The sequence below is a fragment of the Acartia tonsa genome, chromosome 13 (genome assembly GCF_053477335.1).
Source record: "Acartia tonsa isolate MP-2025a chromosome 13, ASM5347733v1, whole genome shotgun sequence".
Taxonomy (NCBI): Eukaryota; Metazoa; Arthropoda; class Copepoda; order Calanoida; family Acartiidae; genus Acartia; species Acartia tonsa.
In genome coordinates, this window is record NC_137272.1 from 43,292,674 (window position 1) to 43,414,061 (window position 121,388).

The 121,388-nt window shown below is 33.2% G+C and overlaps 8 protein-coding genes across 15 annotated transcripts; 7 read left to right on the forward strand and 1 right to left on the reverse strand.

Moving 5' to 3' along the window:
• Window positions 1–6,510: 6,510 nt before the first annotated feature.
• On the forward strand, window positions 6,511–19,596 carry LOC145304472 (solute carrier family 35 member F6-like). The gene is made up of 14 exons (XM_080146354.1): window positions 6,511–6,867; window positions 7,725–7,824; window positions 8,540–8,622; window positions 8,965–9,034; window positions 9,634–9,746; window positions 14,336–14,494; window positions 14,776–14,844; window positions 15,236–15,336; window positions 15,898–15,971; window positions 17,441–17,513; window positions 17,790–17,878; window positions 18,302–18,377; window positions 18,735–18,890; window positions 19,545–19,596. The coding sequence occupies exons 1-13, from the start codon at window positions 6,721–6,723 to the stop codon at window positions 18,883–18,885; spliced, it is 1,305 nt and encodes a 434-aa protein (XP_080002480.1). The 5' UTR covers window positions 6,511–6,720; the 3' UTR covers window positions 18,886–18,890; window positions 19,545–19,596.
• Window positions 19,597–21,011: 1,415 nt separating this feature from the next.
• On the forward strand, window positions 21,012–25,604 carry Vkor (Vitamin-K epoxide reductase). Of its 2 annotated transcripts, XM_080146356.1 has the most exons (8): window positions 21,012–21,118; window positions 22,113–22,168; window positions 22,525–22,623; window positions 23,412–23,534; window positions 23,999–24,095; window positions 24,372–24,822; window positions 25,086–25,124; window positions 25,338–25,604. In XM_080146356.1, exons 1-6 carry the CDS (start codon window positions 21,040–21,042, stop codon window positions 24,518–24,520), a joined length of 603 nt encoding a protein of 200 aa, XP_080002482.1. In that variant the 5' UTR covers window positions 21,012–21,039; the 3' UTR covers window positions 24,521–24,822; window positions 25,086–25,124; window positions 25,338–25,604. The 2 variants fall into 2 exon arrangements, with proteins under 2 accessions (XP_080002482.1, XP_080002481.1); XM_080146355.1 differs by having other exon boundaries at window positions 24,372–25,124.
• Window positions 25,512–34,523, forward strand: LOC145304468 (pentatricopeptide repeat-containing protein 1, mitochondrial). Its single transcript, XM_080146349.1, has 10 exons — window positions 25,512–25,838; window positions 26,761–26,889; window positions 28,254–28,309; window positions 28,942–29,594; window positions 30,006–30,161; window positions 30,716–30,811; window positions 31,450–31,518; window positions 32,303–32,454; window positions 32,926–33,126; window positions 33,663–34,523. Exons 1-10 carry the CDS (start codon window positions 25,512–25,514, stop codon window positions 33,870–33,872), a joined length of 2,049 nt encoding a protein of 682 aa, XP_080002475.1. The 3' UTR covers window positions 33,873–34,523.
• On the forward strand, window positions 34,520–44,993 carry Elp3 (elongator complex protein 3). Its single transcript, XM_080146350.1, has 17 exons — window positions 34,520–34,615; window positions 34,880–34,961; window positions 35,477–35,532; window positions 35,769–35,851; window positions 36,742–36,821; window positions 37,094–37,172; window positions 37,444–37,551; window positions 38,138–38,226; window positions 39,228–39,303; window positions 39,786–39,900; window positions 40,118–40,256; window positions 40,669–40,780; window positions 41,469–41,619; window positions 42,083–42,225; window positions 43,109–43,183; window positions 43,775–43,841; window positions 44,364–44,993. Exons 1-17 carry the CDS (start codon window positions 34,532–34,534, stop codon window positions 44,478–44,480), a joined length of 1,656 nt encoding a protein of 551 aa, XP_080002476.1. The 5' UTR covers window positions 34,520–34,531; the 3' UTR covers window positions 44,481–44,993.
• LOC145304463 (spliceosome associated factor 3, U4/U6 recycling protein-like) lies at window positions 44,987–104,768 on the forward strand. Of its 6 annotated transcripts, none has more exons than XM_080146345.1 (30): window positions 44,987–45,070; window positions 45,308–45,373; window positions 45,870–45,948; window positions 46,533–46,620; window positions 47,214–47,289; window positions 47,711–47,811; window positions 48,503–48,594; window positions 50,852–50,958; window positions 51,506–51,610; window positions 52,166–52,237; window positions 52,617–52,713; window positions 53,422–53,502; window positions 53,982–54,070; window positions 54,525–54,651; window positions 55,081–55,135; window positions 55,552–55,615; window positions 56,107–56,282; window positions 57,228–57,375; window positions 57,754–57,822; window positions 58,517–58,614; window positions 59,333–59,496; window positions 92,376–92,435; window positions 92,818–92,926; window positions 97,057–97,121; window positions 97,349–97,436; window positions 97,913–98,000; window positions 98,295–98,364; window positions 98,630–98,700; window positions 99,908–99,998; window positions 104,181–104,768. In XM_080146345.1, the coding sequence occupies exons 1-30, from the start codon at window positions 44,993–44,995 to the stop codon at window positions 104,336–104,338; spliced, it is 2,832 nt and encodes a 943-aa protein (XP_080002471.1). In that variant the 5' UTR covers window positions 44,987–44,992; the 3' UTR covers window positions 104,339–104,768. The 6 variants fall into 6 exon arrangements, 5 of the variants coding, with proteins under 5 accessions (XP_080002471.1, XP_080002470.1, XP_080002469.1 ...); XM_080146344.1 differs by lacking the exons at window positions 92,376–92,435; window positions 92,818–92,926; window positions 97,057–97,121; ... (4 more) ...; window positions 99,908–99,998; window positions 104,181–104,768 and adding exons at window positions 84,798–84,856; window positions 85,328–85,359; window positions 85,762–85,851; ... (4 more) ...; window positions 88,211–88,341; window positions 88,711–89,661; XM_080146343.1 differs by lacking the exons at window positions 92,376–92,435; window positions 92,818–92,926; window positions 97,057–97,121; ... (4 more) ...; window positions 99,908–99,998; window positions 104,181–104,768 and adding exons at window positions 84,798–84,856; window positions 85,328–85,359; window positions 85,762–85,851; ... (4 more) ...; window positions 88,211–88,341; window positions 88,711–89,661.
• On the forward strand, window positions 62,602–84,090 carry LOC145304474 (uncharacterized). Of its 2 annotated transcripts, XM_080146358.1 has the most exons (5): window positions 62,602–62,858; window positions 82,196–82,306; window positions 83,164–83,246; window positions 83,402–83,445; window positions 83,866–84,090. In XM_080146358.1, the coding sequence occupies exons 2-5, from the start codon at window positions 82,216–82,218 to the stop codon at window positions 83,957–83,959; spliced, it is 312 nt and encodes a 103-aa protein (XP_080002484.1). In that variant the 5' UTR covers window positions 62,602–62,858; window positions 82,196–82,215; the 3' UTR covers window positions 83,960–84,090. The 2 variants fall into 2 exon arrangements, with proteins under 2 accessions (XP_080002484.1, XP_080002483.1); XM_080146357.1 differs by lacking the exon at window positions 62,602–62,858 and having other exon boundaries at window positions 81,513–82,306.
• LOC145304467 (uncharacterized) lies at window positions 64,426–82,188 on the reverse strand. Its single transcript, XM_080146348.1, has 24 exons — window positions 82,140–82,188; window positions 79,980–80,128; window positions 78,526–78,602; window positions 78,328–78,378; window positions 76,844–77,709; window positions 75,811–75,987; window positions 75,314–75,407; window positions 74,087–74,220; window positions 73,659–73,685; window positions 73,377–73,424; window positions 73,040–73,169; window positions 72,519–72,613; window positions 72,065–72,086; window positions 71,711–71,735; window positions 70,896–71,028; window positions 69,418–69,535; window positions 68,664–68,824; window positions 68,311–68,393; window positions 67,620–67,737; window positions 67,077–67,230; window positions 66,272–66,359; window positions 65,560–65,766; window positions 65,287–65,354; window positions 64,426–64,846 (listed from the first exon to the last, which is right to left on the reverse strand). The coding sequence occupies exons 2-24, from the start codon at window positions 80,126–80,128 to the stop codon at window positions 64,830–64,832; spliced, it is 3,042 nt and encodes a 1,013-aa protein (XP_080002474.1). The 5' UTR covers window positions 82,140–82,188; the 3' UTR covers window positions 64,426–64,829.
• Window positions 104,752–121,145, forward strand: LOC145304471 (nuclear factor related to kappa-B-binding protein-like). The gene is made up of 20 exons (XM_080146353.1): window positions 104,752–104,819; window positions 105,420–105,488; window positions 108,995–109,083; window positions 109,540–109,649; window positions 110,112–110,171; window positions 110,834–110,884; window positions 111,200–111,331; window positions 112,051–112,150; window positions 112,525–112,576; window positions 112,962–113,086; window positions 114,020–114,081; window positions 114,307–114,446; window positions 114,999–115,066; window positions 116,097–116,172; window positions 116,491–116,566; window positions 117,021–117,135; window positions 117,634–117,707; window positions 118,834–118,929; window positions 119,349–119,420; window positions 119,805–121,145. Exons 3-20 carry the CDS (start codon window positions 109,042–109,044, stop codon window positions 119,887–119,889), a joined length of 1,536 nt encoding a protein of 511 aa, XP_080002479.1. The 5' UTR covers window positions 104,752–104,819; window positions 105,420–105,488; window positions 108,995–109,041; the 3' UTR covers window positions 119,890–121,145.
• Window positions 121,146–121,388: the final 243 nt, after the last annotated feature.

Genomic DNA, 121,388 nt, shown 5'->3' on the forward strand with positions numbered 1-121,388 from the left:
CTAGTTGTTCCTATGTTACTTCTGCATATCATTTTATCCCCATAGTTTTTAAAAGCGAAGCTTTTCTATAATAAGGTTGGGTCCGTCCGTTCTTCGGGAACGGTTAGCATTTTTAATTATTTTTGCATGTTAGAATTGTCTTATCGATTCCAAGCTTTGCATGGAGGTACTTAGATACTATTTAGAAAGAGTAGCATCTCTATAATCGTTACCTGTACGATAGAAACAAAATTGTTAGTAAATTTGGTCAAAAATTAATTGAATACAGGATAATTTTTTAAGACATACTGACACTTTTAGGACTTGATTATAGAGATACTTCGCCTACAACATTGTACTTTGTTGTCCCAGGAATCATTATTCCAAAAATCAGAATAAAATTGGATGATTTTATCACATAAAAATTTGTTGTTATAAAAGTAAAAATCAACATGTTTTAAATGGACGTACGGAGATTCTGGTAACGATTATAGAGTTGCTCCGCTTTCTAAATCATACCTAACTACTACAGGAATCATCATGCAAAGTTTTAAATCAAAAAACAATTCTAACATGCCTAAATTAACGAAAAAAGATATCCGTAACGGAAGTACGAATAGACCTACCCTAATTATAGAAAAGCTTCGCTTTTAAAAATATACTTTTTAAATGCGGAAATATTTGCACACTATTTTTATGCATATCCAATTTAAAACATTGATGTATTTTTTAGAAAATTAACTTTTTCACATTTAACATGCAAAAAAAGCATTATTTCTATTAGGAATAGGAAAAATTTTCTAGAAAAAAGGGAATTAATTTTAAATTTTCAAAACAGTGGAAAATTGTTATTCCTTTACGGCTTGAAACTGGTTTTGTTTTTAGTTAAAAATAATCATTAATTCTTAGCCGTAACAAAAAATTTTTTTTTCTATATGAAAAATGATTTAAAAATATTCATGCTAAAAATTTAGCAAAATCTCTAATATTAGTTTTGGATCTTCATCATTCACCCCCCCCCCCCCCCCACCCACATCTCATCCTATCACTTTAACCATAAACTTGCCCTGACAAAACTAAAAGCATTGTGTTGAATTACAATTTTATTGGTTGAAAGTTTACCTTAAAATCCTATTATATAAAGTAGTAAGGTTTTTTTAGCCTGTAGCTTAAGATTTCGATAAGCTTTAATGTGATTGATTTCTCCATACTATATGTGTAAGCTTCACATAGGTCCCTGGATAGTTTTAAGCTATTTATATTTCTGAAAAGTCTTGGGATAGTTTAAGACTAATTTCTTCTCCTAGATGTCGCTAGTTGTTTATAAACTACGAATGAACTTTTAGAGAGAGAAAAAATAGGTAGATTCTTACTTCGGGTTAGGTTAAGTAAATACTAGAAAAAATCCACGGATATAAAATCCCGTAGGGATATGGTACCGCAGGGTTATAGCCATCATCAGGAGTTTTAAATATAGATTTTGAACCATGTTGGTCCTAAATTGTGAAATTGCCCTTTGGTTTATGTGGGCCATTGCTGACAAAAAAATTGATATTTCGTAATTCTAATATTTTTATTATCTATGTTATGTGACCCTGGCTGACATATAATCGACATGACATCATTTCAATGCCATTTAAGTAGTTAATTGTTGGGTTGATAAAACTCTGTGGGAAGGTGTAACCATGCGAGGCTTTAGTACTACATTTGACCTAACCCTGCGTTATATTAACCTTTTTAATCTTCTATGAACTATTTATATAGCCTAACTTATAGAAACTTTGGTTTCTAGTAACTTAAAATTAAGTTAGGAGAGGGAGTAAGTGTTTCTATAGCTTGTTAACGATTTTTGTTGACGAAAATTGAATTTCCAAATTCCTTGAATAGTATTTGAATAATTAATTTTTCAAGTTGGCAAATCTCAGGGAAAAGGGATATAGGCCTGAAGAAAAACCAATTACACACCAACTTTTTACTCTAATATCATTAAATTCATTATGCTGTAGCATCTTTTTCGACAATAGCAAGGTAGATACAGAAAGTGTTATGTGTGACGTCATAAAAATCCGTTTAAAAAGGAAGGATGAGAGGAAAAGTTGGAAAGGAACCCTCTAAAAAAGAGATGAATTTAGATGTAATTATATGACGTCACACATTACACTTTCTTTATCTCCAATAGCATGCTGTAATTAGACAATAAAGAAAATTGAAGTGCTTCTTTTGTTTACTGAAAAAAATGTGACTTTAAAGATTTTTCTTCAATACCTTATCTCTTGAATGCATGGTAAATCTAAAATTAAATGTCATCTACCATTCTTGCATGGTGTTCTATCATGTCCGCGAGGGTGTTGGATTATAGTCCTTTTCCACTAAGTGCCTGACGGGGTGACGTCATAAAAATGAGGGAGATGAGAGGAGAAGTGGGAATGAAAACCCCTAAAAAAGCGATGGATACAAGGTTGATTTTTTAGACACTTTGTCCAGCTACCTGTCGAGCACTTTCCCCCCTCTCTCCTCCCATCCCCTCTTATAAATTGCAAATAAAGGCCGCGGTAATTTTTCCTTTTCCTTACTCCTGAGGGAGACCCTGACCCTGTGGGGCCTATGCTTGCGAGGATACCCCGAAGATTCAGCGTTATTGACAGATGGACAGACAGAAATTGTGAGTAAGTTAGCCGTTTATCCTAAATAGCAGCCGAGTTAATCAGGTTCCTAGCGATCTATGGACAGCTTCGAAACTTATAGTAAGATTTCAGCGATCGAGAATGTAAAAACACTACCAATTTTGCTTTATTGAAATATCATTTTGTAAAAATAAAATATTCATTTCTGCATTTATAATAGGAGCATGCAAGAGTAGAGGGTGGGGAGAGGGGGGGGGGGCATATACACTCCCCAGAGAAATAAAGTATGAAAGGCTGGCCTTTCCCTTTTTTACCCTTTAAGGCTTTCTCCTCACTTCTAATCTCTCTTCACGCGCCTAGTTCAATAAGAGTAAGAAAAATTGTATGTAAAATTGTCTTTAATTATTTATAGTTATCTATATATGATTCAATCTTTAATAAATCTTATCAAAATTGTTATATTTTAGTATCAGATACATTATTTTAACAAGTGTATGTATGTAAGTTTGACTGCCCATACATAGAAGTTTGTTAGACTTTTTTGTGTCTCTTTGTGCATTGCGTGTGCATGTTGGTCTGTCCAGCTTTTTTTGTCTTCCTGTGGAACCAATAAAAAATATTTGCCTTGCTCCCAAAGTGCCTAACAGGCCCTTATAAACCTTTACAGGGTTAGTGCACCACAGGAAAAGGCCCCGCAGGGTTAGAGCTCCCCGGAGAAGTTCATGTATACAAAAAAATTAACCCATTTCAACCCAATTTATTTTGAAAATAAGGGGGAATAAGTTTCGATGCTCACAAGGCATTTTGAGGGAAAGCACCTGGAAGTTATATCAATTTTCTGAGATTACGTCTAATGGTCAGACAAACCTAATTTGTAGAGAAGACGAGCAGAACTAAAAGTTTTAGAATCTTTGGGTATAGTCCCTTTCGTGGCAACGCCTCTTAAGGAGCGTTTCGTCGTATTTTCACAGTAGCTATTTACAGGTTATTTAAGTTAGGTTATAATAAGTTAGGTTTGATGATTACCTCGCAGGATTAGGCTATTGGCCCCACAGGTTTAGAACCCCCAACAGTGACTAAAAACAGGAGAAAAGCTACAGTGAAAATACGAAGAAAAGCCCCTGAAGAGGCGTTGTCACGAAAGGGACTATCCCCAAATCTTCTAATAAATGAAAAAAGTAAGTGTATAGTGTATAAAAGGAAAGAATGATTATCCAGCAAATATGCAAAAGAAAAAAGTTTTTTTTTATGATTGATTTTCCTCTCATGAATGATAAACAGGGTGTTTTTTTCATATTTCATAAGATTGAAATACTAAACCTTTTTCAGTGAGGTTAAAAAGTCACTTTAAAAATGAAATGAACTGCAACAATATCTAACGATCTCAGAAAATACTGGTTCAAATTGGTTATACTTTTATGAAAAGCTTTATAAAGGTCTTTCAGTGGTTTTAGGCTGTTTTCCTGGCAACCCACGTCTCTAGAGTCTAATGGCGAAGCTACTAGTCAATAATACAAAGTAAGACAATTACTGTCTGTCTGTCTGAAGCTTAAGATTTTAGTAACCGCTGAACCGACTGGGTTCTACTCTTCAGGGAATATACCTACAGACAAAGAAAAATAATTAATGAAACACCCTGTATATATTATAAATTAACGGTTTTCAGACAAAGAAAATTATTAATGAAACACACTGTATAAATTATATATTAAGGGTATACACAGACAAAGAAAAATAATTAATGAAACACTCTGTATAAATTATATATTAAGGGTATACACAGACAAAGAAAAAAAATTCATGAAACACCCTGTATATATCATAAATTTTGGGCATACTATACACATAAAGAAAAATAATTAATGAAACACCCTGTATATATTATAAATTAAGGGTATACACAAATAAAGAAAAAAAATAATGAAACACCCTGTATATATTATATATAATATATATGAAGGGTATACACAGATAAGGAAAAATAATTAATGAAACACCCTGTATATATTATATATGAAGGGTATACAAGACAAAGAAAACTAATTAATGAAACACCCTGTATATATTATATATGAAGGGTATACAAGACAAAGAAAAATAATTAATGAAACACCCTGTATATATTATATATGAAGGGTATACAAGACAAAGAAAAATAATTAATGAAACACCCCGTGTATGTGAAGGGTATACAGAGATAAAGAAAAATAATAAATGAAACATCCTGTATATATTATAGATTAAGGGTATACACAAATAAAGAAAAAAATAATGAAACACCCTGTATATATTATATATGAAGGGTATAAACAGACAAAGAAAAATAATTAATGAAAAACCCTGAATATATTATATATAGAGGATATAAAACACAAATAAAAAAAAAATAAAACACCCTGTTTATATTATATATGAAAGTGTATGCACAGATAAATAAAAATAATTAATGAAACACCCTGTATATATTGATTTGAGGGTATCTATAATACTAACAGAGTAGCTTCTTATAGGTCCCGGGAAGGTTTATAACTATTTTGGGAAGGTTACCACCACCCTCACCAGAGAAATCGATAAAATAAAAAATAAATATAAAAACGCCGCCCTGCGGACATTTTTAAAATTAGCTAAAAACATAACTAACTAATTTATCGGTGAAAATATTTTTTGGTAATTAGCGAATTTTAAAATAGATTGAAAAGAAACAATTTTACGTGTCCGTATAGGCCTCTAGGGGCGTTACCGCTAGTAATATAAAAAGAAAAGTACTTAGTGAATATAATTGAAGAGAGATTATCCTTACTCAATAAAATTAATCTTGATTGCCATTGTTTTCAGATTTATACAGAAAATAAGTGTATATAATATATTACTTGTGAAACATTCATAGAAAGAATTAGTGTATTTCTAAATTTTGGGTATAGTCCCTTTCATGGCAACGCCTCTTGAGGGGCGTTTCGTCGTATTTTTACAGTAGCTTTTCCCTATTTGTAGCTCCTGCGGGGGCCTTTAATCCTGCGGGACAATTAACCAACCCAACTTAACCTAACCTAACCTAAAGAACCTAACAAAAGCTATTTGAAAATACGACGAAACGCCCCTCAGGAGGCGTTGTCTTGAAAGGGACTATACCCAAAGTTTTATATGGTTTTCCTTTTCAATGAATCTTTTATTGGTTCAGGAAAAGTTTATAACTATTTTTGGGGGGAGTACACCCATCCTCTCATCGCCTCTACTATCCCCACCACCATCAAAAAAAGGGGAGGTCTTCTTCAGTAAAAAATACTAAAAAACTATTTATTTGTATTAAGAAATTATTTTCCAGTATTGATTCGCTGGTGGATTAGAACCGGTTCTCAGCCATACTGAAAAGTTATGTATATAGCATCGTATTATATCCATTTTTCTTTGAAAAGAAAAATGTAAAATCATAAGATTAAAACCAGTTTCGTAAGCCCGTGCCTTCGGCATCTCAGGACTAAAAAAAACTGGTTTTTATCTTATAATTGTTCATTTTTATCTCCGCGGAAAGCTGTTTATAATATGGTGCGATAAATAAATATTAAAGAATTAGATAACTTAAGCATTTAACTGTTACAATTTGTTATAATAATGTAGTAAAAAGAGTTGACATTTGATTAAAGCAAGACTTATGATAATAAAAACAGTAAATCTTAGTACGTTCACACAATTATTTATAATTTCTTTAAAAGTCGCAAAACCTTATCCCATTTAATTTGTGGCTGTTGTTATAAAGTTTACTAGACAAAACTTCCCAATAAATTTAAAATATTATTACGAATTATTCTGCAACCTAACACGAAAAAACATTCTAACAAGGATTTTTTTGTAGTGAAAAACCGGTTTATAACGGGTGAAAAATATAAAAAAATAGGTTTTAAGCTGGCCGAATTTTCCTCTAATGAGAACAATTGTCATTGTCTGTATTCCAGGGAAAATTTATGAAGAGAAATTTCTGTTCATTTGAGAAAAAGCGCAAAACGCGGCATTAATTAAAGTTATAAAGTAAGCTGCGCTCTTCCAACAAAAACAAAGGAGGAATTTTTTCCGCAGTTAGTCGACGTTTTTACGGGGTGTCAGTCAAGATATATGCACGAAAATGGGGTGGAAAATGCAGCATTACGTGTTGGCGGGCATGATGATCATTTTTGGCACTTTTAACACGCTGTCCGTGAAATGGGCGGATAAAATGGAGTCAAAAGCCAGCGATGGAACGATTCAACCCTTCAACCATCCTTTCCTTCAGGTTTGTATATACTTTATATCCTACTAGCGGCTTCGCCCCTAGCCTCTAGGGGCTTTGCCCCAAGAGGTGATAAAAAAAATTCGTAATAGGACCAATAAAATCTTTAGCAAAAAAAAAATGTTTTTTTTTTTTGGGGGGGGGGTTGGGGGTGTCCCACCCCCCAAGAAAATAGCCTAAAACCACCACAGGACCAGTAGGTATATACCCTGAAGAGTAGAATCCGATCGGTTCAGTGGTTACCGAGATCTTAAGGGACGGACAGACATCGTTCTACTGTGTATTATAGATTATATGATATTGTAGGCTTTTTAATTTGTCTAGCGAAGGATCTCACTAACCACTGAACCAATATGGTTAATTCTCCTTTACAGAGTGGAGGGTAATTTATGTCCTGGGATATATAGTTTTAGGCGGGGTGTTTCATTTTTATAAATAAGATTTGTTTTAGGCTATTTTTCTGACCTTCCATTTCTCTTTGAATATAGAGCCTTTAGATGCTAGGGGCGTAATCGCTAGTTTTTTTTAAGTAAAGAATTTCTTTTCTTGCAATAATGTATTTTATGCCTACGTACTAGTTTTGGTTTTACTTTTGAGAATTCATTTTTCGTTGTGTGAGATCTTTATATTATTATGTGGGAGGTGTTTGTACCCCTAATTCCTCAAAGATAATGAAAAAATACCCGGAACAATTCAAATGTAAATCAAGTCTTTCTCCGTTCTGATTAGTTGTTACAAAAAAGCACTGCTAAGCTAAGTATTTTTGGATACCGAAAATTAAACAATAGCCATTTTTGGTGCCATGTCGGACAGAAAAAGATCCCAGTAAATAAAAAATTATAATGTTTCTCTTTTTACAGGCATGTGGTATGTTTCTTGGAGAGATGTTGTGTATGATCGCCTTCTGGGTGTCCAAGTTTATGGCCAAGAGAAGACCTCAACAACCCTTCCCTCCTATTGGTAAATTATTATCGGTTCTTTTATCCGTTTGTATTTCTCTCGGCTTGTTATCTGGAGGGTGTTAAGTTATATTATCGCATAAATAACACTAATTTTAAAACAAAAAGAACTTGGTGCAAAGGTCGTATAATCGAAGAGTTAATTTGCTGTTGTCTAAAATTATCTCCGTTTTTATATTTGACATTTAATTTTGATATTAAAAATGTATGATTAAATTAAAGCTAAAAACACACACAAGACGAAAACAGGCTTTTCTGTAAAGCACAATCAAATTAATTGAGTCATTTTAGAGATGTTAATTTACACATTTTTATTACTTAAGGATTAAAAGGTACTAAATGTTATGCATTTAAGGAGTACAGACTTGCTTATGTACTCAAAAAGAAACGCTTTTTGATCTGTTTTGTTAAAATAAAATCAAGGAGAGTTCTATTCATAAGTAAGACTGCAATAATATTTCATCAATGATATTTAATTCACAATTAAGCCTTTTTGGCAAGTATTGTAACCAAATCATTAAATATAGGTACTATTTTCCTTTTATAACTCTTGTAATATTGAATAATAAAAACAATTTTTTTAGAGGCTTATAGTTATAACCTAAATAAATAGTAGCTTTTCTATTAACAGAAATAGACAGCTTACCGATTTTTGTTTACAAAATCTTCCTTTGATAAAGTATTTTTCTCGAAATGATATATTATTAACTTAATAGACGATTCTGCTGCCCCTCTAAAGTTCAACCCTTTCATCTTTCTTCCACCAGCCCTATGTGATATGACAGCCACCAGTATTCAGGTAATTTATTATTTATGCAATTTTATATTGGTACTGGAAGGTGGTTGTTGTAAAATCTCCCACTCCCTAAGATTTTTATTTTATATTTTTCGGATCTTTTTTGTTGAAATATGTTACGCTAATACAAAAGTCAATCATATTTACCCCCACTCTTTGAAAATACTTATGACATGTCTGTTCAGTCTTAAAAGCGATACTAGGGGTAGGGGGGATATAAACATTAAATATAGCCTCCAACTCGACTCTGATATGATAGACAGAAAACTTGGTGATTAAGTGGTGGCTTGTAGTTTAATTATTCCTGTAATTATTAAGTTTTATTATTTGTATGTTTAATTTTAGTATATTGGTTTAACTCTGACCTATGCCTCTTCATTCCAAATGTTCAGAGGAGCTGTAATCATCTTTACAGGTAAGAAATTATATTGCTGTTATTATTTTGTTTCAGTCTGTTCCCTTCTTTATATATTTATAACAAAATCGTATCATCACAATCATACATTATTACAATAGTACTAATGAATAATATTTCTGAGAGAAAAACACTATCTAATCTAATGTGAAAATATGTTAAAAGAGGACTATCCACGAACCAGAGCAAGTGATTCTAAGCATCTTCCAGCATTGACCCATAGTATTTATTGAATATACTAGGTTTATGTTTAATATTTGCTTTATCGACTAAAAAGTTAGGTTTCACCATGGTTTTTATGAAAAAAAAACTTTGAAATGTGAGGCAATTTTTAAAGCAATATCATTAAATGCTTTGTTGAGTTCAACGGACAGTTTGAACTCATCAAAACATTCGATGATATTGCACCAAACAATGCTTAACATTTCAAAGTTTTTTTCATATAAAACCATGGTGAAACCTAACTTTTTAGTCGATAAAGCAAATATTAAACATAAACCTAGTATATTTACTAAAAAAATACTATGGGTCAATGATGCAAGATGCTTAGAATCACTTGCTCTTGTTCGTGGATAGTCCTCTTTAAATAAATCTTTTAGGAATCTTTTCCCAAATATTTTTGGGTCGGAAGATGCAATGGTACAAATGGATGGGAATCTTCCTTGTTATTTCTGGATTAGTCACTGTTGGTGTTAATGATGTTATTAGCTCGGTAAGTATGTAGTTTTAATGATATACAGTAAATTATACCAGGGATCTAAGGGATAAGACAAAGGACTATAAAGGGGGGGGGGAAGTTCTGACACATTTGCGTAAACGGTGATTATTGGCTTTATCTTTGGACTGAGAGGATAGGTTATTAGGGATAAAATCATTCTTATATGATGAATTTCCCCCAGATTTAATATTTTTTGGATAGGCCTCCAGGTTCCGGAGCTCCAGGCCTCCAGGTGGTCTCTGGACAGGTAAAAAAATAAAAAAAATCTTATTTGAACAGTTAGAGGTAAGTTTATAAAACAACATAAGCTTCTTTTTATATATTATTTATATATTTGAAGAAAAAATTACAATCGGCCTCCAGTTTCAGGTGCTGTAGGCCTCCAGGTGGCCTCTGGACAGGTATAAAATCCAAATTTCTTATTTGAACAGTTAGAGGTAAGTTTATAAAATAACATAAGCTTCTTTAAATATATTATTCATATATTTGAAGAAAATATTACATTCGGCCTCCAGGTTCAGGTGCTGCAGGCCTCCATGTGGCCTCTGGACAGGTATAAAATCCAAATTTCTTATTTCAACAGTTAGAGGTAAGTTTATAAAACAACATAAGCTTCTTTTTATGTATTATTTATATATTTGAAGAAAAAATTAAAATCGGCCTCCAGGTTCAGGTGCTGCAGGCCTCCAGGTGGCCTCTGGACAGGTATAAAATCCAAATTTCTTATTTGAACAGTTAGAGGTAAGTTTATAAAACAACATAAGCTTCTTTATATATAATATTCATATATTTGAAGAAAAAATTACATTCGGCCTCCAGGTTCAGGTGCTGCAGGCCTCCAGGTGGCCTCTGGTCAGGTATAAAATCCAAATTTCTTATTTGAACAGTTAGAGGTAAGTTTATAAAACAACATAAGCTTCTTTTACTATATTACTTACATATTTAAAGAAAAAATTACAATCGGCCTCCAGGTTCAGGTGCTGCAGGCCTCCAGGTGGCCTCTGGACAGGTATAAAATCCAAATTTCTTATTTGAACAGTTAGAGGTAAGTTTATAAAACAACATAAGCTTCTTAATATATATTATTAATATATTTGAAGAAAAACTTACATTCGGCCTCCAGGTTCAGGTGCTGCAGGCCTCCATGTGGCCTCTGGACAGGTAAAAAATTAAAATTTCTTATTTAAACAGTTAGAGGTAAGTTTATAAAACAACATAAGCGTATTTTAATATATCATTTATATATTAGAAGAAAAAATTACAATCGGCCTCCAGGTTCAGTTGTTTCAGGCCTATAGGTGGCCTCTGGACAGGTATAAAATCCAAATTTCTTATTTGAACAGTTAGAGGTAAGTTTATAAAACAACATAATCTTCTTTTTATATATTATTTATATATTTGAAGCAAAAATTACAATCCGCCTCCAGGTTCAGGTGCTGCAGGCCTCCAGGTGGCCTCTGGACAGGTAAAAAATCAAAATTTATTATTTGAACAGTTAGAGGTAAGTTTATAAACAACATATTAATATATTTGAAGAAAAACTTACATTCGGCCTCCAGGTTCAGGTGCTGCAGGCCTCCAGGTGGCCTCTGGACAGGTAAAAAATTAAAATTTCTTATTTAAACAGTTAGAGGTAAGTTTATAAAACAACATAAGCGTATTTTAATATATCATTTATATATTAGAAGAAAAAATTACAATTGGCCTCCAGGTTCAGTTGTTTCAGGCCTATAGGTGGCCTCTGGACAGGTATAAAATCCAAATTTCTTATTTGAACAGTTAGAGGTAAGTTTATAAAACAACATAATCTTCTTTTTATTTATTATTTATATATTTGAAGCAAAAATTACAATCCGCCTCCAGGTTCAGGTGCTACAGGCCTCCAGGTGGCCTCTGGACAGGTAAAAAATCAAAATTTCTTATTTGAACAGTTAGAGGTAAGTTTATAAAACAACATAAGCTTCTTCTTATATATTAAAAACTACTTGCCTAGAAGGTGAATCTATTAACGATGTGTCCATTATTTCAGATCTTGTTAAATTGTCTAAACTGCCAGTAAATGTTTATATGAAAATTATGTAAAAAAAAATTTGCACCCCATCCTAGATTATCTGAAATTAAACATTTAGGTATTATCCTCTTAGGATTTATTTTTCTTCAATTAAAAATTTTGAGTACAATAGAACCTGGCCGCGGCTCTCGGCCTTCTGACCTGCCTAGCCATGGGTACTCAGCCCCCTAGCCTATAATCTAACCAAACCTAATTGTAAAAAAGTGCCGCTGCCAGGTTTTATAATTTAGTCGGGGGATAGCAAAATTTTCAAAACTGGAAAAAAAATTTTAAGAGGATAACGCCAACATATAATGTTATTAGGTCATACACATTGAGACTTCAAAGGTTTAAATTGTAGGAGTTAATGACATTATCTTTTTTTTATTTTTACCTGTTCAAAGCCCGAAGCTCCTGAGCCTGGAGGCCAATTGTAATTTAAAATTATACTTATTATAATATTATTTTGGAGGCCATTTGTAATATTGTCTTCAAATATATAAATAACATATAAGCTAATTTTTTTTATAAGTTTACCGCCATCTGTTGAAATAAGAAATATTGATATTTTACCTGTCCAGAGTACACCTGGAGGCCTGCACCACCTAAACCTGGAGGCTAATTGTAAATTATTCTTCAAATATCTTTAAAGCATCTAAAAATAAGCTCATATTGTTTTTTATGTAAACTTGACCTTTAACTGTTCAAATAAGATTTTTTTTGATTTTTTTAGCTGACCAGAGACCACTTGGAGGCCTGCAGCACCTGAACCTGGAGGCCGATTGTAATTTTTTCTTCTAATATATAAATAATATATTAAAAGAAGCTTATGTTGTTTTATAAACTTACCTCTAACTGTTTACATAAGAAATTTGGATTTTTTACCTGTCCAGAGGCCAACTGGAGGCCTGCAGCACCTGAACCTGGAGGCGGATTGAAAATTTTCCTCAAATGTGTAAATAATATATAAAAAGAAGCTTATGTTGTTTTATAAACTTACCTCTAACTGTTCAAATAAGAAATTTGGATTTTTTACCTGTCCAGAGGCCACCTGGAGGCCTGCAGCACCTGAACCTGGAGGCCGATTGTAATTTTTTCTTCAAATATGTAAATAATATAGTAAAAGAAGCTTATGTTGTTTTATAAACTTACCTCTAACTGTTCAAATAAGAAATTTGGATTTTATACCTGTCCAGAGGCCACCTGGAGGCCTGCAGCACCTGAACCTGGAGGCCGAATGTAATTTTTTCTTCAAATATATGAATAATATATATTAAGAAGCATATGTTGTTTTATAAACTTACCTCTAACTGTTCAAATAAGAAATTTGGATTTTATACCTGTCCAGAGGCCACCTGGAGGCCTGCAGCACCTGAACCTGGAGGCCGATTGTAATTTTTTCTTCAAATATGTAAATAATATATTAAAAGAAGCTTATGTTGTATTATAAACTTACCTCTAACTGTTGAAATAAGAAATTTGGATTTTATACCTGTCCAGAGGCCACCTGGAGGCCTGCAGCACCTGAACCTGGAGGCCGAATGTAATTTTTTCTTCAAATATATGAATAATATATATAAAGAAGCTTTGTTGTTTTATAAACTTACCTCTAACTGTTCAAATAAGAAATTTGGATTTTATACCTGTCCAGAGGCCACCTGGAGGCCTGCAGCACCTGAACCTGGAGGCCGATTGTAATTTTTTCTTCAAATATGTAAATAATATAGTAAAAGAAGCTTATGTTGTTTTATAAACTTACCTCTAACTGTTCAAATAAGAAATTTGGATTTTATACCTGTCCAGAGGCCACCTGGAGGCCTGCAGCACCTGAACCTGGAGGCCGAATGTAATTTTTTCTTCAAATATATGAATAATATATATAAAGAAGCTTATGTTGTTTTATAAACTTACCTCTAACTGTTGAAATAAGAAATTTGGATTTTATACCTGTCCAGAGGCCACCTGGAGGCCTGCAGCACCTGAACTTGGAGGCCGATTGTAATTTTTTCATCAAATATATAAATAATATATAAAAAGAAGCTTATGTTGTTTTATAAACTTACCTCTAACTGTTCAAATAGGAATTTTTTTATTTTTTTACCTTTCCAGAGACACCTGGAGGCCTGGAGCTCCGGAACCTGGAGGCCTATCCAAAAAATCTTAAATCTGGGGGAAATTCATCATATAAGAATGATTTTATCCCTAATAACCTATCCTCTCAGTCCAAAGATAAAGCCAATAATCACCGTTTACGCAAATGTGTCAGAACTTCCCCCCCCCCCCTTGATGTACATCCACAATGATTTTTATTTAAATTACCCTTCTGCAAATTCAAATTATTTGTTGAAAAGTTTGGACACTACTAGTTCAGAACAAATCAATCAAAATTCAATAAAGTATCTAAAGTTTTTGAGCCAACTAATAAGATAATATTAAACGTGTTTATAAAACTTTGGTTACATTACATACATTTCAAAGTCCCCCACCTCCATGACTTATACAGCCTTGGGTAAGGTTTTTATTATTAATTTAGGGTGGAAGTAAGAATACTACGGAACCTACAGACAACCTGGAGGATGGCAGGTTCTGGACCCCACCAGAGAGTGTCCTGCGTATGTACGGAGCTGAGGGCAACGGAACAAAGTCTGATACTGATATTATTCTGGGGGATGCACTCATCTTTTGCTCTCAGGTACCTTTGGAAATAGGTCAATCCTTAATTAAAAGTAACAGGATGTTTGTCTGTAGCTCAAGATCTCGGTAACTGCTGGACCGACATAGTTCTTCTTTACAGGGAAGCTTCTTATTGGTCCAGGGAAAGTTATAACTATTTTGGGAAAGTATACCTCCACAACATCGAAAGAGAAATGCCCACTGAAAAAATACCCTCGCTCCTCCTCTCATTTTTTTTGGCTTTTTTTAAAGATTAAAATTGAAATTGGAAGGCCAACTATAACTTATGTATTTGTTTAGATCATTGTAGCGACTCAAATGGTATTGGAGGAGAAGTTCATCTCCAAATACAATGTTCCAGCTTTACAGGTAACCTTGCTCAAGGATTTTCTTATAAATTTTTTTGGAAGATTTTTTCACAGATTTCTTTTTTCATTGTTTTAATGAGAGGGTCATTTCAAATCTCACTATCTCAACTTATGAAAATTACTAATATTAGAAATGAATTAGAATACGTAGGAACTATTAATTATTGCTTTTTACAATTGGACATACATGTCCTTGTTCGTTCATATTATGCGTAATATGTGCTATTAATTGAATTATTCAACAAGCTGAATCATGAGGAGAAAATTAAACTTGTCTTTTTTCAAAACGTATTTTTTAGTCATCAACACAAAACTATTAAGCTTTAAATTATAAAATTTATTTTTTATATTTGAATACCTGTAGACTTTTTTTCTCCGAATTTTTTTTTCAGGCTGTCGGTTGGGAAGGAACCTTTGGATTCACCACCCTGGCAATTTTACTCATCCCCTTCTCCTTCATCTATGTTGGACCCAAGTTTGGCAATAACCCAAGGTAAAGATTTTCTCTAAGTCTAAGAGGTGATGGCATGGGTTTGAATCTCGGATAAATAAACAAGTTAAAAGTTTTATATCAAATGTTCGACATCAATAGTAACAGCAGGATTTATGTCTTAGCATAAAATAAACGCAATTTTCTAGCATGCATAGTTTTGACTTGAAAGGGTTGATCGTCTGCAATGGTTGAGATGTTAGTGCCTTGGGACCTACACATAGATCTAGCCCTAAGTTGTTATCAACTGTGCCCTGGGGTATTAATTAGGTATCATTTTAAATGAATCATACCCAAGTTCTATTTTTTGAAAGGGATAGTTGAATGAAGTGCATTTAAGAAAACTGATTTCTAGAAAAAGTTACAAGAATATTAAAACATATATATATTTTTTTATACAATAAATAGCAATCCATTAGGCACCAACAAAATAGTCATGCTGTTTTATGTTGCATAGGTATATCCCAAAAATATGATTTTTAAGTCTTGATATTTTAAAAATTACAACCTGGTAGAAAATAGAAGCACTTCTTAAAGTAAGATGTAATACTTCTTATTTTATAGGCATATGCTTGAGGATCCTTATGATGGAATCGTTCAACTATCCAACAACCCTTACCTGGCCCTGGCTTTCTGTGGTAGGTTTACATCTATAAAAAGGACACGATTGAAGTTGAGTGTTTAAGTTACCCTAGTAAGCTGAAAATTATAAAAAATATAAATTGCTGCATTTTAACAGTCAATTATGAGATACGAATACACATTGTAATTGAGCCTTCTTATAATGTTTTTTGTTTATAGGAAGTGAAATAGGAATAACTTTGTAGGATGTTTCAATATCAATGCACTTAACACTTGGTTTTACGGGATTCACACATTATTTTTCTCCTTTTTAGTTGTCATTTAATCTTAGTGTTCTGGTTTTTTTTCATAGGAGGGTAAATGTATGAAAACAGATATAGTTTTCCATATTTATTGCATTACATTGGTAGGTATTATTTCTTTTTGTTGCCCAATTTTGGAGTTCTCTAAAAATCTATTTTACATGAACTAAAGGCTTGGGAATGGGCATAGATAGATAAACTGAAAAGAAGGGTAAATAACAGGTGTGTAATGTTGCGAGAAATTAGCCTTTACATGTATTTATTTACCTACACCTTTTATATGGTATATGGGGGAAAGACGTCATTAATAAAAATAATGAAAAGAAATACCATTGTATATCTTAAATCTTATTTGCTTTTTATAAAGCTTTATTTAGATATTAATTTTAAATAAACTAAAATATATGGGCATAGATAGATAAACTGTAAAGTAGGGTTAATAACAGGTGTGTAATGTTGCGAGAAATTAGCCTTTACATGTATTTATTTACCTACACCTTTTAGATGTTTTATGGGACAACTGTTATAATTATAATCTGTTAAAATTACTAACATTGTATTCTAATAGCAAAGTATGAAGATTTATTTAGATATTAATTTTAAATAAACAAAATATATGGGCATATATAGATAAACTGTAAAGGAGGGTAAATAACAGGGTGTGTAATGTTGCGAGAAATTAGCCATTACATGTATTTATTTACCTATACCTTTTATATGGTTTGTGGGACAACTGTCATAATTCAAAATTGTTGAAAATGTATTTATTTACCTACAGCTTAGCCTTTTGTTGAATTTCTATATTCCTAGTCATATTTCACCCCATTCAACGTATAAGAAAATGTGAATTTGCCCAGATTAAAGGGTTCTTTTAAACTCTATTTTAAAAGAATTGTAGGACTGGGCATAGATGATAGTTATTAACTATAAAGTAGGGTAAATAATTAGCCACGTGTAATGTACGAGAAATAAGTCATTGCATATATGTATTTACCCACATCTTTTAGCGGATTTTCCGGTTTCCCTACAGTGCCTAGCTGAGCACAAACACTCCTCCCTCTTTTTTTTGGAAAATAAAATCCAAATAAGTTGGGGGGGGGGGGTTCTTTTAAGGCTGTGTTTTGGATTAACAACCATGTTTTCAATGCTCGAACTGCTTTTTGAGGGAAATCACCGATTTTTCAACATTTTTGGTAGATTTATTTACTTTCATTTTATTCTAGGTACAATCATATCCATAGCCTTCTTCAACTTTGCTGGAATCAGTGTAACCAAGGAGCTTTCTGCTACCACTAGGTAGGTTTTTAGCGAAGCTATTCTATAATGCAAAGTTTCTGTCAGTCTTTTTGTAATTTTCTTGTTTTATCAGTTCAGTTCTAAACTATAACTGACATTTTACTTCTACAGAAAAAGTTTTATTAGTCTGCTTTAGAGATTTATGGCTTTTGTACAGTATTTTGATTATAATTTTCTCAATTAATTATTTTTATGTATGTCCGTTAGCGATAGCTACGATACGTGACTGCAACTTTTATTACTATGGAAATGGTCTAAAATAAATTTTTTTAACAGGATGGTTTTGGACAGTATCAGGACAATTTCTATCTGGATGTTCTCAATTGCTGTTGGATGGCAGACATTCTCACCTCTGCAGCTGTTAGGTACAGATATCATTAAAAAAATACAGGGTTGTATATTCTTCACGGGATACCCTGCTAAAGAATAAGAAAAATTGAGAGCTCTGAAATCATTTTTTCCTCATCCTTCGGGGAAAAAACTGGTAAATATTTGGGAGGATTAAAAAATAAATAAAATAAGGAATACTGGAAACATTTTCCCCCTTTTCTGAGAAATAAACTGGGTGGGGGGGTTGGGGGGGATAATGAAATATTTTAAAGAATATTAAGAAATTTATCTCTGCTGGATTGGTACATAATAACTGAAGGCCTTATGAAGAGCAAATTTATTATAACAAAAGCCTTCTATTGTTTTGAAACCACGGCCTTTGTTAGAGAGTCTTAAATGATCAATGTTATTGTTCATTAAGGAGTTTTGTGGAATATGAATATTATGCATATTTTCAGGTTTTGCTATCCTGCTGAGTGGAATGTGCTTCTACAATGACATCCTTATTCTGCCTGGCATCAGGAAGATTGCAAGGTAAACTGCTTTTTATTTTAAGCAAAGCCACTCTATGATTCGCCCAGTCTGTATGTTTTCCTTCGCTATGAATAAACTGATGTTTTCGGCACTGATTGTAAATTGAAGGCTAAAATTAAACAAACGTTCATTAATGCAATTAAAATATTATGTGTCTTTCAGCATTTTTTTGGGCGACATTGAATTCCAATAGGCCCAATGTGATAATCTGCTGCTATTTATGATAAACTGTTCAATTTTTTTTGTTAATATTCAGTCTTTTATTAAGTTTAAAAGATAGAAAGAAGGCTTTATCTTTTAAATATTTGTAGCAAATTTTATTGACGCGCCCGACCTTATCAAAATTCTTTTGTTAAGAAAATGTGGTTACTGCATCCCTGACGTGCCGTACAACAACGTGGAGAACGAGGATGAGGAGGGGGAGAACGAGGAGAGCCACGGGGAGCCTGTCTTCAGTCCCCGCGCCTCTGTGGGAGGACCCCACCCTGGCGGGGCTGGATACCAATGATACAGGCATCATTTAATATTCCTAACCTTCTTCATAAATCATAAAAAAAACAGAAGATATACCTATAACATTTTTGCTAATAGAATTTTTAAAATTGTTAAACTGGGAGGGAGATGACATTGGACTGTAAATATCGGTCAAACAAAGTTCTGCCATTCCTTTAGTGACGTGTTTAAATTCTTGATTGGTTTGTACAAACTTGCAGAGTCAATCCTTTGCCATAATAATTGCAATCTACAGAAGGGGTAATTTAGTTTTTCACAATTGGAAAGTCTACATCAAATCATGATCCATTATCTCGTATTCATTCGAAACTTATTAATATCCGGTCTAGCATCGTATTATATCCAGTTTTCTACAAATATAAAAATGAACAATCATGAGATTAAAACCAGTTTTTTTAAGCCCTTGCCTTCGGCAGCTCGGAACTAAAAAGACTGATTCTAATCTTAAAATTGTACTTTTTTTATCCGCGTAAAGCTGTTCATAATACGTTGCGAGAAATAACTATTCTTATACTTTTTATCTCAGGATTAGTTAGTTAATAAGAGTTTACTTACCTAGAGCATATGTACCATGCCTTACCTACATTTATAATAAATCAGCCTTATTTATTTCTTCAACGAAATAGAGGAAAATTAATGAATTTTGTTATCCAGTGTGTTTCAGTTCCTGCAGCCCTGACTAGTAATGACAACTTCTGTCTCTAGGCAAGGGTTATTACTTTAGAAATAAACTAGTTCCTAGGCTCCTTGAAGCCTCCAGGGGCACTTGAGCGAATCAATGCTACTCTATAAGTCTAAAACGTTTTAAGGTCCAATGTTTAAGGAAAACAACAACAAAAAAATTAGTTTGAAGTTCATTTTCACCACATTCTATACATTGTTTTATCCGTCGGTAATTCAAAGAAGCACATCATACTTCTATGGTGGAAATTTATATTTAATTTACTTAGACGTTAAAGACGAAGAAAAATTATTAAAATGGAACTTAAAATAATAACCTACTATCCACCAAGAGGACGGGACACGAACCTGATACCTCACCCGGAGCAGGAGCAAAACACAGAATTTTACTCTCTTTTGTTTATGTAATTTAGTTCGTTTTTATCTTATGTATTCTTTTAGTAGAATTATTTTGTTAGTTTTGATGTCTCAAAAGTATCTTCATATAAATTACCTATTTATTTAGACATTTTTTGTGTAAGGGATAGTTGCATAAAGTGCATTTAACAAGTTTAATTGAAAGCATAAGTTACCAATATAATTGGCAATACAATAAATAGCAATCAATTTGGCACCACTAAAATAGTCAAGAGCCATTTATGTTGCATATAACCCAAAAACTATTTAAGTCTTGATTTTTTAAAAACTACCTTGTAGAAAATTCAAGTTTAAATGCACTTTGTGCAACTACCCCTTTAATCAAATACAATGTTAGAAATTAAAGTTAAAAAGTAATGTATTTAATATATATTTTTTCTCTATGCAATTATTCAAAAAATATATAAATAATGTAGATAGGAATATTATAATTCAATGTTAATAAAATAAGTTCACAAGACATGACACTGTGAACTGAAGTGCTTAATATACTGTAAAATGTGATTTTAAATGATTCATTCAGTAATTTTAGAAAGAAAAAAATTAGTTATTGCATTAATTTTATGTGATTTTAATTCAAAAGAGATAGCTCTATGGGGAGGATTTCAATTATTGTTCAAAACTACATAAGAAAAATTCAACCATGTATCTAAGGAAATTGCATTTTCAAGTAAATGAATTTATTAAACAATCTTCATAGAACTACTCTTTTGACTATTTTGATCTTAGATTTTAACTTTATCTCGATTAATCAAATGTATTTATTTTCTAATTACCGTAGGAGATTTCTAAAATTTTATCCCAAATTTTCTAAATTATTTTTGAAAGCATACAAAAATCTTTAATATAGCTCGAACTTTTTTTTGTAGATCTGAATTTAATAGAAATTTTAAGAAATATGTAATATGTATTAATAAAAATTTTAATTTTCGTAAACCTATTGTAAAGATATTATTCAATATTCATGTATAAATATTCCATATTCATTTAATAATAATATATCTTTTAGTAGTAATGATTGTATCTATTTTAAATGATAAAATATTAAATTATGATTAGAATCCTATATTTTAGACTAATAACGAATATAAAAATGTGCGGTCTGGGATGCACCAAGTTTTTTAATGTTGGTAAGTTTTCATTTGTTTTTTTAGTTGATATTATTTTTAATATTTACAGTCTCCCAAAATAGCTACAAACAATTACTGGTCATATAAGCAGCTTCACTGTTTAGGAGAACCATATCGATCATACGGTTATCGAGATAATTGAACTTTAGTATTCTCATCTTTATTTTTAATTTTAGTTAAAGAAATATTTTTTTGGGGGGGTTGGGGTGTGTGTAATTTTCTTTATTGGGGCGATTTCTCTTGGAATGGTGGTGGTACCCTCCCCCAAAATAGGTATAAAGCTTCCTATGACCTATAAAGGAGAACCATAACGGTTCAGCGGTTAGCGAGATTCTTTGGTACAGACAGACAAACATACTGTTACTTTATGATGTAAAATTAACCATCCCAGACCTATTTTACATATTCTAATTACATAAACTATGCCTTGGTTTGGTATTTGTAGGACTAGGTGTTCTGCATAAAAAAATCTCCTTCAATATTTAGGTATATTAGAATTCTTTTAGATTATTCTAACCAAAAGCTTTTTAAACGAATTACTATCGACTTAAACATATTACTAGTTTTAAGTGTACGTTTGCTAAAATGATATCCTGTCACAGGGGTGTATATTCTACATGGGATCCCCTGCTCAGGGGGGGGGGGGGGGGAATAAAAAATAAGTGGTTGGAGGAAAAAAATGTAAAAATTAAGAAAACTGAAAAAAAAATTCCTTTTCCCCTCCCCCCTCCTTGGTAAAAAAACTAAAAAAAAATGTGTGGTAGGAGGGATAAAATAAGAGTTCTTTAAATATTTTTCCATTTTCTACTTTGTGAGAAAAAACTAGGGGGGAAAAAATAAAAAAAATTGTAGTAGGGGAAAAAAAAAATCTTGTGCAGAATATACACCCCTGTCCTGTCATTAAATGGGATTTGTATGTTTTTACGCGATATTTTTTTCAATTAAAAAAACGTAAAATATTTGATGAAAACTAATACCTATTGTTTTTGTTTAGTTTTGTCTCTGACTGGTTTGGGAATATCAGCGTTTGCTTTGTGGGCTGAGATGAAGGTAATGGTTGCATATTCATGGATCTTAAGTTATCAGAAATTGAGGGTTGTATATTATATTGATTTTTCCATTAATACTTGTAAGAGGGGGGAGGGGATAAAGACCTTTTGCAGCAGGGGAAAAAGTTAATGTCTTGCAGAATTTACACGTCTGCAGAAACTTTATGAAACGAAAATGTATTTACTCTAAATTCATACGTTTAATATTGTGAATTTAAAGAAAAAGACGTGTTATCATGGACCAAAATTGTGAAAATGCTATTTTTCACTTTCACAACCCTGATGAGAATTGAATAATTTCTACAATCATGTTTTTTTGAGATCTCCCCTGCCTTTGATTAACCCAACCTAATTAAGAGTGAGGAGGATGGAGATTTTTCGCCACCCTGCGACTTGGGAGAAGATCTTTCTTGTTCGGTCATGTTTAATTCTCAATATGGAACCGGTTTAGGATTGGTAAGTTATTTGTCAATTATGTTGTAAATACCAGTTGCTTCACCCCTTGCTTCTACGGAAAAGCTTAAGTCAGTAAAAAAGCTTAAAACCACCCTAAGACAATTTTAAAGCTTTTCTTTAAAGAACAGCTATTAAGGACCAGTATTTTTAGAGAACTTTAACGTTAGACATAAAAACCTTACTATTTTATTTGAACAAAACATAAATATTTTACTTTTAAAACCTAAAATACTAAAAAAAACAAATACCTACATTAGTACATATAGATAGATCTCTTGATAACAAATAAGATTAGGATTGTTACACTTTAACTCTTGTAAATAGAAATATAGTTATTACTTTAGATAGTTGTAAGCCAACAAATAAGAAAACGCTACCATAAAACTTTTGCTACTTGTGTAATAAACAGCCAATTGCCAACCTCTTATCTGGGGTACTTTAGGGAAATCTTGATTGGTTGGTTCAAATTCCAGTGTACAAACTTTTCAACAATTAATTTTTATCTACACAAGTGGTTAAGTTTACATATTTGGGTAATGGTTATGTACACAGGGATCTAAACGGATAAGACAATGGCCGATAAGATGTTCAGTTCATCCTTAATGATGACACACACTTAAACAAATAAATCTAAAAATAAAAATTTAGCAAAAGTTTTCAAAGTTGTTAAGCTAACGAATAAAAAAACGTTATTATAAAATTTTGGGGACTAGTCTAATAATCAGCCTATTGTCCCCTCTCTCTCTCTCTCTCTGGTATGTACATCACTGACTTATTTTATATTTTAGGCTGGTAAATACCTTGGGCCCCGTCATCCTGCCAACCAACCCAACAATGTTTATTTTGCTATCTTCTACGCGCTCTACCTCTTCCTGTCCTTGTTCAATTATAAATTCATTGCCATTTTTCAGGTAAGATTTATTAGTTTCAACTTTTTATATCAGAGGAGAGGGATAAGACTACGAAATAGAAGAATAAGAACAAGTTTGATGGGGATTTTTTGGTGCAAAACTTAGTTTGGTTTCCCATGATTTGAAATTAATTTAAATAATTGTTGGTGGTTGGAAAGTGTTTTTCGTGTTTAGTGCTTTACTTGTGCAGAGTTAAGAGTCCCCTTGCAAGGTTTAGACCTATCCCCCCCCCCCCCCCTAATTATTTTCAGGTTATTTCAAAAGTAAGGTATGTGGGTGTTGTAGTTACTAGGCACTTTAAGTTAAGACGTCAATAATAACCATGAACTAAAGGTCTGATAAAGTTATGTTAGTTATGGAATTTTATTAGAACTTCCGCGATGTCAAGGTCAGATATTAATGCAAATTGAGTGGATATATTTCAAATGGAATCGTTATATCTAATCAAAAAATTTTTATTTTAGATCTTGTTGAGTTTGTGTGCAATTGGAGTGTCTGGATATCTTGGCTATATTCTTGGATTCATTCTTAAGAATGTCTGTGTGGTTACTGTAGCTACAGGTAATTGCAAACAGGGATCTTAAGGGATAAGATAATGAACGATAAATTGATGCACACCGTATTGATGTAAAGAAATCCCATTATGTAGGTAAAAATTAACAGTTGAAAAGTTTTGACACTTCTAGTTTGAATTAACCAACCAAAATTCAGCAAAATTTGCTTGAGTATTTGAGCCAACGAATAAAATAACGGTTTAATATGAAAGTTTAAGTACTAGTGTAATTTACAGCCCAATATCCCTCCTTTCTATACTTGAATCTATTCATGTTGTTTTAGGTGCTGTTAACTTGCTGCTGTTGTTCTTCACCCTGTGCAAGAGAAGTGCCCTGAAGCCCAAGCCCCTGCAGGAGGACAAATACGGCTACTACATCCCCACCACCAACTACCCCACCAACCAGAATAACAACTTCAAGAAGTTCATATAAACAAACTGTAGCGCGTCATCTCATGGCACAGAAAAATATAAAAAATCAACAAAAAATCTTACCAAATAAAAAATTCGCCAACAATTTAATTTGGAGGATTTTTAAACTTGAATTAAAAATTTAAATCGAGACCTTAAGCATTTAATTAAGAAATGTATTATTAAGAATCTTATATTTCTTTGAATCATATGTGATATTTGTTATGGTGAAATGTTACTACTTAAGTTTTAGTCATTTAGATACTTGTTTTGGAGTAAGTAAGGTTGACTTGATTAGTGTGAAGATACTAAAATTCTAATGAGGTATCTAGTACTCATAGAAACATCATAGAAAGGTCAGAATTCTAAAGCTTCCTATAACCATATAAAATCAATATCGAATATAAGACTTTTTTCCCTTCAAATTGTCATTTTTGGACTTTGCAAAGCTTTTGATGTTAATAAATGGGTCAAAATTATGGTGAAATATTAAAAAATTGCTTCCTAATACCCCTTTTTATTTAGGAAGTTCTATGTCATGAATTATTAGATTTCTATGTTGTTTAAATACTTTATTTGATTTAAAGAATCTGCACATTAATTCTGTCCTCCTTTATTGGATTATGGTAAAATATAGCAGCTAATCTATTTTTATATAAAACTTTTAAAGTCTTTAAGATTCAAGATTATCTTTAATAACTTCTTTCAAATTGATATCAAAATAATCAATTAAGAAAAAAAAGTTATTTTATTTAAATTCGAATAAGAAGAATAGTTTGGATTATCTGCTTTTAAACACTATAACCAATTCAAAATCCTCATACCTTTATATTTTATAGCTCTTTTATAGTTTTATATTTTATTTTTGTGTTAGTTTTATTTTTATACTCATATTTTTACACCAAAGTGTTTATACTTTACTGTCAAATTTATTATTACGCATAATAGTCTGAGAGAAAAAAAACACATATCAAATTGTGATATTGATATATTACTGTGATTAGATTGAATATATGTATTTTGTTACCTTTTGTTCTTGCCCATCCTTGTGTGTTTTTACTATGAGCTCAACAATGAAATATATTTTTATAATTTCAGAAAATAAATGCGCTCTAAATATGTTTTGTAATCTAGTAAGAACAGGTTTTGTCACGTGTCAAAATCAGCTGACACGTTTCCCGCCACGATTAGCAAACCGGTTTGCTAGCAGTAACTTTAACAATAAGGATAATATTGTTTCTGCTCCAATTGCAAAGGATAATGTTGATGAATCTGATACCTTTGGCACGATAGATAAACAGTACAATGAAAAGATAGCTAGTAATTTTGTCTTTGAAGAGGTGGGTTATTTACAGGGGTGTATATTCTGCACAAGATTTATTTTTTTTCCCCTGCTACAAAATTTTTTATTTTTTTTCCCCCCTAGATTTTTCTTAAAAAGTAGGGGGGGAAATAGAAAAATATTTAAAGAACTCTATATTTTATTTATTTTATCCCTCCTACCACACATTTTTTCAGTTTTTTTAACCAAGGAGGGTGGCGAAATGGAAAAAATGTTTTTAGTTTTCTTAATTTTTACATTTTTTTCCCCTCCAACCACTTATTTTTTATTTCCCCCCCCCCCCTGAGCCGGCGATCCCATGCAGAATATACACTCCTGGTTATTTATTAAAAAAAAACCAAGTTTTACAACATCCATAAGTAGCGAAGCTTATAAATCTAACAAGAAACGGAAATTTCAAAAGTTTGAAACTCTAATCTTAAATAGCTAAGGAGAATAATCACATTTCGTAATGTGATTATCAATTTTAAATATAGCACAATCACGTACTGATATATATCGAGTTATTTGCGCAATCTGAGTAATGCAGAAGACCGACGGAGCTAGAGTAGTTTATAACGTAGATTCTTTTATGCCAGCAAAAAAACAGTCTTCTCACTTTCACCATTAACATTCATGTTAATATACAGTCAAGTTGGTCGTCAGTAGCAAAGCTAATGTTTTGTTTCGGTCTGTATGTAAACAAAAAGATTAAATATTCCAGTATTCACAACCATATTGAAAAATCATGTATAGCATCTTTTTACAGACAAATTAAAAATCATAGAAATATAAGAGTTTTGTTAGCCAGTGCCTTCGGCCCTTCGGTGTTAACAAAATCTGTTTTTATCTTACAATTTTTTTATTTTGATATCCGAGGAAAGCTGTATATATTACTTGGCGTCAAATAACTATTTATTATTTACTTCCTACCCATCTAGGATGATAACGACAAACAAGACGAACACGAGCGCAAAGTAGCGGATATTTACCGGCCGGGCAAGGCGGATTTTCTGCGCAAGATTAATCAACTAGTTCATGATAAGAAAGATGTTAGAGCGGCTCTAGAGGTAAACATTATTATTAGTGCAGAAGCCAGTAAAAGTGGCTGACTCAGATTATGACGTCAAAAAAAATTAACCAATAAGAGGTCACTATAGATATTACCATTGCAATTGGTCAATTACAGTGTACACTGGCCTCTCATTGGTTATTTTTTTTTGACGTCATAATCTGAGTCAGCCACTTTTACTAACTTTAGTAGTGCAGCTACTCTATTATTATAAAATGTCATTGTCCATCCTTAGCAGGGAGAGAAGTGACATTGGACTGTGATTTACACTGGTACCCAAAGTTTTATAGCTAAGTATCTCATTAGTTGGCTGAATATTTTTGGGTACTTCAGTTTTCAACCGGTAATTTTAATCTACAGAGAGGGAGGGTATTGATATTTCTTTATTGGGGGGGGGGGAGGGGGGTTAATGCAACCATCTCGTAATCTCGTATAAATTGCACTTAGAATTCGAATTTCGATCTGAAATTTTGCATGAGTAATCCTTGGTAGGTCTATTTTCCCGGCCCTAAATCGAACAAAAAGTTTGAAAAAGGAACGGCTAACGGATCAGCCGTTTAGCCGTTTTTTTTGGCTATTTTTAAGGCAAATCTGTCATAAATTACGTAGGAATCAACTTTTTGAAACATATTTTTGCTTTAAATCATGTGAAATGATACAAAAAAAAAACATTTCTAGATTTCTAGTACCAGCAACTACCGTCTTGAACCGTTTGAAAACGTTTTGGAGCAGCAAAGAGTATTATGTGGAGATAGGTTTCGTGATGATTTAACTTGAAAATAGCCCAAAAAATGGCTAAACGGCTGAGCCGTCAGCCGTTACTTTTTCAACTTTTTGTTCGATGTAGGGAAAATATACCTACCAAGGATTACTCATGCAAAATTTAATATCGAAATTCGAATTCTAAGTGACATTTTATTATACATTGATTACAAGATGGACGATGGTTGCATTAAACCCACCCTCCTTATTGGGTATTATGTCTATTTATCATCCCATGTCTTATCCCTTAAGATCTCTGATCTCGAGTCCTTGAAGTATTGAAAACTCGTTGTTGCTGTGCTTCATATGGACATTACTTTCCTGCTTTTACCTAATCAAACATAGAAATAGAATTAGGTTTTGATTACTATTAGCGTTGGGCTGGATACCGGATATCCGGATGATTTATAATGTCGGATATCCGAAATCCGGCCGGATAACTGGCCAACGTTCGATATCCGGAAAATTATGGGATATCTGACCGGATAACCTAATATCCGGCACCAGAAATCAGCCAGATATCCGTTATCCGGCCGGATATAAAAATTGGCCGGATATCCGGCCCAACTCTAGTTTTAATATTATTAATATACATTCAAGGTTCTAGATGTAGAAATGCGAAATGAATATGTGCAACCAGAACAAGAGCATTACAGGCAACATAAAAATTCATCTAGAATATTTGTAGAGTAGCTGCTCTATATGTTTGTGGTAGCCTTATTATGCCGTGGAAATTATTAGTTACTTATTACGTAGATCAATGGTTTTCAGGGGTGTATATTCTGCACAAGATTAATTTTTTTCCCTGTTACAAAATTATTTCTAAAAAAATATTTAAAGTACACTAGGTACATATTTTTTCTTTTTCACCAAGGAGGGGGAAAAATGGGAAATTTTTTTTTCATTTCTTCTAGGTATTTTTGCAGAATATACAAACCAGATGGTTTTTTTTTCAGGGAGGAATGAGACTTTGGACGGAAAAATATACAAAACTTAATAAAATATTCTCTCATTTGTGGCTTTAAAAACTTTGGGTACTTTCATTAAATCTTGATTAGTTCAAACTAGCAGTTTCTAATTTTTACAACCGTCCTAAATCTTTAATCTACAGAAGGGATCGTCATGCAGGATTTACATCTATTTATCGTCCATTGCATTGTCTTATCCCTTTAAATCTCTCAAGGTATTGTATAGGGCTGCAATAAAACTATTGGAAAGAAAGGGATGATGGTTTGATCTTCACTTCTCTTATTCTAAATCTTTTGGAATTTATATGTTTAATTTACAGAATTCTAATCCATGCCTGTGCTTTGGTGGGATACACAAACAAAGCTTTCAAACTCCACAGAGAATTTAAAGCTAGAGGCCTGCCCTTTCACGTGGGCATCTACACTGACCTATTCTCGGCCTGCACCAGATCTCACAATCCTGTGTACGCGCGGGAAAAGGCCAAACAGCTGCTGAATGAAATCCGCGAAAAGCACATCAATCCAAACCGAGTTTTGTACAACAGTATGATTCAAGCGTTTGGGCGGTTGGGCGATCTGCCGACTGCCTTTAATTTAGTTGATGAAATGAAGCAATACAAGTTTATGCTGACAGATGAAGCGTATAATTTCCTACTACAAGGATGTTTGTCTGACAAAGAAAGCGGGTTCAGACATGCTCTCATTGTTTGGCGTAATATGAGAAGGAAAAAGGTGGTACCTACTCTATATTCCTATAATCTTATGCTTAGATGTACAAAAGAATGTGGTATGGGGGACCCGAATCTGATACAAGATATTTTACTTGAAGCTGTATCCAAACAAGAAAGAATATTTTTGGAGGCGCGTCTTAGCGGAGAGTTAATGAATCAGAAAGTGGAGGAAGAAAAATTATTGCTTGCAGCTAGTAGTGGCCAAGAAGGAAGCAAGGAAATTTCTACAAGTAAAAATTCAGGTACAGTAATCGATATATTAAGATATTTGGATGTTGCGCCAGATTTTCATGTACTCTAATAAAGAAGTTTTTCAGCTGCCTTAGAAACGATACCCTTCATCCAACCCCTTTACCACATCCCCTCCCCTTGTACTGCATACTTAAATAAATGAGTTCCATATTAGCAACCTAAATTGACGACAAATTTTCCCCTGTCAATATATCCACGAATTCTTTATCCATTACAGTGCAGTTTGTGATATTTCAGAGTGTTGTGTATGTATGGGGATGATTTACAACCAAAGGATTTTCCAATCCATATTAAAGCATTTCACATCTTTCATTTATTTTTGTTTGCAAATGGGATTGTTTTATGTACCTATTCGTTTTAATACCATCATTTGGTCCACTTAATTAATTTTTCTTGTTTAGGACCAAACTGGTGGGAAGTTGACATAAAGTCTTTGGAAAGGAGCCTAAAACCTGGAGGCTACTCCGCTCCATCAATTCTGGAGGCCAACCCAGACTTTGGCAACGTTCTGGAGCTAGGTTTGCAGGACACACCTGAGAGCAGGATGTCGCTGATAGGTAAATTAATCTTCTGTCTTCAACCAAGGGGACAATAGGCTGTCTTATTACTCTAGTCCTCAAAGTTTTATAAAAACGTTTTCTTACTCGTTGCATTAAAAACTTGGGGGACATTTATTGAATTTTGTTTGGTTGGTTCATTAAGTTGAGTCTCCAGTTCAAACGTTCGAACCACTTATTGTAATCTACAGAAGGGGTAATTTTTAGCTTCATTATTGGGGATATTCAATTCATAAATTTATCGGTCATTGTCTTATCCATTTATATCCCTGGTCCTTCTACCAATTATTTTGTTCCTATATAGTGACCGACTAATGTTTAATGGTTATCCTTTTGAAATTGCGTTAGGTTCACTTAATAATTAGAATTTACCTTGCAGTGCCCTCACCTTAGCTACCTCGTTTACCCAAAAGAACCTAACCTGATCTATAGTATAGGACAAGTACATCTCCAAGTAACCCCTCTCCTTCCATTTTTTTTAAATTGAGGGTGTGGGGCGCTCTGGTCTGGACTTGACACATTTAGGGAAACCGCCATCACTCTTATCTTTTCAGGTAAGCTTGACCAGATAGAGAGATGCATGGCAGCCGACAAAGTTCTACCAGATATGAAAACTTTGTCAATCTTATTGACCACAATTAATACTCCAGGCAATAATCCTCATTTTGTGTGAAGCACTACTCTAGGATTAAGATTCTTCTACAAAGGGAGATGTAGTTTTCGCAGAAATCCGTAAAAGTATGCGTTTTAAGACTTTAAAATAGGAATAGTATAACAGTTGCTCTAATTTATATGGTACAAACTTATTGTTTTCTAATAAAGTTGACCTTTTATTAGCTCTAGACACTTGTGACTTTTGGACTTTAATTGGTACTAAAAACATGTTTTTAGAAAGAAAAGTTTGTCTCTAATTATTCAAAACTGTCTAATTTGGCGAGAAAACGGCGGGAACGGCTTTTTTTCACATATCAACGTTAAAGCAACCGCATGTCAAATTTTAGAGTCCTACTCCTATTTTAAAGTCTTAAAAAACACACCTTGACAAATTCAACGAAAGCTACCACCATGCACCTTTATCAAGTCTTATTTACCTACCTAGCTAACTCATGGAGGTAGAGGACATTGTAATGTTAATTTCAATGGTGTGCAAAGTTTTATAACCGGGTCTATCATTTTTTTTAGCTTTAATACTTTGGGTTCTTTTATTTAAATCTTATTGGCTTTGGAGTGTTCAAACTTTTCAACTAACTGCTATCGCTTATGAAAATGAGAATTTATTTTCGAACAGAAATGGAATTGGAGATTTTTAAGAGTATTGATAACATGGGTTTGAAACCAGATACAGGATTTTTCAATCAGGAAAGAATTTTAATATGGATAAATAATGGACATAAAGGAGGTGGTGGGGGTAGTGTGTGGGGGGGGGGTGATAACTAAACGAAAAATGGGTAGGTAGGTGGTGCTAAAATTCTGTAAAGGTGTGAGTTTTATGTTAACTTTAATAAAATTGTCTTTAGTTCTTTTCAATAAGTAATGCACATATTTAGTTAATATTATCGTTCTACTACTGTTTTTAAGCCTTAAAACTCTCACCTTTACGGAATTTTGGAAACAACCTAACTCCCCCTTAATCAAACCTTTTATTTATTAGGTAAGCAAAGATGGAATTTTATTCATTTCATTGAAAATGGATTGAGAGGATGGATTTTTTTCGTTTTATTACTGAAACCTAAATATTTTTGTATTACTGAGGTGGATTCTTAAAAACTTTTTGGCTCACTAAAATCAGCGAAGCTCTCTAAAAAATTTTGTGATAAATCCTCTAAAATCGCATAAAAAAATCTACAAAAATTAAATAAAATCATTTAAGGGTTATTAACACAAGATTTTGTTTAATTTTTGTAGATTTTTTATTCGATTTTAGAGGATTTTTAACAAAAAAATTTAGCGAGCCACTGATTTTAGTGAGCCAGTGAACCAAACATTTTTAAGAATCAACCTCTGTTTTATTTTATATTAATAGTAATAGAACAATATTATATTTAAAGGAACTTAGATATTAATGGCAAGTCGAATATGGAGGTAAAATAGGTTTTCTTAAAGTGCCACATTTATGTCCAATTAAAATGACTTTATTCGCTAGGTGATAAAAAACCGCGCGTACAGAAAGGACCACAAACAGGGCATAGAAAGCCTGGAGGAAATGTTAAACTATGGAGTAGCTCCGGATATTATAACCTTTGGTTGTTTAGCCCTCTGCTGCCGAGACAGAAAAAGTTCACTAAAATTGTTAAAAGGGACATTTGTAGATATTTTAAAATAACGAATTATTTGAAATATTTAAATATATTTCTCGTATTCATTCGAATCCGGTGGATAGGAACCGGTTCTCATCCATACGAAAAAACTATGTCTAGCATCGTATTATATCCAGCTTTCTACGAATATAAAAATGTACAATCATAAGATTAAAACCAGTTTTTATAGCCCGTCAGAAATTCATCATCAAACAAGGAACATGCACAAAACTATGTTGCCCTCTAGCTCTAATAATAGCCAAGATTGAAGTGCGGCAAGGTGCCCGACCTTTAAGGGTTGAATAAATGTTAAAATGATTTACGGATTTTTTTCAAACTTTTGAATAATGATTGAATATTATTAGCTTTCTTAATCTATATCTGTAAATGTAAATGCTTTTATGGATGTATGGTGTCATCCTTGTCAAAATTAGATAAATTGAATAAAAATCTACGAATGTATGTTTAAAGATATGCACAGTATGGGAGCAAAGCCCAATGTACAAATCATGGATATCCTACTCAATCAAGCTTATGTCAGATATGCTGTGGCCGACATACGGCTTTTCCTTGAGATTTGTGAGAACGAAAGGATTCCAGTAAATAAACGGCTATTGGATAAATTAGAATCCTTTTATCAGAAGTATAGAGCTATGATTAAGAGAAAGGTAATGTTTTTGTCATTTATTAACTATAGACATATAAACACTTGTTCAGCACTTGCTTTTTAATATACAGGGGTGTTTATTCTGCTGCATGGTTTACCCTGCTAAATGGGGGGGGGGGGGGGGATAAAAATGTGTGGGAGATGGGAAAAAATGAAGAAATAAACAGTCCTAAAAACATTTTTCTATTTTTTTCTCTCTCCTTGGAGAAAAAAACTAGAAAAATATGTGGGAGGGGAGGGAGGGCAAACTGAAAACATATTTCCTTTTTCCCCTCCTTTGAGGGTAAAAAGGGGGGGGGGGGAATAAATCTTGTGCAGAATATACACCCCTACAAAAATATACAAAATCCATTATGAACTTTAACATATTTCAAGAGGTGGATGCAATTATTTATGAGGGATTGTCCCACTCTTGCTATAGAAAAAAGACTTTATGAATTACATAAAGCTTCCCTGTCAAGGAGAAGCGAATTTAGATTTATTTGTATTTTTGACTAACCAAATACTTTACATAAAGTAATTCTTTGTATATTTTAGGAAAGTGGGGGCAAAGTACCGCCCCAAGTATTTTACGAAATCACAAAAGAAAATATGAAAAATTGGCGAGAATTTACCAAATTTTACCCTTCGTGGCTGGAAAGGATTAAATTCGACCAAATCGAGGACCCAATGGCGCAATACAAGACGACCAAAGATGATCAGGATGAATTAAAAAGAAAACAAAAACGGGAAGCCTCTAAATTATAAGTTTTGTAATATTATGTTCTTTTTATGATAATTTTTATTTATGTATCGCCAAAATTAGGAACTGCTGCCGCCGCCGAATTAGAAAATTTTGAATAAGTTTATTGTAGTATTAAGTGCAAATGTAAGTGAATAAAAAAGTTTTCCCAGACGAATAAAAATTGGCAGGAGTGGTGGTTGAACTGCCGTTACTTTACAGTTCTACATTGTATTACATTAAATAAACTGTCTTGCCAAATTTTTGTTCTAGTGCAAATATAAGTAGGTAAAGAAAGTTTTCTCAGATGATTAAAAATTGGCAGCAGTGGTGGTTCCATTACTTCACAGTTCCACATTGTTTTATTAAATCAACTGCCCTCCCTTTGTGTCTTAGATTTGGTTACAAAAAATTTCTCCCTTCCCCTCTCTTCCTCATTACTTAATTTCATTTTTATTCTTGATTCAATGAAACAGAATTAGAATTACAACACACAAAGAAAAATTATTTTGCCTACAAATTAAATAATTTCTTTTAATATTAAAAATAAAGCATATTTTTGTTGCAGTTACTGGCGGTTAAATAATGTATATTGACATATTTTTTTCCCCAAGTGCTATTTCCCTGTGTTTGCACTTCTACCAAGTGGATTCATTCAGATTATAAAAATTTTCAGATTACTAAGATGGGGGCGCAGCATAAAAACAAATTGTTGGCGGGCAAAAGTCGGGAAGAACTTATGATGATGTGCATCGGCGATATCATACAGGTGCGTAGCGCAGCTACTCTGTAGCTGGGGTCTGTTTGAAAATTAGTTAATGTGTATTCATGTGATATCAAAGCTTGAGTATCGGTATGTGAAATTTACTTTTTTACATAAAATTACATTTTTTAAATGAGGAAGCAACAAGAACAAAAATATCATTTTCTGGATATATGTCTCTTAGACATCTGTTTTGAATTAAGTGCCTTTAGTTTTTTTTATTATACATGAAAATATTTCCTAAAAGGTGCATAATATTTTTGTTTTTAGGAATTGATAGAATCGCATGATGTTGGAAAAGATGTGAATTTAAACAAAGTTAAATCTAGATTAGCATCAAAATATGCCCTAGGTAATACAATTCACGGATTTTTCCAAAAAAAGTTTCGTAGATTATCATGATTGATTTAATATTTAGTTGGTAGTTTTCCTACAAGTGCCTTGCGGGGCACAGGAACTCTACCTTCCCCTTATTTATTTAATTAAAATGGGGTTTACTATAGGTCAGATTAGGTTAGGTTATATTGGGCACAGGGTAGCACCTCCCAACCTTCTTTTTTCTAAGTTTTTAGATAGATTACCCTATCTTCCTTTTATGTATGTAATTAAAATGGGGTTTACTATAGGTCAGTTTAGGTTAGGTTATATTGGGTACAGGGTAGAACCTCCCAACCTTCTTTTTTTCGAAAATCAGGAAGAGGCTTTCTTGCTTTGCTTGAGGGAACACACTATTATTTTTAACATTATAGAACTTTTTGTATCTAAACTAAACACTATTATTTAGTTTTAAAGAAATAAATAAACCATTGCATTTAAACTATTACACGTAAATATATAAACTTATAATTAATTCTAACATTGTTTTAGAATCTGCTCCACGTTTGGTGGATATAATTGCTGCAGTTCCTTCAGAATATAAAAAGGTACACAATTTTCTTAACACGTTATTCTCTTATTTGTTGGCTTAAAAACTTTGGATACTTTTAAGAATTATTAAATTGTTGGTTTAAATTTGAGGTATCCCAAGATTTTCAACCAATAATTTTTTTCTACAGAAAGGGTAGGTAATTTTGTATTTTCCAATGTCTTATCCGTTAATTCCTCTGTGAAATAATACTGTGATAACTAATTTGACGCTCTTCATGAACCTTACATTTAGATCCTTGTACCCAAGCTGCGGGCCAAACCTGTGAGAACAGCTTCTGGTATTGCGGTCGTTGCGGTCATGTGTAAACCACACAGGTATATTTAATATCTTACTTTTATACTACTAGCGGTTTCGCCCGTAGCCTCTAGGGACTTTGCCCCGAGAGATAATTTAAAAAGAATTTTTTTATATTTTTTTTTGATGCTGCTTGTTTTATGTGAAGTAGTTTCCCCAGAAATTTTTTTTTTTGGGGTGGGGGAATTTTCATTTTTTTGGGGGTTGGGTGTGTCCCACCTCCCAAGAAAATAGCTTAAAACCACCACAGGACCAATAGGTATAAATCCTGAAGAGTAGAATCCGATCGGTTCAGTGGTTGCTGAGATCTTAAGCTTCAGACGGACAGACATCAAGCTACTTTGTATTATACTATACAACCTTTATCATTTAGATCATAACAATAACACTTTTTTTAGTCTTAATCCAACCATTTAAAATATTGGACCCTTAATTTTGTTCCTAATTTATGGTGATTATTAACGTACGTAGTTGTCCTTGTTTTATTAGTAGCGCAATTAGGTTTAACTTCTTAGAGGCTATCAAAGGTAGAGGTTTGATTTTTCTTGTGTAGATTCCTTTAACTATAAGGCATATTTGACCATTTAATGACATTGGTAGCCAGACTGCTTCTTAACTGCTTAAAACAAATTTCATATTTTTGCATTTTTTTCGTTAATATAATATAGATGTCCACATATAAACTTTACAAGAAGTATTTGTATAAACTATTAATATTATTATTTAGATGTCCACAATCACATATAAACTTTACTGGAAATATTTGTGTATACTATTAATATTAATATTTAGATGTCCACATATAAACTTTACTGGAAATATTTGTGTATACTATAAATATTATTATTTAGATGTCCACATATAAACTTTACAAGAAATATTTGTATATACTATTAATATTATTATTTAGATGTCCACATATAAACTTTACTGGAAATATTTGTGTGTACTGTCCTGGAGGCCCGGATTCAGATTTTGAATATTCAACACAGGAAAATTGTTTATTGAAATACTCAAAGAAAATAACAAGGATTGAATCGTTTTTATGTTATCATAGGTTTTTTACTACTTACAAATAGCATAAAACCTTTACAAGACCGTTGAAAAAGCTTATAGATTAATTTAAAACCAATCGGTTTTGTTTTCAAAAGTTTTACTATAGGCATATGATATTAACAAAAACATACAGCAAACTATTTGATCAAAAGAAGTAGTTAATAAAAGATATTCTAAAGCAATAAACAAAATGATTGAACCGAAATAGTCTTACACCGGTTATGAGCCAACAAGTATGAGAGCAATCAGAGCAAGATATGATCCTTTTCTTCAAACTAAACACAGGTATTTTATATGTTTTTATTTTTGGATCAACTGCAGTTCAAGGTAAAATGTTCCGGGTAACGAAAATCTTCAAAAGTCTATGATCCTAGAAGGCTCCAATCCAAATTCAATAGTAGTCCCCACTCCCCAAAGTTGATAAGCCAATGTATAAGAAACGTTATTAGTGGTAGTCCTTCCTAATTTTTTTGGTTTCTTTATTGCATTAGAACGTGTGCATAACAGCGACATCGTCTTACTTTTTTATAATGGATAGACAAATTATCATAATTAGGGTTGAACAGTTGAAACAGCTGGGCCACAGCGTAGACAAGGTTGAATTCATTGTTATGGGCGGAACTTTTATGGCCCTACCTGAGGAGTATAGAGATTATTTTATCAGGTAAACATTTTTCTTGTGTTATAAAAAGCAGGTTTTTAATTCAGGGGTGTATATTCTGCATGTGATCCCCTGCTAAAGGGGAGGGGATAAAAAAATATGTGGAAGAGGGAGGGGGGGGGGGATTAAAAATAAGAAATACAGAAAACATTTTTTACCCTTTTTGGGGTAAAAACTGAAAAAAATATGTGGGAGGGGGAATAAAATAAAGATTACTGAAAATATTTTCCCCCCTTCTTTAGAGAAAATAAACTAAGGAGGGAGGGGAAAAATAAAATATTTTCAGCAGGGGGAAAAAGAATATACATACACCCCTGTAAACCATTTACTAGTTCGACTTGTGGTTGTTAATACCACAGAAAATTTATAATGGAAACAAATAGTCTTAGGCAGCCATTATGATTTAGAAGGATCAGAACATGGTATAATATTTGCCGAAATCGGGAAAACCAAAAGTTATCCTAAATTGCTCTTAGTCTAGCTATAAAGAAACGCCAATAGTTTTTTTTTTCTAATCTTTAGTGGATAGGTAAAAACCCTTTTACTAGGTATCACATTTAATTTCATAGTGTTATGTTTTTTTTTATAGAAATTTACATGATGCCTTATCCGGACATTGTAGCAATAACGTGGAAGAGGCGGTCAAATACAGCGAGAAAAGTTTAACAAAATGCATAGGTACGATGCTGTTGAATTTGATTGGCTGGTTATAGAGTTGCACTGAGAGTGTTTTTAAATTAAGCTCTCTGATAGCCTAAATGATAAGTTTTTAGGTAGGAAGGGGACATTGGACTGTTTAACACTACGACCTTGGGTACTTAATTATTAATATTCATTGGTTTGTTCCAAACTTTTTAACCTATATTTTCTTCTGCTTATAATGGTAATTTTGTTTATTATCATTAGTGGAGTTTGAAGAATCTAAGATAACATCTTTAGAGATGCTATGGTCAGACTTGTCACTTGAACCACAAATTTTTTAACTAGGATTACAACCTCCATAAAAGCGAAGCTTTTAAATGGAAGGACAAACGAACATTAACACTTGTAGAGTGTCAGAACTGAATAAATTTAATATTAAGTCTAGTCGAAATTGTAAGTAAATTTGTTGCAAAACTGATTAAATACACAATACTGTTTAAGGACATAAAAACGTTTGTAGGACTTGATTATAGAGATGCTTTGCTTATAACATTGAACCTTGTTGTAATAGGAATCAGTATTTTTAAAAAATCAGATGAATAGGATAATTTTACCATACAAAAAGTTATCAAAAAAGTAAAAAAATCTGCTTGTTTTAAATGGACGTACGGACTTTCTTGTAACGATTATAGAAACAGTAGACTATGACTTTATGAACGGCTTACTTTTAGTGAAGATACAGGGGTGTATATTCTGCACAAGATCTATTTTTTTTCCCCTACTACAAAATTTTTTATATTTTTTTCCCCCTTAGATTTTTCTTAAAAAGTAGGGGGGAAAATATTTAAAGAACTCTATATTTTATTTATTTTATTCCTCCTACCACACATTTTTTCAGTTTTCTTAATTTTTACATTTTTTTTCCCTCCAACCACTTATTTTTTATTTCTCCCCCCCCCCCCCTGAGCCGGGGATCCCATGCAGAATATACACCCCTGTGAAGATATTAAAAAATATTTAACTTTACATTTTTGCAGGTATAACCATTGAAACCCGTCCAGATTATTGTTTGAAGAGACATTTATCTGACATGTTGACTTATGGTTGTACAAGGTAAGTTTTGTTTTAGTTCATCAGAGGTGGATTATAGTTTTTAAAAACTTTTTGGCTCCTTGCCTCGCTAAAATTAGTGAGGATCGCTAAAAAAATGTGAAAAATCCTCCGAAATCGCATTATTGATTAAAATTCTAAAAAAAAGGGGGGGGGGGTAATGCAACCATCTCGTAATCAATGTATAAATGGCACTTAGAATTCGAATTTCGATCTAAAAATTTATTTACTTGAGTAATCCTTGGTAGGTCTATTTTCCCTAAATTGAACAAAAAGTTGGAAAAGTAACGGCTAACGGCTGGCGGCTGAGCCTTTTAGCCATTTTTTGGCTTTTTTCGAGGCAAAAAATGGTTGTTTCCAAACTAGTAGTTTCCAAACTTTTCTGTCTACAGAAGGGATAATTTGTTAATCATCATTGGGGGTTTATATCAATTCATCGTCCATTGTCTTATCCCTTCAGATCCATGATTTACCATGTTTCTTAGACTTGAAATTGGCGTACAATCTGTTTACGAAGACGTTGCCCGTGATACAAACCGTGGACACACTGTCAGAGCTGTTTGTGAATCATTTCATCAGTCAAAGGACGCGGGATTTAAGGTAGTTTTTTTTTGCTGCAATGTTGCCTTGAAATTCTGATATTTTTATGGGTCAAACATGCATTTATCATAATGAATTGGAAATAAAATACCTATTATGTCTCGAATGATTGTTTTATTGAAATGTCTCTTGAAACAACTATCTGTTACCTTAATATGGTTAAATGACTCATGACGGTTAATGGACCTGCCAAAAATTATCAAGGAAACTTTTTAAGGTTGTAACACATATGATGCCTGATCTTCCCAATGTTGGCTTGGAGAGGGACATTGAACAGTTCATTGAGTTCTTTGAGAATCCTGCATTCAGACCTGATGGATTAAAGTTATATCCAACCCTTGTTATTCGTGGAACAGGTAAATTAACAGATGGATGGATGGACATTTTTGGTGGAGCCGAAGCCGTATTTTTCGTTAAAAACGGCTCCGGCTCCAGATTAGCTAAAAATGATTTTTTAAAAGTAATATTATAATTTAGCAATGGTCTATTTCCATATAATAAACTGAAAAACTATTGTTACTTAACAAATAGACACACATCCTTCTACTTTTATATAGCTTTAATCAAATAAAAGCAAAATATTTTATGTTATTTATTTTATTTTATTAAATTCAATAATGAACAAAAATTGATATATTAATTATAAGGTAGGAGCCGGAGCCGCATCATAATTAAACGGCTCCGACACGCTGCTTCAAAGGTCTTGTAATACAACCAAATTTTCTAAATCTGAATCTAAAGAGGTACTCTGAACCAATCAATTTTTAGGTTTGTATGAGTTATGGAAAACTGGAAGGTATAAGAGCTATCCTGCAGCGACTCTGGTTGATCTTGTGGCCAGGATACTGGCCTTAGTTCCACCATGGACTAGAGTTTACAGGTAGAATGGATAGACAGACAGACAGGATGGTATAACAACTATCCTGCAGCGACTCTGGTTGATCTTGTGGCCAGGATACTGGCCTTAGTTCCACCATGGACTAGAGTTTACAGGTAGAATGGATAGACAGACAGACAGGATGGTATAACAACTATCCTGCAGCAACTCTGGTTTATCTTGTGCCAGGACACTTGCCTTAGTTCCACCATGGACTAGAGTTTACAGGTAGGATGCATTTTGTATAGAATGACAAAAAAACCAGTAAGGATGTAGTAGAATATACGTGGATAATGAGACAAAGGCTAAATTGTCATAAATTTAGCTTGCTGGCATGGAAATCATTTTTGAACAGTTCGATCATTCAGTTAGAGGGGAGAGGATAGATAAAGGGGGTGGGGGGAATATTTATTTGGCCCGCTAAGTGTTTCACTTTATTAGAGAACATGAAAATGTGGTGTAAGATCCAAGTAATAATATATCCATTCTAACAATATAGACAGATGAATGGAAAGAGTGATAAAGCTAAATTTATTTTGTTTATATTCCGATATCTATTGGGGCATGTTATTGATTTCATTACTTTGGCAGTCTTGCCGTTTCTTAACTAAGTTGATTTATATCGTATGATTCTTAGGTAAATATTTCTGCAAAACTACTAAAACTGATGTGTATTATTATTCTTGTTTAGGGTGCAAAGAGACATTCCGATGCCGTTGGTGACGTCCGGCGTGGATCATGGTAACTTGAGAGAATTGGCACTGGCAAGAATGAAAGATTTTGGCACAGAGTGCAGGGATGTTAGAACCAGGGAAGTTGGGATACAAGAAATTCATAACAAGGTAGGCTTTATTTCGCTTTTTGTGCATGTTTCTCAAAGGGGATTTAATCAGGGACAAGGGACCCTAATTGAAAATTCATTCCAATTCACTTCCCTTTATTTACATTCTAAAAACGGACAATTATTTTTGGGAATATAAGAATGCATAATAATGGACCCTGGGATTGAATATATTTGTCAGAATTGACCAAATGGATAACAAAAAGGAAATTGTGTAGTTTCTGTCTTTGTTTGTTAAAAATGTTTGAATGGAAAGCCTGGACGAGGACAATAGAACACAATATTTTCATAACTATCACCTTGTTAATTGGAATCACAAAAAAATTTTGTTTATCATAATTTGGGTTTTGCCAGGGGTTTGTATTTCTTGAAGGGTTTGCAGAGGGTGGGTAAGTCTTTCAAAACTTTTAGGGGGGCGTTGACACCCCCTTCGGCGCCCTTATGGATTAAACTATTGTTTTTAGGTGCGTCCCTACGAAATAGAACTGATCCGTCGTGAATACGTAGCCAATGGGGGCTGGGAAACTTTCCTCAGCTACGAAGACCCGGACCAAGACATCCTTGTGGGGCTTCTCAGGCTCAGGAAACTTTCGGATGAAGTTTTTAGGTAAACTTAACTAGAACTAGTGATGGCAATCTGTAGAATTTTTGGGCCGGATTCGGATTCCGGATTCTTAAAGAATCCGTCAAAAAAGTGGCGGATTCCTTGCGGATTCCGGATTCTAGCAATATTTTAAAAGGATTTTTAATTTTTTTTTTTCAATTAAGTGCTACATATGTCCTAAAAATCAATGTTCTTGGTATCCTCTATAATTCACTTCCGAGAATCGAATCAGATTTTAAAAGATATTATATATACCTAATGATGAAAATCTTTGCCTTCAAAGAGGAGGAGTTGAAAGAAAAAACTCAAGACGCTAACTTTAGCCTACCAAATAAGAATCCGGATCCGGATTCGGATTCCAAAATTGGCCAAAAATTGGGCGGATTCCGGATCCGGATTGCCAACCCTAACTAGAACACTCATGTTCACAAGCAATGGCAGGTTTATATTAAGTAAAAGACATCATAATATACTGTTATGACACAAAAAGATGTAATTAAACTAAAAGCCAATTTTACGGGAATAAAATATAGGGAGTAGTTTCAAAACTTAAAATGATTATCAAGTGAATTTGTAAATAAAAACAAGAATTTTTCTCGTATTCATTCGAAACCGATTAATATCCGGTGGATTAGAACCGGTTATCATCCATACTTAAAAAATATGTCTAGCATCGTATTATATATAATTTTCTACGAATATGAAAATGTACAATCACTATATTAAAACCAGTTTTTTTGGTCCGTGCCTTCGGCATCAGGGGGGTAAAAAGGCTGGTTTTTAATCTTATAATGGTAGGTACATTTTTTTATCCGTTAAAAGCTGTTTATAATACGATGCGAGAAATAACTATTTCTGCTTGAAAATGATAAGTTACAATATTTAGGCCTGAATTGAAAGGTGGAGTGTCAATGGTTAGAGAACTGCATGTTTATGGTAGTGTCGTTCCTGTGGCCGCCAGGTGAGCGATTATTTTAGGGCTGTTTGTGCTTATTATCATAGTACCCAAAGTTTTATAATAACGTGTTCTAATTTGTTGGCTTTACAACTTTGGAGAATTTAGATTGGTTGGATCATTAAGTTGAGTGTTCAAACGTTTCAACCAATGATTTTAATTTACTGAAGGGGTAATTATGTCTATCATCATTGGGGATGTACATTAATTTATCAGCCCATGTCATTTCTCTTTAGATCCCTGATTTATTTAAGCGTAGCGGTGCTTTTATTAAAGCACCCGGCCCTAGTGAGCAAGCAATCATACCCAATGGCCTTATTTTGAAATAAATAAAATATGAGGGGAAGGGTAGTTTTTCTCTTATGCCTAACCCTTGCGTGGTTGCCCTCCCTAACCCTGGAAGGCTACACCCATTACCCGATATAACCTAACCTAACTTGTCCTAAGTTAACAAACAAATCAACGAAAATCAACCCTTTTCTGTTATTTTCATGTTATTTCAAAACAGGGGGGGGGGGGGGGGGTTGAGATTTTTGCGTTTAAAGACGCTTTGAGTGGAAACTGGAAATTTTAATAATAATGTTTTCTTTGATTAAGGGACCCGAGTAAATTTCAACATCAAGGCTTTGGTACTTTACTAATGGAAGAAGCTGAGAGAATTGCTAGGAATATTTCATTTTCATATTATATTTCTTTCCAACAAATTTTCAACAGAAAAAGAATCAAAAGACTTGCTCAGATTATCTTGCTCTTAGCCTGAGAAATTTTCAATGTAAATCAAATGAGAACACTGGAATAGTTATTTATATATCATATTAGCTTTTTAGGATAGAAGGAAGCACATATAAGACAAAAACGTAATTCACCCGGTTATTATAATAAGATTGTTCTAAAAGTTGTAACATATTTAAGATATCTCCATAATTCATAAGTTTATACATACAATAGACAAATAAGAGAAATAAGCGCCATTATGATATGTAGGTTTTGTGTGCTTCTTATTTTCAGATAGGCTTTGTGAAGGTTTCGTGACTTAATTATATATTCTTCATTTATTGTTTGTTTGACTTTCTCGACGCCTTTGATATTCAGTTGGTGGTTCTTCTTGGTTATTCAAACCAAGAGATTATAGCGAAATTATTTTTAAAACTCACAAAAAAACAAAAAAAATGATGCATATTTAACCAGAGAGGAGCATGGATCTAACAAGATATCTGTTATATCCGGCGTCGGGACTAGAAACTACTACCGCAAACTGGGCTATGAATTGGACGGACCCTACATGTCCAAAACGCTATTGTGATAATTTTTTGTTTTCATATTTTAACGTTAATATACCTATGTAAGAAAACTATTTTTATTTTAGATTTCAAAACCTAAAAATATTTTTAAAATTCGTCCAAGTATATGTAAAATGTAACTTTTTTAAGGATGCTTGAATTGTTAATATAATTATAAAACTACTAAATACAGAGAGGGAGTGGACATCGAACTGTTTAGTGTTTATTACACTAGTCCCAAAAGTTTTATAATAATGTGTTTTTTTTTATAATTGGTTGGCTTAACTACTTTGGGGACTTTTATTGAATTTTGATTGGTGCATTCTATAAGTTGAGTGTCCAAATGTTTCAACCACTAATTCTAATGTACAATTACAAGGTGCAATTTTGTGTATCATTATTGGGGATGTTGTACATCAATATATCCCTTTAGATCCCTAAAAAAAAGAACTATATTTTTTACCTATCTACCTATATACCTACTGTTGAAAGTATTATAAAGTTATATTTTGATTATTTTTTTTGTTGCAGAAAAATGTCGAAGACACATTTAGACGTCGACATGGAGGCAGAATTAGAAGGGATAGATGATAGTGATGAAGATATGGACAAGGTAAATACATGTATGACCGCCCGTACATCTTTTCGGCTGGGTGCTTTAGCGAAAACTTTAAATGAAAGTGTCTCGGTTATGGACTTAAACCTAAAAAATTTACTGAACAAAAATGCTATTTGCTTTTATTCTTATTTTATTTTCCATATCAATGTCTTTTTTTGTATTTTATCTGCCATCTTAAGGGGTAATTTTGTTTATCATCATTGACTAAATGTTAATACAACTAATGTTTAGGAGGATATAGATGAAGATATTCTCGATGATGATGATGATGAATTTGATGCTGACACTCTTGCTAAGGTAAGGATTTTATTTGATTTGACTTATCAGATTGATGTTATTGACTATTTTGATTAGATTGATGGGATCATGGAAAGAAAACGTAGTAGCGGGTTTTGTCGTATTTTACAGTATTTTTTGATAAATAATTTTAGGTTTGGTAAATGTTAATGATTGCCCCCAAAGAAATAGGAGAAATCTACTGTGAAAATACGATAAAACCCACTACTTCGTTTTCTTTCCATGATCTGATTCTTAGAATTATTTTTTTTATTTGATTCGAGTATTATAAGTTATGAGTATGACTGTAACTGAGTTATGAGTATGATTTTTGATTGATGTTATTATTGATTGTGTCATTGATTCCATTGATATTATATATTTCATTTGTTGATTTGGTGCCGTGTATTTCATTGGTGTTTTTGTTGTCTTGGATGTTTATGATTTCTTTAATGCTTTTGATTTCATTGATTCAATCAATTTATATCTTATTATTACACCTAGATATTTCATTTAGATATCAAGTCTAGAAGAAGAGTTAACAAACAATCCATTCAATTATACAGCTTATACAGATCTGATCAGTATTCTGAGAAAGGAAAGTTTTACCATGTCTACTACTGATTTGTTATGCAAAATGGGCCCTAACCTGGATCAGGGGCTTTATTCGGCCAATTAATTCCATTTGAAATTGCCGAAAATTAAATATTTTGTTGGAAAAAAACTTGTTATTTTGGCGTAACTTAAAGGGAAGTGGGTAAGAAGGGGGAGAAAAAATGGAAGGGAGATGAGGGGAAATTTTCACTTAGAATTGTTTGTCAGAATCACATTCTCTTTTCCCTGACCTGGATGTTGTAATACCTTGAAGATCCATGTAAAAATGTCGATTACAGTTTTCATTATTGATTAGTTGTCTAATTTATAATTCTTAAAGCAGGACTTTATATACCTGTAAGAAATAGTAGTATCTGCAATTTGCCTGACTTAAATATCGACAATTTTTACACCTTTGGAATTTAAGTGAATTTTTTTCTTTAGTTTTTTTTTGAAAATTGCTTAGAATGTAGATACCTACCTAAAAAATTGTTAAAATTTAGAAAGCAAAATGTAAAAGCATTTTAAAAATAAATTAAGTTTCCTGTGCCGCTAAATAATTCACGGTTAAAACTTAAAAAACAACAGGGATCAGATTTTGACAAGCTGAGGTCGGTGAGAGAAAAGTTCCGGACAAATTATCCTTTGTCTGGAGACCTCTGGATACAGTGGACACAGGGATTTATCAATGCATTATATTTAATGTATGGTTATTGGAAAAGAAAGGAGATTGACTCTAGCTATTGACTCTAGGGGCATGGTGACGCTTCGGGTACAAGTTCTTCCCACGTCACCTTTGAACATACTCTGCATTTTAAATTGCAATGTAACGCACTCAATCGCCTAGGGTATCAACATTCAACACCCATTGCTTTGGATAAAATTGAATTTACATTATTATATCATCTATCCTATTATGTAAAGTAGTAAGATTTTTTTCTGTCTGTAGCGATCGCGGAACCAATGGTGTTTCTTTACAGTGAAGCTTCTTATAGGTCCAAGGATGGTTTTTAACTATTTTGGAGGAGGGTATCTTAACCATCCAAATGAAAAATATGACCCCCCCCCAAAAAAGATCATTTTTTTTTCTTAATAAAACTTGGATTGAATATGGAAGGGGGGGGGGGTCCAATTTTCTCCCTTCTACCTTAGAGGCTTTTAGGGGGGCACAACCGCTAGTATTATATAGATATCATTATCTGACTTAACAATGAAGACAATACACATTTAAATGAATTATTTATATTTAATGCATATATAAAATGAAACAGGATGAAATGAAAATTGCTGCTTCAGAAGAGGATAAGAAAATGATTGTCAATCTCTTTGAAGATGGAGTCAAGGTAAAAACAGGGGTGTATATTCTGCATGGGATTCCCTGATAATATGAGTTTCAAGTCTTGATTTTTTTAAAAACTACCTGTTAGAAAATTTAAATTCTTTCAAATATATGTCCTACTTATAGATTTAGTTCAAACTAATGAACAGAAAAAAATATGCAGTTTACTAAATGCAAGTTTAAATGAACTTCATGCAACTTTATGATTTTTACCTTTTCCACCAATTCAAGATTGGATCAAATGAATAGGTATATCGTCATTTATATGGCCCTATGAAATCCAAAACATAGGTTTCCAAATATTGTATGCATGTCTTTCTAAATAAAATTTTGCGTTTCTTGTCCATTTTCATCGAATCTTCAATTATTTTTGGCTTCAAGCGTTAGAAAATATTTTGTATATTGATAATTTGTCTTTAATCTAGGATTATATATCAGTTGAACTTTGGTTGGAGTATTGTAAATTCTTCCTGGGAGAAATCGGCACCCCAGAGGGAATAGACAAGGCCAGAGATGTCTTTGAAAGGTTTGTAATTTATTTTCAATAGCCTCACTTTGTCTGTCTGTCAGTCCGTAACGTAATGGGAAAAGTGTGATTTTTCGCGGGCGCTATTCTACCTATTTAAGATAGAAAGCTAAAAAGTAAAAACATAAATACATATTTTTTAAATAGGTTTCGTGATTTTATGTTCGATGCTGTCATCCTTTTAGGCCTGTAGAGTTTTTTTTTCTTTGATATTTATAGGGAAACAATACTTTTGTGAATATTCTGTACTTTTGACTTTATAATAGTGTTTGATAAGTTGACATTAGCAATTTACTCTTAATAAAACTCAGAGAGAAAGGGGACAATGAGCTGTTTATTACACTAGTACCCAAAGTTCACACAACATTTTCTTATTCGTTGACTTAACAACTTTGGGGACTCTAGTGAATTTTAATTGGTTGATTTATTATGTTGAGTGTTTAAACGTTTCAACCACTGATTTTAATCTTCAGAAAAGTTAATTGTGTATTATCATCGGGGATGTACATCTATTTATCGGCCATTGACTTAACCCTTTAGTTCCCTGATAAAACTACAAAATATTTTTTATACTTTAGTTTAATGAAAAGCACTTCTTAGGTCAGAAGTCTCCAATGTTTAAGAAATTATCATTTTATACCATGTAGTTCTCAAATATTGCAATAAAAACAATAATAATGTTATTGTTTAGGAGTTTGATAGCCTGTGGGTTGCATACTGGCAAAGGTTCACTACTATGGGATTCCTACAGAGAATTTGAAGTTGCTTTGCTTGCTACAAAAGGTACTTAAATTATAATATTTAATAGTTTACAGAAAAAAATTTTCATTATGAAATCATCAGATCCGCAAATTATTGCAACTCAACTGAACAAATTCTTATTACTCTTAGTTCTAACTGAATGCATCATCATCATCATTGCCTTTTAGTTCTCGGCAGAATGTAGGCCATGCACAATGGTTCTCCAATCTTCCTTTGTTTCGGCACGTTTTGAGGCATTGCTGAAAGATGGAATTTCCTTAGCTTTCAGTTCACTTAAGAGTTCCCTCCTCCAGGTTGTTTTTTGTCTACCTGGTTTCCTCTTTCCTATGTGGGGGTTCCAAGTCAAGGCTTGATTGGTTATATCATCATGCCCTTTCCTTAGAGTGTACCCCAACCATCTCCAATTTCTCTGTTTTATTGTCAGTTTAATGTCTGACATATCACTGCGCTCTAGAAGCTCAGCATTTGTGATCTTATTTGGCCAAAAGATCTTGTGGATTCTCCTGAGACATTTATTGACATATGTCTGTAGCTTGGAGACCACTGCTGTGTTTAGGAACCAAGTTTCAGCCCCATACAGCAAAACAGAGAGAACATTTGACCTGAACAGTCTTAACTTAGTCTTTATGGAGATGTTGTTGGAATTCCAAATTTGTTCAGGCTGGCAAAGGCTGTCCTAGATTTGTTAATTCTAGCTTTAACATCTGTTAAAGTGCCTCCAGCTTCATCAATTTTACTTCCAAGATACTCAAAACAATCTACATCCTCAAGAATTTGGTCTCCAATAGTAATTGGTTCTTGGGAATTTGTATTTAATCTGAGTATTTTGGTTTTAGGAACATTTATTTCTAGTCCAATTTTCTTGGAGGTTTCAGCTATCCTGTTAGTCCTTCTTTGCATTTGACTTCTATTGCTTGTTAACAAAGCGATATCATCAGCAAAGTCCAGATCTCCTAAAGATTTGGGATTGCCAAATAGCTCCCAGCGAATGCCATCATTACTTTCACAGTTCTTCATGATCCAGTCAATGGCAAGGAGGAAAAGGAAGGGAGAAAGAAGGCATCCTTGTCTGACGCCTGTTACAATCTCAAAAAAGGTTGATAGTTTACCTTTATACATTACATTTCCACCTCCTTTATGATAGATAGCTTTAATGATATTGATTATCTTTTCTGGAATGCCATAGTGTCGGCAGATTTTCCAGAGAGATCTTCTGTCTAAAGAATCAAATGCTTTTTTGTAGTCAATGAAGTTTACAAAAAGCTCAGAGTTCCATTCCTTGGAGTGCTCTATGATGATTCTTAGAGGTAGGAATGCCTCAGCAGACGTATCTAGGTCTGCTTTTATGACCTCAGCTGGGATGTTATCAGGTCCAGCGGCCTTGTTATTTTTAAAACTTTTAATGGCCTCCTTGATTTCCAATAGATTTGGCGCTCGACAGTCAATGTCAAGTGCATCTGAGGGTGGAATCTCAGTTTCTTCCTCTGGAACTGGAAGATTCAGCAGTTCAGTGAAGTGCTCTGCCCATCTATTTAGAACATCTTCATCAGTTTTAAGGAGTGAACCATCCTTGTCCCTGATGTGTGATCCTGATTTGTGTACTTTATCTGCAATGCTCTTAGTAATCTCATAGACATCTTTCATTCTATTTTAATTGGCAGCATTTTCTGCTTGCATAGCAAGGTTTTCCAAGTGTTCTTTTTTGTCAATTCTGACACTTCTTTGGATTTCCCTGCTAAGCATCTTATACAGGTCTTTATCTTCTGGAGAGTTTCTAGAGAGTGTCTTTTGTCTTACCTCTCTTCTTTGATCCATGAGATCAATGGATCTTTGAGTGATCCACGGCTTTTGGTTAGCCTTTGAAACCTAATTTTTCTTGGCTAGTATCATTATAAACTTTTTTGATACCTTGCCAAATATCTTCAACTCCATCATCCTCTTGAAGAGTCAACAACTCAAATCTGTTCTTTAGAGTGAGCTTGAACTCTTGTAGCTTTTCAGAGTTTTGAAGGGTTGTTAAATTATATTTTTTCCTGGGGTTAGGCTTTGTGTCCTGCTTTTTAAATCTAAGCCGAACTTTAGAAGATGGAAGATAATGGTCTGAATGAACATCAGGTCCTCTTTCAACCCTGACATCAAGGAGAGACCCTTTAGACTAGTTCTATTTCTATAAATCTTAAAAATTGTATAGCCTAAAACCATCCTGAGATGAGAGGAGTGGGCTTTCAGTGCTTGATTGTCACTTTGTGGGAAAGTAACGAAACATCTATATTTTTAGCTCCTGGTGAAGAGAAGGACAAACAAAAGAGCAGAATAATAAATCTAATGAAAAGACAATTAAGAGTTCCTTTACTGGATATGGATAATACACTTGAGGAATTTAAGGTTGGTGGTCTTTTTTTCTTTAATTATCACAATTTTTCATTGAGAGAGCGGACAGTTAAATGTTAATTACACTGTTACCCGGTCCTAGGACAAACGCAGTAGTTAACACTTTACCTAACCTAACCTATTTCGAACATTTTTTAGGTTTTTTAATCCTAATCCCTGGGGAGGGCTTTATTGTATATTCGTATCTTAACCTAACCTAATCTGTATAGAAATACTTAATTAAATTAATATTTTAACACTCCTGCGTTTGGGACTCTTGCGTTTGTCCTGGAACCTGTTACCCTACCTTTTATATTTATGTTACCCTTCGCAATGACTAAAAAACTCTGGTTACTTTTATTGAATTTTAATTTGTTGATTCAAAACTAACAGAGTCCAAACTTTTCAGCCACTAATTTTAATCTACAGAAGAGATAACCATAAAAAAAACAGTAAATTCCTAATTTTCTTTTAAAATGTCAGAATTGTATTAAATCCTTAAAGCCAAAAAAATGCTTCGGTTCTAATTTAGTAGCTGCAAACAGAATATTTATATTTTTAGGTGTTAATCGAAGGAGAGCCAGACCCGAATGTAATCCGAGACTTCCATAAGGCCAAGGAGAAGTTGGCTAAAATTGAACAGTTTGAAATCAGTGTCATGAATAACGTAAGTATCCAATTAAAAAGTTGCTTTGCTTATTAAAAGTAAAAATGGACAGTTTTATAAGCAGCATACAATTTTTACAATTGTTTAATAGTTAAAAGATATATTTTCAGTACCTAATGATATTTTACGTATTATGCTGTGTTTTTTAAAAAAGGATGACAACATCCATAAAAGCGAAGCTCTGAAACGTTAGGACAAATAAACATTAACACTTGCAGAGTGGCAGAAATGAATAATTAGAATATTTGTTTAAAAACTGCTTAAATACAAGATAATGTTTTAGGATTTTATACTTACATTTTTAGGTCTTGATTATATAGATGCTTCGCTTATAATATTGTACTTGGTTGTCCTAGGAATCATAATCCAAAAATGAGATCAATCGGATCATTATATTACATAAAAGTTAAAAGTCAACATGCTTAAAATGGACGTACGAACTTTCTGGTAACGACTATAGAATTGCTACGCTTTCTAAATCATACCCAACTACTACAGGAACCACCATGCAAAATTTGAAACCGATAGGACAATTCTAACATGCTTTAATTTTAGGAGGAAACTTTAGAGGCATACAAAGAATACATCAAGTTCGAGCTGAAATCTAAAGATCCTGCAAGAATACAGGTTTATTTTTAAATATTTTTTAAGTGTCCTATTACTTCCACATTTGCTTAAACTCAGGGATCTTAAGGGTTAAGACAATGGCTGCTAAACTGAAACATATCCCCAATGATTATAAACAAAATTGCCCCATTTCTAGATTAAAATTTTTTTATTGTAAAGATTGGACAATAAAGTTTGGTTTAAAAACTTTGGGTACAAGTTTAATCTACATTCTAATATGTCCCCTCCCTTACTGGCTGGTATTTGTTTAAAACAGCTTTAATAAAATTAAATACATTTTAGGAATAATAATTCTTAATACGAAAGTATTTCATTTTGATACTTATATATTTAATTAATGCTCGAATTACGGCATATTATTAAACTAATCTTACTGTAGATGTTGTATGAAAGAGCCATAACAGACAACTGTCTAAATACAGATCTATGGAGTGAGTACCTGTCCTACCTGGATACCAATATCAAAATTGATACAGGTAAATATTCTATACGAGTAAATTGTAGAGGAGATACTCATTTAATTAGGGAAATCTTGTGCTGGAATTTCAGAAGCCAAATTATTCGTAAAAAAGTACATTTCTTTTCTCTGAAGCAATAGACAGGCGGATAAATTAAGATGCTTCGCTTAAAGTTCAAAGAAATATCAAAAGTTTATCTCAGATAGCAGCCAAGAATATACAGTCCCTGTGATACAAAACTAATATCCGCCAAAGCATTAACGGCGGGCAAAATAAGTTATGGAGTTTACTTTTTGACAATTCCTTTAGTACAGCATAAGTTGTAACTGGTTTTATTTTATAAGAAATTAGCAGCTTCGCCCTTAGCCTCTAGAGGTATTGGAAAGTTACCCTCCTATATTGAAACGTTCGTTCATAACAAAAAAGAGGGGGGGGGGGGAAATGAGAGGAAGGGGATATTTTTCTTTTTTTGGGGTGGGGGGGGGAGGGTAGGGGCGTGTCTCACCCTCCAAGAAAATAGATTAAAACCACCACGGCCACAGGACCCGTATGTATATTCCCTCAAGAGTAGAATCCAATCGGTTCAGTGGTTACTGAGATATTAAGCTTCAGAAGTTCAGATAGACATACAGACAGACATCGTTCTACTTTGTATTATCTAGAATCAGATAATGGTTAAGCTTGTAACTTCTGAGCAACTACTGAACATTATTGTTCTTGTTTTAGTATGTTTGCCAGTATTCAGACGGGCAGTTAGAAACTGTCCCTGGAGCTCAAATATCTGGTCGGATTATTTGTTAAGTTTAGGTAAGTCTTTGAATTTTATTAACATCCACTGGATTAGAACCGGTCTGTGTCATACTAAAAAAATCATGTATAGTATAATAGAATTTCTTTCGAATAATAGAATAAAAATCATGAAATCAACGAATTTTGTCTGTTTTCAGGCCAACACACTCCATCTCTTAGAAGTAGCAACCATTTTTAAAGCCTTTATATATGACGTTTTTTTTGGAGGGTAAGAATCGAACCAGACAACTAGCGCACATAAATAGTTCTTTTCTTATGATTATAGCTTGCCCTGCTTATACCAATAACGAAATTAATTCGAAAAAAATCACGAAACCTATACGTTTTTTTCAGCTGACGTTGGGGGTCAACACATAGTAGAATTGACGACCTTTACATCTACCCCCCAAAATAATATTTTAGATTTATTTCGCTTGTTGGTTATACCTTATTCCTTGAACTTGCCTATCAATGAAATAATTCTTGTTTAAATTCAGAGAGGTATGAGAAAGATCATGCAGAAATTGTTAAAGTGTTTGAGGAAAGTTTGGCTGTTGGTTTTGGTGATCCTACTAGTTACCTGGAGGTAAAATATTCTCAATTGACATATTAACTTTAAAGGGACGTACAGACATTCTGGTAACGATTATAGAGTTGCAATGCTTTCTAAATCGTACCTAATTACTTCAGGAATCACCAACCATACAAGATTTGAAATCGATTTGACAATTCTCACTACATGTCTAAATTAATGAAAAAAGCTAACCGTTACGGACGGACGTACATTTATAGAAAAGCTTCGCCTTTAAAAATTAAAAGTGATTTTTGTCTCAATAATATCAAGTGTTTTGTTGAGTTCAAAGTGCATTTAAAAGTTCAAAAAACCTTGAATGCTATAAAGGCAGAAGTACATATATCACCCTAACTATTTCACAATTACAAATTATTATCCATTTTGACCTAGTTTCTTTCACATGTAAATATTTATTTCTTATGCTCTTCCACACTCTTATCATGTATATTGTTTAATCCTTGTTCAGGTTTGGTTGACCTACATCACTTATATGCGTCGAAGAACAGCATTTGACAAGGAGAAAGAAACTGAGACAATGGCTGACTTGAGAAAGGCGTTTGACACTGCTTGTCAGCATTTAGTGAGCGTCGCAGGTAAAAAGATTACAAAAAGGATGTGCGGCATAGCAAAATAATATCCTATTATATAAAGTAGTGAGGGATTTTTGCTTGAAGCTTAAGATCTCAATCTCTTCTGAACCGATTGGATTCTCTATTTTAGATAAGCTTCTCATAGGTTTCTTGATGGTTTTAGGCTAGATTATTTTCAAATGTAAGTCTTTGTATGGTTTTAATCTATTTTTATGGCCTCTCTCAGTCCATTAGTATATAGAGCCCCTAGATTCTAGGGACGCAGCCACTAGTAAATGATGTATAAAGGAAGACAGACATATAATTAATACTGTATAAAAATATGTTGCCCAGCCAAAACAATTAAAATAAAGTGACTAAAAAAAGCTTGGAGAATAATACATTTTGATTGATTTCTTTTATTGATGTATTTTTCATTTAAATTTGTGTTAGGTTCTGATCCTGAATGTTTGATGTTAAAATTCTACGCCAATATTGAAGCTGATCAATTCAGGAATGGATTATTGTTAAATGAAAGAAGATTTTAGAGTATAAATTTTTCATATTTTTAAGTAAAATGTTCTGAAGTTCTAAAAGTGGCTGTCGATTATTAACCCCATTTCCTTTATTTTTGAAATATATTGAAAATAAGGGGGGGGGGGATGTTCATGTGCCCATCCCCTGAAGTGGCCTTAACCCCAACTTAAACTAATATACAAACAAAAAGCTTCCTCCCCCCTTTCTTTATTTTCAATTTATTTATAATACAAGTGGAGGTGGGATCCTGTGCTCAACAAATCAGTTTAAGGGAAAATGCCGTTTTATTTGTCCAATAGGCTGATCAGGAAAAAGCTAACGAAAAAATTATCATCTATTACATTTTTAACTTAAATTTCAATTTTAAACTTATTCAATAATCCTGGGATTCAGAAATCTGGAGAATGCCAGAAAAATCTGGGCAGATGTTCTGCAGGTTCATCAATTCCAGGTATAGATACATAGACCATTGTTAACCATACTCAGAGTCAGGAATCTTAAAGGATAAGAAATGCAGGAGGATATATTGCAATGAAGATTAGAATTATTGGTTGCAGAGTTTTTACACTACTAGTTCGGAACTAACCAATCAAAAGTAATAAAAATTTTAAGCCGACCAGTGCCAGTGCAATTTATATCCCAATTTAACCTCCCTCCATGAGATCAATAGAAGATATTTAAGCACTATCCAATATCCAAGTACACTTTACAGTGTATAGTACGGCCATTAGTATTTTATAGCACTTTAAATTTTTTGCTTCTCATTCATAATACATTTTTCGAATTTAATGTTAATGCGTTCGTTATACTTGCACAGATTTATGTTCCCTTAAAAGCGCTGTCACACTATAGGTTTTAATGTACGCTTGTCCGACTGTCTAGATATTTAACTTATCTGCAAAGCATAATCTCTTTGATAAATCATAAAACTGTTTTTACTAGGCTGCAGTATGGATGGAAGCAATCGAGTTTGAAAAGATATTCGGGGACAAGAAACATCTGAGGAAAAAGTTGGAAAGAGCTCTGGAGAAAAGCCACGATAATCCGGAGGCCATAGCAAAGGCTTGGATTCAGTTTGAGAGGGAGGAGGGAAGCTTGGAATCTTATGATCATTGCAGGTATCAAATATTGTCTTTCTATATATAAAGACTAGCGGCTTCGCCCCTTAGAAGCACCTAGGGGCACTTAAGGTGAGAGGTCGAGTCCCAATTTTAATTTAAAGGGGTAGTTTCACGAAATGCATTTGAACTTATGTTAGTGAACTGCATATTTTTTCCTAGTTAATTGGTTAAACTACATTTATATGGCATATATTTGAAAGAATTTCAATTTTCTACCACGTAGTTTTTAAAATATCAAGACTTGAAAATCGTCTTTTTAAATTGCATATATCACAAAAAGACAAATTTTAAGTCTTGATATTTTTAAAACTACGTGGTAGAAAAATTAAATTCTTTCAAATATATGCCATATGAATATAGTTTAACCAATTAACTAGCAAAACATATGCGGTTCACTAAATTAAGTTCAAAAGCATTTCGTGAAACTACCTCTTTTAAAAAGTAAAGATAAAAAGTGTTTTTTGGGATGGTGGAGATACCCTCCCAGAAAATAGTTAAAAAACTACGCTGGACCTGTAAGAAGTTTCACTGTAAAGGAGAACCATATCGGTTTAGCTGTTAGCGAGATCCTTCGTACAGACAAAAAAGCTTATTACTTTATATAATAAGATATTGATATTTATCATTTTATATACAGAAGTTCCCAAAGTTTTGTAATACTTTATAAAACTTTGGATACTAGTGTAATTTACCGTCAAATGTTCACCTCATCTCCATGAATTAACATACCCTTCTAATTATATACAAATTTTTGGATATAGTCCCTTTCGTGGCAACGCCTCTTAAGAGGCGTTTCTTCCAATTTTCACAATTTCTTTTCTCCTATTTCTATCCCCTGAATAACCTAACCTAAAAAAAACTATCAAAAGCCATTGTGAAAATTCGAAGAAACACCCTTTAAAGAGACGTTGCCACGAAAGAGACTATACCCAAATTTTGTAGGAAAATGGTGAAAATAAAATTGGAGAAGATTGAGAGTGTGAGAGAAAAGGAGAGACTGGTGCTGGAGACCAACCAGGAAAAGGACAAAGCAAAGGTGGAGAAAAAGAAAGAAAAGGATAAACAACACAGGCGGGATAAGCGACACCAGGTATAGATATTAATGCATTTGAAGCGGAAATAGTTTGATTAAGGAATAAGGATAACTTGAGCTTTTAAGAGTCTAAGACGTGGTCATTTTTCTTTGTATTTAGGTATTACCCTTTCCATGCTTCCTGTTATGCTTTCTCTATTTGTATGGCCCTTTGGACCTCCAAAACAATGTTCTCTAAAAAGATTATCTTTTTTTTGCATCACAATTTTTCAATGGCGGCCATGTTAAGTAGCCTGCTACTCTGCTAAATCTCAACTTATTTTTGCGTAATTTTTCTATTTTTTGACGGATTTTCATTTCATTTACTTTTTTTCAAAAAAGACATAAGTTTTCATGAATATATACCTACTAATCTTGTTCTGTTTTAATTTTTAGGCATCCGAATCTAAGAAACAAGAGAAAGGAGAATTTGAGCCAAAGTTGGAACCAACTCCAGAATTTAAGGTTTGACCATTAATATTATCCTTATCTATAAAAGTAAGAGGATATTTGTCGGTGAATGCTTCCAATAGGTACTATAAGTTTCAAATATTTTGGTGGAGGGTACCCCGGCCCCCAAAAATAAGAAGAAAAACACCGTTTCAATAAGGTTTATTTTCCGGGAAGATTGAAACAGGAAGGGAGGTGACATTGGACTGGAAATTAAAATTAAACTTGTACTCAAAGTTTCTTATATCTCATTTGTTGGCTCCAAATTTCGGGCACTAATTGAATTTGATTGGTTGGTTTCCAACTAATAGTGTCTAAACTTTTAAACCAATGATTTAAAAGTATAAAAAGACGCTACCAAGACGCCTTTCTTTTTAACAACATTGCGGGTGCATATAAATTTTTCTTCCAATGTCTTGTCCCTAAAGATTCCTGGGTTGTATTTCATCTCTATAATACTTATTTTTCTCGCATCGTAATATAGACAGTTTTCCGCGGGAAAAATGTGCAATTATAAGATTAAAATTAGTTATTTTGGCCCCGAGATTTCGAAGGCATGAGCTAAAAAAATGTTGTAATCTTATGAGTGTACATTTTTATATTCTGGATATAATGCGATGCTAGACATAATTTTTTCGTATGGATGAGAACCGGTTCTAATCAACTGGATATTAATCGTTTTCGAATGAATATGAAAAAATACTTGCAGGTACCTGGCGTACCCAGCAGACACGGTAATGAAGAAAATCTGGATGTTGATGTCAAAGTGGAAATTGATCTCCAGGAACCTGAAACTGGCAAGAAAAGGTGATTTTATGTGATGATTTCCCATATTTTTTCTGTGTTCTTTTTTTCTGCCTATCTTTTTTTATGACCTGCGCTTAACATCTATTCTATCACTTTGTAGGTTTGTCTACCAATGTTTCTTACTTCTGAATGCTGTTATGCGCGTTATTGAAAGTAACCAAAGTTTCTGACTCAACAAATAAGATAACGTGGTTATACAACTATGGGTACCATATTGATTTACAGGCTGATGTCCCCTGCTCCCCTAGAAGTTATGGTATTTAATTGCTATCCATCATTTTAAGACGTGCCACTTTTGTAAAAGATTTTAAGATGTTAAGACTCTAGGGGGCTTGGTGTCGCTTAGGGTACTAGGTAACTAGACCTCTCTCCACGCACCTTGAAACATACTCCGCTTATGATTGCGGTGTAAAGCGTCCATTAGCCCATCAGACAACCAACTCTCTGAGATGCACGACCTTTGTCTGAGAAGTCCCAACTGTGCATGGTAACGAGTTGCGCCTGTTTTATGGCCAAGGCATTCCCCCCACTCTGACTATTTACATCGCGCATCTGACATAGTAGCAGTGGGAACCATTTTTAACGTCTTTAGTTATGACGCGGTGTCGGACCGAGATTCGAACCTATCACCTTCCCGACAACGAGCGGATGCGGGCCACGGTCGCGGGTAACCTTTTGTAAAAGATAGTTTAGGTTTTAAACTTTTGTTTTATTTAAGGATTGAGCCTCCGCCGGGCTACACCGGTCCTCGCCTTGACCAGCCACCCAAGAGACAGAAACTAGAGGAGGGAGATGACAGTGGGGAAGGAAAAAATCGTGCCACCGTGTTCCTCAGTAACCTTGACTTTGAAGTAGATGAGGATACAATTAACAATTTGATGGGTGAGTAAATCATTGAGAAGGGAAGGGGGAGTATAAATCACCATCTTTGACCATTTTACACATAAGTAAATGACACAAATGACTTTACACATAAGTAAATGACACAAATGACTTTCAAGAAAATTGCTTTTCTGTTGATTGTGTTAATTTAATGTAAAAATCAATCTGATTTTTAGAATGTATTGTACATTGTACAATGATGGTTCGAAATTTCTCCTTCCCCTCTAATTTGTAGTGGACGGAAAAGAATGTCGGTTAAAGTTAAACAATTTTGCCTTAAATAAAAAGTTTGTTGTATACATATTCCTAAAGAATAAAACACCATGAGAAATAATAGTCCATTTTCACTTATGTAAAATTAGAGGCAAAGTAGTTATTCTTTAAATGTCATATTCTTATTCCTTTATTTTCGTGTTGATATTTTATTATGTTAGTCTTTTGTATTTAAAAAAAAATAACTTTAGGATTAGTCTCACACTTATGATAGGGATAGATAGATATCAATTCAGTTTTAAAATGATATAGTATTAATGTAGTATAAGTGAAATATCAGACAACTACAGATTGAGTCAGTTACACAAAATGTAATAAAATTGTCAAAGTTCAAAGCTTTGTTCAAATTCTTACCAAAAGAACCAAAGATTCCAACACGCTGTTGTCTATCTAGGGCCTCTGCGTTAGGGCAAAATCACTTTTTTTTATGGGTTGATTACTTTATAAAAAAAAACTCAGCAAGGGGGGGGGAAGTTCTGACACATTTGCGTAAACGGTGAGTATAGGCTTTATCTTTGGACTGAGAGGATAGGTTATTAGGGATAAAATCATTCTTATATGATGAATTTCCCCCAGATTTAAGATTTTTTGGATAGGCCTCCAGGTTCCGGAGCTCCAGGCCTCCAGGTGGTCTCTGTACAGGTAAAAATGAAAAAAAAATTTTTTTTTAAAGTTAAAAATCAACTTATAAAACAAAATATGCATATTTTTTCTTCAAATATGTGAATAATATTAAAAAAGATGCATATTTTGTTTATAAATTGACCTGTAACTTAAAATTTACTTTTTTTTTTCAATTTTACCTGTACAGAGACCACCTGGAGGCCTGGAGCTCCGAAACCTGGAGGCCTATCCAAAAAATCTTAAATCTGGGGGAAATTCATCATATAAGAATGATTTTATCCCTATTAACCTATCCTCTCAGTCCAAAGATAAAGCCTATACTCACCGTTTACGCAAATGTGTCAGAACTTCCCCCCCCCCCCCCCCTTGATGTTCACTAAAGCTTGTACCTAATATTTACAGTACTACAAGAAAAATTTTACAAATGTGGTCGTCCTCTGTCAAAACAAGTGATTTTACCCTTTTGCCTAGGCCCTGACTGTCTGCCTGCCATCCTATTCCTACAATCTCGCGGACTTCTCAAACAACAAGCTTTCTGCAATAGGTGTGTGGGTGTAGTGGGGAGGGGGGCAACAGACCCCCCCCCCCCTTTTTGAATAAAACACTTAAAAAACTAAAATGGCATTAAAATGATAGAGAAAGTAGACAATGGACTCAAAATATTTCTTCCCTTAAACATATTTTGCCATTTGTTAGCTTAAATATTTGGGTAAAGTTAAAGTTTGGATAAGGATTGGATTGGTCAAAGCAAAAAAAACTTCTTTACATTGGAGTTTTTTAAAACTGGGATAAAATATTTATCCATTGTCAAATCCCTGTATTCATACATAAAAAGGAATAAGGGGGGGGGGGAAGTTTTGACACATTTGCGTAAACAGTGAGTATAGGCTTTATCTTTGGACTGAGAGGATAGGTTATTAGGGATAAAATCATTCTTATATGATGAATTTCCCCCAGATTTAAGATTTTTTGGATAGGCCTCCAGGTTCCGGAGCTCCAGGCCTCCAGGTCCTCTCTGTACAGGTAAAAATTAAAAAAATAATTTTTTTTGAAGAGTTAGAAATCAACCTATGAAACAAAATATGCATATTTTTTAATGTTATTCACATATTTGAAGAAAAAAATGCATATTTTGTTTCATAAGTTGACTTCTAACTCTTGAAAAAAAAATTATTTTTTTAATTTTTACCTGTACAGAGAGGACCTGGAGGCCTGGAGTACCGGAACCTGGAGGCCTATCCAAAAAATCTTAAATCTGGGGGAAATTCATCATATAAGAATGATTTTATCCCTAATAACCTATCCTCTCAGTCCAAAGATAAAGCCTATACTCACTGTTTACTCAAATGTGTCAAAACTTCCCCCCCCCCCTTTTTTTTTACATCAAACAGCTGCTCAAAATTTTTAAAGGTATAAAATGCAGGGACATGCAAAAATAATAGCATAAAATGCCTTCCACAAAATTAATTCAAAAATTTTTAGTTCCACCCTCCTCACACACACACACGCATCTTAGATGCGGCGTAGCAATGCGCTTTTCCACCTATCCCAAATCTTTAGACAAACACATGTGGCGCTGCCGACAACGATCATGTTCAATGACTTCTGTAAAAGCTGGCTCTTGCTTTGAACAATCAAAAATTTCAATCCAAAGCTGGCTAAAAATTATGCTCTTATGGAGCAAAGATTATTCCACAGATAAATTAGCAAAAGAATTGAATTTTAATCAGAAAACTATGACCAGCTGTACAAAATTATTCCGCCAAATTATCACCACAAATCTACAAAATAATCCGATATCTCTTGGTGGTCCTGGATTAATTGTCCACCTGGATTCAAACTGTCTCGGCCATAATCCTGATAAGAAAAGAAATCTCAATAGAACTCCTATTTGGGTCTTAGGCAGGAAGGCGGACAGTTTAAGCAATATAAACTTAAACTAAATATAAAGTATTCTTTATTATAGTAATGATTAAATGGCCATCAAATTCTAATGGATAGTCACAGCTTTTTTTTTGATGAGGGGAGGTACAAAAACTCAATAAGACCGGTAGTTTAAACATCTTTATTTTGTTGAGGGGGGAGGGGTCGTTATAACTTTTTTTGGATTTGGGAAGGTGGGTCGGTGAAATTACACCCCAACTTGGGGGGTTAAACTTAAAAATGTATTTAAAATATATTTGAGGTTAGGTACTCCTTTAGACCACCCCCCCCCCTCTCCCTTGAAAATGCATGGATAGAACAAATAGGATCTAAAATTTATTAGCTTAAACTTCTCACCCGCCAAAAAAATAAGGTATTCTGGATAATAACACAGAGCCTCCAAGAAGTTTCATGCAGGCAAAATTTCAAATTGAAATAGAATTAATTCTGAACGTTCTATGGTGCATGTTTGTAAGGACTAAAGAGGACACATTTTTTGTTAATAATAATCTTGTATTTTGAATTTTGTGGACAGGCCATAGGGCATCAGCCAGGGATAAGGGATAGGAAACGTAAGAAAATATTATTTCAGGCCTATCTAAGTACTAGGCCTAAAAAACCAGTTTTGGGATAGTGCAGTCGTTAGTATCCAAAACGATCAATTTTGTAGAAAGCTAGATGAGTGACCATATACCTGCTTACGCTTATTAGAGTCGTTTCTAAATGCATAAGCTGTGTTTAAAATATGAAAATAAAAATTATAGAATTATTGCCACAGAAATAAACAACTCTCAATACTATTTTATTTAATAAATAAATTGTTTTAAAATTTTCTCCTACATTTATCTAATTTTTTTTTAAAATTTTAATTAGTATCTAATAAATTTTATTTAAAATCATCAATACAGAAATCTACGAAGAGAGCATTCTACTGCAACACACCATAATTGATTTAAAGCTTTGCTATTTTAATAAATGATTGTCTAAAAGTCATTCTAAAATAGTTTGTTTATTGATGTAAAAGAATTTCAAGCGGAACTTACAATCAAAGCTGTGTTTTTAAAAGCAAAGCTTTTCTATAATTAGGGTCGGTTCGTCCGTCCGTTTGTCCGTAACAGATAGCTTTTTTCGCTAATTTTGGCATGTTAGAATTGTCCTATTGATTTCATGGTGATTCCTTTGCATGGTGATTCCTGTAGTAGTTAGGTACGATTTAGAAAACGTAGCAACTCTATAATCATTACCAGAATGTCCGTACATCCATTTTAAACATGTTGATTTTTTTTACTTTTTTAACAACAAATTTTTATGTGATCTAATAATCTGATTGATCTGATTTTTGGTATACTGATTCCTGGGACAACAAAGTACAATATCATAAGCGAAGCAACTCTATAATCAAGTCCTAAAAATGTAATGTGTCCATAAACATTATTCTGTATCAAGCAGTTTTCAACTATTTTACTTACAATTTTTGCTTCGACATTTTAACATTTATATTTTGATTATTCAGTTCTGACACTATACAAGTGTTAGTGTCCGTTTTTCCTACCGTTTCAGTGCTTCGCTTTTATGGATGTTGTCATCCTTGTTTATTGTGTAACTCCTGTTTGATGGCTAATAAAATCCCTTTGAATCAAAACTATAGAATTGCCGATGAATATTTCCTTTAAGTTTTTTTTTACCCAAACATTACTGAAATACATTTAAGAAATTTTAAAATCCAGTTTCATTAAGAAGTCGAGAAAATTTCCTGTCCCCAGTGAAATAAAATTGTGCAGGAATTGTTTATATACATACAAAGAAGTATTAAATAAAAATACATTTTCCCTGAAATGTATAGAATAAATGTTCATAGGTCATAGAAATTTCTCCTAATATTTAAATCGATTTAAGCATTGCCGACAAACATAATGTTAAAAAAGTAGCATTTCCCCTTAGACTTACAGACGAACTGACAAAGTTGGTTATAGAGTAGTTGTTATAGTTTTAAACACTTATCCATATCAGTTTTTTCTTTAACATGTAAGAAAAATTTATATTTACCTTACCAACCAAATATGTGTAAGAATTTAAACTAGGTACTTTTTGAAAATGATGAAAACTAACTTTAAAAATAATATCTTTATTAAAAAACAATATTATTTAGAACAACATAACAATATCAATATCAATAACAAAACAATATTAATAACAAAATAATATTAATAACAAAACAATATCAATAACAAAACAAAAAACTATATTTATTTAAAAGTCGATATTATTTTACATTCAATAGGCTAAACTATATTCTAAAACTAAGTTTTATTACTCTAATTAGGTCTAGTCCCTTTCGTGGCACTGCCTCTTAAGGGGCGTTTTGTTGTATTTTCACAGGAGCTTTTCCCCGATTTCTAGCCCCTAGAAACCTAACCAACCTAACATATCAAAAGCCACTATAAAATACAACGACATGCCCCTTAAGAGGCAGTTTCAAGTTTTATCTAATAGTATTGAGAAAATTATTCCCGTTAAATATTATGTTGTCCTAAGAGAGCAATTATCAAAATTGGAATTAAATTTTAAGATTATGCAAAAGATAAAAAAAATAATCAAATTGAAATCTGTCAGGAAATGAATATTAAATATAACTTTTTGGCGTTATCCTCTAAGAAATTTTTTTTTCAATTTTGAAAATTGGAGACTGCCCCCCCCCCCCCCAACAATGATGAAGAACTATTTTTGGTTAGGTTAGGTTTAAGGCTAGGGAGCCGAGCGCTGCGGCTAGGCAGGCAAGGGTGCCGAGCGCTGCGGCTAGGCAGGCAAGCGGGCCGAGCTGTCAGGGGGGGGGGGGGGGTGGTTCTCAAATTTTCAAAATTGAAAAAAAAAATTTCTAAGATGATAATACCAACTTTGTAAAGTTGTATAAAATCTAAGATTTAAACAACTTACAACTGTAAATCAATTCCAATGATAATTGCACTATACCTATTTGCTTATAGGCTCTAATTGATCTTTTTTTCTTTTTTTTGATCAAGAGGTTAATGCGTTTGATTCTGAAAATTGGTAATTTTAGAGATGGAAAATCATTTTTTTATAAAGAGTCATAGGGATTAGTTCCATGCAGGGAATGAAACAAGTTTAGAAACCTATGTAATCTTGTTTGACTGATATAATTTTAAAGTTTTAAAATTTTAATTGTTTTCGTGAAACTGCTAAATGGATAATCACAAGAAATGTTTATTCCAAATCTAAAATTACCTAGAAAAAGTTAATACTCTAACAATTTTTTTTACAATAATTTCATCAAAATTATTATTTGTCGACATCACTTTTTTGACAACATCTCTAATAACGTCAACTCGTTTTAGAGAAAATCCATGATGTTTTTGGAAAATATTTGTTGTTTTACGAACCATGTTTAACACTTCATTTGATGGATATGTTAGTCCTCCCCGGCTTATCCTTCTAAATACATATAATTTCTTATTATCTTTGTAAATAGTACCTATCAATTGTGCTGTACGGGAGACATTCTCTATTAGGTAAAGACAACAATCAGATAGCAAAGTTTTTATTGCAAGTGTTTGTCTGTAAGTCCTAACTGTGCATGGCAAACTGTTGCACCTGTTTTGGGCCAATGCATTTCACCCAAGTTTTAATGTTACGCAACTGACATAGCAGCAGTAGGAATCTTTTTAATGTCTTTGGTTTAGCTGCATGCAGAGAATTTTGCAAGAGGGTTTTTGAAACCTCCCTTATGATTTTTTATTCCCCATTTAAACCAAACACGAAGAGGGGGGAGGGGTGGAGAAGTATGCATTTGTAACCTTTAGGTGGGTGTATTACAGATATTAAGAGGAGTGAATTTTTAGTGTTAGGTAAAAAAATATTACTAAAAATCTGTTGGTACCAACAAACATAAGAATTGAATACCATAATTTTAGCTTTAGATAACAAAAAAAATTATTTCCTTGTCCATTCATGTTCAGCTTCAATTGGTCCATCTTCAGGTATATTCCTCTTGTAGCTGTCATTCTTAGATTTTCTCACGGCCCATCCTATTTTAATGAAATTAAATTTTTAATTTTACTCAAACACACAATTTTAAGTCACAATGTTAAATTCTATAATTGGACCAATGGAAGTAAATTGTAGGAACAATCTGACCATATTTCAAATTTGACTAGTTTTTAAAAAGTGTAGGAACAAACATAGTAGGAACATAATTTTTGCTTTAGTTTAGGTAATATTAGTTTTATTATTTTAAGCTAATTAAAGGTCACATGCTCCTCCCTTCCCTCCAATAAATATTTTGAGTACCCACCCCCCCCCCCCTCTCCAATAATTGCATTTGGAAGAAATTGATGAAGGAAGATGTCCATCATAACTATTTTCGGTTCGATTCGCCCCATCTCTTTATGCATTCCCCTTTGAACTGGATTTTTCTGGATTATCTATTCCAAAACTTGATAGCGATAAGGTGTTTATACAAGTGCGCCAATGTTTTTTTTATAAAATTGTTAAAAAATGACATCTGTTTGGTTTTCCTTTGCAATTAAGCTTTCTTTTAGGTACAGGGAAGGTTTTTAACTATTTTGGGAGAGCGTATCTCTACCCTCCCAATTTAAAATCACACCCCCAAATTTTTTTCTGAATATTTCTTATCAAAACTCAGTTAAAAAGTAGAAGGGCGGTTGACTTATCCCCCTCCCACCTTAAGAACACCTAGAGGCTTCTTGGGGGCGTCATCGAAGAAATTGTTATTATGCCATTACCTGCTATATAACCCAAACTGCATTTCTCTACTTTTTTTCTACATTTTTTTTCCAAGCTTATGGATACTTCAGAAGGTACCATTGAAGATGATATGAATTTAACAGTTTCTTCTTCTATCTTGACGTTTTTCTTTGTCATCAAGTAGGTTGGGCTCTAAAAAAAAAATTAATAGTATCAGTCAGGCCCATTACCACACCTTTAACAGTCAGGATGTGGGGAAGGGGGGGGGGGGTTCGTTTAATAATCTGCCTTGTCTATACCCAAGTCACTCATTTATATACCTCTATTTTACACACACAGAAAATGACATAGAAAAATGGAAGGGGGGGGGGCTGCGTTCATGCCCCCCCCCCCCACTGTTAAAGGTTAATTGGGATAAAACAAATTCTTTCATTCCCAGATTTTATAAAATTAACAAAATTTATGCCTTTACAATATGAAAAAAATCCATTTTTTTCTGCTATTAACACAAGTTGTGCAATTTGAGATGGACAATCAGAATCATAGAGAAGCATTGCTATTACAAAACATCTAAGAGGTACCTGGCAAAAACTGATTACCCTCAACCTGTTCAAACATTCCAAAGGAGTAGGATGGGTTTTGTGGTTGCCTAAGGCACGGATTAAACTAAATAGATTCTCCTGGCAATCCTGCTCTAACCTGAAAAAATATCAATCAATTAGTTTAAATTTTGTGATATATTTTTTTCATTCAACACTTTTAAAAGATGTTAAATATATTCAGCAAATGTATTACTGCTGGAACATTTGTTTTTGTTCTTATGAAAAGTCCCCTTTTCAATTACTGATAGTTTTAAAACTACATGGTAAAATATTTTTTTAGACTGTTAAAGTGTAAATGTTTCCATTTCATTCAAGTTTAAAATTTGATGGAATTACCTCTTTACATAATTTTAAATAAAATGAGTTATTGAATTAAGCCTTAAAAAGGTGGGGGAGGGGTTGGAGTTAAACGCATCCCCCTCGAGTTTTGTCTTTCTCATATGAAAATTTAAACTTAAGCAGTTCTAGCAAACAAGACCTATTAATTAAATTATGTCGCCCAATTCCTGCCAACCACAGCGGCTGGCAGGTGTCATGTACAGCTGCCACCGCCAAAATTTACATTTTGAGACTCTTAATAAAAAGATTTACTAAAAAATAAACAAAGTCCCTATAGTATAAGGACAATGTCACATGTTAATAAACCTAATTCACATAAAAATCAACATACCTAGTGCATAATAAGCTTGTTATGCCTTCTTTTGAAAGTGCTTGGTATAACCCCAAAAGCGATTTGCTTGCCACTATGATGCTCTAAAAATAAACAATTAAAAGGAAACTGTACAAAATTCTCTAGAATAATATTACATTAATTTTTTTTAAGAGAAGCTTTTCAATACTTAGCGTACGTCCTTCTGTAATAAAAAGTTATTTTTTATTATTTAGGTTGGTTTGAATTGTCGTAATAATATCAAACTTTACTCTATAATCATTAACAGAAAGTGTGTATGTATTTCCTGAAATATGTTAACTGTTTAAAAAAATTTTGACAGTGAAGGGAAATTAATAAAAAAAAAAACTTACATGGTTAAAAACTTTTCTGTTCAGAGAAGGTCCAGTCTCAAAATCGATTCTTTGCATCAAGCAAATCATATCATTGATTGCTTTCTTCTGCATCTCAAGATTGTCTCCAAAAGGGGTTTTAAGCAAATCAAACTTGGAACTTTTGCTTCCACTTTGGAAAACTAAAATAAAGCATAGTTTAATCAATATTAGGCTAATTTTTAGTAGCTAAGCTACTCTATAATTTGAAATGTCTGTCCGTCCGTTCGTCCATCTGTCTGTCTGTTAGAGAAAAAGTGGGGGAAAATGTGATTTTCTCAGCTCCTACAAAAGTTACACTTCTTTCTCGTATTCATTCGAATCCGGTGGATAGGAACCGGTTCTCATCCATACGAAAAAACTATGTCTAGCATCGTATTATATCCAGTTTTCTACGAATATAGAAATGTACAATCATAAGATTAAAACCAGTTTTTTTAGCCGGTGCCTCCGGCACCTCGGGTCTAAAAAAACTAGTTTTAATCTTATAATTGTACACTCTATATCCGCGGAAAGCCGTTTATAATACGATACGAGAAATAACTATTCCAATATTCCCTTCATTATGCGCCATAATTAGGTATAAAAAGATCTATGGTAGACTGACTGCTTCTTTTTAGTCTAAGCGTCTTTTTAGTTTTTTTTCTTTCTACAACTTTCAAAGACATAAACTTTACTTTTCAGATTTAGTGATTTTAATTAAAAGCAAAGCTTTTATATGAAGTACAATAAATACCCTTGAACCAATTGTGGATGGTTAAGATTGTTGCTGCAGCTTTATCATTCTTTAACACAAGGCTGAATGCTTCAGCAGTTCGTTTGCTAAATAGTTCAACAGCTTTGTCTACCCTCTGCCTGTAAATTTAATAATTGTTTCTATGTATTCATTAAGGGGTCATCTAAAAAAAAAGCCCATCTCAAAAAACGCATATCTCAAAGAACACCTATCTCAAAAACGCCTGTTTTAAAAATTGCCTATCCAAACAAAATGCCTTTGAATAATTTTGGGAACGGAGAAAACAGGGGAGTTAAAGATTGAAATGAAGTAGCTTGAGTTTTAGTAGTTGTTGAGACATTATTTTGATTTTATGTAATCAATAAAGCTCCTTAAAATGTACATAATTTTCAAACCTAATAAAAAAGCAGCTATATAGGGAAAAGACAATCAAATTAATTTCACCCTAAAAATAGACTGCATATTTACATTTAATTCATTTAATGTAAAATAATTTGTGTATCTTATTAGTTTTAGTATCTCTTTATCCCTTCCTCAAATCTCAATTACACCCGCCCCAATCATTAAATAAAACCCTATTCTGAAACAAGATTTAATCAAATTTGAGGACAGAAAAAAATGAAAGGAGAGCTCATAATAGAGAAAAGGGTGAAATTATAAAGGCTCACAAGAAATTTAACACCATATAATCTAAATAAGCAGAGATATAGGGATAAGAAAGTTGAATTAATATCATCCTAGTTAATTCTATTTTAACAACAGCTATTTGATTATTTAAAAGCATTAAATACTCTTCACTGGATATTACTACTTGTGTTCAAAAAGACTAGATTGTTATTTTAAATTTATTGTGTACTTAAATTTTCCAAACTATTTAGTTCTTCCTTAAACCATACCTAAATTTCACAATATTTTTAAATAAGAAGCTTTTCTTTAATAGGGGTCAGTAAGTCCGTCTGTCAGTCTGTCCAGAACGGATAGCCATTTTCATTAATTTAGGTAGTTATAATTGTCCTATCAATGTCAAACTTTGCATGATGATTCTTGTAGTAGTTTAGAAAGCATAGCAACTCATTACCAGAATTTTCGTACATCTGGTACAATAAGTTACAATATTTTGAGAGAAGCATCTCTATAATCAAGTCTTAAAAATGTCAGTATGTCTTAAACATAATTCTGTATTTAAGAAGTTTTGTGACATGTTTACTTATAATTTTGTCAAAACTTACATATTAAATTTTTTTTAAAGGTATTAACTTAAAAATATGACATATTCATGATAACAAAATACCTATTTAAATTTGAATTTACTAATTGCTAGAAATAAAACTGGATGTTTAAAAAAATATATAGTAGGCATTTTAAAATAGGCGTTTTTTCAAATAGGCGTTTTCTGAGTGTAGCCTCATTAAGAGCATCTTAACCCATCTGAGATATTTAGGTCTATAGAACAGAAAATTTAAAAAAAGAAACAATTTCCTGTCTTGGCCTCTGCATTCCAAGTGACGCCAATCTATTTTAGCAAGATATAAATCATTGCTCGTTCCACTTTCTATAAGTTTATAGAAAATGCTTTTATTTAATTTGTGCACAATTTTCTTGCTTTTGGAATCCTTCAAACAACGTCAGGGATATGACAATTGGTAAACTGTTTTACTTAAGATTTGCTGCAATTAACAATAAAAATTGGGTATTTTTCTTTTCAAAATTGTTGTAAATCAAAATGTCAATATTGAATCTTTTTTTCTATAATATGTATCGAATACTTTTTTTTAAAGCAAAGCTTTTCTATAATTAGAATCTGTCTGTCCATCTGTCCGTTAACAGTTAGCTCTTTCTGTTAATTTTGGTTTTATCCATTTTAAACTTTGCATGGTGATTCCTGTAGTAGCTAGGTATAATTTTAAAAGCGTAGCAGCTCTATAATTTTTACTTGAATGTATGTATGTCCATTTTACCCATGTTTATTTTTAACAAATTAATTACCGAATTAATCTTATTTGGAATACTGATTCCTAGAAGAACAAAGTACAATTATATAAGCAAAGCATCTTTATGATCAAGTCCTAAAAATGTAAGCATGTCATAAAACACTTGTACATAAGCAGTTAATCAGAAAATTTACTTGCAACTTTGATTCGACTTTTATATATTTATATACTGATTTTTCTGACACTCTACAAGTTTTAATGTTTGTTTGTCCTACCGTTTCAGAGCTTTGCTTTTATGGGTGTCATCCTTGTTTTACTGAAAATGTGGCAACCTCATTTGTCCTCAAGTGTCATATTTATGTTCCTGCTTAATAATCAGACCATAATCTATTCAATATTAAATAAGAACAATTTTTATAAAATTAAATACTTATAGCTGAATGAATCCAAAGATCTAATCCGTAAATGTACATTACTTTTAATTTTAAGTTTCTATAATATAGTACATTAAGTTACACTTACATGCAATACCTTAGACCAAAAAATTCATATATGGTTAAATTTTTTTGTTAATTTAAATACTTCCCCTGTTTCTATTCTTCAAATATTAAATTAAAATCTATAAGAACTCATTATATGTTTTAAATAATTGTAAGATGAAATAAAGTTAAATAAAAACATTTATTACCCATGAATATAACAGTTCTCATTCATTCCTAGAGTGTGGTTTCTCAATAGCTGAAACATAATAAGAATAAGAATAATGCTTTTTGTGGGGTGGGGGGGGGGGGGGGCTCTAACCCCACAGGTCTAACCAGTACCCAACTTAACATATCCACATCTGGTCTAGGTAATTCTTATAATAAAGGAAAAGAATGTTTGTCTGTGTGTTTGTACCGAAGGATCTTGCTAACCGCTGAACTGATTCTAACTGCTAAGGATTCTCCTTAACAATGCAGCTTTTCAAAAATATTCAAGAGAATAGAATGCAACATAGACACAAAATAAACAAAACGAACATTTAAAGTGCCACTTCTAAGGGTGTAACCGCTAGTGTATGATTAAACCAATGACAAAAAAAACGTTCCCTTCGTACCTGAAGAATAGAGAGAAGGTTCAGTGCTCAATAAGGCATTTTGAAGGTAATTGTCTAAAACAACATATACATACTTTTAAAGAATGAGGTACATCTGGAAACAGAAAGATGTTGGAATCAGGAAAACTTGGATTCTTCAATATGTGATTATCTTGTCGGATTTTAAGATCTAAAATGTAATTTTTCATTAAAACCATATTGAAAAATGTATGCTTTTCTGCGGCTATTGAAGAAAGATAGTATGTTTTAAGAATAAGATTCCACTGGCCTATTTCAGCTTTTTTCACTTACATAGTATGTTGGTCATTCTGCTCTTTGTCATATTAGTGTACCGTATGGGAATAGTGATTTCTGATTTTGTATTAGATATGTTGGTTTAATAAAATTTCTCGTATTCATTCGAATCCAGTGTATAGGAACCGGTTCTCATAAATACGAAAAAACTATGTCTAGCATCGTATTATATCCAGTTTTCTATGAATATAGAAATGTACAATCATAAGATTAAAACCAGTCTTATAATTGTACATTCTATATCCGCGGAAAGCCGTTTATAATACGATACGAGAAATAACTATTATAGTATTTGATTTACCTTTCAAAAGTGTATGATTCCCTGAATCAAAGACTAGAGCCTTTACAATGGCTTTTTTCTTCTGCACTTTTTTGATAAGGTTTACAACAAGCTTTTTATCCACATTGCAATTAAAATCCACATATACAACCTAAAATAAAACAGCTTTATTTGACCCAGGGGTATCAATAAAATAAAGAAAATTTTGTAATATTGCATTTTCAAATCTTTTAATTTCTATGTCCAACAATTCTGAACTGAAGTTTCATGAATATCACGAAAAAAAAAAGAATTCTAAGTAGTAATATTAACCAATAACTCGGGCATTAATAGATGGTTCCCCCAAACATAAAATTACCTGGCGCCAATCTTCAAACATTCCTCTCAGCATCACTACCAGCATTTTCTGTAAAAACCAATTGAATTTTATCATTGATCATATTAATTTTTGAACAACTGTCAACTTAAGCAAAGTACACATTCATTAAAAGATTAGAGTCAAAAGTGGACTAAACATGAACAATTTAATTAAGATAAAAATTAAAGACTTTGTCCATGAAGTGTATTATATAAAATCTTAGACAATTCTAGTATTAATTAGTTTTTATTTTAGGGGTTTAAATAAATTCAATAAAATTTCCTTTGCAGGCCCCATAATTAAATCATCCTAAAAATAAAAAAAAACATTTTAATCACTGAAATATAATATAATTGTAATCAGTTTAGGATAAAGTTTTATACTAAAGCAACAGGATGTTTGTTTGTGTGTACCAAAGGATTTCGCTAACCGCTGAACCGATCGGGTTCTCCTTAACAGGGTAGATTCTCATGGTTCCCGGGAAGGTTTATAACTATTTTGGGGGAGGGTAGGGTACCACCACCCCCCCAAGAGAAATGACAAAAAATTTGAAAATTTTTGTTAATATACGTTAGACTTCAACGTAAAATAAAGAGGTATGGTACTAAAGAATTATCGTAGCAAACAAAAACATTTAAAGTGCCACTAGAGGCCTCTATGGGGCGTAGCCGCTAGTTTAGGATAAAGTTATGAAAAATTTAATAACTCACCCTAATATCTAGCTCACACACTTCCTCACAAGACATTTCGTCCATCATCATAACACAAAACTTGTTTTTCTTCTCATTTTCTTCAAAATCAGCAAGTTTTATCTGTAACAAGTCCATGAAATGCTCCTGGTACCCTGCAATATAGTTGATTATATAAAAAGTTCCTACACATCAATCAAGCCATCATTAAAAGCAAACTTCTAAACGTTTGAGATAAAGCAAGCCTAACAAGATATTAAATGAGTGTTTTATAATCATAAAAATCATAATTTAAAGTAAATGTCAAGTGCTAAATGCATTTTCTCAATGTGACTAATAAGCACTGAAACTCTCCCCCCGGTAATTAATTAAGGAATGGAGGGGGTGAGGTATTTTTTTTGTATACCTATCACATGCAGAGGACCTATACCTGCAAGCCTATACATTAGGTGACTCTGCAGGGCTACCCAATACCCAGGAATAAGGTATAACCAACAAGGGAATTAAATCTAAAATAATATTTGGGGGGCAAATGGAGAGGTCGTCAATTTTACGATGTGTTGCCCCCCAACGACAGCTGAAAAACACGTTTAGGTTTCGTGATTTTTTTCCGAATTAATTTTGTTATTGGTATGAGCTGCCCAATACCTAATATAACCTAATCCTTATACTAAAGTAACAGGATGTTTGTCTGTTTGTTTGTCTGTGTATCTGTGTGTCTTGAAGGATCTCGCTAACCGCTGAACCTATCGGGTTCTCCTTAACAGGGTAGCTACTCATAAGTCCCAGGAAGGTTTATAACTATTTTCTTGGGGTTTGGGACACCCCCAACCCCCCCGAAAATGAAAATTTTTTTTTTTACATTTTAAACTAAAATTAAAAATGATGGGGGGGTGGGCACCCGGCACCCAACCCCCAAAAAAAAAAATTTCCACCCCACAAAATATTTTTTAAATTTTTCTTTTAAAGTCTAAAATAAGAAATTGGGTTATCAAATTCGACTCCCCCCTCCTCAAGTGCCCCTAGAGGCCTCTAGGGGCGTAGCCGCTAGTCTTACTTAAAGTAATAAATTAACAAATCAACCCTTTGGTTTTCAGATTATTTATTAGTAGCGAAGCTATTCCATAATTACTATGTCTGAATGTAAGTCCATCTGTGACACTATGGGGGAAATGTGAGTTTCACAGTTGCTATTGAAGATAGATGTTAAAATTTTTAGAGAAGATTACTTCAAGATCTTACTCTTACCTGGTCGAATTTTAAACTCTTTCACATAGGTTGTGAGTGATTTTTTACATGGTATAGCATACAGAGGGCAATTAGCACGAACAAATCTCAGTGCCTATAATAGTATTATATAAATTAACTAGCGGCTTCGCCCCTAGCCTATAGGAAAAAAAGGACCAAGGAAATCTTCAGCAAAAAAAAAATGGGAAGGGATTTTTTTGTTTTTTGGGAGTTGAAAGGTGTCCAACCATCCAAGAAAATAGCCTAAAACCACCACAGGACCAGTAGGTATATTCCCTGAAGAGTAGAATCCAATCGGTTCAGTGGTTACCGAGATCTCAAGGGACGGACAGACAGACAGACAGACAGACGGACGGACAGACATCATTCTACTTTGTATTATAGATTATAAAATGAATCTTTGTTCTAAAGAAAAAAATCTGAAAAAGATATCACTATGAATGTGTTAAGCCCAGTATAGGTAAAGAAACAAGTTTAATTTTGGAAATCAATGTTACCTTTGAGCTTATGGCTTGAAGTAAAAATCCTCTTTTCATTTCTTCATCTGTGTATTTTTTGCTTTGCTTCTGGTTTGAATTACAGATTCTTTCTATTGTACTTTGTGCAATGTGACCTTTTTCTTTAAGTAAATTTTTCAATAACTGATCTTTGCCAATTGGTCTTCCAGGTTTCCTCTTAAATTTTATTTTATAATATTATATTGTAAAGAAACTAATCCTAATTTTTATAAGGTGTCATATTATGATTGAAACATGGGAAAAAAATTGATTAATTCCTAAATTTACATAAGGGGGGGGGGGGGTTTAATGCAACCATCTCGTAATCAGTGAACAATTGGCACTTATAATTCGATTTTCCATCTGAAATTTTGCATGTGTAATCCTTGGTAGGTCTATTTTCCCTAAATCGAACAAAAAGTTGGAAAAGTAACAGCTAACGGCTGGCGGCTCAGAAGTTTTGCCATTTTTTGGATATCTATAGTACAAATTATTCACGAAACCTATCTCCACCTTATTCTCGTTGCCACTCAAAAACGCTATCAAACGGTTCTAGACGGTAGCTGTTGGTACTAGAAGTTTCAAAAATGGTTTAACATGAATTAAAACAAAAATATGTTTTAAATGTTGATTCCTACGTAATTGATGATGAATTTACCCTGAAAATAGGCAAAAAACCGGCTAAACGGTTGAGCCGCCAGCCGTTACTTTTCCAACTTTTTGTTCGATTTAAGGTAAATAGACCTACCAAGGATTACTCATGCAAAAGTTTAGATCAAAATTCTAATTCCAAGTGCCATTTGCTCACTGATTACGAGATGGTTGCATTAAAAACCCCCCCGGATTACTTGAAATAAAGTTTTATATTTCGTTTTTTATATTATGCATAAAAAGAATTAATGCTTAAAAAAGAACGCAATTCTTGCAAAGATGCTAATTTGAAAATCATTAAATAATATCTTTAATATACACATGTTATCAAGATAATGAAGCATTTTAGATAGTGATATATGTATTAAAAATATGCATTTACCTGTACAGAAGTTTTTAAAACTTTCCTTATCTTTCTTCTTAAATGGGCACAACCTCTGCAGTTAGGGCCAGAATTGTCTTCTTTTGGTTTCTCAGGTTGTGAATTAGGCAAATTTTGTGACAATTGACTGGAAACAATAAGGTTAGTTGGGTGTATTTTAGATGAAACTATACTTGAATTGCAAGAATATATTGGTTTGAAAGCTATTGTTGAAGTTGAATTGGAATATATTGGTAATGAGATAAGATTTGTCAGTGAAGCAGATGTTTGTGGTTCAAAGTGTAATCTTGCCATTGATTCATATTGATTGCAGACAGTTGATGTTGGTATAGGCATTATTTTTTGATGAGATAAAAGTAGGGTACTTTGAGGATATACATTATTAAGAACTGAAAAATTTTCACACTGTTCAACAATTGTTGCAGATGGAGATGATATTTCTTCAAGGGATATTGCTGAGAGATTAGTTGGATCAATAACTGAAAAAGTTTCATACTGACCCACAGTTGATCTTGATGTAGGACTTACTGATTTAGGAGATAATGGTGGGGTAATTTGAATAGATTCAGACTGACAAATAGATGATGTAGGTAATATTGATTGATGAGATGAGGGTAGAACATCATGAGTTGATGTTGATGTTGATGTAGGTCCTACTTTCTCAGGAGACAATGGTGGGGTAATTTGAGAACTAGTGCTATAAACAACTGGAATCGATTCAGCTTGACTAACAACTGCTGTAGAATCAAGTGATATTGCTTGAAGAGATAGTAGTGGGATAGTCTGAGAATGTTTGACAGTTTGATTTTCCAAGATGCAGGCTGAGTTTACATTTGATATTTTCACCGACTTTACAACATCCCTACCTTGAATAAAGTGCAATTGAAAACACATAAAGAAAGGTCAAATATTTCTTTTTTTACAGTTGTACAATTCATAATTTGAAAATTTTCCCCTAATAATTGATTAATAGGTTTACTCCAGTGTTCTGGAGCCGGAGCCGGAGCCGGGAGCCGGGAGCAGCAACATTTTTGGTGGAGCCGGAGCCGGATCCGGAGCCGTATTTTTCGTTAAAAACGGCTCCGGCTCCGGACTAGCTAAAAATGATTTTTTAAAGTAATATTATAATTTGGCAACGGTCTATTTCCATATAATAAACTGAAAAACTATTGTTACTTAACAAATAGACACACATCCTTCTACTTTTATATAGCTTTAATCAAATAAAAGCAAAATATTTTATATTATTTATTTTATTTTATCAAATTCAATAATGAAAAAAAATTGATATATTAATTTTAAGGTAGGAGCCGGAGCCGGAGCTGGAGCCGGAGCCGGAGCCGGGAGCCGTATTTCCAAATACGGCTCCGCGGAGCCGGAGCCGGAGCCGGAGCCGCATCAAAATTATACGGCTCCGGCACCCACTTTACTCTAACAAAAATGAGATAAAAAAAATTAGACCCCAGCTGCTTTGCTAATTTTACCTTTTTGGAAATCAATGTTTTCATATTCTACATCATTGACAACAACAGAATCTAAAAAAAAAGATGACATTTAGAATAGAGATATATCTTACATTTAGGCTAGAGATTATTGAATATGTTAATACCCTTTTTCGTGTTTCTCAGTCTCTTTAAATAGTTTTCATTGACAGAGTAGCTTTGCAAAATTATAACTTTTACCTAACTTATCCGAACAACCCGAGAATGAGGGAACAACATTCTTCTTTAATTTTCCTGGTTTTTCATAGTCCTCATCTCTAGAAAAATAGAATAGAAATAAAATAAGGATGACAATATCCATTAGTATCAAAGCTTTAAATGTAAAACTAAGACCCGCAAATCAAATAAAAAAAATCTTAACTAGGTTATATATTGCAATGTTCAGTGTATATATGAATCATCTCTTGAAATTGTAGTGGTCTTGAACTGACATGATGGCCTAAGTAAATGTCTTATCTTCTTATAACATTACAGACAGTCTGACAGACAGTTTGCTACAGAGTAGATCAAAATTTGAAGATTCAAACAAAAACAAATCAGCTGGCTATCTATAATATCAGATGAGTAAATCAAACTTTTAAAACCAAATTCAAAAGACAGTCAGAGCATTACAGAAAGACTGACTGACCAAGTAAATGGGGTGGGTGGGTAGTACAGAAACATAAATTCCCTAGAACAACAGAAAATTATATTTCTATACCCTTATCTAGAAATCCACAATGGATATTTAGTAGTTGATTATGCTTTATAATAATAGGAAGGTAGACAAAAAGTTTCAGCTGTCTATCTTAATTCTGAGAAAATCATGTTCTATTGACAGACAGATGGACATTGGAATCTATAGAGTAGATTCACTGCTAAAATACATCCATACGTAGAAAAGCACAACAAATATTGATGGACAAACGCTTAAAATTAGTTTTAGCAGATGTTCAGTGTCATTAAATATAAACCTATAGATTTACTATTCTTACATAAGATTAATATATATTTATCTTTTGTTTACAAATTGGATAGGAAAAAGTAATTTGCTCTAAAAGTACACATGAATCACCAGAAGAAAATTTCGTCTCTATCTGTAACAGGAGCTAAGATAGAGCCCCCCCTCCCCCCCCCCCCCCAATCTTATAAGGTGGGAATTGAGGTCCGATCTGTAGGGGTTAAAATGGAGTTCCTAATTTGTACCTACCTAATACAGGAATCACCATGCAAAGTTTAAATTGTATAGAACAATTCTAACATTCCTAATAAATGAAAAAAGCTATCCGTTCTTATGGACATAAACACCAACAGACTGACCCAAATAATAGAAAAGCTTTGCTTTAAAAAATTGGTTCTATTGATTAAAGGGGTAGTTGCACGAAATGCATTTAAACATCCAAAGGGCATATATTTGAAAGAATTTTAACTTTCTACCACATAGTTTTTAAAAAATCAAAACTTGAAAATCGTATTTTTGTAATTTATGCAATTTATATAGCTGGCTAATTTACAGAATGACTACTAATTTAGTTACAAAATTAAATATGTTTGATGGTATAGTTGTGACTCATGTTGAAAATCATTTTTCTGAAATGCACTTCATGCAACTATCCCTTTATAAAATTAAAACAAATGAATAAATTTACACTCACCTGAAGTGATTATTACAGACACGTGAACCTTTGGTTATATTTTTTCTAAGATATAATATTTTTAACCATTGTCTCAATAGTTCCCCATTTTTTGGTAGTCTATGGAAATACTGAGCCGGAGAGGAACAGGAAATACAAATATTAACCATCTGAAAAAAACAAAGAAATATCAATGTAATAAAAAAATAAACTGTTGAAAAAAGAAGCATACAGAAGCGGGTTGTATCTATCCACCTTCTATGAAAATTAAGGGGGATAAATACACCACTGCAGAGTACGCCCTCAACACCCCTCTATTACAGCCAATGTAGTGTCAGTTAAAAATCAAATTAAAAAATATTTTTCATTCGTGTTTATATTGTAACTATAGGACATAGAAATTTAAATCCTCTTGCTTTGAGATAAAGCTCACTCCCTGTTTAATTTGGTTCTTGTTGGTTTTTAATTCTTTTTATGCGCTATACTCAACCCAGGCAAATCTGTGTACACGCCACTGGTTGAAAACAATGTTACATGTCCCGTGCATGAACAGAAACAGTTTTTATGTACAAAGATATCAGCAGAGTAAAGTTATCTTTTATCCTCACCCTTACTCCCACCCTCAAGAAAAAAACGACATAAGGGAAGGGGAAGAATATTTCTTTCATGGTGGGGGAGTTTGATTACCATTGCAAAAATTGTAAATATATAATTTGTAATATAATTAACCCTTACAGATCGGGGTTTTTTCAATCTCATTTTTTTGTTGGTAAGATATCTGGTCTGTGTCGGTCGTGGTGTCCGGTCAAAGTCGGTTGGGTAGCACCAAAATTAGAAAAAATTATAAATAAATATTAATTTCTACATTATGACTTTTGTGTATAAGGTAGAAAACTAATTTTTTGTGGTGAATACTTAGATATCAAAGACCTTCTAAAAAAAGGAGTGTTATGACCGTTTGACTGCACCCTGACCGACTTTATGACTGATTTTTTGTCTGGCTTTTACTATATACATATATCATGAATATCGTGGCTTCTATTACAGTTAGAGACTTATAATTTTTTTTGGCAAATCCTTGAGCAACAACAAACAGATAGAAATATTAATTGGCGCCGCCAACCGCCGAAAATTGCGGTTTCTGTTATTTGCTGTTTTTCAGTGATGATCAGAAAAAGTAATTTTTTTGTTATGAAAAATAAAAGTTCATCCTAAAATTTAGTTATCCTAGCTGCAAAATTGGCCGCTCTACAGCTGTTTTAAAATTTAGTGGCTGACCGCTAAAAAGCAGCTAAGGAGTTGTCTGACCACTATGACTAGAAAAAATACACATGAACCACCAGAAAAAAAAATTACGTCTTTATCTGTAACAGGAGCCAAGATAGAGGGGTGGGACTCTTGGAGCCCCCCCCCCCCCCCCCATCTAATAAGGTAGGAATTTGGCCCGATCTATAAGGGTTAATTGATCCTAAAAAGGCTAACAAATAAATATCTAAAGAAATAATTTGGAAGAAAGTATAAGAACAATAGAAATAAACACCATAAAATATAATTAATTAGTTAATAGTTTTATACTTTTATAAACGATTGATTTGTATTATAACATTTTTAAACATCACGTAGTGTTTGCTTTCATTTTCCGTACTAATAAATGGAATATGAATGTATACAAACAGCTGTTTGTTTCTTACACATACATATGTTATACTAAAAGTCCTCTCTTTTTCAGTTTCCCCTTTCCTTCACTAACTTGTATTGGGAAATACACTAATTATAAAACTAATAAGAATCACATATACACAAATTTAAGGAGCGCAGTTACTATATAATTAATTTGTATTAAATATAATGAAAGGTCTATATACACTTCTTAAAATTTTACTTTATAACAATGACTTTTTTAATTTAAACAATTTTAAAAATACAAAAAATATCAAAATGTTTTTAAGTTTGGATTATTTTTATTTTAGAAGCAGAAATTTGTTTATGTTTTGAAATTTTTCTATAATGCGCACTTTGACCCGTTTTTTATATGGTCCAATTTTATTTTCGCCAATTTTCTATTGGTTGGTACAAAACAAGCCCAAATCACAGAACACTATTGGTCTAGAGCGGTAGCTAATAGGAGCCGTTTGCCAGTAAGGTCATTAAATTAGGCAAATGGTAAAAGTTGCCTCATACCTTTCAAAACCAGGCCGAGACCTAATTTATGGCCAGGTTTCCTATCCCTTATCCCTGGCATCAGCAGCCAGAGCTTATGCTATCCATTATTGAAAATGTTGTCGTACCTGGAACTATAGTCATGACCAAAGATTGGCAGATTTTTGAACAGGCTCACCTGGATCAGGGTATATTTACTGAAAGCTTTATAACCAAATCATCTTTTTACTGGCTTAAAATTTTTTGGGTACTCAATTTAATTGGATTGGTTGGTTTCCTAATGTAAGTGTTTAAACTTTTCAGTCAATAATTTTACAGAAAGGGGTAAAATTAGTTTATGATCAATTGGAATTTATTTATATCAATGTATCATCCATTATTTCTTAAGATCCCTAGGCCCTTATGTTAAGTTTTAGACGATGTACACTTACTTCCTTATAAAGAGCAACTATATAAACAAGCCCAAACAGCCAGTGCAAAATTTTGTAATAAAATTTGATTTTCTATTAGTGTATAGACTGCCCCCCCCCCCCTCTTAGTGTCTCTTACATGCAAATAAAACACAAAGGCAAATTTTTTAAATTGCATTTATTACAAAAAGACGATTTTCAAGTCTTGATATTTTAAAAACTACGTGGTAGAAAATTGAAATTCTTTCAAATATATGCCATATAAATGTAGTTTCACCCATTAACCTGGAAAAAATATGCGGTTCAAATTAAGTTCAAATGCATTTTGGGCAACTACCCCTTTGCTGTTGTGTTTAATTTGCATGTAACAGACACTAAGAGGGGGGGGGGGGCAGTTAATACACTAATAGAAAATGAAATTTTATTACAAAATTTTTGCTGTTATTGCTGCTTGAAAAATTGCTACAAAATACGAACACTCTGTAATTTTTAATTGAAAGAAATCAATTGCTTTTAATAATCTTAGATGAACTTTATATTTTACTTAGGCTTTAAAATTAAAATTTTTTTGTCAACTATTCCATTTAAAGCACTTAATTTGCCAGCCTCTAGTAAATATACCCATGCTTGCCAAGGGTTAGAACATGGCTTACATTATGTGGAACCTGTCTACAATGAACAAACTCAAATTATTCAAGACTATTGGGTCGCTAAAAAGGTACTGGGATAAAGGAAGTATAAAAAGTTTTTTTGTTACTCTAGGTTATGTTAGGATAGGTTATACGGGTTGATGGGTATTCCCACAGTGTTAGGGCCTCAAGCAGGGATTAGGCATAGGGATAAAACTTTCTTTATCGTTGCAATGTGAACCAGGCTTGGATGAGTTCTATGAGAGGAATTCATCATGATCTGCTACACGGAATATTTTTATTATAGATGAAGGGTCCAGTCACTAGATTATATTCTTTTTGTAGTCTGACAAAAATTACTTTCAGTTCTTATTCCTTATTTGCTTTTTGATCTCTTTTTTAACCAGATTCGTATTTAAGATTATTAATCTACTTAACTAAGAAACGTTTTTATATTTTTACTTCTTAAAAATCACTTCAATTTGCTACTTAAGAATTGGTTTGATTGTGTTTTTATCTATAGTGTTTTAAATTACCCATTGATCCTTTAAACGTTTTGGGTATTTTTTCTGTCTTTATTACTATTTTTTGATAGCCACAAATTTAAGGCGAAAAATTAGGAAAGTTCAAGTTTCTTTGCACATGCGGAAACCAGTAAAGAATAAGTTATCTGACCCTTTATCTATATAATATTAATCTATGGGTTACAGGTTACCTGAATGAGCGTATGTGGAGAGACATCCATGGAAAGAATCCATTAACCAGTCTTCTTAACATTATTCCAGAACAATACCCTGTGTAATTCAAATCAATTATGATTCTACTTCAGAAAACATATTCATGTAATATTGTGATACTAAAATTTTGCATAATAAATTATGTATTTTTAATGTTCCTTGGACCTTAAAAATAAATATATACTTTAATTTCCAATATGATTATTTATGCCATTCTTTTCTTTATGAATTTTTGTCAAGAATATTACTTTTTATTTATTATCTTAATTTGAAGTAAAGTATTTTCCAGGTTATGATTTGAGTGGTTTTAGGCTATTTTCCTGACATCCCAACCCATCCCCTAGAGGCTAAGGGCTAAATATGTTACAAATAAATCTCTCATAAGAATTAGGAAAATTTTCTATAGGCTATCCTTTTTATCTTTATCAAGTAAACTACAGTATTTTTATGGTAATGGTTTAGTTTTGAAGTAAGTTTTGAATAACCCGAATATCTCAAAAAATTATCCTGAGACAATTACCGAAAAGATCTTAAAAGTATATTTTAATTCCCTTGAATTTTTTGACTAGCAAACGTATTTTCAAACTATGTTGCTTAGTGGTTATACCTTATTTCTGCAAGTTATCCTTGCCAAAGGATTAGAGTAAAACACTAGAGGGAAAGGGGGTTAAATAACTGTATGTCTCCATTTCAAGGACCTTTTGCCGACTCTCAATTGGGTCTTTGAAAATCAACCAATAGTGTTATGAATATTAACACAGCCAAGTAACAGAAAACAATTTACTAGTAGACAAAAAAGGTCCTAGGAAAAGGGGGGCATACTATTATCTGTATACATATCTATACTGTAAATCTATTGCCATAGGCATTGTCGCAAGTGTTCTAAAGTTTTCTATGTCGTAGGCGCGGATTTGAACCTGTGCATCACTTTCCTGCAGTCACGGGGCCTACTCAAAACAAAGGCATATCATAGAAAACTATAGAATACTAATGGCAGCCTGGTACTGAGATATGGCAATTGTAAAAGGTCTTTTTGTCTTCAGTTATTCCTTATGAGTTAAATCTTTTTAGACAGCATTGCATAAAATTGAATATTTAGGCTTAATAATTGACCATATTTGAATGGCATAAGAGTTGGAGGCTAAATAGATTTACCTGGGTGCCATGTCCTTCTTTAATATTACTTAAAGTAGAAATGTTTGAGGATTTTATTAACAATAGAGAGAAGGGGGGGGGGATTTCTCGTAATTATTGCCATACCGAATTTTTATTTTTTAAGAGATGACTTAATAAAGACATAGGTAGAAAAACAGTTAACTTGTGCTTATTTTTTTATGGGAAGTTGCAAAATTTTTTTTTTATCTTTCCGTTGAGATGGTTGGTAGTAGGCCTAAAGGAAGCCCTATTAGATTAATAGTTTTCTATGATCCAAGGCAACCTGTTATAAATGTGGTAATCCAATGAGGTTAGACATTTGAATTCACAGAATAATATTAATAAATTATTAGAATTTCATAGTTACGACATTTTTTGATTCCTTGTGTAAACTGTTTATGGCGGAATAAAAAACATGCTTAATTTTAATTTAACTTCATGTTCATGAAAAAAAAAAATTTATTAGTTTTATTAACTGAATACCTTATTTGGACTTTATTTTATCTACATGATCTAGTGTGTTTATAATCATATATGCCCATTGATCATAAACATCATTTTATAAAACATCTTTTCTGAAAGTTCTACATTCAGTTTAAATATATTTTTTAATAAAACATTGTTTAATTTTTTAATTTCTTATGACTTGAATATTTCGTAATTTTTTAAAAATTAATTACTGTGAATTCTTATCCAAACACCAAATTAAAAGTTTCCATAATGCCAAAAACAGCGGGGACAAACATATATGGAAATGCTCACGTGGAAACAGAATTTGTGCAAGCAATCTATCTATCCGCAGGTTTCATTGGAATTGCACTCACTTAATGCATCCTGGCTTAATGCTCCACCTGACAACAGTATCTAGCAAAATTTAACAATTACTTGAGTTACATAAATAATCTCTTATATGTTTCAATTAGCAAAGCTATCATATAATTTTCTTTTTTTGTCCGTCTGTCATTAATGCTATGGGGGAAATATTTGATTCCCTTTACTAATGCATAAATAAGCATCCAGTATAGAATTTTAATTGGATAAACTTCAAAAGTCAGATACTTATTTTATGTCAAGATTTCATAATTTTTTATAATAAGGATTTATCGCGAATATTCAGTTTTTATGTGTCAACTGAACATCTGCTTTTTTACTCAAATATTCTTTATGTATATCCATGATTTTTTGTGCTTCACAACTTGTGGATGTTGTCGTCCTTTTTGATAAATTAGTGCAATTCTAAGCTAAATAAATTTACAGTAATTCCTGTTTTGTTAAATCTAAGCTATTGCTGCCACAATGGGTGAAGTTGATGTATAACTGGTCTCTCCACTTTTCTTTAGGGAATGGGTTGGACTATTTGAAATTTTTATCTTTTTTAAAGTTTCGAATTCTTTCAACTTAGTGTACTTAAATTTTTACCACTTTCCTCCTTTCCCAACATACTTAATTTCACCTGCCAGAAAATGAACTTTATTCATTTGGGGTATGCATAACATTTGAACCATTAAAAAAATAAATGTAAGAAATCAACCCATTAAATGACTTTAACAGAAGAGATAGGCAAATCTTCAAATCTCAGCAGGAGAACCACCATTGAAATTCTCAAGTTTGTCAGAAATATATGCGGAACAAAGCTAGAAATGGATCCAGTAACCCTCGGGGGTCCTGGGATGGTGGTTCACATGGATACAAATTGTTTAGGGCATAATCCTGACAGGAACAGTGATATAGAACCATAGAAACATTTTAAAGGAGATTTACCTACTTTTCTGTTAAGAGAATAGTAATAAAGTTTTGAGCAAGATTCCAGTCAAATGCGCTTATTAGGTCAAATTGTTCATAAATATGCCTTTAATTGTATTATGTGTTTGGTCAACATTAAGAACAGTAATACTTAATAAGCGCATTTGACTGGAAGTGTACTCACAAATTTACAGATTATTTGTAAGCTACTATTCTCTTTGCTAAATAAGCACAATTATGTAGAATAGTGTATCATTATAAGTTACACACATTATTAGGAGAAAAGATAGAGATGGCTGATAGATTTGCTTAGTGTATTTATACTTAGAGACAGGCCTACAGTCTTACCATAATTATAGAGTAGTAAAAATGTTTACATTATTTATATCTCTGTTCATTTGTAAAGAAAAAAAGTTGGAAAGTATCCTATCTGGGTTCTGGGATTAATAGATGTAAATTCAACACCACCAAGAAGTTATATGCAGGCATGGACATGGAAAAGTATTCTGGATTGCATTTTTCACGTTTCTCAATAGATTTAATACTTTGAATGATCAATCAGAAACAAGGATTCGTTTTTTGCTTATCAAGAACTTATTGTTGAAGAGGAACAAATCCATACTGCCAGAATTGAATTTTGTAGCATTTATGGTTTTCTTTGTGACTTTTCTTTTGTCTGACAAAAAAAACTTCCTAAATCTTTGTGTGATCAGTTTTGCCATACCAGAATACTTATCCAAATCCCCAATCATTAAGGCAATAGGGCACCAAGAGCCTCAGCTAATCCTATCAATTCTGGAAAATGTAGTACAACCAGAAACTATTGTAATAACCAAAGACTATGAAGTTTATAACAATCTATATCATGAACAAGGAATGTGGTACAATCCATTATTTTACAAGTGGAGAACTGATAACCCCAATTTATATCTAATATTGGTGCTATAGGGTTTTCATACACTTGACAATTTGTAACCTAACCTCAAATAATCATCTTAAATAAAAAAAAATAGTAGGATTGGGAGGGAAAGGTTAAGATTAGTTATTAAAGGGGTAGTTTCACGAAATGCATTTGAACTTAATTTAGTGAACCACATATTTTTTCCTAGTTAATGGGTTAAACTACATTTATATAGCATATATTTGAAATAAATTAAATTTTCTACCACGTAGTTTTTAAAATATCAAGACTTGAAAATTGTCTTTTTGTGATATATGCAATTTCAAAGACAATTTTCAAGTCTTGATATTTTAAAAACTACATGGTAGAAAATTGAAATTCTTTCAAATATATGCCATATGATATAAATGTAGTTTAGGTAACCATTTAACCAGGATAAAATATGCGGTTCACTACCCCTTTGAAATTATTTTGTTGTTGGGTTAGGTAGACCACTTGTTAAATTATGGATTTTTCCAGGAATGCTTCAGAATATAAACTTTGTTGCACCATTCAGTGGTGGTGGGGATGATGAAGTTATTAGCTACTGGGCCTCTAAAAAGAAATGGCTTACTGCCATGCGAGGCTGTAAACATGAATTTCTGCAAGGTTGTTATTGCTATAGATTATTAATTTAATTTTTATATACTTAGTTGATCTCATGTATACTGTTAAGGAATGAGATACTACTATAGTAAGGCAAGGATTTATTTGTATCACATTTACAGTAGGGGTAATTTTGTTTATCATCATTTAGGATTTCCGTCCATTGTCTTAGCTGTTAAGATTCTTGGGCTTTTTTTTATCATTTCTTTTTGGGGATGTTTTGGGCAGAGTTAAAATAATTGTAGAACCCCTGACCTTATCAATATTATCTAGAACCAGTTTACTCTAAAATAATGCAAACTAAGGATTTTTACATAAATTTTAGCACTAACCTATACCTGTCATTTCCTCTATAGTAATTTATAATCTAAGGGTATCTGAATGAGCTGATGTGGAGAGAAAGATATGGAGACAATTCCTTCAACAACCTGCTACAGCACATTGCCGAGCAGTATCCCTTGTAAAGGGATGCTTCCATGAAAAGCTTACAATAATCTATCACATCATATTGATAAGCATTATCTTTTGTAAAGGGGTACTTCCATGAAAAGTTTCCATTATTTTGTTACATCACATTGACGGAGCATTATCTCTAGTTTAAGGGGTACATCTGTGAAAAGTTTCCAATAAAATATCCATAGACTATTTTTTTTTTCTTCAAAAATTGACTATTTTCTATATCAAACACTTCCAATTTATAAGCCTGTATTGTATTCTTATACAAAACCAATGATATGATAATGTCTTAACACTATATTTATGACTATTTAGTACCTGCATTTGTATTTTATATGGCATTTTATACTTTAAAATCTGAAAATACATACTGTTCTTTAATTTTTTTCTAATGAGAAGGTGTTAGTGTTAGATTAGCTAGATAATTGTGAGACTATCCCTTTTGTTACAGAGAAAGAAATGATAATTTATGAAAAACTATTTCATCACTAATTTATCTGATTCCTAAGTATTAGTATTGTATTTGTGGAAAAAAAAATTTCTTACGCTTATTTGGTTTTGTTCAGATGTAACATCCATATATTTTATTCAGTTATTATATGTTTTTAAATTAAGTTTACATTTATCTGTTTCTTAACAGTGAAAACTTACTTTATAGGTTATTTGTATTTAAGCTATGTGTAAACTTTTGTATGATTTTATTAAAGGTAAAAAAGTTAAATAAAATCTTTAACTTACTTTTGTAAAGGTGACAGTTTTGAAATATACGATGATAAAGAAGAAAATTATGATAGTAGTGATACTGAAAAATCTACAAAAATCAAAAAGAAAAGAAAAAAATCCACGAATCTAAAACTGAAAAGAAAAGGAAGATTGAAAGAAAAGATTTGCAGTGTTTGTGGCGAAGCCTTTAGAAATGAAATTCTGCTTAACAGACATTTGAGAGATAAACATGATTTTCAAGGAAAGGATTTTTAAAAGAAAGTTTTTAAAAATTGCTTTAGAGTGGCCATAGAAAAAAATAGCATAAAACCACTCCAAGTTATATTACTTTGTCTAAAAACGAAAGAGAAAAATTATCATGTGTAATATCTTTGATAGGAACATTTCTCATTAGAGGGTTTACCTAACCCCCCCCCCCCCCCCCCTTTCCTCCGGAACCCAAACAATTCAAGCCTAATGAGAACATTCTTATAAAGATTTCCTTTAAAGTAGACCCTCATTGTTTAAGTAAGTTATTAGACAGTCAAACCTAATAAATAATTGTATTTTTTATTTGAACATTAAATCCTCCACTTTTTCTAATTATAAATCCTAATATTAAAGGTGAATCTCACAGCTGTGAATATTGCGGTCAACTTGTAAAAACCAAAGGAGCCTTGCACATTCACCTTAAAAAGAACCACGACGTCCAGGGCGACTACAATTGTGATACCTGCAACGAAACTTTCTTCAGTAGGCTGCAACTGAAGAGACACATAAACGACGCTCACTCAACAGACCAGGTGCCCTGTGAACACTGCAGCGAATTGTTTCCCTCGCGGGATAGGTTAACCAAGCATATTAGGAAGTATCATAGCGAAGGATCTGAACTGAAACCAAAGAAATGTATTGTTTGTAGTGAAACTATTTATGGTACCCTAGAAAAGCACATGAAGACACACAGAGTTAATGGGAAAATTCCATGTAGCAGGTGCAATTTAACTTTTAATGGAACTAGTAATCTTAAGCGCCATATTTTAGAATTACATGAAGAAAAAGAGAAAATATCATGTTTGATATGCGATTCTAAATTTATTCGTCGTTCTAGCATGGTTAAACATTTAAAATTATATCATCAAAAAATATCAAAAGAAGAAAAGAAATTGATGAAGAAAAAACGAAAAATTAGCCTTAAAACAAAATCTTTCAAAAAGCCGCGGGGCCATTGCAATCTCTGCGGCATGGAAATGGCCAAAAGTGGCATTTTCGGCCACCAGAAAAAGTCCTGTCCAAACCGAACACAATCGGTGGAGGAACTCAAAAAACAGCGCCTGCAAGAGCGCGCCAAAAATTTCCGCTCCGAACGGGCGCGCTGCAACCTCTGCGGCGCCGAAATGGCAAAGCGCAGTATTTCCCGCCACCAGAAAGATGGCAATTGTCCAGCGACCTTGCAGGCCAAAGAAAAAGTGCAGTGTAATTTATGTGGCAATGAGATGTCCCGTGCATCGTTGCCGTTTCATCAGCGGAAAAACTGCAAGGCTTCCAAAGAACAAAATCCGCAGATAATTTTACATCATGATGGAAATGTTAGTAGTAGGGACAGTCAAGATGATGTAAATGTCCACATTTCTTCTGCAGATGATAAATTAAAGGCAGAAAGACGGGAGGAGATAGGAACTGTTTTAGTGCCGGTTGTCAATTTAGCGGCTCCGCCCAATTTACCAGCCGTCGGCGGCCAGGGGCCAGCTACGGCTTATGTTAACTATGGAGTGGTGCAAGTTAGAAATGATCTCAGCTATTATGGAACTTTGATGCCACCTCAATGATTCTAATATTTCGTGTACAGGGTAAGGACAATGAAAAATTAATCTTCAACCATTTTTCGAATACGCACTTTTGTAGTTTTAAATATTTAGTGAAGATCAATTTTATGTCCATTTACTTCTCCCTCTTATATTTTGGTTGTAGCCCATGATTCTAGTCACTATGTTAAGTGTATTTTTTTGACAAGTTTTTCACATAAATGCTCAAATATACCATACTACTTTCATATATAAATTTGTTTGCTTAAATATTTTATAGTTTTTTAATTGTTATTTTTATCATTTTAATTGTTAATTCAAGTTGTTATACAAATCTTTGAAACCTAAGAAATCATGACAATAATAAAAATATGACTATCAAATGCTTCTAAAATTGCAGATAAAAAAATGGAAGGCAAAATGAGATTTTCGGATTCAAGATTCTTTTACTTTAAAAGGTTAGATTTGAGTTATTGTTTCGATTTTCTTAGTTTTTATTCATCAAACTTGTAAAAAAGAGCTTCTCTATACTTATGTATGTCAGACTGACTAAAACCAACAGTTAAGAAATATTTCTAACTTTATTTTCCTTTTTGGTGGATTTTAAAAATTGATGTGATAGAAACATCGTACATGTTGATTAGGAAATGTTAATAGATGTAAAAAAATACATTTACTATTGTCTATCTTACAATAGATTTATTGTATAATGATATATGTCAAAAAGTATTTTTTAAGATATTGATAACTTGTAAATGCTGCGCTAACTTTGCTTGGGTATTGTTATGTGCATTTGTTATTGTTAGAATAAAATCACAAAGTAGTAACAAGTTTTTTTTTGGTTCTTTTAGTTGTAGAATCATAACAAATTGTGTTATACATCAATGTTATGCCAATGCAATAAGTTAATTGTTCTTCCCTATTGAAAATTACACATTAGTTAAGTTGAAATTCTGAAATATTATAAATCTAAAAAGAAAACCTCATAAGAAAAAATTCTTTAACTGAAGAAAAATTGGAATGCCTCCAACTGTTTTTTTTTATATAAATATTTGAATAAAAATATGTTTATTTCAGGAAAATCTGGAAAGGTGAAAGAAGTAAGACTAGTAAGAAAGCCTGATGGAAAATCTAAAGGTATCAATATTAAAACTTTTAATTAATTTCTTTAACATATTTTAGGTACTTATATGATCTTTTATTACCTACTTATTACGCCCCAAGAATCTGAGATTGATATGAAATTTTTTAACATTAGTTGACAAGTTCCTCTTCTTTATTAAGTGCTTTTTTGCTTTCCCTCAAAATATGTACCAAGCACTGAACCCCCTCTTCCCTCTTACTTCTGAAATATACTGGAAGAATGGTGGAGGGGATATTTCTTCCTCTGCCTAATCCCTGCAAGGGCCTAAACTACCCATCCCCTTTTTCAATTTATTCATATTAAGGAGGGGAAATGGGATCAGTGCTCGACTAACCACTTTTAGGGAAACCGCGCATTATTATTTTTTGTTTACAGGTTATGCCTTTGTTGAGTTCAGCAGTGTATCTGAGGCTGAGGCCGCCAAGAAGAGGGACAATGAGCTGGTGAAAGGGAGGCCGATGTATATTTCTGACTGTGATCCCGACAGGAATAATAAATAGATTTCTCGTATTCATTCGAATCCGGTGGATAGGAACCGGTTCTCATCCATACGAAAAAAACTATGTCTAGCATCGTATTATATCCAGCTTTATACGAATATAGAAATGATCAATAAAGAGATTAAAACCAGTTTTTTAGCCCATGCCTTCGGCACCTAGGGGCTAAAAAACTGGTTTTAATCTTTTAACCCATTCGTGACAATTCGTGCAATAATGCACGATTTAAAAAACCATAAAAAACACATGAAATTTGAAGGTTTAGGTCTTTTTCGGCTTAATGAATATTATAGAGTCAGGATATGGGCAAAAAATTCTATTATATAAGTTTGGTATTGGTCAACCATAAATTAGTACAAAACCATTTGTTATGGCTTCACCATCAAATTCGAAAAAAATATTTTTAAGAAGGTAAAAAATACTCATTTGATTAAAATATTTTTAAAAAGGTAGACTTATCATCTAGTATTTTTTATATATTTTACAACAAAAAAAGAATTTTAGGCATAGGTGTTTTTTTTAATGCGCTTTTTTTCACATTTAATTGTCGTACAATAATGAACGATTCGGAACGTGCACTATTGAACGATCTATAAATTCGTGTAATATAGATCGATTGGGATCGTACACTATAGAACGATAATTTTTAAATACATTTAATGTTCCAAAAAATCAACTTTTAGCAATGTTTCATAGATGAAAATCTTCCCAGGACCTATGAGAAGCTTCACTGTAAAGGATAACCGAACAGATTCAGCAGTTAGCGAGATCCTTTGGTATACACAGACAGACAGACTATAGATATTCTGTTAATTTTCGTATTGACATTATCTATCTATCTATGTTTAAAAACACTTGATATACCTTAACAACAACTATAAAACGTCCTTGTCTTGTCTAGTAACAAAAAAGACAAATTCTCAAATTTTCTTCTGTTCTCTTTCTTTTTCAATGTATCTCTCTCTCTGTGTCATTTTCTTTCTCTAAAGTTTTCTCTGCTATCGGCTGGGCCATTGTTATCTAATGGAGGGAGAAGTAAAATAGCCTAAAACTAACCAAAGACTTACATATATATGACATATGTTATAGCCTTAAACAATCCCGTGAAGCTTCATAAAATGGAGAACTCAATCGGTTCAGTGGCTGGCAAGATATTGACAGACAAACATAAAAAAACTAAAAGCTTTCTATAATAGGATGGATAGATCAAAATCTATAGAAGTAAATTTTTTCTTTCAATATATCAATATGTAATGGATGTCTGTATGTCTATCTATCTTTCCATGTGTTTTCTAAAATTCATTTCTATCAAAAAGCATTTAAATCTATCTATATCCATATAATTTTTTCATATATGCAATATAAGTATTCTTAAATAAATACACCTCTAAATAGCCTAAAACCGACTGACAAAGTAAAACACCAAGAGAGGCAAAATTGGATTGGTAGATTACAAAAATCATATCGGCGTTGATGATATCATCACCAAGAGAGGGGAAAGTGGAATGGTAGATTACGTTTTTTAGAGGGTCAAAACCGTAATCATAGATTATATTTCTGCTAATATAAAAATGGATTCAACTCCCTAACTGTTCAACCCTTTCTTTCAGCTGATTTTTTTGTTTGTTTTGTATTGGTTAGACCACTATTAAAAATGTAGCGCAAGTGTAAATATGTTTAAAATGTCAAAAAATTGTATAGGTATGTGTTTTTACTATTATAAATTATAAAGATTTAATTTTAATCAGCAGTTTTACCTACCCAACATTTTATAATGATGCGATGCATCTCTACGATTCATTAAATCAAAGAAAAAAAGAAATATTAAATATCTGATTCAGATTTTTCAAAAATATACTTTTTTCCTTTACAGGACGATTGAGAATGAAAACTTTTGTTTTTGAAATATATATTTGGCCTATACAAAGATGTTAGTTTGATAAGGTAGTCTTGGGTTAAGATGGATTAATAGATTTTAAAACTATTCTAAAGGAATAATGCATTGGGACGATACATTGATATACAATTATATCTCCAATGATGATAAACAGTATTACTGAATCGGTAATTTAAAAAGAATGGTTTAAAAGTTTAGACACAACTCTTTTGGAAACAACAAACCAAAATGCAATAAAAATACCCACAGGTATACACTTTTGGGTACCAGTGTAATTTACAGCCCATGTCCCCTGCCTCCCTGTTAGTTATAGAGTCGCTGCGCATATAGAGAATGTCCAAAATTCATGGCCAATTTAACCAATTTTTACGTACCCTAAAAATATTTAATATCCTTTTGGGGGCATATTAAGCCCTCCCCCCCACCAATCTGTAAGGGTTAAGCTTTAAAATTTTGCTATAATTAGGGTTGGTCTGTCCGTCCGTCTGGGACAGTTAACTCTTTTCTTTAATTTAACAGGTTAGAATTGAATACTGATTCCTATTACCACAAGGAATAATGTTTTTAGCAAAGCATCTCTATATTCAAGTCCTGAAAATGTAAGTATATCCTTATACAGTATCCTGTATTTAAGAAGTTTGAACAAATTTGCTTCCAATTTTGTTTAGACTTATATATAAATTTTCTGCTTATTCAGTTCTGACACTCTAAAAGTGTTAATTTTTGTTTGCCTTACTATTTCAAGGTTTCGCTTTTATGGATGATGTTATCCTTAAATGAAAATTGATTAGAAATGAAGCAGCTTATTTTTTGTTCTACTTTATACATACCCCCCCCCCCCCCCCCCAATGTGTGATCAAGATGCCTCTAGAGATATATATAAGCCAACTTATCTTAGCATAATATTCCCCTTCCCCCACCTCCCCCATCCCCTCAATAATTATGGTTTATTTGTGCAATTGTGTTTCAATTTTTAGTGTCGTGCAGTAGTGTTCGATCCGAATCGTGCAGTACTGAACGAAAAAAAAAACTTTTTTGTCTTACATATTATCAAAAAACTTATTTCGAGACTTGTTTAAGTTTGATAAAAACTAAGAAACCCTGAAAATTTCACAAAAATCGGATCACGGGAAGTAGAATTGTCACTAATGGGTTAATTGTACTTTATATATCCGCGGAAAGCCATTTATAATACGATGAAAGAAATAACTATTAACATTACAAGATTCAGGGTTTCTTTGTGTGAAAGTAACCAATATGGGAGCAAGTATAATTTTTTTCACTGTAAATGCTCAAAAACTTCTGGTACCTTTGTAGAAATTGATTGCTTGGTTCCAAATAATTTTTGTACAAAATTTTAAAGCAATTATTTTAATTTATAGAAAGGTTACCTAAGGGGGGGGGGGGGTTAATGAAACCATCCCTAAATCGAACAAAAAGTTGAAAGAGTAACGGCTAACGGCTCAGCCGTTTTTTTTTGGCTTTTTTTAGGGCAAATCTGTCATAAATTACTTAGGAATCAACTTTTTGAAACATATTTTTGCTTTAAATCATGTTAAATGATACAAAAAAAGACATTTTTAAGATTTCTAGTACCAGCAACTACCGGCTAGAACCGTTTGAAAACGTTTTGGAGCGGCAAAGAGTATTATGTGGAGATAGGTTTCGTGAAGGATTTGCCTTGAAAATATCCAAAAAATGGCTAAACAGCTGAGCCGCCAACCGTTAGCCGTTACTTTTCCAACTTTTTGTTCGATTTAAGGAAAATAGACCTACCAATGATTACTCATGCAAAATTTCAGATATAAATTCAAATTCTAAGTGCCATTTACACATTGATTACGAGATGGTTACATTAACCCCCCTCCCCCTTTTTTTAATGCCATTTTATTAGAAAATACTTTAACTATCCATTGCCTTATTTATTTCTAATATCTCTTTAAAGTAACACAGAACCTTTATTTTAAAAAAAGTGTATTCTTTGACAGGTAAATTTCAATGGAGAAAGCAGAAAAAGATAGGCAGATACTCAAAAACTTGCCAGCAATGCGTAGAGATTAATTAGGGGAATAGTATATCAACATATATGTACTGTACAATTACATCTTTTAAATCAAAAAACTGGATTAATGGTTTGATTTATTCTTGTGTATTCTTTGGAAGAAAGTTAACTGATTAAATAACCAAATTTTTACATATTTTAAATCTATTGATAATTACCAGAAAGAAAGGTCCAGTATTTAAATACTCTACAGGTCTTGATACTAAGAAGCTCTTTGTTAAAGGTAACATTTTATTCCTTATCTTAACTACCAAAAGATCCGTAGTTTTAATCTTTATCTGTATTCAGTATTATTTTTTTCGGCTCAAAAGTTTTATTCAATTATTCCAATAATTTTTTTTAAAATTTTATTTGTATTTTACCTTATTATTTTAGTATTAGTTAGTATTAGTTATTTCCCAACTTTTTTTTTAGAAGCTTGTCAACAAAATAAAATTTATATTTTTTAAGGTTTGGACCCGAATGTATCTAAGGAGGATTTGAGCCGAGTGTTTGGAGAGTTTGGTAAACTGGCGGATGTAAGGCTTGTTACTTACAGGTATTGGTCTTGGTATATTTGTGTATATTCTTCATGGGATCCCTTGCTAAATAGGGGGAGGGGGGGGGGGGAATAAGAAATATGTGAAAGGGGGAAATAACTAGGGGGGAGGTGGAAATTAAATATTTTTGCTGCTGGGAATAAAAATGTATCTTGTGCTGAATATACCCCCCTATTTTAAAATAGTCATAGGAAATTTCCCTTTTGGTGATTATGAAACACGAACAAAGTTTTTGAATAGCAATTTTTTGCAATTTGATCTTTTTGATCTAGAGGCTAAAAATATTTACTATTTTTCGAGAGGGTGTCGTCCCACATCCCCGGAAAATAGCTTAAACCCATCACGGGAACAAAAGGACATTCCCTGTAAAGCACAACTTAATCGGTTAAGCTGTTAGCAAGATCTAAAGCTACATACACACAAACAGACAGACATCACTTTACTTTGTATTATAGACCATGAATTTTTATTTCAGAAATGGTCATTCTAAAGGAATAGCATTTGTTGAATATGTTGATGAAGTTGCTGCTGCCAAGGCTCTTGTCAAAACTGATGGAATGAAGGTATGTTTTGTGCTAGTGAGGGAGGAGAAATTAGACTTTAACTTTTACTGGTATCCAGCGTTAAAACTGTTGGCTAAAAAACTTTGAGCACTATAAAAGGGTAATTTTATTTATCATCATTGGGGGATGTACAGTACAGATCGTGACTCATATGGTATATCTTTTTATTTTAAAGAATGTATCTAAGGTCTTATTATTTTAAAGGAATTTAAAGTAGAAAAAAAGGAGAATAATTAAGAAATGTACTAAAATGTCAACCCATTTTTAATATTTCATCGAATTTATTTATTTCAGATAAAAGATAAGGAGATAGAGGTTGCCATTAGTAATCCACCAAAACGCAAACCAGAAGAACCACAAGATATGAAGGAATGAACAACATTTGCTTTAAACTTAAGTACTTTTTGTACCAAAATTTTTTTAAAAATTAGAAAAAAATACCTATAAACCCATACCAAGATGATTTCAAATAAAAATATTATTATTACTTAGACTTATAAAAATCTTATACCATTAAAAAGCCATTTTAGAGAACCCAAGAAACAACTTTACCACTAATATACTAAAATTAAGAAAAAGCAAAAAGCAAACAAAATGAAAAAACAATGAAAACAAACATTATTCATCATTGAAGGATATAAAATCTCTTGGCGGAACATCTCAGAAAGACTTTGGACCCCGAGGAAAGGGCCGAAGCCAGGTATTTTTTTCTTTTATTGAACAGAACAGATTAAGAATTGATTCGATTCATGGAGAGAGGAGACATGGGACTTTAAATTACACTGGTACCCAAAGTTTTATAATAAAGTTATCCTACTCGTAAAACTTTGGGTACATTTATTTAATTTGATTGGTTTGTTCTAAATTAAATGTGTTTAAACTTTTCAACAAAAAGGTTAATGTACCCAACCTTCGAGTATGTATGAATTTATTGTCCAGTGTCTTATCCCTTAATATCCCTGTATTATTTTAGCTTGCCTTCATGCCACGCAGTGTGCATCTATAGTGGTAGCATAGCATCTCTATGATTAATATTATTTTAGCTTGCCTTCATGCCACGCAGTGTCGCAACAAGTGGTAGCATAGCAACTCTATGATTAATATTATTTCAGCTTGCCTTCATGCCACGCAGTGTCGCAACAAGTGGTAGCATAGCAACTCTATGATTAATATTATTTCAGCTTGCCTTGTGTGTGTGTGTGTGTGTGTGTGTGTGTGTGTGTGTGTGTACTTGTAGCCATAGTTTCTTAGTGTTTGGACCTAAGTAGTCATGGAGTAGGACGAGACACTTTTGTATGCTAGTACCAGGGCCAGCTCAAGGTCCATGCTCAAGTACAAGTACTTGACCCGCTGTCTCAAGGGACCTACTCTTTATTACCTCACCCTCGCCGAGTATGGCAGGTGTCCCAAATTAAGTCACCGTAATGAATGACGCTCTCCATATAGGAGCTTGGGTAAGGGTTGTACTGATATTATTTACTTGACCATTGAGTATCCAAACTACTCAATTATCACCCTTCTTACACAACCAAGGGGAAGTTGTGTGAATGAATTGCGACTGAGAAATTCGAGTTGCCACATGGGGACTTGAACTCAAACTCTCACCACCGTAACTCAGTGCGTTACCACTGAGCTACGACGCCCCTTGCAGTGTCGCAACAAGTGGTAGCGCAGCAACTCTATGATAAATATTATTTTAGCTTGCCTTCATGCCACGCAGTGTCGCAACAAGTGGTAGCATAGCAACTCTATGATTAATATTATTTTAGCTTGCCTTCATGCCATGCAGTGTCGCAACAAGTGGTAGCACAGCAACTCTATGATTAATATTATTTCAGCTTGCCTTCATGCCACGCAGTGTCGCAACAAGTGGTAGCATAGCAACTCTATGATTAATATTATTTTAGCTTGCCTTCATGCCACGCAGTGTCGCAACAAGTGGTAGCACAGCAACAGCCAACAAACAGAAACTTGACCTTGTCAAGTTTGTAAAACCAGGCAAGGACCAAGAGGTTTTTTTTAAAGGCGAATCTTTTCAATAAGGGGGGGGGGAAGTTCTGCCACTTTCGCGTAAACAGTGTGCAGTGGACTAGGTATTGATTTTAGATTATAGGTTATTTAGGATAAAAGTTTACTTTTGGGTATTAGTTCACGTATATTTAATCATTTTTTGAATAGGTCTCCAGGTTCAGGTGCTGCAGGCTGGAAGGTCGTTTCTGGACAGGTAAAAAAATTACAAATTTTTTGTTTGAAGAGTTAGAGAGCAACTTATAAAACAAAATATGCTTCTTTTTGAATGTTATTAACATATCTGCAGAAAAAATTAAATTCGGCCTCCAGGTTCAGGTGCTGCAGGCCTCCAGGTACACTCTGGACAGGTAAAAATTAAAAAAATTATTTGAAGAGTTAGAGGTACACTTATTAAACCAAATATGGATCTTTTTGAATGTTATTACCATATTAGAAGAAAAAATGATAATCGGCCTCCAGGTTCAGGTGCTGCAGGCCTCCAGGTACACTCTGGACAGGTAGAAATTAAAATTTTGTATTTGAAGAGTTAGAGGTACACTTATAAAACAAAATATGCATCTTTTTGGATGTTATTACCATTTTTGAAGGTAAATTGACAATCGGCCTCCAGGTTTAGGTGCTGCAGGCCTCCAGGTACACTCTGGACAGGTAAAAATTAAAAAAAATTATTTGAAGAGTTAGAGGTACACTTATTAAACCAAATATGCATCTTTTTGAATGTTATTACCATATTAGAAGAAAAAATGACAATCGGCCTCCAGGTTCAGGTGCTGCAGGCCTCCAGGTACACTCTGGACAGGTAAAAATTAAGTTTTCTTATTTGAAGAGTTAGAGGTACACTTATTTAACCAAATATGCATCTTTATGGATGTTATCATCATATTTGCAGAAAAATTTAAAATCGGCCTCTAGGTTCAGGTGCTGCAGGCCTCCAGGTACACTCTGGACAGGTAAAAATTAAAATTTCTTATTTGAAGAGTTTGATGTACACTTATTTAACCAAATATGCATCTTTTTGGATGTTATTACCATATTTGAAGAAAAAATGACAATCGGCCTCCAGGTTCAGGTGCTGCAGGCCTCCAGGTACACTCTGGACAGGTAAAAATCAAAATTTCTTATTTGAAGAGTTAGAGGTACACTTATTTAACCAAATATGCATCTTTTTGGATGTTATTACCATATTTGAAGAAAAAATGACAATCGGCCTCCAGGTTCAGGTGCTGCAGGCCTCCAGGTACACTCTGGACAGGTAGAAATTAAAATTTTGTATTTGAAGAGTTAGAGGTACACTTATAAAACAAAATATGCATCTTTTTGGATGTTATTACCATATTTGAAGGTAAATTGACAATCGGCCTCCAGGTTCAGGTGCTGCAGGCCTCCAGGTACACTCTGGACAGGTAAAAATTTAAATTTCTTATTTAATCAAATATGCAACTTATTGGAAGTTATTACCATATTAGAAGGTAAATTGACAATCGGCCTCCAGGTTCAGGTGCTGCAGGCCTCCAGGTACACTCTGGACAGGCAGTTATAATATTTTTTGATACTTTTTGATTTGGACACCTTACCTGGATCCTGGTGACCACTGGTGACTGCTTGTGGCCGCTGGCAAGGTAAATTCCAATAAAGGTAATATTTGATATTAGAGGAAAGGTTTCTAAATAGAAAATTATTAAAATATAATAATATGACAAAATTTATTAAGTAAGTCTTCTATTTTTGTTCCAGGCAGGCTCTAGGTAGCCTCCAGGAGCCTGCTGGACAGGTTTAAAAAATCAATTTTATAATTTGTTTTATTTAGATGAAAGGTTTGAGTTGTGCTCCAGATAGGGTCAAGGTGGCCTCCAGGAGAAAAATTTATTGTTCACTGGAAATAAGTAAATGACGAAAGTTATGTGAATATTATTTAGGATAACATTGCAAATTTTATGCTCTAATTTTTTATATAAAGTTTCTTTTCTATTTCTACATAGTATACCTTTCTTTTAAATAAAAGATTACACATTTGATTTACCTGTCCAGCAGGCTCTTGGAGGCCGCCTACAGCCTGTCTGGAGCCTTAAATGCTATATTATACTAAATTATTATAATTTAGCCATTTTCTTTTTAGAAACCATTCCTATAAATTCAAAAATAACCATTTAGGATTTTTTAACTGGCTACCAATAACCAGCAGTCAACAGGATCCAGGTAAGGTTTCCAAATTAAAAAGTATTAAAAAATATTTTATCTGCCTGTCCAGAGTTGACCTGGAGGCCTCCAGTACCTGAACCTGGAGGCTGATTGTCAATTTATCTTCAAATATGATAATAACATCCAAAAACACGCATATTTGGATTAATAAGTGTACCTCTAACTCTTCAAATAAGAAATTTTAATTTTTACCTGTCCAGAGTGTACCTGGAGGCATGCAGCACCTGAAACTAGAGTCCAATTTGAATTTTTTCTGTAAATATGATAATAACATCCAAAAAGATGTATATTTCAGGTTTAATAAGTGTACCTGTAACCCTTTAAATATTTTTTTTTAATTTTTACCTGTCTAGAATGGATCTGGAGGCCTGCAGCACCTGTACCTGGAGGCCGAATATCAATTTACCTTCAAATATGATAATAACATCCAAAAAAACGCATATTTGGTTTAATAAGTTTACCTCTAACTCTTTAAATAATTTTTTAAAAATTTTTACCTGTCCAGAATGTACCTGGAGGCCTGCAGCACCTGAACCTGGAGGCCGATTGTCAATTTACCTTCAAATATGGTAATAACATCCAAAAAGATGCATATTTTGTTTTATAAGTGTACCTCTAACTCTTCAAATAAGAAATTTTGATTTTTACCTGTCCAGAGTGTACCTGGAGGCCTGCAGCACCTGAACCTGGAGGCCGATTGTCATTTTTTCTTCAAATATGGTAATAACATCCAAAAAGATGCATATTTGGTTAAATAAGTGTACATCAAACTCTTCAAATAAGAAATTTTAATTTCTACCTGTCCAGAGTATACCTGGAGGCCTGCAGCACCTGAACCTGGAGGCCGATTTTAAATTTTTCTGCAAATATGATGATAACATCCATAAAGATGCATATTTGGTTAAATAAGTGTACCTCTAACTCTTCAAATAAGAAAACTTAATTTTTACCTGTCCAGAGTGTACCTGGAGGCCTGCAGCACCTGAACCTGGAGGCCGATTTTAAATTTTTCTGCAAATATGATGATAACATCCATAAAGATGCATATTTGGTTAAATAAGTGTACCTCTAACTCTTCAAATAAGAAAACTTAATTTTTACCTGTCCAGAGTGTACCTGGAGGCCTGCAGCACCTGAACCTGGAGGCCGATTGTCATTTTTTCTTCTAATATGGTAATAACATTCAAAAAGATGCATATTTGGTTTTATAAGTGTACCTCAAACTCTTCAAATAATTTTTTTTAATTTTTACCTGTCCAGAGTGTACCTGGAGGCCTGCAGCACCTGAACCTGGAGGCCGATTTTAAATTTTTCTGCAAATATGATGATAACATCCATAAAGATGCATATTTGGTTAAATAAGTGTACCTCTAACTCTTCAAATAAGAAAACTTAATTTTTACCTGTCCAGAGTGTACCTGGAGGCCTGCAGCACCTGAACCTGGAGGCCGAATTTAATTTTTTCTGCAGATATGTTAATAACATTCAAAAAGAAGCATATTTTGTTTTATAAGTTACACTCTAACTCTTCAAACAAAAAAATTTTAATTTTTTTACCTGTCCAGAAACGACCTTCCAGCCTGCAGCACCTGAACCTGGAGACCTATTCAAAAAATGATTAAATATACGTGAACTAATACCCAAAAGTAAACTTTTATCCTAAATAACCTATAATGTAAAATCAATACCTAGTCCACTGCACACTGTTTACGCGAAAGTGGCAGAACTTCCCCCCCCCCCCCCCTTAGGGTTGGTACGTCCGTCCTTCCGTAACGATTAGCTTTTTTCGGGGAGTGGTTAGCTCTTTTAGATAATTAAATTTATATATGTTAAAATTGTCCTATCGATTTAAAACTTTCAAACCTTTCTTAGATCATTTACTTCAAACAGACACTCATATTCCTGTATCATATTTTGTATTTTATTCAACTCTTTATTTCTGTACATTAGGCGGAGCTAGTGTAAAAATGGTCTCCAAGAGTGACTCCAACGGCTCAAGTAACGGATCCACAGCAGCTGCAGAGCCGCCAAAAGATGCGGCTGAAATAGCGGCGGCCGCTAAGAAGAGTAACGACGACTTCCGCAAAATGCTTCTGGGACAAAAATAATATTTAATCTACAAAAGTCATTGTTATGAAAAGATCATAAAATAAAACATGTTTTTATTTGTTTATTTATTTTAGTTTTCTTTCCAATATTTAAATCTAGACATAAGATACCTAATGAAAAACTCTTTGGCCTCCAAAAATATATATTAGTCACAAAGGAACATTATTAGAATTAATTGTATTATTTTTTAAAAAAATATTATACAACATTTCTAGTTATTTTTTTGTGTTTATAAAATTATAGGTAAAATGTTTTTCTATAGATGTCTAACAAGGACAAAATTGGCTTTTCAACTACTCTGCATCCCTTTCTCCCCCTGAAAAATGAAATGCTACCAACAAAACATGCCTTTTATTGTCCTTTCCTTTAGTATTAACTCAAGATCATGTTTGTATTTTAAATTACCTACCTATGTATTTTTTTTCAGAATTATAAATGAAATAGAACAAAAAATGAATTTGCATGAGGATTATGAAAATGGTAAGTAATAATAAATCTTAAAAAATGATAGTAACTTTCATACTCAGAACAAATAAAGGAATACTTCATGTATAAAAGTGCGGTTTAATACAGTAAAACATTTTTATTTTATGTTGATCAGTAGGTATTATTACAGTTTTTTTTATACTGAAGATAACATTTTTAAAACGAGTTCTCATTTATTGCAATTCAGACTTAAACAAGGCATTTGATCATAACAGAAAAATATCCGTAAAATAGCCAATAATTTTATAACATGCATGGCCTTTGTCTGCAGGGTAGGAAAAAAACAGGTTTTTTTTTAAGAGTTAAATGTTCTAAAAATGTTTTTTATTTGATTCAAAATGATACTCCTAATAAGTCAAAATAGAGTGAAAATTAATTAAAAAGATATAGGTATTTTAAAACCTTTTTTTAAATTTCAAAACCCTCTAAAAAGGCAGTTGTGTTTGTTGGGATGTATTAATTATACAAACCCTGATTGTCGGAAGGCTCAAAATTTTATGCTAATGAGTTGCATCTGTAAGTAGTTGCAACTCTCTCAAATTCATGAAGAGCATGACACTAAAGCCAACACAACATTCACACTATTAAATTTAGACTTGTTTGATGATAAGAATGGCATTGAAGAATTGTTGCTTGAAAATATGTTGATACATGCGCCTTCAGGTTTATTTTACAATACACCTTAAATTTCAACAATAACTTTTCAATATATATTTTGCCTTTTCTTTTGAGGAATCAAAAATTTAAATCAAATTAATAGGATAACCTTTCAAAAAGTGTACCAATAAATAGTTTGACTCAGTTAAACATTTAAATTTTGACGGTCAAGAATTGAAAATAAATATACATTTCAACTGGTCTTTTGGTACCTTTTTCTAGAAAGTTCTACATATGAATATATTTATTGTTTGTAATTATTATATTCTGTTTGTTTTTCATACCTTGTGATTAATATAACTTACTACATTTATAAAGGGGGGGGGGTTTTAATGCAACCATCTCGTAATCAGTGATTAAATGGCACTTAGAATTCGAATTTCGATCTGAAATTTTTCATGAGTAATCCTTGGTAGGTCTATTTTCCCTAAATCGAACAAAAAGTTGGAAAAGTAACGGCTGGCGGCTGGCAGCTCAGCCGTTTAGCCGTTTTTTGCCTATTTTCAGGGCAAATTCATCATTAATTACGTAGGAATCAACTTTTAAAAACATATTTTGGATTTAATTAATGGTAAATGATAGATATAACCATTTTTTAAATTTCTAGTATCAGCTGCTAAACGGCTAGAATCGGCTGAAAACGGCTGGGAGCTGCCAAGAGTATGAAGGTTAGATATGGCTTGTGACGTATCTAGGGGTAGGTTTTTATGGCTGCTGAGCTCAAAAATACTACCAAAAATAGTGGCCGCCCATCCATATGGCAGCTGGGTAACAGCTGCAGCTCAGCTGGGAGCGGCCAAGAGTAGAATGAGTAGATAGGGCTTGTGACGTGTCTAGGGTTAGGTTTTTATGGGTGCTGAGCTCAAAAATACTACCAAAAATAATGGCAGCCCATCCATTGATATGGCAGCTGGGTAACAGCTGCAGCTCAGCTAGGAGCGGCCAAGAGTAGAATGAGTAGATTGGGCTTGTGACGTGTCTAGGGGTAGGTTTTTATGGGTTTTAAGCTCAATAATACTACCAAAAATAGTGGCGGCCCATCCAATTGGCGGCTGGGTAACAGCTGCAGCTCAGCTGAAAGCGGCCAAGAATAGAATGAGTACATAGGGCTTGTGACGTGTCTAGGGGTAGGTTTTCATGGGTGCTGAGCTCAATAATGCTACCAAAATTAGTAATGGCCTTCCATATGGCAGCTGGGTAACAGCTGCAGCTCAGCTGGGAGCGGTCAAGGGTAGAATGAGTAGATAGGGATTGTGATGTGTCTAGGGGTAGGTTTTTAACTACCAAAAATAGAGGCGGCCCATCCATATGGCAGCCGGGTAACAGCTGCAGCTCAGCTGGGAGTGGCCAAGGGTAGAATGAGAAGATAGGGCTTGTGATGTGTCTAGGGGTAGGTTTTTATGAATGCTGAGCTCAAATTTACTACCAAAAATAGTGGTGGTCCATCCATATGGTTGCTGGGTAACAGGGGTAGGTCTGTGAGCTCAAAAATACTACCAAAAATAGTGGCGGCCCATCCATATTATTGCAGTTTTGTAACAGCTGCAGCTCAGCTGGAAGCAGCCAAGGGTAAACTGGGTACATAGGGCTTGTGACGTGTCAAGGGGTAGGTTTAAATGGGTGCTAAGCTCTAAAAAAACCACCAAAAATAGTGGATGCCCATCCATATGGTTGCTGGGTAACAGCTGCAGCTGGGCAGTAAGCTGTTGTTTAAGCTGTAAGCACTTTTTGGGACTATTGAAGGTCTTGAAGGATAACTAAATATTGAATATTTCAGTATTGATTTAGTTGTTAAACAGCTGAAATTGGCTGAGAACATTTACCAACAGATAAAGGTAAAAGTTTAAGACAAAGCTTGTGATGTGTGGGGTAAATATTTATAGGTGCCAAGCTTATTAATACTCCCCAAAAATAGAAAGGCCCATCCATATGGCATCAAGGTAACGGCTGCTGCTCAGCTGTAGCTGTTACCCAGCGGCCATATGGATGGGCCCCAACTATTATTGGTAGTGTTTTTGAGCTCAACACCCCCATAAAAAGTTAAAAACCTACCCCTAGAAATGTTACATGCTATATCTACAACATATACTTTTGGCTGTTGAAAACTGTTTTCAGACGTTATTGGTAGTTTTCAGTGAAATCTAGAAATTAAAAAACTGTTACTTGTAATATGTCCATGAAATGAAGTTATAATGTTAATTGGGAGAAGTTTAATTCTACTGAATTAATAAATTTTGTGATATGCTTCACACTTCACAAGCCCTATATACTCATTTTACTCTTGGCTGCTCCCAGCTGAGCTGCAGCTGTTACCAAGCTGCAATATGGATGGGCCGCCACTATTTTTGGTAGTATTTTTGAGCTTAGACCTACCCCTGTTACCCACCATTTTACTCTTGGCTGCTCCCAGCTGAGATGCAGCTGTTACCAAGCTGCAATATGGATGGACCACCACTATTTTTGGTAGTAATTTTGAGCTCAGCATTCATAAAAACCTACCCCTAGACACATCACAAGCCCTATCTTCTCATTCTACTCTTGGCCACTCCCAGCTGCCATATGGATTGGCCGCCACTATTTTTGGTAGTATTATTGTGGTCAGCACCCATAAAAACCTACCTCTAGACACGTCACACGCCCTATGTACTCATTCTACTCTTGGTCTCACAGCTGAGCTGCAGCTGTTACCCAGCTGCCATATGGATGGGCTGCCACTATTTTAGGTAGCATTTTTGAGCTCAGCACCCATAATAACCTAACCCTAGACATATCACAAGCCCTATGTACTCATTCTACTCTTGGCCACTCCCAGCTGAGCTGCATCTGTTACCCAGCTGCCATATGGATGAGCCGCCACTATTTTTGGTAGTATTTTTGAGTTCAGCACCCATAAAAACCTACCCCTAGACACGTCACAAGCCCTATGTACTCATTCTACTCTTGTCCGCTCCCAGCTGAGCTGCAGCTGTTACCCAGCTGCCATATGGATGGGCTGCCATTATTTTTGGTAGTAATTTTGAGCTCAGAACCCATAAAAACCTAACCCTAGACACGTCACAAGCCTTATCTATTTATTCTACTCTTGGCCGCTCCAGGTGAGCTGCAGCTGTTACCCAGCTGCCATATGGATGGGCGGCCACTATTTTTGAGCTCAGCAGCCATAAAAACCTACCCCTAGACACGTCACAAGCCATATCTACCCTTCATACTCTTTGCAGCTCACAGCCGTTTTCAGCCGGTTCTAGCCGTTTGCAAAGTTGATTCCTACGTAATTAATGATGAATTTGCCCTGAAAATAGTCAAAAAACGGCTAAACGGCTGAGCTGCCAGCCGCCAGCCGCTACTTTTCCAACTTTTTGTTCGATTTAGGGAAAATAGACCTACCAAGGATTACTCATGCAAAATTTCAGATCGAAATTCGAATTCGAAGTACCATTTAATCACTGATTACGAGATGGTTGCATTAAAAACCCCCCCCCTTAATAGTTGTATTGTAAAATAAACCTTTTAAGACCTTTTCACCAATGCAGAAATATTTACCTAGTTCTTCAGTCTTGAAATGTTTCATTCGTTGGCCGAGGATATCAAAGAGAGAATTAATGTAAGTATCATTTATAAGTTGTCCTCAAGTGCCTTGTGAAATAAGAAAACCCTACATACCCTTTTTTTGAAAAAAAGATAAAGTGGAAATATTTTTTCTTTTTACCTTGGGTTAAGTTAGGTTATATTGGATAGCCCTGTAGGGTTAGGGCACCATAGGTAGATACTAGAGGCCCTACATGGTATGGGCCGTCCGCTCAGGAAAATAATACCTACCACCCCTTTATAATGTTTTCAATTTATTTCAAAATAAAAGGGGGGGGGGGGGTGAAAGGTTAAAATATATTTGTACTCGTATCTAACTATTGCCATTAGAAAAATAATAATTCTTAAAAATAATCATATGGATACGGTATACCTCGTTAGGGCGGGATTCTACTTCTATTTTAAGTGATAATCTAGAGAATCTAGAAAAACAAATAGGAAATTTCTTACTTTCTATGTATATTTTGTTCAGGCTATGTTGCCAAACTTCCCTGAAAATAACGCGGAACAAAAGTTGGTTACCCTGGAAATGTTGTTTGGTGGAGAAAATTTTGCATTCGGCAACCCTATTCTAGATTTCAGGTATAAAATCGAATTTGTTTGATTAACCAGGATAATCTCAAGAGGACAGGATACAGTATAAGCTCTTAGTTTTAAGTTTAGTTTAATCTTTAAACCAAATCTTGAAAGTAAAGTGCACAGAATCTTCTTTATTGCACGACCTTTGTCTGAAAATCCCAAATGTATATTTGATACGATGCACTTGTTGTGTTCTGTGGGGTGCCAAGGTTTTTTCCCATACTTTAACTATTAATGTCAGGTATCTGACATATTAGCAGTATGATGAACTATTTCTCAACGTCTTTATGGTGTCTGGCCGAGATCTGTGTCTAGGACCTTCTCGCCAACGAGAAGAATCGCTACGTGTTAGGCCACCGTTGCGGGTCAAACTGTTTGGTTTAGTATCTTAACAAGGTACACAAATTAGCGTAAGTGACCTCTATAAATTCAATTTGCAATTAAAATAATTTCAATGAATTTTAGAGAACAAGTTCTGCGAGGAAAATTTCAGCCTGACTCTCTTCTAGTCAATAAATATGTCAGGTCAGTTGATTACCTGATCTTACTTTTATAAGCGAAGCTACATTATTATTACCAGTCCGTCAGTCCATCCTACATGATAGATTTTGTCAAATTACCTCTTACTAAAGAGCATCCAGTATACCATTTAAGAACTCCGTTGATCTGTAAGTCTACAAATGCAAACATTTATCTATTTCTAAAGATTTCGTGTTTTTGTATTATTTATCATATCTACTGAACATCTTTCTTATGAATCATTTTGTCTGTTCGTCCATCAAAGATTTTTTTGTGCACGTATGTATATGGGGCGTTATCCTCTTAGAAATATTTTTTCAACTTTTGAAGTTTTAAAACAGGGGTGTATATTCTGCATAATTGACCCTGCTATAGGGGGGTAAAAAAAATGTAGTTTGGGGGAAAAAATGTAAAAATAAGAGAAATGAAAACATTTTTTCCATTCTCCCCCCTTCCTTGGTGAGTAGGAGGGGGATAAAATGAATTAGATATAGAGTTGAGTTCATTTAATATTTTTCCACTCCCCCCCCCCCCTCCTCCCTGTTGGGAAAAACTAGGGGGGGGGGGGGTAAATAAAAAAAATTTTAGCAGGGGAAAAAATTAATCTTGTACAGAAAATACACCCCTGGCAGAAAATAAACACAAACAAATAAGTCTATACTTTTCAGGAATGCATTCAAAAGAGATAGAAACCTAATGCAAGAAGAATATCAATTTAAGTAAGTATTTCAATACCTACCTAGTTTATTTTATACATATTTTAATCAGATTGACTTTAAGTAACATTTAATATACCTAGTCATATTCAAGGAGGTAGTTGACATTGGATATTAAATTAAAGTTTTATAAACTATATTTTTCATTGGTTGGCTAAAAAACTTTGGGTACTTTTAATAAACAAAATCTTGATTGGACTGTAAAAACCATTAGTGTCAAATAAAAAAAGTAATTTTGTTTATCTTAATAGGAAATTATGTCAAGTTATCAACCATTGTCTTATCCCTAAAAATCCTAAAAAAGTGTATCTTAACTAGGCTTATGCATGACATGTTAATATCTCGGAAACAGCTGTTGGAATCAACAACTGGGCACCCTGTTCCCTTACCCCTGGCTGTTCAGAAGCTAGATGCTCAAACTTTTATCCTTGGTCGCAGTGTCAAACAAAGGTAAGCGTTTATTATTGAGAGATATAGCAACTGAAGGAAAACAATTTTTCCTCAGCTTTTTAGACAGTGAAAATTAGGGTTGGCAATCCGAATCCGGAATCCGTTTTTTACAGCGGATTCGGATTCTTAATTTTTAGGCTAAAATAAGCGTCTTGAGTTTTTTTGGTCCGAATGTATATTTTAATTTTTAACAAAGTTATTTTGGCCGCTGTAGGATCTAGAAATAGGAGAAAAGCTACTGTGACAATATGAAAAAAACGCAGCTTTAGATTCTTCTCAGTACCCGGTAAAATTTAATCCCTAATTTATTTTTTTTAAAACCTTTTTAAAATATTGCTAGAATTAGGAATCCATAATCGGGAATCCGTCAAAAAAAAAATAATAATCCGGAATCCGCGGAGAATCCGTTTTATTTTTGGGCGGATTCTTTAAAGAATCCGAATCCGGTCCAAAAATTAGACGGATTGCCAACCCTAGAAGAAATATCATTATTAGTGAGTAAAAGTTTCTTTCGGGGGAGATACTCACCCCCCCCCCCCCCCCCAAAAAAAAACATATTACATCTTTCTTTCAAAGTTGAATTAATTTAGATTCTCCTCCTAAAGCAAATAAAAAGCTTGGACATCATACCCCTTATCTTTTTTAAAAGTCATAGTTTAAATAGTTTTTCTATAGGTATAAATTAGGATAGTTTTATACCAATTAAATTAAATATCTAGGACGAAACGAAGATATTTAGAAGAGTTGCAATTAATGAATTCTGAACTGGAGGAATACGACCTTAGCTCTGATGATGAATCTATACTTCAAGATTGTCAGGTACACTTTTGTTCAAGATAACCAGTGCAGAATAATCTTATTTAGAATTATGGGTAATCTTTTAGTTGTGGAGGGAGAATATAGTGATCTAATAATATTTTCTTGAAGGTGTGATCTTTAAAGCTTCACTACCCTCATTACAGGGACATTTAAGGGTGATTAATGGGTGATTAACATCTCCCCCTCTCCCTTAAAACTGAACCCTTTCAAATATCTCAAAAAAATAATTCAAGCGCTTCATAAAATTGTTTAAAGCCCATGGTTTTTTTTTGCAAATCATATAAAAAAAATAGAGATTTTTACCCCTCTTCCCCTCAAAAAATTGCTCGTACGTCCTATACCTATTTGATTATAAAACTCTGGTTTATTTGCAGACAGATGGGACCCTGATGCGATTAAGTTCAGAATACACAGGACATCAAAAATCAGGAATTAAAGAATTTCAGTTTAATAATGAGTGTCTTATGAGTGAACAGCACTGATATACTAATGCCCTTATTTTCAAATAAATTAGGGGTAGAGGAGTTTTTCGTTTATTACTTTAGGTCAGGTTAGGCTTCTTTTTATTGGGTTCTAGGTAGAACCATAGGGTTTAAACACAACATGTATGTATAGATCCATCAGGATTGGACCACCCTATGGGGTAAGGCATAGGAATAAAGTCCCCATGTCTTTCATTTTTTATGAAATAAGGGGGATGGAGGATGTCACTGCTTAACAGGAACTTCTGGTAAAAGCACAGAAAATTTTATCCCTAGGTATACATTAGAAAACCATAAAACAGCAATATAATAGAATCTTTTTAATCCTGCAGAACAAATTCTTCCCGAACGACAAAACCTACAGCAAAATGTTCCACTATTAAATATACAGTCACAAGCACCTCAAGCTGTTGATTTCAATGCAAGCCAAGAACACAGAAAAGAATTGAAGCAGGTTTGTAACTTTGTACCTTAGATTATTATAAAAGTGTAACTTGTAAAGCTTCTCTAATCTAGAGGACGGTCTATACCACATATTTTTGGCGTATCTCTAGGGATGGCAATCCGGATCCGGAATCTGCCCAATTTTTAGGCCAATTTTGGAATCCGGATCCGGAATCCGTTTTTTAATAGCGGATTCCGGATTCATAATTGGTAGGTATGCTAAAATTAGCGTCTTGAGTTTTTTCTTTCAACTCTCGCTTTTTTGAAGGCAAAGATTATAATCATTATATATAAAAAATTTTAAAATCTGGTTCGAGTCTTGGAAGTGAATTATAGAGAAGACCAAGAACATTAATTTTTAGGACATACGTAGTACTTTATTTTTTTAATTTTCTTTAAAAAAACTTTAAAATATTGCTAGAATCCGGAATCCGCCAAAAATAAGAATCCAGAATCCGCAAGGAATCCGCCACTGTTTTTGACGGATTATTTTAAGAATCCGGAATCCGAATCCGGCCCAAAAATTCGACGGATTGCCATCACTACATATCTCTGAACCAAATCTTGCTAATGAAGTGCGTAATTAAATTACAACCAACCCTTTTGTTGCTCGACCTTTGCCTTGAACTCTTGATATTAAGTTGCGCCTGTTTTTGGCCCAGGTATTCCCACATTCTGTTACTATCTATTTCGCAAAGGTGACATAGGAGCAGTACGGTAAAAAAATTATGACCATAGAATGAGATTCAAAATTTTGACCTTCCGACAACTAGCGGATGCTTCCGACAACTAGCGGATGCGCTACGTGTTATGCTACACTACAGTCGTAGATTTTGTAGAAATTTTTGTAGCTTCTTTAAAAATTGTGTTTTACTCTTATCTTTATTATTTTTCTACATACACTAAAATTAAATTAAAAGATTTAATTTTGTAACTAATTTAGGAGACCCATGCTTCCTTTTTTAATCTTCTCAGTGATCTCTTTGAATGTTCTGCTAATAGAAGGTAAACTCAATTTTTTTGCTGTCTTTAAATATTATTAAAAATTCCCATAGATCAAGCCTTGTTTAAAATATTTCAGTGCACCTTCTCTTTTTCCCTTAAAGTGCCTTGTTGACCAATGCACTGAATTCCCCCCTTTGTAAAATAATTGAAAATAATGAGGGAAAAGGGGGTTTGTTTATTACCATTATTAAACCGCCCAATGTTAATTGTCCTTTTCCACTTTAGATGTACCTTACCAGAGCTGGAATCCTGTGTATCCTCCTGGCAGGACAGTCCTATAGCGGGTCTCAATTCTTGGTACTCATTATCCTTCCCCCATCACGGTTGGGTTAGGTTGCTTGACAGTGCCCTGGCCTTTCTAGCAGGTTTTATACTATTTTGATGATTTATATGTAATTTTATCATTTTCTTGTTGTTTACTGAATTAAAATTAATGTTGGATTAAATATAACATAAAACATACCTAAAAAAAACGTGATATTAATCAAATAAACTTTTTTATTGTGACATCATGGAAGGCGGTTCCAGTGGTTAATAATTAAATTGATTTGAGAGAAAGCATCGTCAGACGGACGGACAACCCCTTATTTTCAAGAGAAATGTCTTTTTTTAAAACTTAATTATGCATAAAAAACAATCATATAAAATATTTTATAAAACCTGTTATGGTAAATTGGTAATTCATACTGCGCAGCTTGTGTTAATAAGAATCGTTATAAACTCTAGTTTTTTCGAAATATAAGTACCATTTTTGTGTTGTTTGTAGTTTAGGAGCTACGTTGAAAAATGTCAGATAAAGCTTAAACAGTTTTAAGTAAGTTAGAACATTTTACCATGTATCTCCTCTACTATACTTAGCACAATATAATTCACTTGAACCACTCTGTAGAAGCTTTGAAAATTTTACTTACTCCTAGGACAATGCCCAGATCAGCTACCAGCTAATTTCTCACCGTTTGTCACAATATCCAACAATCAATATCAGGTGAACAGTTTAATTTGTTTTTTTTTAGTAGTTTTGCAACTCGATATATCAAAATGTAAGGAGAAAAAATGATTTATTACTTGCTGCTTCTTTTAATTAACTTATGGAACTTTTTTGGCTTCTAAAATTTCTTATAAATATGCTTTGCTGATGCGCTTTATGTATTCTTATACCTTTTTGAATTTTTTATTTATTATTGTGCTCTTGACTTCAATAAAACATTTAACAATGTGAATATTATGTAAATTCTAAAGGTCCCGTGCAGGTTTTTTCTATTTTAATCCTAAATCATAAGTGCACTTAGGCAACGGCTAATATAAAATACTAGAGTTGGCTCGATATAATTATCTCCCTATTGGCTAGTTTTCTATATCCATATCTATTTCTCAATAAATCTATTTTCCTCACCCGGCATTACTATCTAAAAGAAAGTAAATATTTAATAATTTAAATGATTTAAAAGATTTTTTTAAATTATATTTTTTTCTTTACATTACCATCACCAAAGGGTTAATGATGATGATTACAATTTTAGTTTAATATTTGAACACACAAAATGTCGCCACAATCGAATTCTTTTAAAACATTTTTTTCTTAAATTTATCATATTATAAATTTAAATTTTCTTTTTTTATGATTAGAAATTAAATACATCAATATAAGGTAAATAGCAACATGAAATGAAAAAAATGAATTTTTTTTTAATAAAGTAAAATAATGGGTCTTATCGTTCTGGGCAATGAGAGTTTATTATGGATTATTGGAGCACTATGAGTTTTAATCATATATTCCTTGGAAAACTTGAGCTCGTTTATAGACATTTATTTCCTATATAGATCTGACATGGATCTTGAAGCAATTAAGCAGGCCGTTTTGTACATGTTAAAAATTGGAAGATTTCATTAAATAAAAGTAATCGCAAATATACTTAGTAAATAATATAATAATTTGGTGACAATATTTTCATTTATTAATTTAAAAACCTGTATCATATAATGCAATGCTTAGTACTCAATCATCCTTGTTTAAGTGGGAAGGTTCCGGCAGAGAGAGCCAACTACCTTTTCTATTTGACTGGTGGTGGCAAAGAATACAACCCTTGAATGGTAAGTCATTAGTTTATAATCAGTCACACCCCATCAAGCTATGACATTAAAAATGTTTACTTCTGTTGCGTGAAATTTACGGTTCTATTAAGGGGAATGCCATAGCCTAAAAGAGACGCAACTGATTATCATATCACAAGGGTCGGGAAATTTAAGGCTGTTTTTTCTTGTAGACATTTAGCCGCATAATCGTGCACTAGCAAGATTTGGTCTTGGGATGATTCCAAATAACACAAAGTGTTGTTCATTATTTTTATCAGTTTTTAAACTCTGTTAGTTCTGTCGTTGTATTTTCTTTGAAACTAATGTTGCTTTTAGTAAATCGAGGAGTGTCAAAAGTGCAACCATCATCTCTTCATAGCAGGCTGGAATTTCAACGTCAAGAGGCTAAAAGGTACAAAGAGGGTCATTTTTCCCGTATTTTTGGTAAAATTGTGTGTTAGCATTTTACTCAAATGAGCTTATTAAGTCAAACTGTTCTTAAATTTGACCATTTCATAAAAATACATTTGGTCAAAAATAAGAAAAGTTTGACTTAGTAAGCGCATTTGACTAGACACTTACACACAACTTTATGGAAAATACGCGAAAAAAAATTCTTTTTTTTTATCAATACATGTTAGAAATAGTTAGGTATCGCATCGTTTTATAGACAGCTCCCCTCGGATAACAAATTGAAATATCATGAGAATAATTCCAGTTTTGTACAAGATTAATTCGAGGAGATTTGTTGTATAAAAACTATTAGAGACTTAGCACTTGTTCAAACTTGGCACCAGGGCAAGTATAACAGGTTATATTATAATTTAGTTGTTTACATTAAAATGAAATTGAAAATTAATTTGCAGGTATTCGAGCCCGTCCAAGGCATTCCGCTGGGTGATGGAAGACTATAGTGTTTGTGTCGGTCCTGTCAAGTCTGTTGGGGTCAAGCTTAAAAATCATCCATTACTCAAAATATCAAGGAATATATTTTATTTATAATACTATTTAAGGATATACTCACAATTTTAGGACTCGATTAAAGAGGTGCTTCGCTTATAACATTGTACTTTGTTGTAATAGGAATCAGTTTTCCAAAAATCAGATTAATCGGATATTTTTTTAATACAAAAATTTGTTTTAAATGGACGTATGGACTTTCTAGTAACGATTATAGAGTTGTTGCGCTTTCTAAGTCTTACTATAATGTTATAGGAATAATTATGCAAAGTTTAAAATCGATAGGACATTTCTAAATTGTTTAAACTAACGAAAAGAGCTAACCGTTACGGACAAACGGACCAACCCTAATTATAGAAAAGAACAATAAGACCTCACTTTAGGTTAGAGGGTGTACTTGGAAAGAAACAAAATCTTGGACTGCTAGATTTTCATTTTAAGTCAGTTCGATCATTGTGGCTAAGAAACCATCTAAAGTAATAAACCTTTTTGTTAAAAAGATAAAAAATATATGTATGCAGACCTGCTTATGTAACAGTATTATCCTTGGTCAAAGATGCAGTTTCCAGACTTCCTAACGGTGAGGGAACAAGGTAAGTTTTCAGACTTCCTAACGGCGAAGGAACAAGGTAAGTTTCCAGACTTCCTAACGGTGAAGGAACAAGGTAAGTTTCCAGACTTCCTAACGGTGAAGGAACAAGTTAAGTTTCCAGACTTCCTAACGGTGAGGGAACAAGGTAAGTTTCCAGACTTCCTAACGGCGAAGGAACAAGGTAAGTTTTCAGAATTCCTAACGGTGAGGGAACAAGGTAAGTTTCCAGACTTCCTAACGGTGAGGGAACAAGGTAAGTTTCCAGACTTCCTAACGGTGAGGGAACAAGGTAAGTTTCCAGACTTACTAGCGGTGAAGGAACAAGGTAAGTTTCCAGACTTCCTAACGGCGAAGGAACAAGGTAAGTTTCCAGACTTCCTAACGGCGAAGGAACAAGGTAAGTTTCCAGACTTCCTAACGGCGAAGGAACAAGGTAAGTTTCCAGACTTCCTAACGGTGAGGGAACAAAAAGTTTCCAGACTTCCTAACGGCGAAGGAACAAGGTAAGTTTCCAGACTTCCTAACGGCGAAGGAACAAGGTAAGTTTCCAGACTTCCTAACGGCGAAGGAACAAGGTAAGTTTCCAGACTTCCTAACGGTGAGGGAACAAAAAGTTTCCAGACTTCCTAACGGCGAAGGAACAAGGTAAGTTTCCAGACTTCCTGACGGTGAGGGAACAAGGTAAGTTTCCAGACTTCCTAACGGCGAAGGAACAAGGTAAGTTTTCAGAATTCCTAACGGTGAGGGAACAAGGTAAGTTTCCAGACTTCCTAACGGTGAGGGAACAAGGTAAGTTTCCAGACTTCTTAACGGTGAAGGAACAAGGTAAGGTCAAATATATCCGCTAGTTGTCGGGGATAACTTATGTTGTGTTGACTATATTGTTCTCCTGTATTTCCTTTACCCAGCGTTGTGGAGCCGTAGCCGAAGAGCCGCCATTCCTATTAAATAAGGTACAATATTATAAGCGAAGCATCTCTATAGTCAAGTCCTAAAAATGTCTGTATGTCCTTAAACAGTTCTGACACTCTACAAGAGTTAATGTTCGTTTGTAATACCATTTCAGAGCTTCGCTTTTATGACGGATGTTGTCATCCTTGTTTAATATATACCCTTTTATATTTAAGGTTGGATATTTTGGAACTGTTAAAGGATTCTCAGTTTCTAGTGCCGGAACCTGATCTGAATGCTTTGAGCTCTACTATGAGTACGGCGTTAGATAGGTATCTTTTTGTACTTTTAAAAGCGAAGCCTTTCTATACTAGAGTATGTTCGTCTGTCTTAAACAGGTGTTTTTTTTATTTAGGCATGTTATAATTGTCCTATTCATTGTTACGTGTCCAAACTTTTCAACCAATAATTTCAATACTGAAGGGGTAACTATGTTTTTTACCATTAGAAATGTACAAACAATGAATTGTTTACTGTCTTATCCCTTAAGATCCATGAGAAATCGAATAATGAATTATTATATGCTAGCGGAAGCGCCCCTATATTCTTTGGACCATGTTTTTAAAAATAGTCTAAAACCATATCGGGAGGTATGTGAAGCATCCACAGAAGGGAGAACAAAATCAGTTCTTTAGTAATCGAAATAGGATTGTAGTCCTTCATAATTTAAACCCATATTTTATTTTATTAGGTTGCAGAGTGAAAGTAGTGACCCGTGTGTAGCTTTTGATCCGAACAAAAAATTATGGATTTATAGACATAGGTAACTGTTTAAAGAATTATACCCTAACGGGATTGAACCTAATAACTTAAATACCTTGTGGGGGTCAAACTCTTACAATTTATTGGGGCTATCCTAGCTAACCATACTTAAATAATGTGAAACGTTTCTTTTCGTCCATTTTATGAAATGAGTGCTAGTCCGCGTTAGTTCAACTCTTAAGTTAACCATTTCAAAAACAGCACCAGAAAAAATGTTGTTTTTCCTTTTAGGTTTTTTGCAGCCATAAATCTGTTTTGTGCTTGCTGTATAGCTTTGCAATGTGTTTGCGTGTACTGTAAAGAATAATCTAATAACGAAAAGAATGCATTGAAATGTTATTTTTTTTTCTCAAATAGCCATACCTATTTTTTTTTTTTTTTTCAGAGATAAGTCAATGGAAGAGCTGGAAATTTTAGCCCAGCAAGTTACTGTGTCAAAAAAGAAGAAATTTAAGTTTAAGCCAATCTAACTGTTTAGTTATTTCAAAGAATTCTATTTCTATTTTAAAAATGTATTCTACAACAATAATAATTTCTGTAATACTGACGTCATTTAAAGGGAATTGTTTACTTTTCAAATATTTTCAGATTTAGAATAATTAAATGATATTGCAGTTAATATAAAATTGAGCTCAGAATAAAAGTGAATTGTTAATGTGTAAATATTATACACAGGAAAAGAGAGGACATTGCTACCTATTGATGTTGTCATTCTTGTTAAACGCGAAGCTTTTATATAATTAGGGTCGGTCCGTCCGTCCTTAACGGTTAGCTCTTTTCGTTAATCTAGAATCTTAGAATTGTCCTATCGGTTTCAAATTTTGCATGATGATTCTAATTTTGCTTTGACTCTTATGTTATACATTTATGTTCTTATTATTCAGTTTTGACACTATAAGTTTTAATGTCCATTTGTCCTACCGTTTCAGAGCTTCGCTTACATGGATGTTTTTGTATAATTCGATAATTTCATGTCAATTTAATCAACATTTGTGCTTAGAACAGATGTTCTGTAAAAGTATTAGATTTCTTTATGTGTAATTTTATATGTACTTTTTAGAAAGCGATGCCTTTTCTACATTAAGAGTCAATCCATACGTCTGTATATTCAAAACGGTTAGCTCTGAGCGAAAATATAAACATAGTGATGTTTTAATCTACGATACATAATTACCTTGTAAACCGAGTTTTTAAATGGTGATTCTTAAGACGATTATAACAAATGTTAAAACCTTGAAATTATATAACTTTTAAAGTTATTAGCACGTCCTCATTTGTGAAGTAATTTTACCAAAGAGAGGGGTAGGTTTCTGGTAAAATCCGTAAAGGTTATGTGTTATAAGTTAAAAACAGTAGTAGAACGATGAAAATTTATGTTAACTTTCTAAAACAAATTTTTGTCAATAGTATTTTCAATAAGAAATATACATATTTAGTGAATATTATCGTTCTACTACTATTTTTAAGCCTTAAAACACACACCTTTACGGATTCTACCAGAAACCTACCCCTCTCTTTGTATGATCATTGACTTTATGTTTTGATTTCTCTATTTAATGTTTGTTTGTCTAATTTCCTGAGCATGGATGTTGTCAACCTTGTTTTTTTTTAGTTATATATATTATTACTGTTTATTAAATTTTTATTTCATATTTATTTAGTTTTTTACCTAGTTAGAAAATACATTTATATAAAAAAAAATATTTTAGTTTAATTTTCTTTCAGACTGAAAATTTTAAAAATGCGTTAATAAGTGAATGAAAACAATGCTTGAATCGTTGAAAATGGATGATCTTAATCTAAGGTTTGTAAAAATTATTTTTTTTATTGTCAATTAAATATCAACGAGAATAATTATGACCATGATTGGCGCTGTATTAACAAGAACAGAATACTTTGAAGTTAAAGGAAGCCTGCAAGAAATGCACCAAATCTAACTGCTGTTAGAATGCCACAAGTAGACCCAATA

Excerpts from the sequence above, each read along its gene's own strand:
- LOC145304472 (XM_080146354.1), top strand. The coding sequence starts at position 6,721 with ATGGGGTGGAAAATGCAGCATTACGTGTTGGCGGGCATGATGATCATT. Across the intron at positions 14,845-15,235 it reads ACAATGTTCCAGCTTTACAG|GCTGTCGGTTGGGAAGGAAC; the intron begins GTAACCTTGCTC and ends TTTTTTTTTCAG. Across the intron at positions 17,514-17,789 it reads GAGCTTTCTGCTACCACTAG|GATGGTTTTGGACAGTATCA; the intron begins GTAGGTTTTTAG and ends TTTTTTTAACAG.
- Vkor (XM_080146355.1), top strand. The coding sequence starts at position 21,040 with ATGATTAGAATCCTATATTTTAGACTAATAACGAATATAAAAATGTGC. Across the intron at positions 23,535-23,998 it reads AATTCATTGCCATTTTTCAG|ATCTTGTTGAGTTTGTGTGC; the intron begins GTAAGATTTATT and ends TTTTTATTTTAG. Across the intron at positions 24,096-24,371 it reads TGTGGTTACTGTAGCTACAG|GTGCTGTTAACTTGCTGCTG; the intron begins GTAATTGCAAAC and ends ATGTTGTTTTAG.
- LOC145304468 (XM_080146349.1), top strand. The coding sequence starts at position 25,512 with ATGTATTTTGTTACCTTTTGTTCTTGCCCATCCTTGTGTGTTTTTACT. Across the intron at positions 26,890-28,253 it reads ATGTTAGAGCGGCTCTAGAG|GTTCTAGATGTAGAAATGCG; the intron begins GTAAACATTATT and ends TATACATTCAAG. Across the intron at positions 31,519-32,302 it reads AGATACAGGATTTTTCAATC|AGGTGATAAAAAACCGCGCG; the intron begins AGGAAAGAATTT and ends ACTTTATTCGCT.
- Elp3 (XM_080146350.1), top strand. The coding sequence starts at position 34,532 with ATGGGGGCGCAGCATAAAAACAAATTGTTGGCGGGCAAAAGTCGGGAA. Across the intron at positions 35,852-36,741 it reads GTCATGTGTAAACCACACAG|ATGTCCACATATAAACTTTA; the intron begins GTATATTTAATA and ends ATTATTATTTAG. Across the intron at positions 43,184-43,774 it reads GTCGTTCCTGTGGCCGCCAG|GGACCCGAGTAAATTTCAAC; the intron begins GTGAGCGATTAT and ends TCTTTGATTAAG.
- LOC145304463 (XM_080146344.1), top strand. The coding sequence starts at position 44,993 with ATGTCGAAGACACATTTAGACGTCGACATGGAGGCAGAATTAGAAGGG. Across the intron at positions 47,290-47,710 it reads TCTTTGAAGATGGAGTCAAG|GATTATATATCAGTTGAACT; the intron begins GTAAAAACAGGG and ends TCTTTAATCTAG. Across the intron at positions 47,812-48,502 it reads GCCAGAGATGTCTTTGAAAG|GAGTTTGATAGCCTGTGGGT; the intron begins GTTTGTAATTTA and ends GTTATTGTTTAG.
- LOC145304467 (XM_080146348.1), bottom strand. The coding sequence starts at position 80,128 with ATGGTTAATATTTGTATTTCCTGTTCCTCTCCGGCTCAGTATTTCCAT. Across the intron at positions 67,231-67,619 it reads GGGTAATCAGTTTTTGCCAG|AGCCCAACCTACTTGATGAC; the intron begins GTACCTCTTAGA and ends TTTTTTTTTTAG. Across the intron at positions 65,767-66,271 it reads GCTGAACATGAATGGACAAG|AAGGATAAGCCGGGGAGGAC; the intron begins GAAATAATTTTT and ends ATATGTATTTAG.
- LOC145304474 (XM_080146357.1), top strand. The coding sequence starts at position 82,168 with ATGGCCAGGTTTCCTATCCCTTATCCCTGGCATCAGCAGCCAGAGCTT. Across the intron at positions 83,247-83,401 it reads ACTATTGGGTCGCTAAAAAG|GCTTGGATGAGTTCTATGAG; the intron begins GTACTGGGATAA and ends AATGTGAACCAG. Across the intron at positions 83,446-83,865 it reads ATTCATCATGATCTGCTACA|AGGTTACCTGAATGAGCGTA; the intron begins CGGAATATTTTT and ends TCTATGGGTTAC.
- LOC145304471 (XM_080146353.1), top strand. The coding sequence starts at position 109,042 with ATGTTTCATTCGTTGGCCGAGGATATCAAAGAGAGAATTAAT. Across the intron at positions 116,567-117,020 it reads CAACGTCAAGAGGCTAAAAG|GTATTCGAGCCCGTCCAAGG; the intron begins GTACAAAGAGGG and ends ATTAATTTGCAG. Across the intron at positions 117,136-117,633 it reads ATCCATTACTCAAAATATCA|AGACCTGCTTATGTAACAGT; the intron begins AGGAATATATTT and ends ATATATGTATGC.